The sequence below is a fragment of the Perissodus microlepis genome, chromosome 8, assembly GCF_051167445.1.
Source record: "Perissodus microlepis isolate ML-2025 ecotype Zambia chromosome 8, ASM5116744v1, whole genome shotgun sequence".
NCBI lineage: Eukaryota > Metazoa > Chordata > Actinopteri > Cichliformes > Cichlidae > Perissodus > Perissodus microlepis.
In genome coordinates, this window is record NC_140468.1 from 19,665,121 (window position 1) to 19,788,574 (window position 123,454).

General features: G+C 41.1%; 10 protein-coding genes across 16 annotated transcripts in view; 6 read left to right on the forward strand and 4 right to left on the reverse strand.

Moving 5' to 3' along the window:
• Nucleotides 1-10,758, forward strand: part of bahcc1b (BAH domain and coiled-coil containing 1b) — a 68,103-nt gene extending 57,345 nt beyond the window's left edge. For all 3 annotated transcript variants that reach the window (XM_084938067.1, XM_084938065.1, XM_084938066.1), the window contains 10 exons: nucleotides 169-413; nucleotides 2,065-2,227; nucleotides 2,438-2,555; nucleotides 3,012-3,087; nucleotides 3,177-3,285; nucleotides 3,375-3,491; nucleotides 3,590-3,718; nucleotides 4,250-5,691; nucleotides 7,361-7,597; nucleotides 8,069-10,758. In XM_084938067.1, coding sequence (XP_084794193.1) covers nucleotides 169-413; nucleotides 2,065-2,227; nucleotides 2,438-2,555; nucleotides 3,012-3,087; nucleotides 3,177-3,285; nucleotides 3,375-3,491; nucleotides 3,590-3,718; nucleotides 4,250-5,691; nucleotides 7,361-7,597; nucleotides 8,069-8,278 — 2,846 coding nt within the window. In that variant the 3' untranslated portion in view covers nucleotides 8,279-10,758. The remainder of the gene's footprint in view (nucleotides 1-168; nucleotides 414-2,064; nucleotides 2,228-2,437; nucleotides 2,556-3,011; nucleotides 3,088-3,176; nucleotides 3,286-3,374; nucleotides 3,492-3,589; nucleotides 3,719-4,249; nucleotides 5,692-7,360; nucleotides 7,598-8,068) is intronic.
• Nucleotides 10,759-58,514: 47,756 nt separating this feature from the next.
• fscn2b (fascin actin-bundling protein 2b, retinal) lies at nucleotides 58,515-69,204 on the forward strand. The gene is made up of 7 exons (XM_084938068.1): nucleotides 58,515-58,932; nucleotides 59,239-59,337; nucleotides 59,459-60,185; nucleotides 65,475-65,631; nucleotides 65,943-66,064; nucleotides 66,166-66,333; nucleotides 66,459-69,204. Exons 2-7 carry the CDS (start codon nucleotides 59,245-59,247, stop codon nucleotides 66,662-66,664), a joined length of 1,473 nt encoding a protein of 490 aa, XP_084794194.1. The 5' UTR covers nucleotides 58,515-58,932; nucleotides 59,239-59,244; the 3' UTR covers nucleotides 66,665-69,204.
• A 2,625-nt stretch (nucleotides 69,205-71,829) lies between these two features.
• Nucleotides 71,830-78,164, reverse strand: faap100 (FA core complex associated protein 100). Of its 2 annotated transcripts, none has more exons than XM_084938071.1 (8): nucleotides 77,884-78,164; nucleotides 77,499-77,617; nucleotides 76,493-77,394; nucleotides 76,150-76,306; nucleotides 75,097-76,039; nucleotides 74,901-75,017; nucleotides 73,475-73,561; nucleotides 71,830-73,259 (listed from the first exon to the last, which is right to left on the reverse strand). In XM_084938071.1, the coding sequence occupies exons 1-8, from the start codon at nucleotides 78,037-78,039 to the stop codon at nucleotides 73,143-73,145; spliced, it is 2,598 nt and encodes an 865-aa protein (XP_084794197.1). In that variant the 5' UTR covers nucleotides 78,040-78,164; the 3' UTR covers nucleotides 71,830-73,142. The 2 variants fall into 2 exon arrangements, with proteins under 2 accessions (XP_084794197.1, XP_084794196.1); XM_084938070.1 differs by having other exon boundaries at nucleotides 76,150-76,309.
• A 90-nt stretch (nucleotides 78,165-78,254) lies between these two features.
• birc5a (baculoviral IAP repeat containing 5a) lies at nucleotides 78,255-81,366 on the forward strand. Its single transcript, XM_084938072.1, has 4 exons — nucleotides 78,255-78,695; nucleotides 80,112-80,221; nucleotides 80,754-80,871; nucleotides 81,050-81,366. The coding sequence occupies exons 1-4, from the start codon at nucleotides 78,588-78,590 to the stop codon at nucleotides 81,140-81,142; spliced, it is 429 nt and encodes a 142-aa protein (XP_084794198.1). The 5' UTR covers nucleotides 78,255-78,587; the 3' UTR covers nucleotides 81,143-81,366.
• A 236-nt stretch (nucleotides 81,367-81,602) lies between these two features.
• tmem235b (transmembrane protein 235b) lies at nucleotides 81,603-90,228 on the forward strand. Its single transcript, XM_084938075.1, has 4 exons — nucleotides 81,603-82,095; nucleotides 82,186-82,266; nucleotides 82,367-82,504; nucleotides 89,291-90,228. The coding sequence occupies exons 1-4, from the start codon at nucleotides 81,918-81,920 to the stop codon at nucleotides 89,518-89,520; spliced, it is 627 nt and encodes a 208-aa protein (XP_084794201.1). The 5' UTR covers nucleotides 81,603-81,917; the 3' UTR covers nucleotides 89,521-90,228.
• A 2,457-nt stretch (nucleotides 90,229-92,685) lies between these two features.
• Nucleotides 92,686-101,771, reverse strand: LOC146381896 (uncharacterized protein C16orf52 homolog B-like). The gene is made up of 3 exons (XM_084938076.1): nucleotides 101,041-101,771; nucleotides 95,232-95,444; nucleotides 92,686-93,971 (listed from the first exon to the last, which is right to left on the reverse strand). The coding sequence occupies exons 1-3, from the start codon at nucleotides 101,144-101,146 to the stop codon at nucleotides 93,787-93,789; spliced, it is 504 nt and encodes a 167-aa protein (XP_084794202.1). The 5' UTR covers nucleotides 101,147-101,771; the 3' UTR covers nucleotides 92,686-93,786.
• Nucleotides 101,772-101,974: 203 nt separating this feature from the next.
• On the reverse strand, nucleotides 101,975-107,612 carry uqcrc2b (ubiquinol-cytochrome c reductase core protein 2b). 2 transcript variants are annotated; one of them, XM_084938074.1, is made up of 14 exons: nucleotides 107,504-107,612; nucleotides 106,502-106,570; nucleotides 105,998-106,147; nucleotides 105,629-105,693; nucleotides 105,483-105,539; nucleotides 105,113-105,237; nucleotides 104,754-104,851; nucleotides 104,605-104,662; nucleotides 104,420-104,515; nucleotides 104,083-104,282; nucleotides 103,873-103,953; nucleotides 103,704-103,780; nucleotides 102,400-102,553; nucleotides 101,975-102,314 (listed from the first exon to the last, which is right to left on the reverse strand). In XM_084938074.1, exons 1-14 carry the CDS (start codon nucleotides 107,534-107,536, stop codon nucleotides 102,231-102,233), a joined length of 1,347 nt encoding a protein of 448 aa, XP_084794200.1. In that variant the 5' UTR covers nucleotides 107,537-107,612; the 3' UTR covers nucleotides 101,975-102,230. The 2 variants fall into 2 exon arrangements, with proteins under 2 accessions (XP_084794200.1, XP_084794199.1); XM_084938073.1 differs by lacking the exon at nucleotides 106,502-106,570 and adding an exon at nucleotides 106,365-106,466 and having other exon boundaries at nucleotides 107,504-107,610.
• A 560-nt stretch (nucleotides 107,613-108,172) lies between these two features.
• LOC146381898 (NHP2-like protein 1) lies at nucleotides 108,173-109,639 on the forward strand. Its single transcript, XM_084938081.1, has 3 exons — nucleotides 108,173-108,380; nucleotides 108,562-108,682; nucleotides 109,162-109,639. Exons 1-3 carry the CDS (start codon nucleotides 108,378-108,380, stop codon nucleotides 109,422-109,424), a joined length of 387 nt encoding a protein of 128 aa, XP_084794207.1. The 5' UTR covers nucleotides 108,173-108,377; the 3' UTR covers nucleotides 109,425-109,639.
• A 1,006-nt stretch (nucleotides 109,640-110,645) lies between these two features.
• Nucleotides 110,646-114,931, forward strand: crym (crystallin, mu). Of its 3 annotated transcripts, XM_084938079.1 has the most exons (8): nucleotides 110,651-110,974; nucleotides 111,069-111,219; nucleotides 111,300-111,362; nucleotides 111,460-111,561; nucleotides 113,604-113,787; nucleotides 113,955-114,076; nucleotides 114,175-114,259; nucleotides 114,377-114,931. In XM_084938079.1, exons 1-8 carry the CDS (start codon nucleotides 110,805-110,807, stop codon nucleotides 114,448-114,450), a joined length of 951 nt encoding a protein of 316 aa, XP_084794205.1. In that variant the 5' UTR covers nucleotides 110,651-110,804; the 3' UTR covers nucleotides 114,451-114,931. The 3 variants fall into 3 exon arrangements, with proteins under 3 accessions (XP_084794204.1, XP_084794205.1, XP_084794203.1); XM_084938078.1 differs by having other exon boundaries at nucleotides 110,646-110,974; nucleotides 113,955-114,259; XM_084938077.1 differs by lacking the exon at nucleotides 114,377-114,931 and having other exon boundaries at nucleotides 110,718-110,974; nucleotides 113,955-114,107; nucleotides 114,175-114,257.
• Nucleotides 114,932-115,568: 637 nt separating this feature from the next.
• On the reverse strand, nucleotides 115,569-121,460 carry rac1a (Rac family small GTPase 1a). Its single transcript, XM_084938080.1, has 6 exons — nucleotides 121,089-121,460; nucleotides 119,144-119,215; nucleotides 118,861-118,978; nucleotides 118,275-118,337; nucleotides 117,722-117,881; nucleotides 115,569-116,940 (listed from the first exon to the last, which is right to left on the reverse strand). The coding sequence occupies exons 1-6, from the start codon at nucleotides 121,121-121,123 to the stop codon at nucleotides 116,810-116,812; spliced, it is 579 nt and encodes a 192-aa protein (XP_084794206.1). The 5' UTR covers nucleotides 121,124-121,460; the 3' UTR covers nucleotides 115,569-116,809.
• Nucleotides 121,461-123,454: the final 1,994 nt, after the last annotated feature.

A 123,454-nucleotide genomic window follows, 5' to 3' on the forward strand; every position in this document is an offset into this window, starting at 1 on the left:
ATTCAGAGGAAAACATTATTTTCTCTTCAGATGTCTGGCGAAGCTGAAGAGTTACAATCTATTTTGCATGTTTCTAAAATGTATCTTTTTTCACAAAGAACCACAACCCGATCATATCAACTTGATATCAGTTTTAACACGCTATCTTTAATTTACATGATGCCTCAGGCATGGGGATCTTACCCACCACAGACCAAAGGAGAGCACCTCTCAGGCCAGGCCTCGCCAACACAGAGAGGAGTCGTTCAGATCACCTGTCGACCAACAGAGCATCTCCCCTCAGCTGGGGCGTGTTGCCAGTGGGCTGCAGTTTTGGCGACAGCCATGAAAACCACAGAGCTCTGACTGAGGCGAAGAGGATCAGCAAGGACGATGAGAGGAAGACCTCTGCAGGACAGAGCTTTCGTGGAAAGGTGGGACATTGGATAGCGACGTGTAAACTGACATTCAAACCTCGGATCCCCCCACTCAACTGCCACACCTGTGCATCTCTGTGGCAATGATCAGAGGAAAGAGAGGGCACTGATAAAAAGCAGCACTTCTGAAATTTTTTTTACAACTTACTTTGCATGACCGCTGCTGATAACGTTTGTTATTTGCTCCCTTGCACGGAATAGGAACTGTACTTTGAAAGAAATCATGCAATATTTGTAATTAATATGATGCTCTGAGGACAGTGCAAATAAATGCTCTCCCAAAGTTTATTTATTTAAGGGAGAGAGAGTTTATGTGCTCTACAGCTATTTGTTTCCCCTGATCACTACACAAAGTAGTAGGATTCGAGAACGGAAAGGTGAGATACAATAGCCACATTTAGAAGCTTGGTGGAAAGGTTTTATAGTGAGCATTGAGCTGTTACAGAGTGCTAAACAAGGCAGAAATAAAATGTGATTTTTGAGTAACAAAGCAGAAGGGGAACTGGTTACCGTGAGTAAAAGAGGGCAGGTGACTCAGAGGGTTACTCCCTTTGGCTACTGCAAGCAAAGTAAAGCTGAGAAAGAGAGAAGAAGAATTAGGAAAAGCCCTCGCCGCAAGTTCACTCATTGCTTGTTTAGGTGTGAGCCACACCCTGCCAGGAAGTCTTGAAAATCCCGTAGATTAACACTGACAGCACCTACCAATAACTCCTGCTCCCATACGGGCAGATGCTTAACATCAGCTATAAATCAGTCACTGTGGCAAATGCATCGTTTGCTGTCGTTATAGGTGCATGTTTGCAGGCGCGCCGGCTGTGCTAACAGACCGCTGGCCTCATTTTATCTGTGCGAGCAGCGGTTGGCGAGACACTCGCATTTCGCTTTAATGTGAGATGCCCTCAGGTTGCTTTAGTCTTTGAGTCATTGCAAGGGAATGTCCAAAAACACATAACTCCAAACCAAACAGAGGAATATAAAGATAATCATTGGCCTTAATGCTTCACACACCTATGCGTGCTGGCACACAAACACACACATATCAGCGGCGTTAAAAGGAAATAGTCACCCATGCCCTCTGGTGACAAAACTTCTATTAATAAAATATATGATCTCTTGATGTGGAAAACCTAACACACACGTCAAATATTATGAACGCTTCTTCTTCGGAAAGCCTAAATACAAGCAGAAACCTGTTGGGCGAGCTTACTTACTTCGTCAGTCATCTGTCATCTTTGGATGAACTAGCTGAAACCGGTCTGGAGATGGGTAGTATCTGGTGTGCGTTTATGTTCGTACGCGATGGTGAGAACGTCCACCTCAGGTCAAGAGTCCTCCAGCAATAAGGTGGATGTGCCTGTGCACCTTCAGGCAACAAACAATGGCAAGTGTAAAAACTAAAAATTTAAATAAAAATAAACCAAGAAAAACAAAACAAAACAAACAACATCCTTGAGGCTTTAATGAAGTATCACATTACAAAAGACATTGACGCCTGGGGTTACTTTCCAATGATGCATTAACCACATCAGTTACATCAGACTGAAACGACTCTTTTAGTTGTCTGCAGGTCCTGTGTACTGATAATTAGTTTGTGTACTACCACATCCTGCTTTCTGACCACTGATGTAATGTCCGGTTTCTCTTTTAGGAAAAGGGTTATGCCGTGAGCAGACTTCTGCAAAGCTTCGCAGCTGATGACGGCTTTCGCTTGGATGAAGAGAGCAGCTTCTCTGAGGGAGAGGAGGATGAAGAGGAGGAGGCCAAAAAGCTGCTGGTCCATCTTCCTCCCAACATGCCTTCCAGAATACCTGGTAAGTATAAACGCTGACATATAACTTAGTATTACACAGAATCACAGGCTTGCTTTACCACACAGAAATGCTCCGTGTCTGCTCCTGCGTCCATCTCCTCACGTTACACCGAAACTGACGAGCTCGCTCAGTGCATGCTCAAATTTTGTATATCTCAGCTTTTTTCTTCTGCATCAATCCATCTTTCTACTCTTTCTACTCCCTCCGTAGCTCTGCCAAACTGTGTGTTAAGTAAAGAGATGTTGGTAGATGGACTGAAGATCCTCATCTCCAAGGAGGACGAGCTGCTGTATGCCGCCTGTGTCCAAACTTTGGACCTGCCTGACATGTAAGACCCCATTTTCCTGTTAGTAGTGCATAAGGCATTTCCACTTTTTGTTTTTTTTATTATCACAAATGTGCTTGTCAATGCAACAATGTGACATATCAATCCCTCAAATACAGGTATCTTTATTTGAGGGATTGATAAATTGTTTATTAATCATGAGATCTGGAGTGTTTTTCGAGAGGCGAAAACTGCGTAATTTATCACCAAGAAGGCATTTAGCAGCAAGACTGTTGTGTGATTTTCAAAACACTCGAAAACCGAGCATATTTAAATGCCTGGCAGCTGTGAGAATCCTGACAAACAAGTTGCTGAGATAATTACAAAGCCTTAGGACAAAACCACTTTTCTTGGTTCCCAGAAGACTGCTTTGAAATGTAACAATAAAAACTGCTAAAAATTGGAACTCATAAATTAAAATTACAGTTTTTTTTTTCAATGTTTTCATTTTTTTTTTAGATTTAGTGTTGTAATTGAAGGGGAACGAGGAAATCGCCCCAGGATATACTCGCTGGAGCAACTGCTACAGGAAGCAGTAAGTGAGACCCCTTAGCCTGTATAACGTTTGCAGGTTTGTGATGACCTTCATCTGAAAAGTTTTGCAATTTTTTCTCTCTTTTCCAGGTGCTGGATGTGAGGCCACAGACCGAGGCCATCCTGACTGCAGGGACGCGAGTGTGTGCCTACTGGAGTGAGCGCTCCCGTTGCCTCTACCCTGGCTACGTCCACCGAGGTGAGTTACACATGCCAATCGCCTCACTCTGCACGCAATAACAAATCTTCCCAGCAACCCATGTTCTCCCTACTGTGTTGGGCAATTAGGAGGTCCAGGTGAGGAGGAGAAGGACGGCAGTGTGATGGTGGAGTTTGATGATGGTGACAGAGGAAGGATCTCCCTTGTGAACATCAGGCTTCTGCCGCCCGGATACCAAATTCGCTGTGAGTATGGCTTTGACTGTAGGAGTTATTGAAAATAGAAGCAGTGCAGAAGTATATTACATATATATATAAATCACTTATCAACCCTTTTCTGTCAGGTGCTGAACCCTCTCCAGCGCTTCTGATCTCTCCTGGACGACGAGGTCGACGAAGCTCCACCCAGGAGAAGAAAGACACAGGAAAACCACCCAATGAGTCAGAAGGAAGGCCTCAGGAAAAAAGACCAGGTAGGAGAGAAGGAACGACAGCTTAGATTAATCTGTAGGGACTGAATATCTCTTAGGCTTTAACATATATACTGCCTGAGAAGTGCAGGTCCACATGCATACATGCGAAGCAAAGCTTCTTACTGTTCCAGCTATCAGCTAATAATCAGGAGCTCAGAGTGCAGGTTCAATACCCAAAGACTCATAAATTTACATTCCTAGTTAGCCACCTGTCATTTTGCCTAAGAGTAGACTATCTACATAAATCATGATTTCATCAAATGTCGTCGGTGTCCTTTGTGAAGTTAAGCAACAAACAAGTAACTGATCTCAAAGTAATAGTGACAATAAAACTGGGAGGAGAGACAGGTTTACCAGGTTTGTTGTAGTTTGAGTAATGGATATGTTGAAACTTAGGCAGGTGAAGATGAAGGAGATAAAGATATTAAGTTTCACTAAAGCCCTTACTTCCACAATTAATCATAGTTTGTTCGTTAGACCTGACATTTTCTACTGATATTAACTTCCCTCTGGTGCTGGCTCCTTTTACAGTTGGTAGACCGAAGAAAATACATTCGGTGCCTAAGACTACCAGCACACCGACATCAGTGACTGACACCATAACAAAAGGTAGCTCTTCCATGCTGAACTGGTGCGTTCCCAGGAAGAGACCGCCAGTAGATTTCTTCCTTTTCAATGGGACGTCCCGTAAGACCCAGAAAAAGATCAGAGAGCGAGACTTGGGGTTATTTCATCGGCCTTCCTCCCACTCTTTGGCTCCACCAACCCCTATCAAAGGCATCTTTGGCTCTCCTTTTGAAGTTGACTCATTCAGTAGCATTGCTAATGGGTACTCTACCTTTGGAAGTGGTGGAAACTCTGGATCTGGGAGACCAGTTAACGCAGTAGCCTCCATGGGGCTCCGGGACTCCTCGTCTTCTTCTTGCTCTTCGTCTGTCACCATGGGTATGACAGCTGGGAGCCGGAAGCCAGCGAGTGAACGTGACAGGAAACACTTTCTTGTGAAGTTAGACCACGAAGGAGTGACCTCTCCTAAAACAAAGAATGGCAAAGCCTTGCTTCGACTAGGGGGGGCTGCAGTGAGAATAGGGAAGAGCCACGCCTCCACAGGGGCACCGCTGCGATACATCCAACCCTCCCTGCTGGTGAAAGATGGCAAGAAGGGAGGAGGGGAAAGAAACAGTGGCGGGGCCCGCTCTAAGGCTCCTGTAAAAGGCGTTCCACATCTGAGAAAGGATCTTCTCTCGGCTGGTCTCGGAGTTCAAGGCGGAGATTACAGTTTGGACTACCCGAGTGACTGTCCAAGCTCTTACTCGGAGCTGGATGAGGATGATGAGGATGACGGTCAAGACCCTGACACACGAAGAAGAACTGTCTCGTCCCATCGGGGTGGTCGTTTTCTGTCTCGTCACGCCATCTGTTTCTCATCATCTTCCTCCTCCTCTTCCTCTTCCGGCTCCATCTCCTCTTCATCCCTCTGTTCCTCCGACAATGACTCCTCCTACTCCTCTGATGAAGAGTCCTCCTCCGTGCTGCTGCGCCGTGCACTGCTCCAACAGGACAAACAAAAGCACAGACAGAGCATGAACTCTGATCTCCTGAGCCCTGATCTTGCCACCTCCAACTCCTCTCCATCTTCTTCATCTCCAGCTCATGGCTATGTGACAAAAGCCAACATGGCCATGAGCTCAAAGATGAGAGCCGACAGAGTAGAAGACAGAAAGGACTACGTATCAAAAGGAAGTATGATGGGTAACAGCAGCAGCACAGCTAAGAACCAGTTAAAGAGGAAGGATGGTCCCAATACCCACCATCACAGTCAAAGCAGTGCTGGCCGCCAGCAGCTGAAACCTGCCTCTAAGGACCCGGCAACAGCTAAGAAGCAGAGGATGTCTTCACCCGAGCCCCTGCCCAATATGGCTCCTCTACTGCCTGGACGCCGGCTCTGGAAATGGTCCGGCAACCCCACACAGGTAAGAAGATTTGTGTAGTATTTGACTACTTTTTATCAGTGTTTAACAAGGCTTAAGAGATGGCTATTTGTGAGTAATCAGTGTTTATTGATTAGTCTATTGTGTTCCCAGACTGTTTTTTGGCACTGTTTCAGCTTTTTTGTCATTGTGAGAATTTCCGAGCAGCTTTGATTTCTAATTACGTTCTCATAACTAAGTCATTTGTTTCATAATGCAAATATATTATTTTGCTTTTATTGTTTTTACAAAATTAGCTGATCTAAACCTGCTGGCTCAGTCCATATGTGTCTGTGAGTCCTGCTGGCAAATCGTATACAGTGCTATTTAACCTGCATAAGGCTCATGCATTTGTTCTGCAAGTAGCTTGGCAACCCACCTCTACCCGAGCTCCTCTATTTCACGATGTTCTTGGTGTTTCTGACTTCAGCTTTGTCTGTTGTCACTGATGCTTGCTCAGTTCTGCTGCTTTTCCAGCATTTTGACCTTCCATATAAGCAAATGAAAGGCCAGAGTCACACCACCAAAATAAACCTCATCAGTCAACCATATATTGACTAAAGGGGTCTTGCCAGACTTGTCGAGTATCAGTATCCTACTTAAGTCCTCCGATCTAAGTAGGTTACTGATTGTTGCTCCAGTTTCTGCCGTGTCATACCTTGATTACACACGGTAAATGCAATGATCAAATATGGTCTATCTCAGATTGCGTATTCTGCTTCAGACTTTGTACACATTAGCAATCTAGCTTAGTTGGTGTGCTTAATCTGTGAAATTGTTATCCAGTTTATTAAGTTGCAGTCCCGAGATAACAGAACAAAACCTTTTGAACAACCGCTGCCATTCTCTTCTTTCATCCTATCATGCTGTTTGCTTAGTAAACACCACTACATCTGTCGTCTGAGACGTGCAGCTCGAAAAGAAACTGACCCTTCGGTCAGTAAATCAAAAGGTGCAGCACAAATATAGGTACATTACTCAACTTGTGCATAAGATTCAGTATTATTGCTTTATCTGAGAGGATTACTGGTGTTATTGTAAATGTTAGCTGCTGGAAATCATCCACTAAAAGTATGTTAGATGAATACATTATGGTGGCCCTGAGAAACACACACACTAGTAAATAGAAAATGAAAAAAAAAACAAAAAAAACCACAAAAGCTTACAAAAACCTTAAAAATGTGGAGTTGACCGAGCATAGAATTAATTCAAGTTGAGCTCAATGGTTTGAATGGTGCATTTCATTTGCTTTTGTCTGTTTGCAGCTGGTGTGCATCTGCAAGCCACCTTGCAACCCATCTGTATCCTAGCTTTTCCTTTCGTGTTGTATTTGACTTTATCATTGTTGTCACTGATGTCATTCATTCTTCTTTTTCTTACTGCCACTTTTCCCACATCCAGCTTCGGATGGTCCCAAAACAAAGCCACGTTGCCAAATATAGATTATTGAAGATAGAAATATCCATACCTTAAGATTATACTAAAAAAAGAAAGCTGACTGGGCTGGGTTTTTTTTTTCTCTTTTCTTTTTTTTTCTTTTTTTCTTTTGTGTTGGACAGATTTTGTTGGATTGGTAAATCATACTGAACCTTGCCCTAGTCTGCTCTGGTGATGAAACAAACTATAGAAACTGTCTAAATCAACTGAGTGTTGTTTTCTCTTTCCTTCACAGAGGAGAGGTCTGAAGGGTAAAGCCCGCAAGCTTTTCTACAAGGCCATTGTGCGGGGCAAAGAAACAGTGCGTGTCGGGGACTGCGCTGTGTTCTTGTCACCCGGCCGGCCCCAGCTGCCCTATGTGGGCAGAGTGGAGAGCCTCTGGGAGTCATGGAGCTCCAGTATGGTGGTCAGGGTCAAGTGGTTCTACCACCCAGAGGAGACTCGCCTGGGGAAGCGTCACCGCGACGGCAAGGTAAAAACTGGGAAGTGCATGCAGAATTTCTGGAAGGGAAATGGCCAAATTAACAAGACTGTGAAGTTTTCATGAGCATATACTACTTCTTTTTATTCCGTACCCCCAGATGATTGAACTTCCACTTAGATCATAAAGCTATTAATATTTGCAGACCTCTAAAAACTAAGCGTACGGTGACTCAAGATTAATCTCAGCTTTACATAGTCGTGCATTTTATATTTCTGGAAATGAAATGGTTTATTTGGAATAAAGAAGAAAAAGCAAGATGTTTAGACTGAGCAGGAGCATATATTGTATGAGCAAAGACAAAACTACCATGAACACTTTCAAAACCTCAAATTTTCTCATTGAAAACCCCACAATCAAAAAGGTATTTGTAGGAGTGAAAACACTACGGAGTATACAAAAAGCATGAAAATCTGTTTAAATATGACATTTATTCTATTCTTCCAATTGTCTCTCTTCCAGAATGCCTTGTATCAGTCGAGCCACGAGGATGAGAACGATGTGCAGACAATTTCCCATCGGTGTCAGGTGGTCAGTAAGGCCGAGTATGATCACCTGATGCGCGAACACAAGCCGGGTACCACGGCTAATGACCTCTTCTATCTGGCCGGAACTTATGAACCAACTACAGGCCAGCTGGTCAGTGCAGATGGCATGGCTATTGTGTCCTAGCACCACCAGCCAGGAAGAAATCAGAAAACTGACCTTGTCTCCGGAGTTTCTAGGATTGTTCTTCAGAAGACAACAGGGGGACAAAGGCAAATCAGGACAAAGAAAGGAGGGCTTTGGTTACTGATTTACACGAGAAAAGGCGCTAGCCCGCCAGATAAAGCCTGGCAACACTGGCACTTAAGAGGAGACTGGTTTGTTCCGAGGAAAAATCTGATCGACGTCAAATTTAACCACTTTATCAGAGCATCTTGTAATTGTGGCGAGATCGCTGCAAAACAAGTAGAGAAACCAAGGACATGAGCACTTTGGAGTGTAGTATTTCTGGAGGTATAACGGAGACTTGGCTTCCTGAAACAAAGAGAGCAGCAGAGAGCGTCTGCTAAGGAGAGACATGCTGTAAACCACACTGGTTTGGATGGTTTTAATGGTCTTATACTGGTAGTGTAACTACAACGCGGAGATTGAAAGATATCCAACAGGACCAATAAACACTGTAGTTTGGACTGTGTGTTTAAATGTGCGTATTTGTGTTTGCAGAGTGGCTGCGATGACCCTGTTTGACATATAATTAGCTCTAAGTAAATAGTGCTTTAGCGTGTGTTTATACTGTACGTGTGTGCGCGTGCGTGTGCGTATGTGTGTGTGTGTGGTCATGGACGGGTGTGCTCATACAGCAAAGATGTCGACGTCATGGCACACCGGTGGGCATGCCTCTGAATATTAATCAGCCCAGTACTATTAAACGTGCAGTTTTCAGTCTTTGCAACTGAAACACAACATTAAATTTTTTGCTCTTTTCAAGCCATACACATCAATACCTCTCTCTCTCGCATGCCCCTGCTCGGGTGCGGAGACACATGTACAGGTAGTTGGATTGTTTATTTGAACTGTGCGTGCATGTTGGGTGTGCGTTCATATGTGTGCGTGGGAGCGCGCCTGCGCTTTGTACAGCATTATGGGAAGGATTATGTGATGTAAATAGTATATATTTGTTCTTATTTCTTGTTTTTCTTTTTGCAGAGAAGATTATTTTATTTAGATTTTTTTAGGGTGTGTGGGTGAGTCTGGGGTGGGCGGGGGGTGGGGAGGGATGTCAGCCTCTAGCAGAGGTTTCTTCGCTCTCAATGCACTGAACAGTATCAGATGTTTGGATTGGACATCAGACTGTATGACTGATGTGATGACTTTGTGGTTGTAGCCTCTGCTTTAGGCAAAGGGTAAATATGTAGAAAGGGTATTTGGGAAATGTTTTTTATAATGTAATCAGACAAAAAAGCTCTTTTTACTTGTGTCCAGTTCTTTCTTTTTTCTCTTTATATTTTACTCCGTTAGGTTAAGAATGTCCTTGTTTTGTTTTTTCATTTTTATTTAAATTTTTTTTTTTACAAATACTGGAAAAAGCAAGCTGACTTTCTGCTGTTCTGCGATCCTGAAAGAATCTTCTGTATCTATTCTAGCCTGTATTATAAAATGTAGATATTTATCCGGCAGCAAAAAGAAACATACCAAAGCACCTGTGAGTTTACGCTTCACCACATTAGAAGAAGGAGGAAAAAAGGAAGAAAGAAACAATTTTATGAAAGACGCTCAATCAAATCTGAATCTGGGACCTCTGCAATCACCGAGGTATTCGACAGAGTTCCCTCTTGTTGTCCGCTCGCGTACATCCGGCGTTGCTATGACGGCCCCTGTTGCAGCAACATTGTCTGCACACCGCCCGGCTGATGCACTTGAGGTCTCAATGGCAACCAGAAATGGCGTCACGTGACTGTGAAGGACAATCAGAGCCAATCAATCGGACAATGCCGAGGGACAAAAAAAACAAAAAAAACAAGGATCAAATCATGACTTATGCTTCTTGTCACTTTTATTCCTGCTTTGCCAAAAAATGTCTATGTGTGTGTGCGTGTGTGGGTGGGTGTGTGTTGTCTTTTGTTTTTTGTTTTTTTTATGTTTGTTTGTTTTCGTCATTTACCATTCTGTTCTTGTTTATGCAAGCCTGTGCTGGCTGTCTGTGTGTCGGATGTAAAGGGGGAAGAACATGAATGCAACCCCCCGCCCCCCCTTTTTTTAACTGACTTTTAACAACATTGTTCCTGTTACACTGCAAAGCAAAAGCTTTAAATGGAAACTAATGTGAAACTCAGTTTGGAAATATTACTTTTATGGGTCTTTAATTTAAAAAAAAAAATGAAAAAAGAGAGATTTAAAGCTTTTCTTTAAGAAACACTGGATTCAGTTCTAAACATCACATTTTGACAGAAGCAACTTTTGTTTTTGTTCTTTCTTTTTATAGACCCACTGGAACCTGTTTTGTATGGTTGAGATTGCCTACTAAAATATATTATGTGATTTCAGTCATGCTATGGAAATATAACTTAAATATTTCCTCGTGTACAAAAAGAAAAAAAATATTTATCTTAATTTTATTGCCTTTTTTGTGTTTCATTAAAAAAAAGAAGAATTCTTACAAAATAAAAGCATGTCAGTTGTTTCTTTCCCCACTCCATGCCCTCCCTCCACCTTACTGTTGGCTGTGAGCTCGTTGAATACCTCCCAGTGATCATCAATGCCGATCATTTGTCTGCTGTAAGAAAATGGACCGCAGAAGAAAGCAAGAATGAGGAGGCGAGTAGGTGGGGGAACATGAGAGGAGGAAGCAATTTGAAACTATAGCTGTAGCCAATAGAGGAGGAAGAATGGGGAGAGAAAGGGCAACTGTATCTTAGGGTGTTTCATGAGAGACGACGGGATAAAGTCTCTGCAGGCTCTACAGGTGGGTCAGGTATTCAGAATAATAAAAAAACAGAACAGGATCATTAAGAGAACAAAGGGAGGATATCAGATTTCAGCTGGCAAAGATTTCAAATCTGCACTCTGTGCATTTTTGTGCTAGCACACAGCTCATGTGAGAGTCTATAAACCACTATAAATAAATTATGTCAGTGCATTCCTGCACTGCATGGGTTTTCTGCTAGTGTGTGTGTGTGTATTACCCAAGAACAGTTGAGATTATATCCCCCCTGCAGGCTGTGGACTGCCTGGGCCAAAGTTTGCAAATTTGCTGGTGCTATATTCGAGACTTCCTGCCACATATTCACACCTTTTGTATCGCATTGAGCCTTTTGTTATGCCGCTCACGGCAAACTTCTACTTTACCTTTGACCTCAAATTACAATCCGGTTGCCTTGTGGCCCCTTGCATTGCCTTGAACATCGGTCATAAACTTTTTCTACTCTGAGCTGTGGTTTGTTTTTTTGTTTTTTTTTAAATGGCAGCCCCTCCTTCACCGTTTTTTCCATTTTAAAACTCGGGCCAGCATCTGTTTTGCTTGTCAATACATAACAACTTTACTCATGGTCCTTGGCCATACATACACACATTCAAATAGGGGCCAGTGGTATGTGTGCAAATTTGCGTTTCTTTTGTCTTTTGCATTTAGCTGTTTCGGCAGTTTGACTTGTTATTACAAAGATATGAAACAGTACTCCCACCGCACACACACACATGCTCCCTTTCTGCTTACTGTTGGTCTTTTACGTCCTCCTCATCGGCCACTCAATCAACCGACGCCTTCAAAACACACACACGTTAAGTGCAGTCTTTGACTCCTTATCAGCAGGTTTGCACTGGGCTTATCTGGTTGACATTGTTAAACTACTTTACCCAGAATGCTGCAGGAGATAGGGCCACAATGGGAGGCTCGGGTGCCCTTTGGGTTAATGAGAGAGGGCTTTCACGTTGTTAGAGCAAACATGCTGAAAGCTGATTTGTGTGTGTGTGTGTGTGTGTGTGTGTGTGTGTGTGTGTGTGTGTGTGTGTGTGTGTGTGTGTGTGTGTGTGTGTGTGTGCGCGAGCGTGTGTGCAATGGGTCAAGGTGTCATAGAAAGGTGTGGCAGTTTTCGTTGCATATCTCTGTTTTCAGGTGTGGGTTTGTGCAAAGGCACAACATCTGAAGCATGCTCACCTCAGCAACCACTGAGGTGAGAAACAGCAAAATTTGGCAGACTGATACAGGAAAAAGTGTGTACCTAAGATGCATACGTGTGTATGCATGTGTGTGTGATGCCAGTAGGTGGGGGATGGGTGGGTCCAATCCAGAGAAAGCCCTCCATTTAGATATAGCCCGAGTCTGTCACCGGAGTGAATGAATGGCTGTCAGCTGCAGCGGGATGCTGCATGTGTGTGCAGATAGTTGGTACGTGTATGTGTGCGTGAAGTTTTATATGCGTGTGCGAGCTTGTGTATATTCAGGTCACTCAGTGTGGGAGTAAGGAGATCAGCGGCTTCTCTGCATCACCTCATCCATCGTTCATCTGAGCCACAGAGAGCTCGTCACAATGATCCATCTTACTATCTGTGTGTGTGTGTGTGTGTGTGTGTGTGTGTGTGTGTGTGTGTGTGTGTGTGATACTGTAGATGTCCCTATAGCCAGCCTGACTCATTTGTAGTTGTGCAACGTATTCTGTGGCAACAGATGGAAGGCTTACATAAATCATGGATTCTTGGCAGTGTGGAAGTCATGTCCATGTCTTCCTACATTACAACACCAACAAGCGTCCACTGTTCCATTTCCCCCAGTTTTATGACTTGACTCTGGACCATTACATGGAATATTTAAAGGAAAACATTAGGCTTGTACTCTATTCTGAATTCCCACAGATAATTGGCCAAGTGTAGATGATACGTCCATGTTTTCAGCTTAACATATGAGTAAAAATATTTGACAGGTTTAAGGCAGTAAATATCAGGATTTGGTGTCAGTTCCTCAGAGAACTGGACATTAATTTTATAGCTGCCATTCTGCATTACTGTTCGGGGATCATAATAAACAGTGTATTCTGTACACAAAATACACTGTTTTTATACTTTTAAGATTTTTAAGACATCTACACTTGGCCATTAGATTATTCTATCATCATTAGATCATTAAAGTAGACCTAACGTGGCTCGGTTCTCTAGCTTCCTTCAGTCCAAAAACAGCTGGAAAAAGTTCAAAGTCTTTAATTAACGCTTTTGAATGCAAAAAGGTAGGAATTTGTAGGTCTTTTGAATGCTGCTAAAATTGTTGTTCAAACAAAGGTTTTCTTTCTTTTTGCAGGTTCAAGTCGAGTTAAATGTGGTATGACAGGTAAGTGTTCATTGTTCTCTCAGGTTGCAGGCACCGGACGGTTGCGGTTACTTTCATGGGTAGAACTGCAAATATTTTCTGCAGATACTTGCTGGGAATGATTCCCTTTTCTTCAACAGGCTCGTGTTTCTTTGTTAGGGAGAGGGGGGGTCAGTAAAGTTTAACCAAAAGCAGAATCTCCAAACAGGTCAGGAACGTACGAGTTAGCGAACAACACGGTGTTAAACTAAGAGACCAATATTACTGAATTAGTACACTGAGTAGCTTTACAATCCAGCGTAGGAGAACCAGAAAGAAGCAGTTCAGAACCTGAGGATAGAGAAGAACCATGACAAGATTGGTAACCTGTCCATGCTGTACTCTTCCTTTAACCTTGTGAAATTTTGGCTCCAGCCTCTCTGTAACCGTGAACTGGATAAGAAGATAGATGGATATGTACTGTTATAACAGTTGGCCCTGCTATTAAACATGATCAAAATGTTAAATAAAGATGTCAGTACAACTACAATAAATTCCTGTGAGCCAAAAGTGGAAGGTTCCTACTGCTCTAAATATACTGTTATACTGAGAGTGTATCTCCTCAATATGGTAATCTCGAGCACAGAGCTCTGCCTGTGAGCTCAGAGCCCCACTCACCTGCTGTTCCTTTCTTCTGCCCTTCAAAATCAGGAGGTTTTCCAATTTAGAAACTTAGGAGAAAGTTAGCTTAAAGCAGGGATGTCAAACAAAAGGCCCGGTGGCCAGACTTGGCCCACCAAACACTCGAATCTGGATGATTCAACAGCTTTGGAAAATGTGAAGGAAGATGTACATTTTGGACATTTACCTGTATTTTCACAAGGTTTACAACTTTTCTACTAATTAAGATCTCCTCCATGGGAATTCATATCCTTCATACACCAAAGTAAATGAGAACTAAACAATGAAATGACAGAGAGGTCCGATTTGAATGATTTTTACTATGGGTTCACTTAATAACAAAGAAAATAAAAGAAAGAAAGGATATTATCTTTCAATTATTAAATAAAATACACATTTATCACAGAACAGTCTGAGTTAATGATGATCTAACAGAACTTCTTCTGTTATTTTTACTAATTTGTTTCTTAAAACTAAAGCCAGAACAGACGTATTTCGTTTACTACAGCAGCTTTCCTTTTCTTTGTAGAAAAACTGACATATATTGTTTACATATCAATTCTTTCATATTAAAACACCTCAAGGGTTAAATGTGTGGCTTCTTTACACTTACAGAAAGGGGAGTTTCACTGGTCCAGCCCACTTCTAATCAAAGTGGGCTGTATGTGGCCCAGGATGTAAAATGCCTGGCTTAAAGTGACAAAAGCTAACACATTCGTGTTAACACATATTGTTTAAAAGAGGATGAACTGAAGGGCTGCGCCAAAGATCAGGTTTGTTTTGAACTGCGAATCGTGTAAAAGATAGAAAAGGTAGAGTCCAAGAATAAAATCTGCAGCTGGTAATGAGAGACAGCATGAAGAGCTGACGCATCAAAGCTGCCACTGGTGAGAAAAGCATATTTTACACATGTTTGTCTTGCTGTTTGTGAAAGCTGTGGTTTGTCAAAGCAATCATTGTTACATGTGGCATATTAAAGGCTGACGTCTTTAAATATATTTTGTTTTCTTCTTTGTCTGAATGATGAAGGTAACAAGAAAAAATAAATTACTCCCAAAATAATGTTTATAGGTTGATCCAATGGCGCAATGCAAAACGCATTAAAGCAACTGTTATTTATTTGAGCACAATATGAGTTAATTGAGAAAATTCTGCTCAAAATAACTGCATTAAAATGACCAATTTAATCAATTTGTATTTTCTGATACACCGTTCCATGTCAAGGTAAAAGCCTTTATCATTGCAAACATTGTGTACACAGTGAAGCAGGGAAAAGAGTGACAAGAGTAGAAAGAAGAGAACAGTGACGACAGGAGAAGAAAAAAGAGGAAAGAGGGGCTGAGGAAGAGGAGAGGATCATGGATGATTTTGCAGCCAGGATGCTTTCTCGGGGTGACATAGTGCCAAACTTCTTTCATGATGTCCTTATTTCACTATTAAACCACAGGAAAAGTAATGGTTTGCTTTCTGTAATGAAGCTGAAACAGACTCCACACACATACGCGCACACGCTGTACATTGCTTAGACTAGTTCTGGCGGTTATCACTGATGCTGGTATTTGATATTTGGAATAGTAGAGGAGACTTGGCTGACGTGTGGCCGCCTGCCCCGACAATCAGAATAGGTCAAACATCTTGTAAAGTCTTAGTGGACACAGCAACCCGATCTGCAGACACCTGATAGCAGCAGTGCGGGAATGTGTGTGTGATATTTATGATAGGATCTTGATGCAGGCAGGAATTTACACGTATCTGTGTGTGTTTGTGAAAGAGAGGCACACTCGATTGCCAAACCTGCCAACTCTACCCCAGCGACAGCAGGAGAAAAAATATATACAGTGTATTTATATTAAACAACTAGTGTAAACCCACCCACCCACATACACACACACACACGCACATATACATATCGCAAACAGGCCTGTATGTTCTTTCCTCTTGATCTGTTGTCAGCTACACTGTGGGGGTCATCAAAATACCTGTAACATTACACCTATCTGGATGTAACACGTACAGTAAATTAAAGCGAAACCTGAACTGTGTGGCAGCGTTGGAGGATTTATCACCTCACATGCTTCTATCATCACTTGAAATGTGAATTGATGCAACAGGCAGACAGTCGGGTCCCATTTCCTAACATTTCGTCAGGTTTTTTTTTAAAACAATATTCCATATTAAATGGATACTATATCACAGGATCACTGTAACAGTTTTCATCGACGTGTGGCGTGCTCACAAGTCCATATCGCCTTTGTGTGAAACTGTTTCTTAAAAGGCCACTTTTGAAAATGTTTTTTTGTCATATGTCAGGATATCTGGGGAATTATGGGAGGTTAAATTATATACTGCTGTTGTTCTGTGTGTAAATTTAGACTGATGAGAAAACTGCTGTAGCTTTAAGTTGTGTATGGAAATTAATTTTTTAAAAGTTTAAGAGAAAGTGAGTCTCTGGAGTTTCTTATGGTCATTAGGGTATTCCCAGATCAGTTGGCAAGCGCTTGATGGCTGACGCCTTTTAAAATAATTTGCAAAAAACTTTCCTGTCTCTCCTTTGGTTGCTACTAGATTGCTGCAATCGCCCTTAATTACATAAAAGATGCTGATTTGTCTGTAGACACTATTCACCATAGTCACTTTCCAAGAAGCTAGCATGTTTTTTGGTCACTAGCAGTTTGCATGCTAGTAGCTGTGCCTTAACAGAGCAAAAGGCCCAGCTATACTCTTCACAATTACACTATAGCTTAGAGACTAGTTTGCAAATGTTTGCAGACTAGTCTGCATCTTCCATACAAACTACTCTTGCAGTTTTAAGGTGGTTTTTGGTGCTGCACCGGATAACTCTTTGCAACCAGTTTCACAGTACCAACTGCCAGCAACTACTCATCAACCATTAGCAGGTTACACACTTTTCCGCAGTTACCTGGGGGTCACTGATTGTTGTCTATACCTACATGTCTGAGGCTTTAGCAACTGATTTTAAAATGACTGCCAGCAGCTTTCACGAACCACTCGCGCCCCACTGGGAAATGTCTATTCTTCCCTTATGATGAGTGAGCATACTGGTTGGCCAGGATCAACGGGCCCGACCATTTTCCTAACTCCTTAACCAGCTTAGTGTTTGTGGGAGTGCTAGAGTTTGTCTAACTCCAAACCTAACAAATTATTTTAGTTAATGAGGTTCAGAGGTGATGGGGTAGAATTTAAGACAAGCTACTTATTCAACCCTCTAGTCTTTAAGCTAAAGGCCCCCTGGGTGCTGCTTTGTATTTAGAAGAATGACTGAGGCATCTGTCGTCTTAATAGTCTTTATTATTAATAATATTTTTTATTATCTTCTCCTGTAAAAAACGCAGAAAACATGCTTCCTAATATATGTAACTTACAACAGGCTTCCTCTGTTGACTAGCTTGAAAAGCTGCCTGCAGTTACTTATAGAAGTCAGTTTGTCATTCTCATCCCACGTAGGAAAGAAAAAACACATTTTGAAAACCGAGGCAATTTTTTTCGTGCTCTCTCTTTTTAAGAAGCTCTAATATCACCTGATATCTGGTAAAATGTGAAAGGCAATTTGGGGTAGATTCTTTTTTCTTTCCAATTTACACATATGGGAGGTTTGAAAGCAATTAAGAACACATAGAAACTCTGTAGTTATTAGAAATCCCAAGATGAGCCAGGTACAAATATTAATAATAATAATAAACAGAGATGGTGTCTAGATGTAGTTACCATGGTGATAAGTGACTGAAAATGAATAAACAATTTAGATTTTAATTGGTAAATGTAATAATTTGTGCACTGGAAGTAGCCCTGATGGACCTGCTTCATATTTAAAAAAAAAAACACACACACTCTGAATATATGAAAGCCTGAGAGATGCACGAAGAGTAAGAGTCATAAAAGACAACTGCCTTTGTGTGTTTTAAAACTCACGCTTGTGGTCCCCAAAGATGAGATCTGTTCTTCTCTGTCTGTATAAATGACAATTCATCAACTGACAACAATCCTGAGAGATTAAGACGCCACACTGAGTGAGCAGGGCCGAACCACCAGGAACATACAGTACAAAATCAATGGAACAGTTAAGCCTCCTATATGTCAGACAACAGGAATCAAGACAGGCCCCAGAAACCCTGCTTATATTTTGGTCTTTTTGTTATCCGTGTTGACTCGGCAAAGTGTGTGTGCGTGCGTGAGTGTTTGCATGACAATGGGAGACTGAGGAGGATTATGTGAGAATTATGTGTGTGTGTTTGAGGAAGCTGTATGGAGAATTTGTGGTTGCGTTCTTGCAGTAGTGAAAGTAAAAAGTATGTGTGTGAATAAGACTGAAGGTTTTGGATTACTGTGTGTGTGTGCGTGTGTGTGTGTGTGTGTGTGTGTGTGTGTGTGTGTGTGTGTGTGTGTACCCCTGGCAGCTGTTTGCCCCACCCAGAGCAGTCTTGGCAGTGTCTCCTTGCAGTAACTGCTCCCACATGTCGGCACAGTCAGGGCACTCTCCTCAGGTGCCAGAGTTTCAAGTGTATGTGTCCCTGTGCGTGACTTTGTGAGAGAAAGCAATAGAAAAACAAAGACTGATCTGATTCCTAGCCTGTTCGTTTTATACACTTGTGTGCTATATGAATAAAACATTAAATATTATCCGGAGAACTTCCAGGTTAGGCAAGGTACGGCTATGTTTGTGTCAGGGCCACATGGGCCAAGAGACCACTTAGTGACCATCTGGCAACCACCAGTCATGAGGGAAAAATGGGTATTTCCCCAGACAGTTGCGAGTAGTTGCTGGAGTTTGCTGGCAGTTGCTGTGAAATCAATCAATCAATTGATAAAGGCTTATTCAAATAGGCCTGTGCATTCTGGCACAGTTTTTAGGCTGTTTTTCTGAAAGCTTGCTCACAGTTGTTAGCATGAAATTGATCACTTCGGCTACGTTCACACTGCAGGCGAAAGCGCATCAAATCCGATTTTTTTTGACCCTATGCGACCCATATCCGATCATGGTATGACAGTGTGAACGGCACAAATCCGATATTTTCAAATCCGATCTGGGTCACTTTTGTTTGTGGTGCTGAATCCAATACATATCCGATGTTGTAGAAAGCGACTGCTGTTTGAATGGTCAAGTCGCATTAAATCTGTCTTTTACGTCACTGACGCAAGACACGCCAATTATCAGCGCCGGAGAAGACATCGTGAACGCTTCCTGGCCATCCAGTGTAGATGTTAGTGAAACTGTTGGGAAGACATCGTTGGAGAAACGTGAACATTTTATTTGTATTGTATAATCTGCAGATTCTGACAGAAATCTGCAACTATCCTTTGAAGCACCGCTCCTCTCTAAAACAGCAACAAGGATCATTATTAGGCCATATGTAAATAACAAAATAACCTTATAACTTAAAGCAAAACTGGGAAACGTAAAGTCTGAAACAGTCAAACAATACTGTTTGCTCTGGGTCTAAACAGAGTGCGTTGTGTGTGACCTCTTCTTTTGCGCATGCGGGCCGCTTTGAGGGTTCACACTAGAGCGCGTTTGCTGTCGCATTTTATTTGTAGTGTGAACGAGCACACAAAAAAATCGGATTTGATCAAAAAATCGGAATTGAGCATTAAGACCTGCAGTGTGAACGTAGCCTTAGAGATATATATTGTGTATTCTGTGCTGCAAAGAAAACTTTGCTTGTTTTGGTGCTTTGTAACCCATAGTTTGCATTTAGGACGGCTCAGTTGCAAACCTTTGCCGACTACTCGCTAAGTGGTAATGAAAAGCAAACCAAAAATGGAGACCTCTCACCTACAAAGTAAAAGTTGCATAATTTAAAATACCTCTGTTTGAGCAGTAAGGTAGAACTTTCATTTTGAAGTTGATTTTTTCCATGTCCAATCTATGTTTCACTTTTTCAAGTTTCACTACAGCTCAGAGAGTAAAACGACAAGCATTCGCAGGCAAGCCGTCATCTTTCCTAGAAACTAGAAGCAACTGTTAGCAATCACAAAGAGGCGCAGACACAGGACACAGCATCGGGTGGGTTATCAAAATAAAGAACCCTGCGCAGACTAAACACTTTGATTCAAAGGTGCACCTAGTGTAGGCCTATACCCATGGTTACATTACAGTTGGATATGATTACCTCAAGACCTCAGGGTACGGTAATGTTCGGATTAGATTGGGGTAAATATTAAAATATTAATGTTACAATAAGATAACATGAGAAAGATAAGAAGTTCTTTATTTATCCCAAAAGTCGGGAAATACCGTAAATTACCCTATATTACCTTATAATTAGGATATGGTAATATAGAGTTTAATTAAAAGTAAATTTAGTTTTTATGTTTTAAAGTCTCCTTTCTGGTGGAAATGTTTGCATCAAAACAATAAATGATATGTATGAAGATGGCACAAGTCTGTCTTTGTCACTGTTGTCTGAACTACTCTGAGTCCTGTCAGTCTTTATTTATCTAGCTATACTTGCATGTGTGTAAGCGTAAGTGTGTGTTTGGGAGCATGCATATGGTAGTACAGCATCCTGTGTGTTATTCATGACACGTTTCCATTTCATTTCATCTCTAAACGTCCCTTTATCTTCTCCTGAGGTGTGTGTTCGAGTGCCTGTGTGTGTTTTTGCATAGTGTGTCTTTGGTTCTGTAAGTTTTCTTGTCCCTTCAAGTAAGCATAAACGTGTGATACCTACACGCACATCACAGGCCTCACAGTCGTGGGCTTTGTCTTTCGGTGTGTGTGCTGATGAGCGTGCATGAGTCAGTGTTTGCGTGCCGATGCCTCTTCACCCTTTCATCTCATCAAGTGTGCATCGGTCTGTCCTTCATCAATCACACCATAAGGCAGATCACTCATCAGCCTGGTGTCCTGCTTTAAAACGATAAGATCTCTATCCACATAATCTGTCTGTACACGCACGCACACACACAGCTGCGCACTCACGTGACGCCAACTGTGATCATAGAGAGTTTCGAAGGTATTCTTGCTAACGCGGTAGGAGGCCCGCCGTTCGGCACCTACACATTATTATCCCTCCTAATAAACACACACCCTACAGCTCAATGTTAGTCACCAGTGCACACATACACAAATGTTCACTCACACACACACACACACACACACAGTTTCCATGGTGACGGATAGGCAGCCATGCAGAATGAGTGCATATTCCCTTGGGACATCTCCTTTGTCCATCTTTCCATCGCTCTCCTTTAGTGATGACAAGATGTCTCCTCCGTGTCTCTCGTTTTTCCCCCCCTCTTCAGTCTCTGTTCATTATGCATAATGCATGTGTTTCGATTCATAAGCCACACTTCATATAGCCCATCCAGTGAGTAACAGCAGAGGTGGTCTTTGTTCCCAAACTCTTTCCTCCAGATTTGCCCATTGTATTGCTCAAAACTCTTATTCAACAAATGCAACTGAGACGTTAAGGTACCTTGTCCTGTAACCTCGACGGTGTTGCAATAAGTGCTGCTTGAAGCAGTTTGAGTGGCAGCTCCTCATTATGAGTAACTCTAGTATGGATGGAGGGAGGGGAGGAGAGGGGGAGAGAGCGGATTGGTTGTTCTGTCAGTGGTTGTGAAAAGAGGCATTGGTTGTGTTAAAGGTGAAGACTACCCCTCGATGTCCTGTGTGTCACAGCAATCAGCATATTGAGGACATAGATGGACACAGAAAAAGTTATCTTTCTTGCAAAGTCAGTATTTTGGACAACAACTGCAATTCTCAGTGTCTCTTTTTTGAAGGGTTTGGTATAAAATATTGCGAGTGGGTACTCAGAAGATGAACATGCACAGTTGTTTGAGAGGGCATGGTGCAGCATGGTGTGAATCACCCACCAGATGTCATGTCGGAGCCTCATTTCATGTGACCATGTGACAATAAGAACTGAATTCACCAAGCAAAGGGTGAGAGAGGCAAAGGGTTATGGCTGACACCATGGGGGATGGAAGGCAGGGGAACTGGAAAACTTGGCTGAAAGGCTGAGAGGCATGGGAAGCAGATGAAGCCACTCAAGAGGGGGTCCCAGAAGTATGGAGAGCTGGCTGCAATGGTGAAAGCAATGCTGGGCAGGAGTCTGGCAATGGAGACAAAATCCCTCAGCAGACCGGCCAGGATCCTGAGCACTCCAGCTCACTCTTTGGAGCAAGCAAGACAGCGGTTGGATCTGGCTTAGAAACTAAAGAGGAGCCGGCCTCACGTCAATCAACCTTTGAACAGGCTTGGACCTGGTGACTATGAGAGATGCTGGCAGCAGCCATCCCAGCTAAAGGATAGTTATCAGCTGACCCACAAGCAGAAAACATGTTGTCAATGGTGTTCAGCAGTAAGACCTCCTTGGTGCTGGGAAGCAGTGAAGCTGAAACACCAGCAGAAAGGACCCAAATACACAGCTAATGCTAATGAGGAAGCGATAGGCAATCACAATGCAGGCAAAGACAGGAAGTGAAAGATGTACAAGACAAATTGATTATAAAAATAAAACAGGAAGTCAAAGGAAGAAGTCACACAAAGCACACACTGGAAAACAGACGCAGCATGGGCAGGGAAACACGGGAGACATGGGGAAAAGGTCAACACTAAGAAACACAGGGCAAAAGCCAACGATTACCTTATAAAAGTTAAGTGCTGAGCTCATCTGAGCTCTGTAATTCTGAGAAGCCACAACAAAACAGCAGCCACCACCGCAGTCCCCTGTACACACACGAGACCGACTTGTTCTGCCCCATGAGCACAATACGTTAAAAGCATCATCATAGCCAGGTGGCTTCAGCTCTGTCATCTGGTATATATTTAACATCCTCTAGGTGTTAATTTAAAACAGTTTCTTATGGGTTTTGATATTCAAAGTGTGTGTATGCTGTTTTTCTTGGACCTCTCTTCACTGTCAGCAGAGATGTTTTATTGAAACAGTGTAACAAACTTACTCATCAGAGCAAAACGCAGTTATTTAAATGCTCAGGCAAACCATATGCGCCATGTGTGCAAATGAAAAACCATTGGTGCAGAGATAAATGAGTCTCTGCCTCTGTCATTTTTAGACACTTGAATACTCTGAGGCACTACACGATTCTTAGACACTTAATTCAAACCTTAAACATAAAAGTACGTGTTGCATTTTTTCCCCACATCTAAGCTCAACATGGCATCATTGCACATCCTGTTAACTAGATAACAATGACAATGATAGAAAATAACTTTTCTAACCTAAAAAACATAAATCTTGACAATAAACTGACATGAGTGACATTACTTATTAAATATTTTCATCACTTTTATCTTCTACAACTAAAATAGCCATAGTTTGATTCTCTATGATTGAAGTTGGGGTTGTCAAATATTTGAAAACTATTCATATTGTTCGATATTCATTATTCAAATTCAATAAATAAAGTATGAGTTTGCAAAGAAAATTTACAAAAATTGTGACATGACAAACTGAGCCCAAAAGATTAAAATGTTCTATAAATCAAGACTTACCTTCATAATAAGACATTTTAATGCAGATGATATCATTTGGTGTCAATTTTCAGCATGACAGATTCATGTAAACAGGCACATTTTAAATCAAACTATTAGTTTTCAAACACGCAAGTAAAGTAGTCTGGTTTCTGAACCTAGAGCTTCAATCACAGAGGCCTAGACTGGTCACCACCCCATGGCAACCTCCAGTTGCTAAGGGAAAATGTCTATTTCCTGACCAGTTGACAAGTGTTTGTTGGAAGTTGTTGGCTGGTAAAAATCAGTTGTAAACAGGGTGCTGCACCAAAAACCTCTTTGTAATTGCTGTGGTTGCTAAAAGATTGCTGCGCTGCTTTGAGAAAAGTTGACAAGTGTTTGCAAACAAGTTGGAGTCAACTGGAAGGAGGTTTTCAGTCCTGCACCGTATACCTCATTGCAACCAATTCTGGTCACCACCAGCGACCATTCAACCAGCTGGTCAGACACATTTTTTACTCATGATCAATGGTTGCTAGATGATCGTTATGATAGATGATGATCTAGGGCTGTATGATTGTGGGTTTAACAAAGCAATGACTGAAAAGTAAGTAAATAGAGAAAAGAAGAAATGTATCTTACAAAAGTGTACATTGACTACTTTACATTGTATCAAAGTTTCGTATCAAAGTTTTCATATCTTCAATGTTGTCCCATGAAAAGATATAATAAAATATTTACAAAAATGTGAGGGGTGTACTCACTTTTGTGAGATACTGTATATATAGTGCCAAATCACAGCAGTTTTCTCTATAATAAAAGCAAGCACATGGCAAAAGTGGGAAGAAATAAACTCCCTTTTAACAGGAAGTAACCTGCAGCAGAACCAGGCTCAGGGAGAAGCAGCCCTCTGGGAGGGAGGGGAGGGAGACAGGACAAAAACTGGGTCTAGTCTTTTATTATTATTTTATTCACTATCTATTTAATATTTTATTTACTTCTATTCACTTTTATTCACTCCAAGAAAAGGATATTTACAGTTAAATATATCATACATTTACATCATACATTTTTTTTATATTGGGCAGATAAAAAACTGAATCAAATGAAAAGATGATGATCAAACATGACACAGTTTATTCTAAGTGCAGCATGAATATGTGTACAAATTTTAATATCCATCTCTTAAATTTTTGATGAAAAGTTTCACCTAAAGCCTACATTGCAAGCATCACAACACATGGGTTTAGCAAAATATATTGGAAACTATCCAGCTGTTGCTGTCGAAATCACAGTCTTGATCAAGAAAGTGAAGTAAGTGACTAACCGGGCCATGCAGCTCGATTTAAAAATGCTTCTCCCCAAAACCCCATGATCTGAATCACATGGTACTGCTTCCCCACAACTGTGTATGTTCTCCATCTTTTATCTTAATAGCATATGAGTTAAGAATGGATTTATTGAAGGTCAGCAGTGTTCATTCAATATCTCCTTTGAAAATGTCATGAGTTATTCAATTTTATCCAACCATGTGGGGACCACAACCAAATCCACAAAGATGTCAGCTCCGATATCTGAAATAAAACAGACAAATTATTCATTTAACATTTCTGCTTTTAGATCACTTCCTGACAACATTTGTAAGTTCATCCTTTACGGTATGTTACATAGAAAGTTACTTTTTCTGCTCATTTTGGAATGCAAAAGAGCAATACCTCTGCCTAAGGACCGTTAAGCTTCTGTAATTGTTGCTCGACCACACAATCCCCCAACAAAATGCAACAACACCGAATGTTGTAACGCTGGTTCAAAATTCTCGTGTTGAGACTGAAATAGGAATGAGAAATGAGGAGTTGGGGTGCAGAGAGATGGAAACTTGTGCAACATTGGTTGTAACGCAGCAAAATGAAATCAGCCCTCCATTGTGGTTCACTGGACTGAACTAGAGGTTTGGGGATATGATACCAATGGGACATGGACAATAAAGGGCAAGGGGAACAGAGGTGAACGGTGAGGGAGGCGATGGCTTTAAAGTGATCTTGTCTGAGAAGTCCAAGTGCTATCTGCCATTTCTCTGTGACTCAGTTTCGCTGTCATTAGTTGTTGCACAAACTACTTGAGCTCATTAGCTGCACACAAAATATCAGCGAGGGCTAATTGAGACTATGTGGTCACGAGTGTGAGGGTTTTAACAGGCTCGCCCTCCCCTATGGGGAAATGTTGAAAATGTGATTACGCGAGGGAGATGTTGGAAATTATCAGGGGAAATGTTAAGAAAACATCATCTGGTTTTAACCTGGGCTGATCTACTACCCAGTGACTGTTCACCCACACCACAGGATCCCTAATAAATAAGACTACAACTGTGCACTTCACTTTTATTGTGCACGTGTGTGTGTGTATCTGATGTGTGTGTGTGACCTACCCTGTCCCTTGGCACGTGGAACATTTTGCACTGCTGTTTTTACAAGCTGCGCGTTAAGCTGTCCATCAAATGCCAGGAAAATACCCTGGATCCTTTTCCCCCTATTACACACACACACACACACACACACACAAATGCGCACACAGACATTGATTCCCCAGAAACCACAGTCGCAGTAGCGGTAGCTGCTCCTCTGCCAAGCTCTTAAACACACTGAAACCAACCTCTCCACTCTTTACAGCCTCTTTTATACATGAGCCTTCTCTCCTTACATCTCTCCCTCGCTCATCCATCCTCCCTGCCACCCATCATTTATCTCTCTTTATATCGCTCCCTAAATATCCTTTCTGCTTAGATACAGGCCACGTTATAAAGCAAGCAACTGCTGACTAGATGGGCTGTGATACAGCCAGCCTCATCTGGCCTTACCACCTTAGATTGGCTTGTTGTGAGATACGCTTGTAAATGTAAAATACAGCTTGACATGGCGCACGGCTCTCTATTACAGCTGCTTTTTTTACAGTCAAAAGAAAGGGTGCAAAGGCTGCGTGAGCATTTCAGTGTGCCTGTGTTTCTGCTTTATTACAGGTAGGCCAATATATCATGATGAAATTAAGCATGAAGGTTACACCTGAATCACAGCCACAAAATATCTGTGTCGCTGTAAATTTACCCTCGCATGAGGGTTATATTGTGTCCTCGATTAACTACTAGAAATCCATTTTGGTCATGCTGTTGTAAATAAGCATCATCTTTCTGGGAGCAGAGTGTCTGTGTACTATTAGGATCTACAGTAAGTAATACGTCAGAGGTTTTAGCTGTTTCAGATTGTCCACAGGATTGTCCATTTTGCCTTTAATTGATAATGTAGTTAGCCAAGAGGAAGACAGGAAATGTTGCGATACATGCAACAAAGAGCCCTTGTCTTGTGCCACTTTAAGCTTTTAGCATGGAGCATGCAGGAATGTGAAGTTTCTTCTGTAGAAATGTGGACACTGGCCTTGTGTAACAGAAATATGTAGATAGCATAGCCTGTATTTAAAGGAAGGACGTAGCCATGGTGACATCACCCACTGGTTACTTAACACAACATATTTTAAACAGGAAAAAGAAGAGCCAGGAAGCTGGAGCAAGAAGCCTAATGGCCTGAACTGTTTACCAAAATGAAAAATGTGGCAGATGTTACTGCCCTGTTCTGGTATTAAGTTACTTATCTCTACAGGGTGGGCCATTTATATGGATACACCGTAATAAAATGGGAATGGTTGGTGATATCAAAGTCCTGTTTGTGGCACATTAGTATATGTGAGGGGGCAAACTCCTTAAGATGAGTGGTGACCATGGTGGCCATTTAGAAGTCGGCCATCTTGGACTTCTCCATTCACATAAAAGTTTGCCTCATCACTGAACAAAAACTTCTGCGTGAACTGAGGGTCCTGTTCCAATTTTTGTTTTGCCCATTCTGCAAATTCTGTGCACCAATCTGGGTCATCCTCGTTGAGATGCTGCAGTAGCTGGAGTTTGTAAGGGTGCCATTTGTGAGTAGCTAATATCCGCCGAAGGGATGTTCGACTAATGCCACTCTCCAGTGACATGCGGCGAGTGCTACGCTGTGGGCTCTTGCTGAATGAAGCTAGGACAGCCACTGATGTTTCTTCATTAGTGACAGTTTTCTTGCGTCCACATTTTGGCAAATCCAGCACTGAACCAGTTTCACCAAACTTAGCAAGCAGTTTGCTGACTGTAGCATGGGAGATGGGTGGTCTCGTAGAGTGTCTTGCATTGAAATATGCTGCAATGACCCGGTTACTGCGTTCACCAGATAGCAACACAATTTCGATCCGCTCCTCACGTGTTAACCTCTTTGACATGTCAATGGCTGTGAACAAAGAGAAACTTGTAAATAACTCATGAAAGAATAAAGTTACGTTGAAACCAAGCACACCATTGTTTTTCTTGTGACATTACCAATACGTTTGATGTGTCACATGGCCCTCTTTCTATTGAAAAAACAAAAGTTGTATCCAAGATGGCCGACTTCTAAATGGCCACCATGGTCACCACCCATCTTGAGGAGTTTGCCCCCTCACATATACTAATGTGCCACAAACAGGACTTTAATATCACCAACCATTCCCATTTTATTACGGTGTATCCATATAAATGGCCCACCCTGTACTTCCTGCTTTAGTTACTGAACAATATGTATAACGTTCCAATAGTGTAAGACCTTTCTAACCATGATATTTATTCAAATTCATTCAAACAAATCCATTTAATATGAACTTAATCCTAAACTCCATGCCTATGGCATTTCTTTTGATGACCTGAATTTCCTGAAAGGCAGCTGCATTTTAACATCCCTATCCAGGAATCCAGATTTCTTCCACATTTAGATTAAGATTTCCATATTTGGTTTCATTTTGTATTACAGACATTCACACAGTCCACATTTTCAGAGATTCAAATTGAATTGGACAATTGACTGTCAAGCAGTTTTATGACCAGCTTTCTTTGTTATTTCATGACAAATAAAGCAGAAATAAATGTTGAAATTGTATTTTTTTAGCTGTTAAATGTAATTTTAAGTCATATAAGTTATAGCAAAAGTTTTAGGAGCATTTAAATCAACTCTCTGATAGATTTTTTGAAAAGAAGGAGTGCTGTGACCAGCTTAGCAACACCAAGTATCCTGAATGACAACAAAAGATACCTAAAGTGGAGGATAGCAGAATTATTTCCATGGTTAAGAAAAACATCACAGGTGTATCACTGTCTATAATCAAGATACACATTCATAAATGGAAATAAAGAAGATTTACAACACTAGCTACACTCCAGAACAAGAAGCCCAGATTAGAGTTTGCCAGAAAACATCTAAAGGAACCTGCACAGTTCTGACAAACAGATGAAACCAAAATTAACGTGAGCCAGAATGATATGAAGAGAAAAATAAGGAGAAAGAGAGAAACAGTTCATAATCTGAAGCATACCACATCATCTGTCAAACATCGTGGAGGTAATGTTACAGCATGGGGACGTATGGCTGCCAGTGGAACTGGGTCACCAGTGTTTATGGATGATGTGACTGCTAATGGAAGTAGCAGGATGAATTGTGAAGTGTACAGTGCTATGCTCTCTAAAGTACTCTGCAAAACTGATTGAACGGCTTCAAAGTGCAAATGGATAATGACTTAAGGCATACTGCTGCAAAAAACAAATCAAGTTTCTCACAGTAAAGAAATTAGATATTCCTCAATGACCAAGTTAGTCACTTTCAATTACTGAAAACAAAAATGTGAGCAAAGAGCCCACAAGCAAAAGCTGAAAGTGGCCGCAGTAAAGGACTGGTGGAGAATCTGAGGGAGGAGAAAAAGCATTTAGTGATGCACATGGCTGCAAGACTTCAGGCAAAGGAGACAGCATTCAAGACAATCTTTATATTTAACCCTTTATTAGTTTATCCAATTAATTTTAAGGCTCTGAAATTGAGGTACATTGTATACAAATGTCTAATTTCTAAACATTAATCCACAATTTCTGTTAAACCCCTTGAAATAAAGTCTACACTTCAATCATGTGCTGATTGTTGATTGAAAATCCACTGTGGTGGTGTACAGAGGCAAAACTACAAAAATCGCATCTCTATCCAACAAATTATGAACCTAACTATATTTAATAGTTTCTCTTCTCAGAGCAGAATTTTAATAAAGAGAAACACTACACAGTTCAGGCATTTTAAAAATACTATATTTGTGTTTGTTTCAATCAAAAAAACATGTCATGCTTTCCTCTTAGGCTATAATGATATTCTTCATATGAGTTCAGCAAGAAAATGTTTGTTTTATAGATATTCTATGTTGATATATGCAGTTCACTGGCCATCAGCACTTTCAAAAAATCAGTATTGGCCTTACCCTTCAAAAACTCAGTTAAACCCCTGGTTTATCTATACATCTGTGTGCATGAGAGAGCCTGTACCTGGGGAGAAAACACTGCAGAGAACCTTTGACAAATAAAAGGTGGGAGACAAAGGGGAAAGCTAAAAGGAGAGAAAGCATCACAGGGGCCATGATGGAGGGAAAAACATCAATACCGTGTGCATTTAGAGGAAGTGAGTGAGAAAGAGCAAGAAAGACAGAGCCATGGGAGAGAGGCAGGGAGCTCCGCTGAGAGAGAGAAGGAGGCTTGAAAATCAAGAGAGGAAGTCTAAATGAGATTATCTGAAAGAAGTCGAAGACAATGAGAGAAGCATTCAGAGAAATAGACAAAGGGAAGAGTGGAAGGCTTTCTATGACTTGAGCTGCAGGAAAAATCAAGCCTTGTCCATGAAGTGCATTCTGCTCAAGCCGATCTTCAGCTTTGCTTTTAGCACAGACATAAAGACTTCTAGTCTCCATTAATGTGCAAACAGTAATTGACATCTTACCTGCATACGTGCATGAAGTAGCCACGGTGATAGGATGAAAGACCATACAATGAAACAGACTTGTGGCAAAGAAAAAAACAAAGAAAAAAAAACCACATATCCCTGGAACTCTGCTAATGTGCAAAAGCATAAACAAAATAGTTCATATAAAAAATATCACAAGATAAGACTTATTTCTTTGGTATTATGTCATTATCAACAAACTGCCAATTTGTGAGTCCATCTTTCAGCATTTTCTCTTCCCTGCCTTTATGCTTTTTCTAGTTCTTGACCACAAATTGAGCTTTTTGCATGTTTGCACAAAGTAAACTATAGCAAGAATATGTCAGACCAAGCAGCAGCTGTTAGTGTCAAATGTTTGTTTATTTATGGTTTTTTTGTTAGATTTGTTGACCATAAGAACAACATAATATTCAAATGAACCTATTATCTAAAACAAAAACAGCTCTTGAGCATATATGTTGGTTAGTTCTACATCGACTGTCTGAAGCAAACTAATCACACTCCAGATAGAATTTTTAAACACATCAAATATCTAAACACATATCAAGTTTCTGGTCTAAAAGTATGTACCGTATTCCGTCTTCATGTCTAGTTATTACATCCCATTATACCCTTAAAATAAACGTGATAATGTGTCTAAACCATATGAGCTACCAGTCTGTCTTATGTCTTTTAGGTCAGTTAAAATCTGTTAAAAATACCATTTTTTTAGTTTCTGTTACTCCTGTCCTGAGGTCACATAAATATAAAAAGGTGATTACACAGAAATAAACTTAAGGACCTGCACGGCTATGTACATTAAATCAGCTGATTTGTCCACCGTGCTGAACAGATTTACATTAAAATTACCCAAACAGAAGGAAACAAACCTATAAACTTTCTCTAACAGCACTGTGATATAGAGAGACAGTCAAATGGTGACCTTTAACCAGGTCAACATGGACAACGATACATCCTAATCCTGTAAAAAGATGAATGTAATGAGTTACTCACCGATATTCTTTTTCGTCCCATGGCTCCCATCCAGTAAGTTACAAACTACATTTGTGTTTTTCAAGGGTTGTTTTAAGCACGTGCGTTTGTGTGTGTGTGTGTGTGTGTGTGTGTGTGTGTGTGTGTGTGTGTGTGTGTGTGTGTGCCTATATGCAAAGGTTTTTGGTGGGGTCACGTCAACAGACAGTCAGCGATATAATTGCACCTCATTAGTCGTACAGATTGGCGCCTTTCACTCCCCTTCCATTTTCCTCAGTTTGGACGACCCCATAGGATGGCTGCCACTCAGAAGAAAGCCATTAACCAATCACAGCGTGGCATTTGTCACTAAGGGAAAAATAATGATAATTGTAATCCTTAGGATCTCCCAGATAACTAATTTATTTCATTTAAAAGCCAAATTACAGTGCTCAAATGCAGCAGAGGCCACAGTGGCACTCAAAGCAGAGCGTCGGAGAGGGATGAGCGACGTGTCGTGTCTTCATTAACTGTGCGAGAGGGAACCAAAGACTCTGCACGCAATTAATGCAACATCACAGTGCTAACGCTTATCACTCGCCCCCACAGAAATACACACACACACACACACACATTGTGAGTGACATAGACACAACAACGCACTGCTCATTACTCCTGTGCAGGTCTGGTCTCCATGGTCTAGGTGATGTGATGGGGGCTCTGGGAGCAGCTACCCAGTTGTCTGACACACACACACACATACCTATACCCACAGACATGCACACACACATTCGCGCACACGCTCACAGGCACATAGTCTGCTATAAGGGATCAGGATGAGGGAAACCTCTGATTTGCCGCCTTTTATCTCAGGCGCAGAAACATGCACACGCACACACACACTCCGTCTCTCCCGCTCTCTTTCACACACAAACACACACACACACACACTCATGCACAGTGGAGTCATATCTTGATTAGGCGGCTTAGGTGGTCCCAGGGAAATACACTCATCTCTGTCTCTCTGCCTCCCCCTCTCTGGCATGTTGTTATCTCCAGGGTCCAAATGTTTGGAGATATCTTCACACACACCTGATGGCAAACAACCTCAGTTGTCTCCCCAGCCTGTCCTTCTTCTAACAGGCTTCTGCAGCCTTGACCGGACCCACAGCCTGTTTTACAAAGGGTCGTCCCCAACACCTATTTAGCCCAGTTTGTCAAAAAGGAACAGACGGAAAGGTAAATGCAAAGGTGGTGAGATTTACACTTGCAAAATCCTCCTCTGTAAAATTGGATTCCTCAGAAACTGAGGAATTGAATTTACATTTTGTTAAAATGAAACTGTGTTTGCACCCAACACTCTTTGCAATAGTTTGGTTTCGCGGGGGGTGGGGGGGGGGGGGGGGGGATGCCCGTCAAAGATGTCAGTTGTTAATTTTTTGGGTTTGTTGAGAAAAGAGATAGTTCAACTCATACATGTTCCATGATTGTGTAATCAGTTAACTTGTTTGTGCAAAAGACTGCAAAAGAAAAGATTTGTTTTATATGAAATGCCTCTACCTGCAGTTAGTTTTACTGCATGGCCACCATATAAATATCTGCAAAGGCTATCTGGTAAGTTGTCCCACCCCCAAAACCAACACCGAAGTATAGAGAATCTTTAAACTGTCACAGCTATGCAATGATTTCTTTTCTTTCCCTATCACTACAACTGCTTTACACCCCTTTGCACTTATCAAAAACAACAATAGAAATTGTGTGTTCACAGTGTGAATACATCCATTACAGCCTTAGAGAGATAAACGCCCTCAGAAACTAGAAGAGGAGTTCCTTGTCTGTTACACAGATAGTAAACCGAGTTATAAATCAACTCATCTACACGCTATGCAAAACACAGAAAACACGTTCATTGGACAACTAAGGTGTGTTTCAGATAACATGATGATGGAGGGAGAAATGGAGAAGTCTCTGCATGACTGATGTGTGTCAACTCTTGTTGCACCTCATTTTTAAATGGCATAATCACTCATTAGAAACTAAGACTTGCCAAATAGTCATCCTCTGGTATCAGAGTCATACACTTTGCCTCTCATACACCTCTCGCTTTCAACTTAACTAGTCACAGTCAGTAACCCATTTCTGGTGTATTTTAATGCAACAGGTAGCCCGTCAGCACCTGGATGACCATTTAGCATCAATCATATGGCCTAAAACCAGAGATAAACTTTTTCCTGACTTTCATTTTGACTTTGGGTTTTCTGATGCTGTTTGGTTAAAGCAGTGTGGTCAGATTTAGGGAACAAAAATAAGCACCAACCTTAGAGAAATGATCACACGTAGGCATTTTTACAAGTTAAACACAAGTTAGGATTAGAGTAATTACACTGTTAACATTAGTAGAAAATTGTCATTGGTTGAGCAAGTCACAAATCAATTCATAATAAAAGTATTAATAATAATTAGTACTTCAGCTGGAACAAATCAGCTGAAGACCAGTGATTTTTCCAGCATTTCTGATGATCCTGTCCAGTTTGTTCCTGTCTCAGTTAGGTTGCCATACCAGACTGAGGTTTTGAAGATAATTTAATTAATCATCATAATCTAACCATCTGTAGTGGTCAGTATCTATCAAAAGTGGTCAAAGGAAGGAACAGTGGTGAACCACCGACAGGTCATGGGCAGTCAAGGCTCACTGATTCATGTGGGGAGTGAAGGTCAGCTCCCAGTGGGAACAGACAAAGTGAGTCTTGTTCAGAAAAAAGTAAATGCTGGTTCTGATAGAAAAGTGTCAGAATACACAGTGCATACCAGTTTGTTGCATTTGGGGCTGCATAGCCTCAGACCAGTCGGGGTGCTATGCTAACCCTTGTCTACCTTCAAAAGCACCAACAATGGACACGTGACAATCAGAACCGGACCACAGAGTTATGGAGGGAAGTGGCCTAGTGTGATCAATCACATTTTCTTTTACATCACACGGATGGACAGGTGCATGTGCGATGCTTAATTGGGGAACACCTGGTAAGCATCGGCTTTGATTGACGTTCTGTACGGCAACCTTGAGTCCATGTGGATATTATTTTGACACGTGCCACCTACCTAAGCATTGTTGTAGACCATGTACACCCTTTCATGGAAACAGTATTCCCTGATGGCTGTGTCAAAAATGCTTTAGGAATGGTTTGGTGCACAACAACAAGTTAGAGGTGTTGACTTGGCTTCCAAATTCCCCAGATCTCAACCCAGTCGAGCATCAATGGGATACGGGAAAAACATGAAGGCCCCATCTCGCAAAAAGCAGGACTTAAACAATCTGTTGCTAACATCTTGGTGCCAGATACCAGAGGGCACCTTCAGGAGTTCTGACGGTGTCCGTGCTTTGATGAGTCAGTCTTGTTTTGGCAGCAAAAGGGGGATCAACATAATGTTAAGCAGGTGGTTACAATGTTATCCATGACCTGTGTAAGTAATATATTATATATATTATGCAATTTACAGTTTAAAGAAACTTCTGCATGTATGCAACAAATTTATGTTGGTGTGTTTAAACTTAGTTTACATTGGACCTCATTGCTAAAAATAGGTTTTCGGGAATTTCGTTATTATGATTACAGTGAATTTATTTATTTATCTAGCGATACCTTTGTGGCATCCTTGAACAACGTCAGTCAGTGCTGTTTTGTTGAGGTTCAGCTGTCAACGCTCCACTGCATGCATCCTTGTCTACAGTTTTCTGTTAACAAAGTCCAAGATCCTGTGTCATTCCCGTTTGTGTCTGTCTAGTCATGGTGGCTGACATTACTCAACACAAGTATGTGTTAGCCAAATAACTTTAACCCGCTAGCTGACTCATTCAAATTTCTGCAAACAGCTTTGAAAGCAGCTGGGCTGTTCCAAAGGAGCTTCTAAATGGGACAGGACACATCCAGTGTCTAATTCGTTTTTTCGTTCTTTCTGGGGGGGTTTTGTTTATTTGTCAAAGGACATTTATATTGAAACGCAGTCCAGGTAGTTGTTTTTAGCGTAATTTAGCATGATGCCTTCAGTTACAGACATAATAGTTGGGCCCCTCCCCAATAGCTTTGATAGTTTGATCACACACCGTGGGTAGGGTGTTTTCTTCCTGGTTGCAACACTTTTTGAATCAGTACCACTTTTGTCAGTGTTGTTAAAAACCAGCTCGGTTTGTGCATTGCTGTTCTGGTTTCGTATTTCTCTGTAATGTAGCACAGCATGAAACTAGAACTATATGCTAATTTCCAGCTTCAAATTTTTATTCTTGGACTTTAGATAATCGCCAATTCAAAATACTGTAGCAATTATGTTATACTTGACCCTTATAGTCCTTCAGTTCATCCACACTCTGAAACAGGTGTTTTGGCCCCCGCTCCCCCTTTTTATGTCAACTTTTGTTTTGATTGGCTGCTGCTCACAAACAGAAGGTTTAAACAGTATGTGGGCAGGGCATATTAAAGATAACACCTCTCCCTGTCTCATATAGAGCCAAGAGCAAAAGGAAGAAGGTCTAAAGAAGAGCACTCTGCAGCTGAGTTATTGAAGTTTTGTATTTTCTAATTAGCTTTCATTTTTATTTTCTTCTTTTTCTTTTTTACTTTTTTCAGTTAAGTTTCAGAGAAGGTGTATTCATTCCACTTTAACTGTTTATTGTTAAGTCTTTTGTTTTTATTAGTTTCAGTGTTGTTTTTAGTCTTGTGACTAATATTGCAAGAATAGCAATGCAGGATTTAAACAAATTACATAGTTATTACAATAAAAACCCAACACTCTTTGAAAAAAGTAGACTCACAGTCTTGTAAATCTCAGTAAACATGTCCATCAAAGCCACATCAGGCAGGTTATAAGAGATGTCTAAAGCCTCTAAATTTTTTGCTCGTTTTAGTTCGTTTTCCAAGTGCATAGATTTTTTTCAGGTGTTTTTAACTTGAACCTAAAAATTGGAACCTAAAACACCTTCTAATGTCCCAGCAAACTCTATATTTAATGATCAAATCAATTTCATAAATGTGCTACTCAGCTAGGAAAATCCTTTGTCTGGAGCTGTTCTAATAATGATAGAGAAATAAAAGCTAAATAGATATATTTACCCATAAGCCAGTACATTATTAGCCTGCTGGTTTTTTGCATCATGCACTGAAATGACACCATCTGCTAGAAGTGGAAATTCCCCAGTTTATCACTGGCTTACTATCTTACTACTATTTTTTTTTTTATCGCACTCCTGCAACACATCATTAACCAACTACAGAACAGAATGACACAGGAAAGATATATTTGGGGAGCATTCAGGCTGTATGGGAGTTGGCATACAAGGCTTTTAACTTCACAGGACAACAGTGATTAACCTTGAATTTCCAGCCATAATCCTCGCTGTACACAGTAACACATTTGACTTTGTGTGACAGTAAGTAAACCATGCTAGGAACATTCTTTCAATAGACCGCCAGCACTGGTACTGATGAATGATTGACATAAGAAAACACAAACACACGTACACAGTTTCTATCGTTTTCACACACACACACTGATCTGGTTGAGTGGGCCCTGCTCACAACGTAATGACTGTGCTATGTGCTTTTTATTTTTCTTACTCCCGTAAAGTTGACTCACGCTCCGCTTCCTAGCGTGTGTGTCGAAACGCTAACACAGTTCACTCTTCTCATATTCACAATAGCTGATGATGTGGTGTGATCGGTGACTGGAGCCAAAACTGCTGCAGACACATTTCAAAATGAGTTTGAGGAGGAGCTGTTCAATTTTTCATCTGACTGGCCGTCGACAGCCCGAGCATGCTTGTGTAAACACACGGCTGCGCTGAAACCACGCTTGCGTGTGCATGCGCGCGCAAACATTCGCATGTGCGCAGCTTCGGATCCAAATGAGTTAACTGCTAAACAAAAAACAAAACCACAAAAAAAAACTCAGCATGAAGATAATTCACGCTATACCTCATCCTCAATCTTTGTTTAGCTGAAGTCATTTTGCTCACGTGCCCAAACAGCGGCGGGAAAACACACAGAGACAACGCGCGCGCGGATAGGTATATCATGCATTCTGGGCCTACAGTGCCGAGGCGTTCGGTAATTGAAAACAGGGCTGAATAATCGGGGAGAATGACAGCCCTGAAAGATTATGTGAACTCAAACATTAACACAATTAAGTGTGTGAGCACTGGAGTATGTCGCAGCATTAGACACTGTCTTTAATAGTCCCCCAGCACAAAGACAGGGGAATCTATGCATGTGTATGTGTGTGTGTGACAGAGAGAGAGAGTGTATGCATAACAATCCATATCACCGTGGTGCAGTGAAGAAAAACCAGAACCAGAGCAGCGGGCTGTTTTTTTAATGTTGGAAATCAAATAAATATGCTGTTGTTTTATTGTATTATCGGTTTGATGACAAAAACAGAACTCCAGCGCGGCCTCTCCTAAATCCTGTGAAAGGAGAAGCACAGAGATAACAAACAGTCTTATTTTTTCTCCTCTTTTTTTTATAGCAGTGATCCGGTTGTTAAAGACAGACGCTTTATCAGACAGTGAGCAAATGATTCAATTGTCTCCTGGTGATTCCACGCCTTAGCAACAGCCGCCGGGGCCGGCATGGCGGCGGCCCAGTTCTGATTTATCTAGCGGGCTGCACTCAGGTGCTGTTTTGTTAACAGGATTGCAGCCATTTATAACTGTGTTTCATTACTGTACTAAGAGCCGATAAGATGATCACTCACGCACGCACACACACTCGCACACACAGAGGCGCTAATTCAATCCGCTGACAGGGAAACACGGCAAACAACATCCATTATGGCCTCAGAGCTAATTGGTTATGTTGGGGGAGGGTGTGGTGGGTAGGCGAGAGAAAAGAGCTCACTTACCCAGGAGGAGGCTGGTTAAAGGAAGCCTGGATTTGGTGCGGGGATTTCTACAATGAGGTGGTGCCTTCGGAGAACGTTTCCTGTATTTTTCACCACCTATTGTTTGCAATTATTCAACACACTGATCTCTCACTTTACACCTACAAACAGGACAAGGTCTTTATTTTATTTATTTATTTTTTTTAAAGAGTGCGAGATATAACATCCCTTCCTTCCTGCCCGTCTTTCCCTTTTGTACTTCTTCCCTTTTTGCCAATGCAGTGAACAGTAAGCCCAAAACAAAGATGGCATCTTAGCCCCAGGTGGCATCAATCAACTGGTGACATTTAATAATTTCTTTTCTCCCGCTAAACCTTCCCTCCCGCCCTCCTAGATCACCTGACTGTTACTATTAAAGATAAATCTTCTTCTCTACGACGAAGAAGAACCGGACGCAGATCCTGCGTGATGAATTACTGTCCTTTATGCAAAGACCAGATCTTTTAGGATTCCTGGCTTTGGTTCTATTTATTTACTTCCTCCATCACAGCACATCAGCAGCAGAATGATGGTGGATGAACGGCTGGAAAGGAAGGCAGATCGTCAGACAGATGGAGTTGCAGGGAGAAATAAATAATGTCAGCGAAGGTGTTTCGGGGTGCGAGAAGAGAAAAAGAGGGCATATTATAATAAAGAGGGAGAACAGGGAAGAAAAGGGCTTGGAGTGCCCGAGGAAGGGAGACAGATAAACAGATAGAGATGAGTAGAGACAGAGAGAAATGGATGAGCAGATTTAGAGGGCAGGAGATAAGAGAGATAAAAGCATGGAGGAAAGAGGAGGAAGCGGGGGGTGGCTGCTACAGTGTACAGTGTTTACATGCGCCAATATGTTGTTGAACATGTCTGCTTACTTATGTCATTAGCTGGAGCTACCGAGTGCGCACAGACACACACGCACAATAAGAGATGCAGGTACGAAGACGGAGGCACAGGGAAACAGAATGATTGATGATATGATGACAGTACAAAAGTACGGGTTTTAGCAGTTGACTAACCCTATTCATATTTTGAAAACTTAATGCTGTTTAATGATGAATGAGTGTATGTGTGTGTGATTAACTGCTGAACATGGCTGCACGCTCAGTAAAAAGCACAAATTCGTGGTAGATTGTTTTAAACGTGGCTCTCATCTCACTCTCTTCTCAGGCTGTTCTCGTCAGCAGCCAGACACAGTATAAAGCTGTGCTTCCGTGTACACTGCAGGCCTCAGTTGTTCTAGATAGTATATGACGAAGGTGCATACGAGAACACTGACCAGAAAATAAATAGTCTTAAATCTCCTAGAGCCCATCTGAAGCAAATGTGGGCTAAACTGTGGAGAATGGGGTGGGGGGGAGCAAATGCCACTAGTGTCGTGGGAGTGAGTCTGTCGTTTTTTCCTGCTTTTTCTGTGTCTGTTCTGGACTCTGAGACAGTCAGAAATACAGCACTGTAGCTGTCCTACAATAAGACAATAAGGCTGAGCTTGCTTTGCCTCTATTCAAATGCAGTATGTTCCTGAACCAGATGTACTGGATTGAAGTTCAGATTTATCAGACCCTGTTTATACCCTAAAAGTCTCCTCCCCAAGGTTGATTTAAAGAGGGTAGATTCATACCTGAAACACTATTGCATTTCATGTCATCAGCTGTAATGTTACTTAAATTTTATGTGAAGAAGTTTTTTTTTATTAAAGACATTTGTAAGAGATATATACAAACATTTATGGGACACTTCATTAGACACCTTCAGCTGCTTGGTAATGCAAATATCAAATCAGCCAATCACATGGCAGCAGCCAACCAAAGTTCAAACCGATCATCAGAATGGGGAACAAAGGTGGTTTATGTGGCTCTGAATGTGGTACCAGATGTTGGTACCAGATGAGCTGGTTTGAATATTTCAGAACGCTTTGTAGAATTTAAAAAGAATGAAAATGGCAACAGGAAAGGAAGGTAAAAAGGAAGGTCTGATGAGTCTCTATTTCTGCTGTGCCGTTTGGACGGTCGGGTCAGAATTTGATGTACACATGGATCCATCCTGATTTTCACAGTTAACCAATCGCCATGCTCCAGTGGAGTACATGTGGGAAGTGGTGAAACAGAAGATTTGCATCGTGTGCAGCTTCTAAATGTGCATCAAGTGTGTGATGCAATCTTAGTATTGTGGACCAAAATCTCTGTTTCCAGCACCTTGTTGAAAGTGCACATACTTGCCATACCGAAAGAAAAAGATATGAAAACTATCACACAAATTTCATTCATTTAAAGTAACTGTAACATTTCAGATTACACATTATTATTATACTATGTTATTACACTGTATTCATTTGCTTTTTATTGTTTTTCCGCTATTATTTAAAATCTTTGTTGTTGGCTTTTGTAACTTTAAAATTGTAATGAGCTAGTAAGACAGATGAGACAGACCCAGTCCATCTTCAGTTCTCCATACTTCACTCCACACTAAGTTTGGTAGTTTTGCATGATCTTGCTGAGAGACCATCATACAAACAGATAATGTACCAATTCCAACCATGACATAGACTGTACCAGTCTCTTATTGGTAGCTTTTGGTTTTGTTTAGTATTCCTTCGGTGCATTGGCAAATTTTCATAAAGGTGACCCAGCTTTCCAGACCTCCAGATCTTGCCTACATCTCTGATCTGTTCAATTCCAGTGCATTTGAAGATGATCCCATGGCAGCCAGCTCCCACAGAGAAAAAGGACGCCATCTTCCTATATATTTTTCTAGTTAACCAGCTGCAAATATCAATATAGCTCAAGTCATTTCACTATATTAGAAATGCATTAGAAAACTGTTTATATGGATGTAATTTTATGAGTAAATGCCCCAAACTGAAAATGTGGGCTTTTAAAAACATTACATTGTTGTGTATAATCATTTTTGTAATTATCTTTTCAACACACAAAGCAGCTGTTCACTTAGCTGTGAAAATTATTTCATTAGTTAAACTCATGGTGCTAATATGCCTGCATGCTTGGGCAAAGGTCTCTCATGAGCCAGGGAATATCTTAGCTCTTGCCAGACCAGGGGCGTGTGAGTAAGAGGTGAAATAGCTGTGAGGACTGTCATTGCAGTATATCACTGCAACCGATGTGTCACTCTTTTTTTAAATAATACAAATAAGTGTGAGAAATTAAATAGAACAAATGTGCTGGAACAAAACTCTCATCAATCTTAATACCTTTTAGTAAAAGTGTAGTGTGTTTCACTCTGAGGATATACTGTTCATTGAAATAAACTAACACTGTTTGGATTTCATTTGTAAGATATTATCTGGAAATTTTAAAGGTAAAAATAAAACTTTAACGTCTGGTAAACAGGGGGAAGGACCTGGAGCTCAATTTAGATAGATAATAAAATAAAATAAAAAATATATATACTAATTACACTTTTAATACTTAAGTAGAGTTTTGTGCATTTGATTGAGAGGTGTAATCGGAGAGTTGAAAATTTTATTTTTAACTTTAAAAGACGACTGAGGTTAAAATGTTGGGGTTTTTGTATAATTTTTGTTCTATCGCATTATCCCTTTTCCACAATTTGTGTACAGTTTTGACTTTTGGGTAAAAGCCCATACAAACAAAAGCTATTTTTTACACAGATTCCTGTGTATAGGGTCAGTGTTGTTTGCAACTGAAGAACTTATTCTGAATCTCGTGACACCGCTCTTCAATTCCTTTATAGTGTCCAGACATCATCATCTTTCAGTGCGGGGGAAATCATGCACAAAAACACAATTTAGCTGATATAAAGCTACATAAAGGAACTGATTGGGCCCAGTGGACTCTGATGACACTTATAAGAGAAATATGAAGACAGCCATTAGATCACATTGCACCTGGCCATTGCTCAGGGGTCTGGGTTTTGTGGTTTTTGCACCAACTGCATCTTTGTGCTTCGGCCTTGGTAAAAGACTTTGTGAATGGCAGCCCTGAATACCAGCTTTGTGAAACTCCGTCATTGCTGTTGTGTGTTGGTTGACACTGTAACACCAGGGGTTGAGAGGTTGATTAAAATCTGCAATGAATTTGGGCTTTGTATCTCCACAATATTCAGCAGCTTTCAGGTTACAGTAAATATTTGTCTATCTCTGAGGCTGAGCTTTGACTTGAAACCATTTTATCTCTTTGCTCTATCATCTCTTAAATTATTGCATGAAAGAATTTAGTTGGTTTTGTTGTGTGTAGTTTAGACTCACACTGATAAGCACCCTATCATTAAAATGTCAACATTTTAGAAAATCTCTGATCAAAAAAGTAAATATCTTTTGTAAATAATTATAATGCTTTTATGCAAAATTTTTAGACCTTTGATTAAGAAAAAGCTTCGCCCACTGCCTTGCCGCTGACAGCTGATCATATATCTGGCAATGCTTGCTGAGCTAATCCTCACCATCACTGTGTCACCTTGTGAACAGAAATCTCCGATCAGCTAATCAACTCATTTCATTTAGCCATGTAGACATGGTCAAGATGACCTTTTGAAGTTATAACTTAGCATCAGAATAGGGATGAAAAGTGCATGGCTTTGAATGTAGCATGGTTGTGCTGTGATTTTTCTGCACAACAATCTCTTGGGTTTACAAATAATAGCCTGAAAAGGAGAAAATATCCAGTGAACAACAGATCTCTGGGAGAAAATGTTGAAGTAAGAAGTCAGAGATAATGCTCAGACTGGTTCAAGAAGACAGACAGTCAACAGTAACTACTCGTTAGAACCATGATATGCAGAAGAGCATCTCTGAACATTGAAGCAGATGGGGTATAGCAGTGGAAGACCAGGTTGAGTGCCACTCCTGTCGACTAAAAACATAAAACTGAGACTAAAATTCACACGCGCTTACCAAAATTGGACAGCAAAAGACTGGAAAACTCTATTTCTGTTGCATCATTTAGATGGTAGGGTCAAAATTTGGTTTAAACAATGTCACAGCATGGCTGCATGCTGCCTTCATCCGCTCACTCCCAGTCGCTACAGATGTCCGCCCCTCCCTGAGCCTACTCAGGTTTCTTCCTGTTAAAAGGGAGTTTTTCTTTCCCACTGTGTCCAAAGCGCTTGCTCATAGGGGGTCATATGATTGTTGGGGTTTTCGCTGTTTGCTCTGTATTATTGTAGGGTCTTTACCTTGCAATATAAGGCACCTTGAGGCAACTGTTATTGTGATTAAATAAAATTGAACTTGAATTGTATCAACTGAGCGTTGCTTAAACATCAACCTACCTGAGTATTGCTGCTGACTATGCCCATCCCTTTATGACCACAGTGTACCTATCTTCTGCTTCCACCAGAATAACACAGCATGTCACAAAGCTCAAAAGATATCAAACTGTTTCCTGAACATGGCAATGAGTTCACTGTTCTCAAATGGCCTTCGCCATCACCAGATCTCAGTTCAATAAAGCAACCCTTGAGATGTGGTGAATGCGTCATGGATGTGCAGCCAATAAATCTACAGCAACAGTGTGATGCCATCATATCAATAAGGGCTAAAATCTCTGAGGAATGTTTCCAGCACGTTGTTGAATTTGTAACATGAAGGATTAAGGCAGTTCTAAAAGGCAAAAGGGATCAAACCCAGCACTAGCGAGGTTTTTGTTCAGCTATTATTCTAACTCTCTTGGTTCGGTAGTAAATTCAACCTTTTGCGAATTCCAGCCATTACATCAGGTTCAGTGCAAAATGAATCCAAAAAGCTCAGTCCATCCCAATCCTGTAACCTCATCCATGGACCTCAACTGCCAATTATTTATGACAGACTATTAGACTAAGTTTTAGTGGCTTTCTTTTAATAAGTTCTGAACTAGAGCCAGTAACAAGCTTTTTCATTTATCAGCTACCATTCCCTGTAGCTGATTCAGTTTGAAGGTTTGCAGTTAAAGATTTTCTTCTTCTTTCACCTTAAGATTGTGGAAACATCTGTCCTTGACCTCTTGCTCTGAATTTGTTTTGAATAGTCGTCAATGCACTTATGGTTCATTCGCGGTTGCACGGTTAAAGTGCATCAGATAGGATCGCACATTTTGCTGAGGAGCAGGAGAGCGGGCTGCTTATGATGCTCTCGCTGCTTCCTGTCTTTGACTTCCCGACAGGTTTTGATTAATTATTGCGTCAGTGTCCCGCGTTAGCTAACTGTCCAAAAAAGCAAATGTTCCTCAGCAAACAAACAAAACCAAAAGTAAACCAATGAATTAATTTATTCTCGAGGCAACGGAAGCCCAAGAAAACACAACCAAACGCCAACCATGATTCAGAGCAGAAGCAAACCCATGTGGTTTGAGTTTATGTCTCTATCTGCATGTAATTTGGGCCGCAGCTGATCCAAATACTGCGTAAACACAGGGGGAAGGAGAGAGAAGGAGATCAGGACGGAGACGAGTGACATGGTATCCTCCACTTGTTTCAGTGTGTGTGTGTGTGTGTGTGTTTTCCCTCTCTCTCCCTCACCCCTCTCTCTGATACTTTTGGTATGTTGATGGATAGCGCACACTCAGCAATATTTCATGGTATGATAGAGGTACAAAAAAAAAACCCTTTCATGGCAAAACAAACAGGCTTCGAGCTGCTTAGGCATGTGTTGACAAATGAGGAGGGAGCATTAAGTACAGTCAGAAAATGGCAATGTGAATCCCCTGAAGAATAGAGAGAAAATATCTGACTACTTGTTTGGACCATAACCACGAGGCTGGGTAAGGCTCACATTGATGAGCGCACACAAAAATACACACTCACACACACACAAGCAAGTCCTTTGAGGAGCCCCGGGCCTAGAGGGAATAATGGTTAGCAACCTGAAAAATGCCCTCATCACAAAAGGCCTCCGACAGTAATAAATGAAATGGTTGAGCCAAACACATTAATCCATGCCAGTGTGTGTGTGTGTGTGTATGCATCCCTGTTTGTGTTTTTGTTTGCATATTGGTACTGGTATCGCTGAGTGTTTGTGTGCGTCAACACACTCCTGCTCACAAGCCCGTGTGTGAGTGAGAAGGAGGAGGGAGGCAGCTGAAAAATTTGAGACTGTAGTTTGAGACACTGAGAGGTGAGAGTGTAAATAGACTCGCTTACACTCTGTGGAAAGATCTGTTTAAAGATTTTAAAAAAACAGTTCGTGTTAAACCACAATTTCAGCTATCACACACTTTAAGTTTTAAAATCTGACTTACATCAGTATGTGTCCCATCCTCCAATGTAAATGAAGCTTTGCCTGAACATCTTCACACATTCAGTAATTATTAACACTTATATGTTTCTTTAAAGATCTATTACAAAAGCCAGTTCTTTTGCTTTTCAGATGATAATCAGATGATAATTCATTCTTGTAATGCTGAAGAAGCTTTTAACGATCATCAGGAGCCCTACAGCAAATTTTATTTTTAATTATAATTTTTTTGTGTACATGTTGTTAACCTGTATTATATACAGAAGATTATATACACAGAGACACTGACATTTATTTAAAATATAAATGAATGACCATGAAGGCAAAAGTTTAACGTTAAATGATCAGCCTGCAGGTTTGGATTTGGATCGACAGCTAAGATGTGAATCCAATAAGGTACAACATGTATTACAACTGGGATCTTAAATTACTGAATCAAAGAAATCAGTACACGTACCAGGTTCCTTACATATCTTGTTTAAAATTTCAGGTTTCAGATTTTTTTAGTGATTATCACCAGCATACCAGCATTACGGTAATTTCACATAAACATCACACCCACGGTGTCATTTTGTAGATAACTGTTTATTAACAACCAAGTTTCTGTTATGAAGTTGTGTAATGAAAATATTCAGAATGACAAGATAAATTAACCACATTTCTGTGATGAAAATGTGCTGCAGGCTTGGCTAGTTTAAATAAACTCCTCTAACCTAATCTACATATAGTCAGATTAAAGAGTGCAAGTATCAAGATCGTGCACTAGGGATGTCACCAGAGCTAATACTTATAATATACTTTAATGTCAAAACATTAAAAATGCAGTGATACTTGTTTTTTTCTTTACTCTAAGTACTCTAAGTACTGTAGGCTGCATCTGAAATTTTGAGGTTGCGATTATTGATGGATCGACAGTGGCAGCGGACACCTACGAAAGAAAAATGTACATAGGAGCCAGTTGCAAAGCACCACCAATACTCACTGATAACAAAGGCAGTAAGAATCGAGCATGGAGCTACTCTATGTTAGGAATGCTGTGTGAAATTAGCTGTGCTTCATAGGCAAAAATACTCGCACATGTGGCTAACATGATCAAAACTTTTACGTTAATGCAGTGTCACTAACCTCATACCAGTAACATTAGTAGGCTACTCAACAACTATCCTAACCTTTCAGCCTGTCCCATCAACAAAATATGATGTTAACGTTTAAAATAAATGATCTGCCACCTCCTTGTAATTTAAAATGACTTTTTAAATAGAGGAGTATATGTTTAAGTATGTGGGATTATCATTTTGTAATTATTTATTACTCATAGAGCTTAATAGCTGGCCTGGTGTTGTTTGAGTTACCTTGTGGGACTTCTGGGTCCCTGCTCTTCGTTGTGGTCCTTTTTGTTGTTGTTGTTGTATCAAAAGCAAACATATTTGTCCATTTTCCACTTCTTTGCAACTTCTCTCATGTCCATTTCAACAGTTTCAACAATCTTCCTCCAGGAATTTGCTGATGTCAACATTATGATTGTTACTCTCTCGGGTTTCGCAAGCCTCTGCTGGTGGTAGCACCAGCAGAGGCTTGCGAACAAGTCTGCTGGTGCTATTTGATTAGTTTTCTCAGTCGCCATCTTGGTGTTTTTTTAACTGGATGTGATGAGAGAAGGGCAGACCTCACTTCAAGTCTGTACACTCTTTGCCTGACAACTCGTCAATCGCAAGTTGTTGAGCCAATGAAACATAGTGTTGCTAAAATAACAAACTGAGCTTAATATTTTTTTTGTTTGTTTGGTACTTTGTATGTTTTTTTCCAATATGACCTAAAATTGGTCCATAAAGTCATCAGGAAAGTGTTTACACAGCTCAAGTCAGAGAGTTGTTTTCCCATACATCTGGAATTCTTTTTGCAATCACAGGTATTACCCCTTGATGGCCATCAAAAAATGCAGGTTTAAAGCTGCATCCACACAGACAGCAAGTTGTTTGTTGCACATCACTTTGAAACAGACATTTGGTCACTAGCAGATGGTCAAGGCTCTGGTTGCCTAGGTAACCCTGTCATATGTCAGTCACTGATAATATACACTCTCATTGGGAGTCAGTTTAATTGAGAAAAGTTTAGCTCAGGACCGGCCTGTTTTCTGTCGCAATTGTTTTTTCCTCCACAGTTACTTAACCCTTTAAAACCAGTCGGAGCGGCACGCTCTGTTTTGCGTAACTATTTTTAAATCCCTGTAGAACCGGAACCACGTAAGCTAGCACAATAATTTTTTCTGCACATGAAACCGGAGGAGTTGTACTTACATCTTATGCCATCAGCTTGTCCTAAGTCACGGTTTCCTTCCACATATAGCTTTGCAAAAACAGCATAAAAAGCACTTGCAGCAACAAAAACACAATATTCCAGAAACACGATCCAATCAGCTGTTCATAACATTTCCTACGTTGGAATAGAAGTCAGCACGAACTATCGCGTGTCCACCATTACCTGGCCGAAACCGGAAGTGACGTCATTTTCGGGGTAAATGTAGATTTTTACCTTCGGGGCCTTATAAGCCCATACTGGTATTTTTAAAAGTCATGTTTGACTTCATATTTTTTTGTATAGAACTCAAATTGCACTGCTGAAAATAGTTTATTTTGATGCACATGCTGGGGTTGTTTTTGCAAATTTGCATTATAATATTTATTTTCATTTTTCCAGCAGTATATAAAAATTGGTGTATCTCAAAAATAAAACTATGAAGACATTTAAAATAAATTTCCTGTTGTTAGAAACTATTTTGTGCAACTTTTTTGTATTTACAGTTTTGAGGGACAAAACTCTTAAATTTCTCTAACTAGAAAGATATGTAAAAAACAAAAGAACAAAAACTATTTTAAATTTTTTGTAGTTTATTGCACTTTTTTGCAATTTATGTAGTTATTGTAGACTTTATGCATGCATATTATCAAAATTTGGGCTATAACGGTTATATTGATGTATAGCAACTTGAAATGCTCCCAAAAATGGCACTACAGCATGTAAAAATATTAAGATAACTCTGGCGGACTTGGTTCTATGGTAGGTCTTAAAGGGTTAATCATTGAATGCGACTGACTTTGGTTGGTCAATGCAAATCAGGTTCTTTGCTGCCTTCACTTTTGACTATTTGTTTTGTGTTTTTGTGGTTTAGATTACTGATTTTGTCCTCTTTGTCAACAGTATCTGAAAACATGAATAAATAACTGTCTAGGTTCCAACTACGTATGATATCTTCTTTATTCCTGGAGAAATTTCTTGAGGGGTAATGTAGGCTTCAGCTTGCACAGTAAACGAGTGAAAGTCTAATGAAAAACACCATTGGTCATTATGGGAATTGTAAGAGTTTTGGAAATTTTTGGAACTTGGTTTCAAGTAGTGACTAAAAGTCTAGAATTTTCATCTGGTTCTATTTTTAGGAGGTTAATATTTTTGCGCATGCGTGGCGTTAAATCATTGGAGTACACTTTCACTTCAGCTTAACTGCACACACCCTAACCTGTTTTGGATCATTGTTTTTCAAAAGATAATTTGTCCTTGTCCACACATGAATGTGAGCCCAGTATTTCAGATTTATCCCCTCTAGTGACCATTTTTGAAAAGCATAAAGAAAAACGAGTTCTTAAATTCAGCCCGCTTAGAGCCGACATGAGCTCCCGCGTCCCTTGCCACTGCGCTTTGGCGTTTGGCCTCCCATTTTTTCCCCCCGCCCTTGCTTCTCTCATCTGTACCGCTTTCTAAACTGTATACATTTTCCCCCTCTCTTTGTTTCCAAACTGTATATTTTTAGTCAGCATTTGGCCTCACCTTGTTCTCCTCTTTATTCCCTTCACCATCGCTCTTTCGCTCTCCCTCTCCAAACTGTGTATATTTGGGTCTGTCTATGGGGAGTCAGGGGTCATTATTAATCTTGCTAGCTCTCCTACCTTCAGGCATAACAGCAGGGCCGCATTTCTGTGTGTGCATGTGTGTGTAAGTGAGAGAGAAAGGAGTGGTAGCGAATGAGTCGGTTACAGTGTGTGAGTAAAGGTGTGGGAGAACATGTTTTTGTGAGTGCAATGTCTATGCGGCTTCATGTGTGTGTGTGTGTGTGTGTTTGCATGGAGCATGTGCGTGAAGGAGAGGGAAAGTGTATTTTGCCATGATGGATCATGAGAGACCCACATTCTTAATGCACATTCGCACAAGACAGACACCCATGAGAAATGAAGGGGAGAGAGAGGGAGAGAGAGGGGGGGAAGGAGAGAGAGACGATGGGGGAACACAGTTAGAGAGAGAAAGAGGATAACAGAGAAAGGAGAGAGAGAGCAAGCATGGAGAGTCCCTGTTCCTCCTGAACTCATTAACCGTTGTCCTCTCCTCCCTCCCGCACTCCCACAATGCCGAGCAGCGGCGTGCATCAATAACGCCGGTGACAGCACGAGGGGGACGGGTCAGACAAGCAACTGCCATCTCCCTGGCAACCACCACTATGGCCACCATCGCCACGACAACAAGGGGGTAGCGGGTATCCCTACCCCCACCCCCTCCCTCCCCTGCTGGCCCAGCTCACCTCCTGCAGGCGTCACACAGCGAGGGCCGCTGTGCCCGCTGCTGCTGGATCAGAAGAAAGCTAAATCCACAGCACGACTCCAGCATGGGATGAGGCGAGAAAAAGCTGACTGATCTCGATTCCGAGGTTGAACTGAATATTGACAGGAGACTCAATCTGAGCTGAGGTTAGCGGCATTATTCAACATTTCAAGAGGAGGACAAAGGGTAAGGGATGCTCCAGAGGAAGAAATCCCAAAAGGAGTCACTGCGGCTGGGTCTGTGAGGCCCACTGAGCAGTGCTGCCTCCGAGGGAGACACAAGTCCGAAATAACTGCTCTCGTCCAAACAGTAAAAGCTTTAGATGAAAAATAAGATTACATAGCATACTGGTGATTTATCTGTCTGTATCATAAACCATTACCACAGTATGAAATCAACATATATGAATGCAAAAAATCAAGGAAGGGTGGAGATTTCCACCTCTGGTTTTTAGCCTTATCTTATTTTGGTTTTGCTGACCACATTTCACTAACAGCCGCTTACATAGCTCAGGCAGCTTTCATGCAAAAAATAACTCTGATAAGCCTACAGCATGCAACTTGCCTGGCACCAGACGAGTTCAGGAGTCAGTTAAGACCATGGCAAAGAGTGGGGACGGGAATCAAACACTGATATGTCCAATGTATCGGAACAATATGTCTCCAAAGCTTATCAGCCCCTTTTACCAGTGCTGGCATGATTCGCTGAAAGTTGTTTATTTCAAAAACAGTTGTGTCAAACTCATGGCAGAGGAGCTATGTGCACAACACTTACTTCTTTTGACACAGATAACAAAGAACCTTATTGGGGATTGGGGTCCTTATTGGGGATGAATGATCAATAACTGGACCTGTAATGGTCCTGAAATCTGTATAATCTCAAAGCCACATTCACCAGCTATGCCAGAAGCATGACTCAAATGTGAACACAAACAAACACATGCAGTCCTGTCAGTTTGCTTCGTTATTTCAGCTACCTCGAGGTTAAAAAAAAAAGTTACCCAGTTTTGCCATTTGATACTGTCTAAAGATGAATGAGTCTCAAACAGGCTGCGGCTCGCTTAATTTCAATAGCCTTTGATTGACTTTACAGTGGAGGTTGTCACAGATTTTTCTGAAACATGAAATACTAAGACTACTGTGCTCTTTTTCTTTTAAAAAAAAAATTAAATCAACTTCCTGGTAAAATCTGAATCCGTCATCATTCATCAATCAAACTGAAACAATTATTTTGTTAGCATTCAACAATTCCCAGTGCAGCTCCTATGAGATTTTGACATCATGCCAATGTCAGAGCTTTTAAACTCTTAGGAGCTTATGCGCTGCACTTTTTTTTGGGGGGGGGGCATGGAGAATTACCATTTTGTAATTCGATTTGAGTTTAAAGTGTTCTGTGAGCTTCTTGTGGGCCCTGAGTGCTTTGCTTTTTATACACTGCTTCACGTAGGGGTTTTTTTTAAAAACTGAAATGTGCTTTGATTTAAGCTAATTGAACATAGTCAACTTTAATAGTACTAAACTAGCACTAGAAATATTTTTCGATTTTACTAATAGATGTCCTAAGTTGCTTATGTTCCAAATGAAATAGATGTTTAGTTTTTTTCTTCCTTTGCTATCCGACCTTAAATAGTATTGAATGCTAGCTTCAGAAGCTAGTGTTCCTCCATTTAACTAAAATATATACTTTGCCGTTGACAATTAATAAAAACCTTTTGCTTCCCGATGCACGGAGGCGGTCGCCGACCCGGTATGGAAGTTTTGATGGTCCACATGTTTGATTTGGTGAAGATGCCCTTCCTGAGGCAACCATCCCCTTGGGATCAAAACTAGGAGTGCACTGGCTTGTAAATGGTAAGCGGACCGTTTCTTATACAGAGCGTTGCTACTCTTCTTGAGCACTCAAAGCAATTTATACAACTTGTTTCATTCACCCATTCATGCAAGCACTTTTTTTAATATGTGAAAATACTTTCTAGATAGCATTTGCAAGCAATCATGCACCACTGAATGCATCAGTGCGCACTTGGGGTTCAGTATCTTGCCCAAGAATAGTTTGGCATACTGGAAGAACCAGGGATCAAACAACCAACCTCTTGATTAGTAGATGAGATGCTGAGTTGCGGACATGGAAAGTATAATCCAAGTTTTAATTCTCTCTTTTTTAGGCCCAGACAGGTTAATTTGTCCAAGTAAGGGCTAGCCTTCTTTTCCAGCAATCCTGGTGTTAGTAGTTAAGCTTTGATTATACTTTACACAAGTCCACTAGGACCCAAGTGATGCACAAGGGTCCATGCTATCATCTGTATGCCTGCCAATTTTTTGTGACCATGAGGAGTATTCCTGCGAAGACTTAATGCAACAATGCACCATCTGCGCATGTGGTCCAGGCAGTGGACTTCGAAGGAATATAACAGGAACGACTATTTACCCATGTCCAGCTATCTGTGTTCACAACAGAATGCAGTCAAGGCTCACCTGCATGGCTGGTGCAATACATAATAACAGGAATACGCTGCCATCATCATCGACGTTCAGTGCAAAAACAGTGTATGCTGTAATAGAGGTTTAATTGAAAAATAAGGTTCACCTAGAAGATTAACAGTTTGGTGGTTGTGTGATCAGGATGGCCTTGGATGGAGTCAGATTCCTGAATTATTGTTACAGTTTGTCCTTATTAAAAAGTGAAAAGGTAGCAAGTGCTGAGCTTGCAAATGCAGACTGTATTCATTATACATGGATGTAGCTTCCAGTTCTGAAAAGTGAAGCAAATGTGCCTTAAATGTCTACTGTGTCCAAAGCTTAGCACATGGCAACTTACTGGGGCTGCAAAAAAAAGACACCTAGGAAGCCTCTGTAAACGTCTTATTTAATACAGCACTTTGAACGTTATTAGTTTATACAAAAACTGTACAGCAGGCTGGTAAATCAGTTTATTCTTCACTGAGTGATTAACAAGTTGCAAGCCAATGAATGTGTAGTATAACTCGGTTTCACAGTCATATCCGCCTCTGCACTTGTGACATCTGGTTTAAAAGCTAATCAGCTTTCACAAAGGGGCTGCAATCTATGCTTGCATACTCTGTGCTGCGAACAAGGTGAACGATCTCTGAGAATAAAATCTTTTCCCAAGTCCGCAGATTTTGTTGGTTTGAACAGTTTGTATAGTCAGATGCAGTGGTCTGGTCTCTTTGGAGACACTGGATGTCCCATAAGTGACTTTTAAAATTGCCATTCACTGTAAATAGATAAAATATTAAAATGTTCTCAGTTAGCTTCCAATAGCCTTCCCAGATAGAAAGATACTCAAGCAACAATTCTATTTGAATCTCCTTGCCTGTTAATCTTTTGTAATATAATTAATTTATTAAAGGTTAACGGTCGTGTCACTGCACATATAAACACGGGCAACGGTGCGCGCGGATATGTATGTGTTGCGGTGGATGTTCAGTTTCGTGGGAGAGCGAGTCGGCTGGCTGCTTTGAAGATAAGGAAACATCGCAACAGACAACGTCTCGTGGAAACTGACTGTAACGCGGACTGACTCTTCACCCACATGTCGACATACAGTTAAATAACATATCAGAGAACCATGGTTTATGTCGCAATTTCGAGCCGTTAAGAAAGAAGAGGACCGGAGCGAAATGTCTGTTCTGAGTTCGCGCGCCTCCTGATAGATGTGAAGCGATGGCGCAAGCGGCCGCGCGGTTGCCCGCGCGAGCCCACGGAGCTCGCGAGAGGGATATTTCCTTACCTCTCGGATAGAAAAACAAGACAGAGAGGGGGAGGGGAGGAAGGGGGAGTGGTTGAATGCTGAAGATTGGCCAATAACACGGAGAGATCGTCGATAGGCGGGTCTTAAATGCGGGGTCTCAGCCAGTGAAAGCTCGACTGAGGGTCCGTGCCCCCACGTGGGTGTTGAGTTCCATACGACAACGAGCGAGCTTTAGTCCAATCACGGCACCACAAGGTGTTAATCTTGACGCGGATTGGCCCGCTGCTTTTCACAGAGTCCCCTCACTCATCACGTTTAGCCCATCGTTATTAACTCTTTCCTACCACACAGGAAGGAGCTACTCTGCCCATAAAACACAAACCCGCACTGTAATAGCCAAATGTGAATTAATGAATGATTCAGAGGCGGTTTGTTTTTAGAAACGCAATACATCAGTTAATCCGGACTGTTTCAAAGCCTCGTTTCAGACACATTTAAAAGAAAAGCGAGGGTAATATACTATACTACAGTAGAGCACATGGGGCTGCCCGGAGCAGCGCTGAACCCTTTCAAGCGTGTGTGTTGCCCTGATCATAATCAAATCAGCATGCAAGAAAACCAATGAGATTAAAAGCACATGAGAAGTGCATGCTTAGCAGTGAGGTATAACCCACATTCACACATCCAGGCACTAAAACTGCGGGTCAAACCTGCTCTTATAATGCCACGTACAAGCGTGGTTATACGGGCGCAGCAAAGGGGCTCAGGTAAGGTGACGACTCGAAATCACCGAAACTGGGGAAATACCCCCCAACTCCCCGCCCCCTTTCATTTTAATTGCGCTGATGTTTTGCAGTTGATAAGGTTTGACGTGTTGACGCCTTTCAGTTTCTATAAAGTCTCGTCCGACCACTACCACCGCCCCCCATAAAGCAAGACACATTAAAAGCATTTTTGAAAGAACTTCATTGCCTCCTACCCCATGCAGTCATACAGGCACCAACACTGACAAACCAAGCATCAATCTTCTCTTTCGGGTTTTTTTTGTCTTTGTAGCCTCCAAAAAATACATAGGCAAGGATCCTGTGGAGGAGCCGAAGTAGAAGGCTGACACCGCCCCTCCGCGGTGGCTTTGGGAATTAAAATTTCGAGCATGCAGTGTGTGTCAAGGGTCAGTGTGTGTGCATGATGATACAACTGTCTAATTATGCAAGCCATCAAAAAGGCCTTATCACAGCTGCTAATTGAATTAATTATTGAATGAATTATTGGATGATCATTCATTTATTTTTAACACAAGGGAAAAGTAACAAAAATTGCAAACTCATTTGCAACATGTGACATATATTGACATTGTTTTCAAAGGTTTCCACCTTTCTACTCAGCCACCGCGTGACCTTCTGAACTGCTCATCCCAGAAGTGCGTGTAAAGAAAAGCGAAGCAGGGAAGAAAAGGTGGACACAGGTAGTCTGATACGACGCAAGATGGGATGGAGAGCGCAAATTTTTACTATAAAGACGCTTGAGCTTTCATATTAACTACAATGAGCACATTTGGTTCATTTGCACTGAAAGAACTGCCCTTTTTCACTTTACAGTCTCTGAAGTTGAAGTGAACTCTCAAGAGTTATTTACACCTATTGTTCCCGCGGTCCTGTCATGAAAAACAGGCACCTGCAAAAAACAGATTCTGATTTAATAGTTCATTTTTTTCAGCTGCCAGAGGAGGAGTTAAATCTAAATCTAAGCAATGCAGGTACGTTTAGTTATTCTTAATTGGGTAACTCTGTAAAAGACCCCCCTACCCCACCAATATTTGATAGAAAACTGGGTCCTCCTGCCAGGTGATTTACAGTAGTAAAGAACTGTATGTTGTTGCTGATGCTGTTGTTGCAAAGCAGCAACAGCAGCTTTACTGCTTGTTTTGGCGTGCCTTTGCACAAACAACAAGGACAACCAGTGGACTTAAAGACTGATCCAGTTGATCTCTCTTTCATTCACTTCACAACCTCTGGAAATGAACTGAGCACGAGAGTGGGGAGAATGGGGAAGACTTGGAGATAAACAAAAATAAACAGATAAATAGATATAAAAAAAAAAGTGGAGATGACTGCAGGAGGAAACCGACCAAAGGGTGACTGTGTATTTGTGGCTGTGTGCCTGTTAGGATGGGGTAAGAGCAGGGGGGACACTGTGGGGTATGCAGCAGCACCCTGCAGTCCCAAGTAATGGCAGAATAGAACTTAATAGGGTAGAAAAAGGCTGGAGGCTGTTAACTCAGAAACGGTCATTTTGAATTCCCCATTCTCTCTCTCCAGCACTTCTTTCCTGCTCCTCCACTTTTCCATTCACCTTGTATGTCTTTAACTCTTCCCATCCATGCCTGCCTGTGTAATTTCCCGATATCCTTAACCCACCTCCCGCTGCCTTCCTTCCTTTCCTTTCCTTTCCTTTCCTTTCCTCCCTTCCTCCCCCCATTCTTCATCTGATTCTCCCACTCCCTCTTTCTGCCCCTCCTTGCTCCTCTCCTCCATCCTTCCCTGCTTCATCTCTCTCTTTTCCCGCCCTCCCTCCCTTACTGTGTCTCCTTGGAGGAGGTGTAATGATAGCTATTTGAGTGTCATCAGAGGATCGCTGTAATGGCTTCTAAAGCACCATCCCACGGTTGCCACGGTGAACCTGGCACAGCCGCTGTCCCAGAGTAAGAGGTAAAAAAAAAACATCTGGTTGGGCTATGGACAGGCATCACAGTGCCGACAGCAGCAGCAGGAGCGGCGGCACATCAGCAGACGATGACACAGCCCCCAGGGGCCACAGAGAGTGAGCTAATGATGCGTGGGATAGGATACATCTGAGGAGGAAGTACAGTACTAGTGATAATAGTGATAGTAATGAAAATAATAGCACTGATAACAATAACAGTTTATGGCTTTTTTGATTGGTGAGCAGCACGTCTGTCTCCCCCTCCCATCTCTTCCCCCCTCAGCCTCTGTGTTTGTACAGTTTGCCCATTTTAGGCAGAACTGAAGACAGATGAAGAAGGGCAAAAGGTCGACTGATGATGATTTTTAATGATAGAAGTGTGTTATATCTGTTATTTTTCTGTTCTTATTAAAATATAACATGTACGCACGTGCATGCACGCTGCAGCAGGCTTTTTAGCAGCAAGAGATCCAATGAAGAGCAGGGTGAACATTTCTAAGAAGTGATTTTTATCCACATCATTGAGTGTGTTTAAAAAGACGCCATCAAATTTTCAATTGCTTGCGCACAGATAGAATTTGTAGAATGAACTGCAAACTTATTTTCTCTGCTATTGCTTTTTCACTTTAATGTCTCAGTTGTTGAATCAAAAAAACTCTCAAATACTGAAAATGATTTTGGCAGGTTTATATCCGACTGTGTGCAAAAAAAAAGGGATGTCCTCCATAGGTTAAGCAACAGAGCTCTGTGTGTGGTACAATGTGGATGTGAAAGTAAATAGTAAATTAGTTTTTTGCTTAGTTGTTTATTATTCTAAAAATGTGTCTTATTTTAATTTCTTTCTAAGATGTTGGCTTCTGCTTTGCATTGTGTCACCACCAGAAAGGCTTAAGGGAAAAATTGCACCACCCGCATCCTTCAGAGCATGTGTGTTTGCAAGCGTGTGATTTTGTGTGCAGTGCGCATTGTTCATTACATTTAGTGTAGTTCAAGTCTGGGTCAGGAAGAGTAAATCTTTAGGTGGGTGGTGTTTACTATGAACCCTGAGACCCTCCTCTGACCTTTGTGTGTATGTGTTTGTGTGTGCAGTGATGACATGTATGTTGCTGTGGGTCATTGCACCTATGTGTGTGTTTAAAGGCACTGACAAGCAGAATGGGTAGTGTGCGTGCGTGTGTGTGTGGGGGGGGGGGTTAGGGGACTGGGGAGGGGTTGTGTCAGTAGATTAGCCAGGTTGGGATGATTGGGTTGAGGATTAGATGGATTCGGGAACAGACACGTCTGTTTACTCCGCAAAGAAGACTTACAATAGGCTGATTGGCAAGCTTGATTGCACACACACACACAATTGCAGGTGCTTATGCCACACACACACAAACACATTCATTCAAAACCCCATATGTTGATTAGCTTGTTATTGTTGCCTTTCTAATGCCCGCCATCTCCTTTCCTAAATTCAGTTGTAAAGTCCGACTCCCCCTGCCTCTCAGACATAGTTCCCACAAGGACTGACCCAGAGAGCTTGCAATCAGAGAAGGAGTGTAACTAAAGCCGAGCACGGCCAGGTAAGGAGAGCTGCACTCAGGCAACTACTCCAAAGGCACAGGGAGTGCTCTGGTTACACGGGGCTGTGTGTGTGTATATTTTGTTTGCATTGTTTCTACTTGCTCCTCTTTATGCGTCACAGAAAAAGGTGAAGTGCCGAGCTCGGAATAAGGTGCAGAGGCAGAGAAAGGCAGGATTACACACATGGCAGGTTAGAGAAAGGCGGTGAGAGAGAAGGAGAGGATGGGAGGAAAAAGCGACAGAGAGAGGCTTAAGATTACAGAGTCGAGCACCTTTTGTTGCTGAGTTCAGTTGCGATGGACCGCTTAAGTTTAGGGAAAGAGTGAAGGACTTCTTCAATCCTCTACCATAAAATTAGTATGACTGTGGAGGATGTTATCCTTCGCTGATCAAACCTGTGCCTGATTTTTTTTTTTTTTTTTTTTTAAAGAAAAGAAAGAAAAGGAACCCCAGACTTCGAGGAAGGTGAAGAAGAAGAAGAAGGTCAGAGTACTTGATGTGACTGATCTAAAGATAGTTGGCAAAGGAGCCAAAGGAGGAGCAAATGCAAAACCCCAGAGAAGTTTAGTAAGAGGGGGGAACAAGTGATTGAGCCTTCAGGGTGAATAACAAGTCATGCAAGAACAAGAGTTAAGCCGGACAAGAGAGCACTGTTCAGCATGAGAGAGAGAGGGCTAGGGTAGGCTGCAGAAGCAGAGATAAGCAGTCCACAGCAAAATTAGTCTACAGAGAAAGAGGGGTTGACACCGGACTGAAGAGAGATCAAGGTTGACTCAAGTCTTTGCTGCCTCTAACCTGATTAGGGAGAATAGTAGCGGCAGTGGAGGCGAGCCAGGAGACCCGATCAACCGAATGTGAGAGCCGGCAAGAGCAAAAAGAAAAAGAATTACAAGAGGACGCTCGGTGAAAGAAGCCTCTTAAATCTGGGAGCTGGAATTAGAGCCGTAGGAACTGCAGAGGGAAAGCCACAAAACCACAGTAAGTAAATTAGGAGGCTGTGGCTGGAAAAATGTGTAATGACGCCATGGGCGGGGGAAGGAATTTGTGGTCTTGGAAGTGCTTTATATACCGTACCTTAATGAATTGATTTCCTGCCTTTGCAACTTTTATATTTCATCATCCTCGTGACATCACCACCTACCTTTCCACTTTTAAAACCCACTAGTCCTCCATTATTTCTGTGTTCAGTTTTACCTCCATTTACCCCCAAGTTTCTTCCTCCTTCATCGCTAACTTGTTTCTCCCTTTCCACTCTTCTCTCTTCTTGCTCTTCCAATTCCACAGGTGAAAATGCCCACAAATGGGAACCGTCCTTTGAAGCTGCAGTTTGGTCTGATCAATCACGAGGGTCGCTACCTTACTGCTGAGTCCTTTGGCTTTAAGGTATAAAAATACAATAAGAGTGACAAACTATAAGGTGTCGATTTGCATTTCTGCTGGTGATGCTTTGCTGTTGGATCAGTATATGCAAGATTTTCAAGTGATACCTTTTCGTGCTCCTTAGGTGAATGCGTCAGCTCCCAGTCTGAAGAAAAAGCAGATATGGACTTTAGAGCAGGACTCCCAGGACAGCCAGGTGGTCTATTTACGCAGTCACCTGGGACGCTACCTGGCCTCCAACAAGGACGGCAAAGTCACCTGTGAGGCAGATGGTCACAATTCAGACTGTCGCTTCCTCATCGTGGCTCAGTCAGATGGCCGCTGGGCGCTGCAGTCTGAGCAGTACCTCCGCTTCTTCGGCGGCTCTCGGGACTACCTGTCCTGCTTTGCCCAGGTGATCACAGATGCAGAGCTGTGGGCAGTGCACCTGGCTCTGCATCCCCAGGCTAACCTGCTGTCTGTGGCCCGTAAGCGTTATGCCCACCTCTCTATGGAGGATGGGGAAATTGCTGTGCATCTGAACATTCCCTGGGGTGTGGCAGCGCTCCTGACCCTTGTCTACCAGGAAGGAAAGTATTGCCTAAAGACCTGTGACAGCCGGTTCCTCGGCAATGATGGAAAGCTCCTAATGGAGAGCGGGAGGGCCACAGCATACACGTTGGAGCTGAAGTGTGGGAAGCTGGCCTTCAAAGACTGTGAGGGGAAGTATTTGTCTCCCATGGGTCCTACAGGGACCCTGAGGTCCGGACGATGTTCGAAGCCAGGCAAAGATGAACTATTTGACCTGGAGGAGAGTCACCCTCAAGTAGTTCTGACAGCAGCCAATGGGCGATATGTCTCCATAAGACAAGGTAGGAAAACACAGAAATATCAGAGGGACAGGATATTCTAGCGAATTAGATTTTATCCTAAATCCTTGCAATACACACACACACAAATTGCTCCCCTGGCAGCTTGCTAGTACCCTAAAGAATCCCACATGTCTGATTAAATGGACAAAGGCTGACCTTAGGTGCCATCAAGAGTGGTCACACAAGCTTTTGCTGACAGACACAGACCTATGTGCATACATAATGAAGGAGAAATTGACAGCCGATAAGGGATGCATGGTAATTATGGGTAATGTAGTCTGCACATCAAGTTGCATCAACAATACGGTACGTGGCTGCATGTCTCAAAGAAAACAAGATTGCTGGGGCTGATATGGGAGACTATCAGCCCCATCGTTGAGACCTGAGACAAATACGTCATTTGTGTTCATGGCTGCTGGCCTACATCGGTATCGAGCCTAAACTAATAAGTTATTTTATTTAAATAACAGACTTAATGTGCATACATTTCAAGGAGAATAACAGAAGCAGACTTCTCAAGAACAACTTGCAATCACTTTTTATGTATTAAGAATAAAAAAGATGGTTCCATACTCCTAAAATATCAGATACCTCATTGTGAAATGTTCAGAAGAAGGGCCCTTTGTTTTCATTTTCTTTCACTAAATAATCTATTACAAATAGAGCTCTTTTCGAAAATCCCTTCTCAATCCTTCTCAAATGTACCTTCTGGCTTTGTTGGGCAATGTTGTTAACACGCCTTTACCCCATTGAGCTTACTGAAACAGCTGCCTGTAACCAATATACTGCAGAGTAATGCTCTGTTGATACTGTATTATGTATTTACTCTTCAGTCTTGTGATCGGGCTGTTGGAGGGGAGTTATTTGATCAGCGCGCAGGCACGACACCACACTACTGTACTGATGGATTACACCTGCTCCTCATCGACGTCGACATTAGGCTTTGTTTAGCGCAGCAGAAAAACTACAAAAACTATAATTGTGAGGGTTACATTACATGTGACTACAAATGCACTTGCATTAGGAGGGACTTGCATAGAGTTTCAATTGCTGATGGTCCAAAGGGCTTGCTGGTCTGATTTGAAACTGGATTTGGGGCAGATTAGCATACACCCCCAGTCCTTGTCAGCATACTTGGTCATGACAGCCATCCACAGGCTGCAGATTCTTGTCTGCAGGGTTGAGTTACTTCAGGCCTGGGTGCTGTAATTGAATCTCCCCACCACTCATTGTTCCTGGTTAGCAGTGGGGGCTGCAAGCAGGAACCAAAGCATTGAAAACTGATTGGTTAAAGGGAAAGGAAGAAAATGGTTAAACCCTAAACACATATATGTAGCACATCACATGCATGCATGCATGCAAGGATACTTTTTGCAGCATACTTTGTATCTGTTCTCTCCTTCCCCTTCCTACGCTTGTCCCGCACAAACAATAGCTTTATCTTTCTTTGAGACACTCGCCCACTCACTACCATACCATCCTACTGCGGCGAGTGGTGAGATGAGGTGTGTTGAATTATTGATGAAGTTGGCCCCTGTTCCTGGAAGGCAAGGGTGGGAGGGGAGTCTGCTTTCAGAAACCCAAGCTTCCTCATACCTGCGGCCAAAACTTGTCCCCCACCGAATCCCGCTCTAACCAGTTAATCTAACCTGTTAACCTCAGCCTGAGTCAACCTCTATATGCTACTGGAAAGAAAAATCAAAGACAGAGTAAATATGCTCTATTTAGCAAGCTATGCCATTGTGACAGGTCATATTGCTTTTTTTGTAGGGTTTCAGTGGAAGGTGAGTGAATCAAATAAATTCTTAACCAGCATCAAACACTGAAGCAAGTGTGTGTTTGTGCTTTTCCTTGTATATAGTTTACAAGTGTGCATGTCTTAATGTGTCATACAGATCTGTTATCAAACCTCTCATCACGTTTCCTCGGGCACAAGGGGCCCGCTCTGCCCTGAATGTGAAACGGAGATGACAGTCCAAACTTTCACAAACTTTCCAGGTCCACAGACACATAAAAGCACACATACCACATACATGATCAGGCGTGCAGAGCTCAGTAACAGATAAGCCGAAAAAATAATTGGAGTGAAATGCAGTTGTAAAGGATGAAGAATTTAGAGAGAGAGAGAAATAAGGGACATGGGGATAGTAGCATCAGCTTACCATTAATAATTGACGCCAGAGCCATCTATCGTTGATGGATTAGTTAGGCCTGCTCCACTTGCAGGCTCTGTAAGACAACATCAGGAAGTGGAGCTGGTTCTGGGGTCTGATCCAAAATAATGCACTACTGAATCTACCTGTTTGTCCTCCAGATACACCTGAGAGTGTACTGATATGTGTGTGCTGTGCTTATTGTTTGATGACAACATCTCACTTCTTATCCTCAGATTGCTGGCTTGGATTTCAGTATATCTAATCTCCCTCCCTATCTGTTCTTCTTTTCTTTCTCTTCCTTCATCCTTCTCTCCTTCCTCTGCCTCCCTTTCTCTCATCTATCAAATAGCAGCTGTGAGGTCCCAGCTGAGCCCTGTGTGAAGATCATTTCTGGGTTGAATTAGTGTGAAATGGGCACATGGAATAGGTAGACAAAGCATGACATTGAGTTGGGATGAGAGAGAATGGGAGTGATAGGCCCCCAGGCATAGCTGAAGAGTGGAAGGGCTAAAAATTATGCTTCAAATGCACTTAAGATCAATGATAATTTCACCAGTTGTAAGACTTCATGATACCACGTTTATCGGGTGTGAATAAGATGTGATTAAAGCATCCCAGTGGCTCAGTAACCATGACATCTTTGTCACGTGTCAGCCCCCTTTTCTCCTTCCAACAGTGAGATTTGAAATTAGCTGTAGAGCGAAGCAACAAAAAATTTGTCATCGGGCCTCTCACACATGCTGAATGTCTATCTGTCTTGGAGTATGCCAAAGTTATTTACAGATGTACATGCATCCATTATTAACCTTTAACCACTTGATGTCTTGATCATAATGAGCAGTTACAAGGTCACAAAGACGTATTCATTGCTGCACAAAAACCTCCTTGTTATTGCTTTAGTTGCTAGCAGTTTACCACAGTCACCCATAGTTTACATAGATGACAGCATCTTGGCAGCAAACACTTACAAACTACTCACTGCTACTGCTACATTTTTCTTTTTATAACTTACTGACCTCACCCACGGCTGGAGTCTCAGCTGAAACCTCAGCCCTAAGATTTTGGTCACTGCCCTTTTGTTTTTTTGGACACAGACGCTTGTTAGCTTATCAGCTTATTTGAGGAGAGGGTGAAGCACCAAGTTATCAGCCAATGCTAGCAAGCTTGGTTAGCTAGCTACATAAGTAAAGAGCACAGTTTGAATGTGCAAACAAGGCCAGCTGCTTGTTGGTGCTTACATACAAATAAAATAACTGAATTTTGCTCACCTAATGGGGCAAAAAAATTGCACAGCCTATTTGTACAAGTAATCTTAGAGCAGGCCCCAAAAACACCAATACAATAAACAGAGTTACAGTTCAGTGACTCAAATTAGTTGAGCAGGCAGCTAGCAGTTAAAGGGATCATTTTTGAGGTGGCTGATACTACCACGAGTTAACGGAGTAAAGTAGAACTCTTGTACTATCTTATGTGTCTTCTTAAGAGTTAGAAGAAAATCAGTCATTGCTATGCTCCTTGTCTCAGATTCAAGCCATTGCTTCACAAGGTTAACAGCTCAGCAAATTAGTAACTCATTCAGTGACAATGTACAACATGGTCCTTTTAGGTGGAAAATTCAGTGTCAAACATTAATTTGTGCATGCATGTTACATACTAACCCACAGTGGTTAGTATCAAAGACACTTCTAGTGTAGTCTGACTTATTTCCTCTTGTTTTCCTCTTTTGCATGTAGATACAGTTCTATTTGACCTCAGGTCAGGGGGAAGCTTGTTCCAAAGAAAAGGACCACAGGAACTGAAAGCACACATTAGATCAAATTCTGGGAACAGTTAAAAAAGCTGGACCTTATACCCTCAGAGGTCTAAGCATAGATACTCATTATGGACCCTAGCAAGTTATTGTAACCCTCTAGTGTTGTTTATTTATAACTAAACTGTGCCATTGGTTCTTTTGCATTTTTACCATGTTATCCCTCTGCTTTATCATCCGTGCTTCCTTCAGTTTGAGTTTTGAGAGGTTTTGGTAATTATCTGCACATCCTGCTAAGTGTGGACCATAAAATCCTCTGGTCTCTTCCTGTTTTTCCTTTATTCTTTTATTGAGGGGATTGAGGGATTGGATGGGTAGCACTCGAAAGCTGATTATATCAGAGCCCTGCTGTGAGGAGGGCAGACTGACAGGGCCAAAGGTGGGGTGAGGGTGGGAGGTGGGGCTTGATGAGGGGGGTCAGGGGGTACGCAGGAAAAGATCGGGGAAGGGATGAAGGTGGAGAATGATGACCAGGGAATAGAACAGGAAGAGATAAGAGGCATGCAGATTAGTGTTGTTAAAGGATTAGGAAAATGTATTGGGAATACTCGGGAATGCATCTAATTTAGGCTTAGCCCTCTGCAAGCTGTCTTGCAGTTTGTGGCAAACTATTGTCTTCCTCTCTGCGTTCATGACAGTGTTAAAATGTGGCAATCAACAAAATAACTAAAATATGTATAGACAAGAAGCAAATTATCTACTTAAAACTAATGGGTTACATTCAGTAAATAACAGAGGATTAATTGTAAAGCCTGTTTGCCTTTGAACCTAGAAGACAAAGTACCCAAGTAAGAGTTTGTCACAGCTGTTTCTGTTTCACGTGTAAATAATAGAAATACTAAAATAATTGATATCTTAGAGATTTTAATAAAGTGTTTTTAAATCACAAGTGAGATTTTTGTTCAGGTGTTAAGTGGTCTTGGTGTAATCAACACAAAGCCTCACGGTGAGAGTGTTGTGTCTCTAAAACAGCTGATAACACTTTCACTTTAAGAAGCATCTTCCTGCCTTGGCATAATTATTTTGTTTCTCCATTTCCTGTATGCTCTTTTCATAACTGCATCCAGAGCTGCAATCACTGAAAATGTATTTACCCTCAGGAAGATATTCGAGGACGACACGTGGGATAAAGAGTGCAGTTTAAAAGATTTTTTAAAAATAACAGGATCAGATATAATTACAAGATCTTTTGTAGGCCAAGCTAAACAAATCAGTGCGACTTCATTTTTAATCACAGTGTTTCTACAACACTAAAAACACCTCACATTTTCCAGCTTAAAGCAAAGTAACAGTGACAGCATGTGCTTATTTCGTCTCTCCCAGGAGTGAGCCTTGCAGCCAATCAGGAAGATGAGACAGACATGGAGACGTTTCAGATGGAGATTGACAAGGAAACCAAGAAGTGTACGTTCCGCACCAGCCAAGGGAACTGCTGGGCTCTGGTGGCTCATGGAGGCGTCCAGTGTACTGCAACTGAATTGTAAGAGAAGACTTTTATATGTTGTATAGAGAAAAATTAATGAATTTATCATTGAAAATGAGTCAGTTGGACATTTTACGTTACATAAATTTGACTCATTGCAACAGAAGTAACTGATAATTAAGATGCAAGGGTTAACATAAGAGGGATGGTCGCATGAGTGCATGAGATAGCAAACAGGTGTATCACATAGAATGATAAATAACTGTTATGAGGGAATGGTCCCAGCAAATTTTGGCAATTTTCGTTTTATTTTACACATTATCCAAAGCACCGAACTTCAAAAAAGTGTGAAATCTTTTCCACCACAGGTCAGCAAACACCATGTTCTCAGTGGAGTGGCTTGGCCACAAGGTGGCACTAAAAGCCAGCAATGGCAAATACATCTGTACCAAGAAAAACGGCCAGTTAGTCGCTGTCAGTGACTCCATCGGTAGGGGACAGTCCTTTATACTATAGCCCCATTCTTTGGTAATTAAGAGGTGGCTCTTACCTCTCTTTTTTTCTGATCATTACTATGTTGACTTTTGCCAGGGGATGATGAACAGTTCACTCTGAAACTCATCAACCGACCCATGCTTATCCTTAGAGGAGAGAATGGATTCATCTGCCACCACAGAAACTCGAACACACTGGATGCCAGCAGATCTGTCTATGACATTTTCACTGTGCAATTCAGCAATGGAGCCTACCATATTAAAGGTCAGCACATACATCAAACATACTTCTGGAAAAAGCCAGGTTGCTTAGTTTTCCTCTAATTTGCTTGTTTACTGCAATTTGTCTACTCTATCTGACTTTGGTGTATTTACTTTAAACCCCCGCAGGTGCTGATGGCCGGTTCTGGTACGTGAACAGTGCCGGGCTGGTGTGTTCAGATGGTGAGGCCCCTGAGGATTTCACTCTGGAGCTCCTTGAGCACGGTCGTCTCGCCATCCGTGGCAAGAATGGCAAATACCTGCGTGGAGACCAGGGAGGCACTCTTAAGGGAGATGGACTCTGCCTGAGCAGCTCAGCCCTCTGGGAGTATTAATACAAACCAATATTAGTCCAAACCTGAATCCTAGCTCATCTCATTGTTGGCATTAAGTGCTTAATGTGAATCTAAATCACTGTTATTCTTTTTCCTTTTGCAAAGAGCATTATTGAGAGAGGCTCACATAGCTAGGTGAACAAAGAGAGGACTGCATATGTATATATTAGGCCAAGAGAATCTCAATGAAGTGAACAGTGTTTTGAGTGAGGATTTTAACAATTAGTGTTAATGAACACTTCATGTTTTCACAGATTTAGTTATTAGTATGACATAACGTAACATGACATCCTTTTATGTATATTCATCATTCCATCTATATCTTTTTTGCCTTTTAACCACTAAAAACAAGTATTACATGAGCAAGCCAGTAAAGTTGTAGTGTGGGCATGTAATGGTACCGTTCACTCATTAGGTCAAGTGACACAGGGTGCCATTTGAGGCAGACGCAGTCACCATTAGAAGTGATGTCACCCTCTAGGTGGGTGAAGTCATGCATGGTACTACTGACTGAGGTTATTAGGAGACGAGAGTGACAAGGTTTCAAATAGCTGCCTGTAGAAACAGAGAAAGACTGTACCCGAGACTCGTACTTGGAGTGTGTTTTCTTTTTCTTTTGTGAACACAGAGATTTTTAAAAATGCATATCTTGCATTATTTTGTTTAGGTAAAAGCTGTTTTATCAAAATAAAGGAACCAAGGATATCATAAAAAGCTGAAAATATGCTTCCTTCCCATTAATGTCACAAAATTAGCAGTACTACATCATGTGAGCGTGCCATAGGAGTTAATAACACTATGACCAATTTCAAAGTGTTTCCTCGTGGATTTATGATGGACATTATTTCATTCTGACTACATGGAAACAATGCAGCTGGAAGCTTATTATCTACATGCAACTTCTTCTGTGTTAGCAGGGAATTATGAACTCACTCAATATACACTCGCCAGCCACATCATTAGGTACATCTGATCAAGTGCTAAATAGCTGAAATCAAGAAGTCAAAAACTGCACTTAACATGTGTGTGTTTTGAAGAAGTCGGTTGATTGGGGCCTGATGAGGTGAAAGACCAACAGTTGGCAGAAAATGACCTAATCAGCCAATCACATGGCAGAAACTCAGTGCTTTTGGGCACACTAGACAACCTGCTAAAGTTCAAACTCAGCATCAGAATAATAAAGAAAGGTAATTGAAGCTACTTTGAACGTTATATGGTTGTCAGTGCCAGACAAGGTGGTACTTCAGAAGCTGCTGATATGCTGGGATATTCCTACACTACTACACTAGTAGAGCTTACAGGGAGTGGTCCAAAAAAAAGAGAAAATATCCAGTGTGCACCAGTTCTCTGGATGAAAATGCCTCATTGATGTCATAGATCAGAGGAGAAACTCATAGGAAACAGAAATAACCAACTCTTTACAAACAAGGTATGCAGAAGGGCATCTCTGAACACCTCACATGGTGAAGCAGATGTACTACAGCAGCAGAAGACCACACTGGGTGCCAGAAACTGAAGCTATAACGCAGACGGGCTCACCGAAATTGAACAACTGAAGACCGGAAAAATGTGGCCTGGTTTGATGAGTCTTGAATTCTCCTGTATCAGTGGTTCAGACTGCTGCTGCTGGTGGCTGTCTCTGCACCACGTCACTAGTTTCTTGAATATGACAATGACTTCACTGTATGGCCCCCAGATCTCAATTCAATATAACACCTTTAGGATGTGGTGGAATGGCAGATTCACATCATGGATGTGCAACCTGCATATCTGCAGCAAGTGTGTGATGCTATGGACCAGCACCTTGCTGAATCTTTGCCACAAAGCTTTAAAAGCAATCCAAGGGTACCATAACCCAGTACTAGCAAGGTATACCTAATAAAGTGGCTGGTCAGTCTATAATCAAGTTTACCACTGACGTTTGATATCGTGGCCTGAGAGACAGAATGTATAAAAGTCAGAAAGTCGACTTTTGTTTTTCTTTATTAAGCTGAAAAACTGCAATGTTTTCTTGAGAGATTCATCTTTGTGGCGATTTCAAGATTTCAAGGGGTTAAACTGTTGAATGTCTTATAATCAGCTCTTGTGTTTGCTGTTAAAATCATTTACATTTTGTTGGATCAAATTTAGCAATTTTGTTCTTCATCATCACCTGCTATTCTCAAAGCCGGTGCTGTTTTTGGATGCACCTTGGCTGCCATAGTGAAAGAGTTTAGCAACAAGGAATAGAACTCACCTGCTGCTGCTTTAGGCGTGTTGACGCTATCAGCTTTCGCACGTCACACCATGATGGCAGCAGAAAATACCATCAGTTTCAGCAGCAGCAATGGTTGCTGAAATTATGGCACATTTGTCAGGTGCTTACTGGCTTTCTCCTCCTAAATGTCCTTCTCGCTCTTTTTCAGTCCCTTCTTAATAACAGTGATTGTTATTTTGACAAGAATGAAAATGCCCTGGCAAGACTGCCCAAGCTACTGACCGCTGTCACTGTTTCTATGTTCTGCTCTAAATTAAGCAAATAAATTCTCATGTTCTGTTTATGTGTCAGTGTGCTCATTCATAAAAGAGAGTCGACCCAAACTAGCACTGGAATCCGATGTTGAGACTGAACCCTGTAGTAAAATCTGTTTTTAAAGTCTTGGTATATTAGATCTAAAGTCATGGTGAAAAGAAAGCAAAGGCTGTTTCAATTCCTAGCTTTTTATATGTGGGGCCATAATGACAAAATATCCAGTCCACGCCAGGGCTTAGACCTGAGCTGAACAACAACACATGACATATTTAACTGTGTCATTATTTATTTAACAGAACTGAGCCAACATGCGGATGCAGAGTGTGAAAGAGCAGCCCACGTAGAATTTCCTTTAACAGCAATAACTTGAATGCATCGTTTTCTGTGTGACTTTATCACTCTCTCACACTGTTAAGAAGGAATTTTTGTTCTCTCTTCTTTACAGCATTGCTTCATTGATTAAGGTTTGCAGATATTTATTCATGCACAGCTCTGTGATGGCCCTCAGCACTTTGCACAGGTTCAGCTCTGGACTTTTAACTGGGCCACTGTAACACCTTGTTTTCTTTCAGCTTTTCTCTTGTAGATTTGCTGCCATGCTTGGGATAAGTGTCCTGTTGCATGAGCAGCCAAGCTTTAGCTGTCAGACAGGACCTCACATTTGACTCTAGAATATTTTGGCATTCAGGGGAGGTCATGGTCGACTCAGTGACTGCAGGGTGCGCAGTTGCTGTGGCTGCAAAACAAGCCCAAATCATTACCCCTCCACCGCCGTGCTTAACAGTTGTTAAGAGGTGTTTGTGCTGATGTGCTGTGTTTGGTATTCTCCACGTGGTATCATGCATTGTGGCCAGACATCTTTAGTTTGGTTTTATCTGCCCAAAGGATATTGTTTCTATTGTCTTGTGGTTTGTTCAAATGCAACTTGGTCTTGGTTTCTTCCATTTCTCTGAACACTGAATGGTCTGACCTTGGGGTGAATTTGCTGGGACATCCTCCCCTTGGAAGATTGTCCTGAATGATATTGAATAATCTTCCTCACTGTAGGATGATGAACTTCAATCTTGTTAGGCCTTGTAATCCTTCCCAGCTTTTGAGTTTTTGTTGAATAAATATGGACGCAGAGTAATATGTCATGTGTTGTTGATCATTTATGTTTGTATTTATCTAATTGTGAGACCTCCTTAGGACTAAATTATTTGTATTATATCCTCATACATGAAATGTTGTAATTGAAATAGGGTAGATTTTCTTTCTATCATGACTCTAAGTGATCAAGCCCATTATTTCCAGGATATTTAAGTCACTAATCCAGTTCTGAACCTAGAACCTCAGCAGGCTCACACTTTAATCAGTCGGCTTGCTCTACTTATTAGACAATAACCCGCAGAGTGTTGCTTAAGTTGTGAGTCTGAGCCAGACCTTTAAGGGACAATGGCTGTTAAGTAAAAAGGATTCAGTGAGTTACATATGTTTAGAATGCGATGCAACAACATGACAAATACAATCCTGTAATCTACTTTATACTTCAAACAATCTGGAGGCATTTATTCAACTTCATGCAGAAGCTATTTCTGCATGTTAGTTTCAAGACTTCAAACTGTAACAGAATAATCATTATACTAATAATGATTAGGACTAGTTAGGAGTCACCTTTTCATTATGATTGAACCTAAAAAGAAGCCAGTGACACTAAGGCTTCACCTGTAGAAGTACTGTGTTACCTGCAGCAGGTGAGGGGAAAACAACAGGACATGGTGCCTGATCCACTCACACAGAAAAACCTCTGTAATTTAAATATCTGCTAAGTGCTAAGTATTTTAGTTTCCAAATGTACATTTGTGTGTCTTTTTCTTGTGCTAGTCCTAGAGAAAAGTAAAATATAGAAATGACTGACCCATCCATTCTCTTCCACTCATCCAGTTCAGAGTCACAGGAGGCTGAAGCCTGAAGTGTGGGTAACACCCTGGACAGGTCAGAAATGATACAGACTAAGAAAAAATAGACAAAACAAGTTTTCAACATAATAAAAAAAAACGCAACCCTGTGCAGTCCTTTTAATTTTCTCTCTGTCTGGTCTACATTAAGAAAAATTAACCACTAAGATTCACTTCTTAGACTGAGTTCTTCATATCATAGTGCTCACAGCAAGGTCTACAAATGAGTCACAACTATGAAGTTATTAAAAATAATTGCATTTAAACTCAATTACTATTCTGCGGTTTGTATCCAATAGAAGTCTGTTTTATTGCAGTGATGTAAACTGTTTGAAATCACTGTACTGACTGTGTGAGTCTGTATATTAAAAGCTCATCGGAGCTTTAAAACAGAAATTGCTCCATGTCTCGGGCAATTAAAGGGATAGTTAATGTAGATCGTTAATAACATTCAATGACTTGCATCTCCCTGACCAGGTTTAGGGAGCTTATCCATCACAAGAACATTCAGTCCCTGCAATTATTATAGTGTCAGTTAAAATGGCTGTGATTACCCATTTTTTGTCCTAAATGTACAATCCATCGCAAAATGCTAAGAAAGGCATAGGCAACTTTTTCCTCAGACAACTTTCCACACATAAACATATCAGGAATGTGTTTTTTCTGCAGCGGATTAAATGATTGGCTGAAAACATAACGATACTGAAATCTATCAGTTGTCTGTAAATTCCATGTTTATTCCATGTTCAAGCACAACGCATCAGATCCTACACTAAACAGTCACTTCTTATGTATAAATATCTAACAGCCAATCACGTGACAGAAACCCAGTGAATTTAGGTATGTAGACATGGTTAAGATGACCTGACAAAGTTCAAACCGAGTATCAGAAGGGGGGAGGAAAGGTGATTTAAGTGACTTTGAATGTGCCATGGTTGTTGGTGTCAGACAGACTCCTCTGAGTATCTCAAAAATTGTTGATCTACTGGTGCACAACCATCATTAGTGTTTACAGGGAAAGGTCTGAAAAATAGAAAATATCCAGTGTGCGGCAGTTCTCAAGGTGAAAATGCCTTCTTGATGTCAGACCAAACTGCTTTACCAACGACAAAATTAACTCAAATATCCACTCGTTACAACCAAGCTATGCAGAAGAGCATCTCTGAATGCAGACCTTGAAGAAGACGAACAGCAAAAGACAGCACCGGTGCCACTCCTGTCAGCTAGTTACAGGAAACTGACGCTGCGAATCACATGGACTCAACAAAATTGGGCAATATCAGGCTGGAAAGATGTTACCTGGTCTGATGAATGTGAATTTCTGCTGTGACATCTGGTAGAGTCAGAGTTTGGCTTAAGCAACATGAAAGCATGGAAGTTAAAAGAGGGGTTAATTAACCCAATCAACTAGCAAGGTGTGCCTAATAAAGTGTCCAATGTAGTGACTGTGTCACACACACACACCTGAAATATCAGGAGACTGTAAAATTGCACCTGTAAGACAGTTCTGGAGCTTGTCAAATTATGTGGTCTTTATACAATTTTAAACCCATTATGAACAAGCACTTGGCAACAGTGGGAAGCAAAAACTCCCTTTTAACAGGAAGAAATCTCTGACACAGCCAGGCTCAGGGAGGAGCAGCCATCTGGGAAACTATACTTAAGGTTAAAGTAACATGCACAGTATTGTGTTGTTTTAAATGTACATTTTGCACCGAGTCCTGTTTGGAGGTTGTGTAGTAAAATATTAATACTTGGAAACTAAAACAGTTACATGAGTATAAACACAAACAGGAGCAAAATTACAGAAATACTTCACTGAATTTATTGTCATGTGAAAAAACAAGAGAAACTTTATTATTAGACATCACCAAATTATAACCTCTTCAAAATCAAAATATACTGTAAAATGTCATATAGAAACCATCTCACAGTCTAAAGTATTACATGTGCTTTGCACTGTGAAAGGGCTGGCAGCAAAGTCAGATTACGCAACAACACCAAACAAGCGAGGGCAACTGTGTAGGTGTTACACTATGAGCAGAGGATTTTGTCTGAGTTCTTGGTAAACACTGAGAAGCAGTCGATCTCTCTGCACTGTGGACACGACCTCACCAAAGGCTCCTGAGATCTGACTTTGCTGGATCTGTTAACGCACAGAGGACACATGAAAAAAAAAAAAAAAAAACAGACGAGCTTTAATCTTAACACACTTACAGACATCCCAAGCCCTCAAAAGCTCTAAAGTCTTGCTAATCAATTAATTGAACTAAGAGAAAATAGCTGGATAATTACGTGTATTTAATGATACGGAGGGCTTTGACATTAATGAGATTAATCGTCAAGCGCGGGCCCACTTACCTCGGCCCGCTGCAGCGCCCGTCTTAATCCTAAAATCTGGACATTCTTTGTAGAGGCGGCTTTCTCTGTGGCGCTCTGCAGCAGAGTCTGTGTCGAGGAGCAGAGGAAAAATTCAAACCCAAAGAATTTCAAGTAAAACAGGGACATGAAGCGTTGTTCTCAAGCCCAAAGACACGATAAAGCTTCTTTTAAACCGACCACACTGTTTGCAGCACACGTTAAAACAGCGGTCCCCAACCTTTTTTGCGCCACGGACCGGTTTATGCCCGACAATATTTTCACGGACCGGCCTTTAAGGTGTCGCGGATAAATACAACAAAATAAAACTAGTACCGGTACCGAAAAAAAGAAAATTTATTCATAACACACGTGAAAAGACCAAGGAAAACCGAGTAAACGATAAAAACGATAACAAAATAACGCTGAAAACTGATAAAAACCCTGAAAACTATACATTTCACACCTGAGCCTCAACTCTCGCAGCCCGGTACCAAACGACTCACGGACCGGTACCGGTCCGAGGCCCGGGGGTTGGGGACCGCTGCGTTAAAAGGATCGTCCCAGTTTCCATGTCATAGCACTGACTCGCAGCTCTCCTGCATTTGCGAGTAGCTTAGTGTGTTTGTTATGCTGGACATCAGGGAGGCTGGACGTCCTCCCTGATGCAGCCCTCCCCTCCCCTTCCCAAAGGATTTGTGTATCCTCCTGGAATCGAAGCGGGGGTCTTTCGCTTGTTAGGCTAACATGTGAACCACTACACTAGGGAGCCACTATTTTTACGCTCCTTCTATTTATGCCAATTCAAGTGGCTGGAAGGTGGAATGGCAAATTTGCACGTATCACAAAAGTCTAGCAGTATGTTCTACATCAGTGGTGTCAAACATAAGACTCCAATCCGGCCCATCTAGACATGTTTGGCAAAGCTGAAAGAGGAGATAAATATTGAATTCTTGTGTCCATGGTAAAAGAAATAAATAAAATAGGACATTTTCTGTGAATTAACAAAAACTATCTGCTTTATAATTGGAGAAGAGTTGGGCCAATCAGCAACCAGAAGCTTTTCTGTTAATGTCTTACATTTTATCCCCTTATAGTCACACTGACAGATTTCTTTCCTTTGCTACAGCAGCGTTTCTCTATCATGCAGAAAAACTGGGATAATATTGAAGTTGTACTTCTTTTTCTTATATTAGCATATCTCTGGGATTAAATGTGCAGTTAAACTACTTTACAATGACAGAAATGGGAGTTTGACTGGGCTGGCCCACTTAAGATCAAATAGTGTGGCCCTTGATGTGAAGTAAGTTTGACATCCCTGTTATACACCTGTACAGTTTTACAAAAAGAAGAATGCAAAATATTCAAAATCTGCAACTACCTAAGTTTAGCCAGAAATTAGCTTATGTTATATAAGTGTGTTCTGTACCTGGATCCGGCGCAGCACAGCATGGTGCAGGCCACACACCGCTGCTAAAGATGAGCTCTCGATCTGAACCTCGATTGTAGCCTCCTTGTCTGTGCTCTCCTCCTCCCCCACATTTATCTGGAGAATAAAGGAGCATTGACGATGAGGATATAAAACATACCAATATATGATTATATCATATTAGATAACGATTCACCTCTTTCACTGTCAGTTTCATTGCCGCTCCGTTTGGACCACGAGCGTGGACCAATGAGGTGCTCAAAGCAATCTTGTCTCCTTGGCAACCCATCTTCACTCCTTCAGTATCTTCAGACAACAATCGCTCAAGCAAAGACAGGCAGAGATCTTCGGGGTCTCGTATCGACTCTTTGGTATCCAAATTTGAACTCTTTTTTGGCTTCAGCGTATCCCTCACTATCTCTGATGACACCCATACGCTTGCTGAATACTTCTCAGGCTCAGGCTTTGCAGCACTTTCTCCTCCTCTGTTCGTTCTACCGCTGCACCTGAGCTGACGCGAGCTTAAAAAGGTCTGGATGCTATCTGCTGCGGCGCTGCTGGGCTGAACTGTGGCCATCTTATGAGTAGCTGTGGGACTGTTTAGCTGCAGAGCATGCAGCCAGTCCACTGTCAGTGTGGACAGGGGCAAACTGATACAGCTGCTCTGCAAGCCTGCAAAGCTCGCCGCCACCTCCTCCTCTCCCAGAAGACTCGAGAGTGAGAAGATGAGCGAGCAGCTCACAGTCATGGGGAAAGATGCATCACCTGCAGCTGCGATAGGCAGAGACGCTTCGAATGTTTGCCCCGGACAGAGGTCGTGAAACGGGAATGAAAAATTAGTGGAGGAGCTTTCTCCTGCTGGGGAGGAAGAATAAGACAGAGGGTACACCGTAATGCTCAGCGTCCAGCCTCGTTCCAGGACAAATGGACTTGAATTATGCAGGAAACACACGAGGCTCAAGGAGTCTTTCTGAAGCAGTCTGCTCCAGCTAGTCTCGAAATGACATCTGATTGGTTTCTCCTTAATTGGAAGATCAGTAGTTGTGTCTGCCATCAGCAAGAAACTGATGCTGACGGCGTGATTCAGAAGCCTCAGAAACTGGTTTTTGGATTTGATGACTGTTTTCAGCACTGATGCTCTATATGAAGAAAGCAAAAAAAAAATAAATCACATATATATTTACAGATCTTTGCTGTGTTTTATTTAAATGTCATCTTTCACACCCAATCAAATACTTGACGGGCATACCTCTCACAAACATCCCCGATGGCAGACAGGAGGTCCCTGACACTGCGGCCCACCTGTGTGGAAGGAAGCTTAGACGATCCTTCATCCACCCTCCCCGCGGGTAAGCAGATCCTCTGGAGCTGCCCTCTGGCAGACACTCCAAGCAGCTGTACATCACCTGCTGTGCAGAAAGCATTTTTAGAGTTAGGAAAAATAGTTTGAGTTTAAATTAGAATACAAGACAGAATTACATGAGTGCACAACATGTAGAACCTGTGCATTTTTCTGTTTCCTAATTTGAAGAGCACATTGAAGCTGAACTTATAATAAATCCATTCAAAGTCAGCACGTCTATTCTGCTCACCCGCAGTGCTGCATGCAGGCTCAGCCAGGGCGATGACTCTGCACACATTTAAACTGCTGGGGCTCTGGAGGGCAGCCGCTGTCATGCCAGATGTCTCTTGCCCTCTTTCTTTGCTTTCTCTCGCAAACGATCCCTCCGACAGATCCAGTCGGAGCAGATCTGCACCAGTGCTGTAGTAAAAACAGCTTTTATCCATGCAGCCGCACCATACAGGCCCTGGTACACACCCCTCAGTAAAAGCAGCCACAGCGCTTCCCCCCTCTGAGCCTGCCTTGTCAGTCTTGATCAGTACCACTCTGCCTTGTTCGCCCGCCGCCACCAAGCACTGTGCGTGACCCATTTCTGTGACAACAGATGCACCGACAAAACAGACCGGCTGCTCCAGGCTGTGCAGGACTCGAAGGCGCGATCCCGGGAGACGCAGAGGAAGGAAACACAGGCGCCCGTCTGGAAGGCCGCAAAGGATGACTGGAGATTTGGCAAGGGCGGCTTCAACTCCAAATAACAGTTTGAAGAGGAGAGGCTCCAGGTGGAAGTGGTCTTGAGCTACAGTTGACTCTGCAGAAGCATTGGAGGGAGATGATGCCTCTACATCACCCGAATGGATGCAAATTAGCACAGAGCCCTTTCTTGGTCCTCTATTTGACTCAGCAGCGCCACAGTCCACGGCTGAGACCACCGGCAGATGGAACGAGCCAAACTCCTCGTGGCTAGTAGACGCCGTTTGCTTTGGCGTTTTGTACAAAGTCAGCAGCCAGGAGGCATCTCTCTGGCAAAGGGTCAGGAGCACAGAGCCAACGAGGAGCAGAGATGACACTTCATCTGCTCCAACAACGAGACAATCTTGGGAGATTTTCAGCTCAGCTGGACTGGAGGATGTATCAGCTTGAGAGCTTTGATCCCTGCAGAGGAGAAAGGTCATATTACATAAGAGCAATTTAGCAGAGTTGAAATAACAGCATTAATTAAAAAAGGTTTACTGAAATCTAACTATGAGGGTTCATACCTGTGTAGCAGAAACTGTAAGTTTACACGGTAAACTCCACTCCTGCATGCAACATAGATTAGCTGCTTGTCCTGGTTTCCAACCAGGTCACTAACAGCAGCAGGTAACAGGAGGACAGTCTGCAACAGCACAATACGAAGCAACACATAGTATGGTTAATCCAGAGATATGCCCTGCAGTGTAGCTTATGTCTTAGTATAGCTTAATATTTGATTGACATCTAGATTTATTAGTATCTTTTTTTCCTAATATATCTCTAGTTAACTTTTTTGCTTTCTGACCCTTGTGGTGTTGTCACAAGTGACTTTCTCCGGTGTGGGATCAGTAAAGTACATAGATCTATATCTATTTATCTGTGTCTGATACATGTAAATCGGATACTTGCCGTGATTTTCCTCTCACGTTTACTGAACACGTAGATCTCTTCAGTGCCAGTGCAGATTAAAACATCTGTTCCGAAACCACAGAGGATCTTCACTTTATAAGATCCTCCCGAAAACCCAAACTGTGCCCAAGTCTCGACAGCACACCGTCCCTCCATAACCTGGTCCCGGGAGGAGAAGAAGAAGAAGCCGCTGAATGAGCATATGTCACGTTAAGCTGACTTTAATGGTACTATCAGCTCAGTGAGGGATGCTAATGTGAGGTTATGTGAACCGGTTGTTGACAGAGGATGTGACACTACTCTCACAAAGTTCCGCGCGTTGTGCTTTCGACCAATAAACGTAATGAACTACATTGCCCATGACCACAAAGCGGAAGTGGGACGCAAGTATAACGGATGCTTGAACTTAAGGTTGACTCATGCTCACGTAGAAGGTAGAGAGTAATGAATGAGAGCAAGGTTTTGTTTTGTTTTTTAAATAAAGTTGAGTCAAATTTTAAACGTAGTTTGAGCGCATTTGTCTAATAAATTTCCTTATTTTTTCTCTCGGTCAAGAACACATGATGGCGCTCTTGTGCTCATACGATTAACTAATATACACACGAAGAAGATGGGCGACCAATCAAAACAGCCGAATTGAAGTGTCGTCGAAATTTGAAAAGGCTCTGTAGTTTAGCTCACGGGTTCATGCGACAGTGGCTACAATGGATCCATACAACGAGGAAAACATCAAAATGTATTTTTTTGAGAATAGGTTAAAAACTTATGAGGGGTGGCCATTCGACGAAGACTGCAAGTGCACGCCAGAAAACGTGAGTTAACGTTTAAACTGAGGTTGGAAACGGTGAGCGACGCCTTACTGTTGACATGCTAACAGTACAACAGCAGCTGGCGTGAAAGCAAAAAGAAAAGCAGCTCAGATGAAATACATTCTAGCTAAACTCTGGTTTAGCTATAGATTTAAATGTAATACAAATCTTCTGACTCCCCATCTGTATGCCTAAATACACACTTATTTTGGCTCCTAGTCCCTAAACCTAAATGTACTCAATTTACGACAAATTCTCACATTTAACGCGCTGAAACCGACACATTAACTGCAAGGATCTATTGTTTTCCTTGTTGATTCATCCGAGTTATTTGTTTTCAATTAAAACTGCTTAAATATGAATAGTAATGGACGTATACTGTCAATTTATTAGGTACAAGTTGCTACTATCGCGTTGGGCCCCCTTTTGCCTTCAAAGCTGTTTTAACTCTTCGTGGTACAGATTCAACCAAGTGCTGGAAACATTCAGAGATTTTGGTTCCTATTGACATGATAGCATATTTGTAGACTTCACATCCATGATGCATCCACCACATCCCAAAATCTCTCCACTGGATTGAGATCTGGTGACTGTGGAGGCCATTTGAGTACAGTGAACTCGCTGTCAAGATCAAAAAAACAGTTTTACGCAATTCAAGCCTTGTGACATGGTGGGTTAGCCTTTTGGATGTAGCCATCAGTGGTTCTAAAGCGCTGGACATTGACAGGAACAATAATCAGTTGCCTGTGGTGTTGCCTAAATGACGCTCAGTGGGTAGTAAAGGGCCCGAAGTCAGCCAGGAAGATATCCCACATACCTGAACTGTTGACAGGAGGCAGAAGGCTTCTATGTTGTTTATGCCAAATTCTGACACTGAGATCTGAATGCCACAACAGATACTGAGACTTTATAGCAGAGATTTTAATGAGCCTCTGCGAACTGCAACTCAGTTTCATGTTCTTAGCTGACAGGAGAGGCACCCAGTGTGGTCTTCTGCTGCTGGAGCCCATCTGCTTCAAGGTTCAATGTGTTGTGTGTTCAGAGATGCGCCTCTGCATCCTGCATTTGTAATGAGTGGTTATTTGAGTTAATGCTGTTGTCAGTAGTTGTTGTTGTCATTATTATTTGTAGTAGTAGTGTTATGACAAAACAAATAGCTTCAAAAAAACAAAATAATTCAAAAGGGCTAAAAAAAATACAAAACCTAAATACAGTACGGTCTCAAAAGATTAATATAATGGAGTATGGAGCTCAATAACTTAAAGTCTAGATCACATACAATAAAGAAAAAATAAAGTGAGTAATAAATATATTAAATGACTCATTGTAATTAAATAAACCCGAGTGGTACGTGTGAAAAGCTGTATATGAAGATTTTTTTATTTTCGTGCAACATGACATTTTCATTTATTCCTGCAGATGGCCAAAGCCGGCTTCATTCACACACCTTCAGAGAACAGCCCAGACATCGCCATGTGTTTCTTTTGCCTGAAAGAGCTGGAGGGCTGGGAGCCAGAGGATGACCCAGAGTAAGAGCACACATCACATTACTGGGCTCAGAAATAAAAAATAAACTGCCCAATAGTTGTTAATTTCTTCCATAAATTTAAGCCGTTCTTGTTTTTACAAGTCGTTAATAATGTCTCCAGCATGTCTTCAGTATTATTAAGCAAACTTCAAACATGTTGCCAAATTGGTGTCAAAGTTATTGCCAAGTTATTTTTGCTAACATTTTATGACAGCTCAGAACCATCTGTGCTCACCCTGGGTTATTTCCCCCTTTTTGGCTCACCCGTAATAAAAACACACTTGTGTCAGCGATCCGGTGAGGCTTAGTGATTTATTATTTTTTTGTTTTGTTTTGTTTTTCTTCTCCAGTAACAGCTGTTGACTCCTATAAGCCTTTCCTTTAATGTGCGAGAGTTTGCCTGTGACCCCTGGTCCCCCATTTTGACTCTTATTGTCATAATTAACAAGACTTGTGTTTCAGTGTCATTATTTAGGAGTCTTTGTGACTACATGCCCACAGCTCTTTACTTTCCCATCTCTTGTTTTTGCCAGAAAGGAGCACAAGTCTCATTCGCCATCCTGCCACTTCATTGCCCTGAAGAAAAAAGTGGAAGAGCTGACTGTGGAGGAATTCTACAGATTGCAGAAAGAGAGGCACAAGTTCATCAATGTACGTTCTTTATAGGAAGTCATGAATCTGTTGTCTTGTATAATAACAATTTATTAAATAGTTTTTTGGGATATGTCTGACGAGCGAACACTTTGCCGACTAGAATAATGTCTGCTAATTATTTCCATGACAACAAGGCCTTAATTACTGATCTGCAGTTGATCTCCTTTGCTCACAGAACAAATCTTGTAATGAGGCCATCACCAAGTTTGAAGAGGCAGCCAAACTGAGGCGAGCAGACATCATCAAGACAGCCATGGGAGAAGAGTGACACAGCGACAGATTCAGATGAATGACATGAGCTCTGTTTGTGTGTCTGAGAAAGATGGAGAGAATAATTGTAGCTGTCAGAATGATTGACTTGTTCCTCACCAAACTCATTTTCATGTTTCCTTTGTGTGCCTTCATGTCATCTTTTTTTCACATATGTGTGTTTATCTTTTAACACTTTCTGTTTTTATGTAATCTGATATCCAATAAATATTTGATTCTGTGACATAATTATTTATGGTGTCTTTAATATAAATGTAGTCAGTTAGAGCAACATGAATCCTCCTCAAAAGGTCTGGCTTTATTTATAATGTATTTAGATTTGATTATATTTATATAAGCCTTTGCATCTCTAGCTTTCTCCATACCACAGCTTGAAATTGAGGTTAAAGTATTTTACTCAAACACAAATGAGTGCAGCCTCTTAACTCTCCGCTATTTGCCCCCTCCGTGTTTTGCGTAAACGTGTGCGTTTCAGTGTGAATCCGAGTCCCTCCCAGACAGGAGCTGCTGCTGCTGCTGCTCAGGCAGGTTCTTATCTCTTTGTTAGTGTGTGATCATTCATTAATTGAAAACGGAAATTAACATCGATTCCCCTTAACAATTTGATTAGCCGATTGGAAAGATTTTGGGGAGGGATATTTTTTTCTGATTACTTAGCCGGCGGTGATGAGTGCGTAAAAGCACTCCAAAGCACACTCGACAGCAGAAGACCTCCGTTACGCATGAGCTGAAGCCACCGAGTTTCACGCGTCTCAAACCTTAACCTGTCCAAGATGAAGGTATCTTTTGGCGCTTTCGTTATCGCAGCTGGCATCTGCGGGATGCTAAGCTTTGCCTTTTTGGCCACTTCCCTCGGCACCGATTATTGGTACATTATAGAAATGAATCCCATGAATGTCAGCGACTTTGAGAACATGAGCTCCCACTCGGGACTGTGGAGCATCAACGAAGGTAGGCTGCCACTTTTCTTAACTTTTGCTTCTAAATGCTGAGATCTAAACCCTCAACCAACATCACCGTGTTGTTAAATGTGATATTCAGGTGGGAAGATGCACACGGGCTCTATCGACTCGTTCACAGTTGACTACTCCGGGGTCTCCGATACCGAGCTGCGCATGCTGAGTGAGTCCAGAAACACCACCAGCTTTTCTGCTAATGAACTTTCACTGTCAAGGCAGCTATAACTCCGCTGATGCTCCATAATCCATCTGTTTCTACCCAGACATGCACAGTGCAATTGTGGTGATGCTTCCCCTCAGCCTGGTTCTGTTGCTCTTTGGAGGCATCTGTGGATTGGTCAGCTCCCTGGCTCGTAGCCCGATCCTCCTCACCGGCACGGCGTCGTACTTCTTCATCTGCAGTAAGTTCGGGTTCACTTTATTTACTCGGATCTATTTAACCTTAGACCCACTGCAGGGGCGAAGGTCGGTCCAGATGTCCAGCTCTGAGTATTGAATACGCGTGAGGTCAGCCGCTTTGTGAGGGCACTGCGGTGTGTGAAAACGGAAAACACTTAGTTGCTAAGGGTTTTAGTGCATCCATTTACCCCCCATTCAATTCTGATCCATTAAAACACAATTGCCACAGGCCAGTGTGGCCAGAGAGCTTGAAAATGGAGCCCTCTATCCGAAAGAGACTGCGCAATCAATCACCCAAAACGTGTCCGTCTAACACTTTGTACTTTTTATACAGTCTGTAATTTCACATCGTGTTTATTGGGCATCATGAGACCTGCACATGAGTCAGTTAGACCACAGAAGTATTACAAATACAGGTCATGATTCATATGTGGCACACGTAAATGGACTACAAGCAGATATGGGTTTTAAGAAATCTATACTTTCAATGAGAATTTTATATTGCAGTTGTCATTATTTTCATAAACACTGTGTTATGTAAATTCGGACTATAGAAATTCTTTCATTCATACATGAAATGCATCGCATTTGGAATTAAGTAAAAACTACATGTAATATGTTGACGATGATACTGCTCTCCCAAAAAAATTATCTTTAAGCAAAACTTCACTCCAGAAATGTAAGCTGTCTTAATAACGACACAGCATTACTTAGGGAATTGTTTTGATTGACTTGTGATTATTAACTCTGCAACATTTATTAATAATTAACTTCTGACAGGAGGGGAAAATATGAATTAGTGTGCTGTTATTAAGGAATCGCAGTGGTTTTGTAACAGCGTGTCTGTGTATCTGTATACAACCATGGCCATTTCATTAGGCACAAATTGCTAGTACTGCGTTGCACCTCATTATGTCTTCAGAGCACAGATTCAACAATGTGCTGGAAACATTTCTCTGAGATATTTGGTCCATATTAACATGACAGCATCACAAAGTTGCTGCAGATTTGTTGGCTGCACTTCCATGATGAGACTCTCCTGTTCCACCACATCCCAAAGGTGCTCTATTGGATTGAGATCTGCTGACTGTGGAGGCCATCTGAGTACAGTGAAGTCACTGTCATGTTTGAGAAAACAGTTTGAGATAATTTGAGCTTTGTGACATGATGCTTTATCCTGCTGGAAGCAGCCATCAGAAGATAGGTACACTGTGATCATGCCAAAAACAAAAAATGATCCAGACAACATTGCACCAACAGCAGCAGCCTGAACCACTGATACAGTCTCTGTAAACCTTGGAGATGGTTGTGAATGAAAATCCCAGCAGATCAGCAGTTTTCTGAACCAGCTGCTCTGGCAACAACAACTATGCCACATTCAAAGTGACTTAAATCACCTTTTTTCTTCTTTCTGATGCTCAGCTTGAACTTCAGCAGGTCGTCTTGACCATGTCTCCATGCAGTGTGCATCAGGTTGCTGTTACATGACCAGATAATTAGGTCTTCTCTGCTTACTGTGGGTCTTTTGCATCCTCTTCATCGGCCCCTCAATCAACCGACTCCTCCGCTAACAAGCATTTGAAGAGGCTTACCTAACAAAATGGCCAATGACTGTATGAATTACACAGATTAAAGGTCAGGCTGCCTCTTTTAGCACACATCTTTCGATTTTGCTCCCCTAAACTACTGTTCCTGCTTCAAATTCAGCACATCTTAAATTTTAAAGCTTTATAATTCAACTTCAGTGGGTTTGCTGAAATTGATATGTTCTCATTAATCAGTGAGAACCGTTTGCCTCAAAAAGATGGCTGGAGTAAACCGGCATGTGTTAAGACACCCCAGTTGTGAAAGAGACAAACAAGACGAAGATAATATTCCAAATGTTTCAGGCGCCATGTAAAATGTTGAACCTGGTTATCTGATCCAAATTCAGAACATGATCTGAGTAAGAATAACTTAGTTAGAGCTGAATTACTCATTTGACTTTTGAATTAAACAGTTACAGACCAGAGAGCTGTTTCTTTTTGGTGTGTATTGAATCTGTGCCGGGCGATAACAGAAAAAACTGAAAAACTAAAAAACAGGAAACTGTAATAAAAGTGGCATTCAGGTCACAACTAAAACAGAAAGTGTTAAGATGTCATGTATCATGCACCTACAGTGATTATTAGTTTAGTAGCTCAAAAAAGCTGTAAATGTGAAATAGTTAGATTACTGTTAATGCCATTCTCTTAATCTAGCTATTTCCAGTAATTAAGTTATTCTTGTCTGCATAAACCTAGCGCCTGAGCTTCTGGATCTCTTGGGTGCTCTTCTGCCAACGCCTTATGACTTCCATAAATGGGACCTTGTGATAGACAAACACATATTTAAACAGACTCTTCATAGTCTCACTTTAACAAGCAGCACATGGTTAAGTGTGGAATAAAATAAAGTCTTGAATTAGATTGGAGTCATCTTGTGAACTTGTTGACTGTCGGACTTTTTAAAAGACCTCAGCCTCCAGCCTCGATTTTGCCGCTCTGCTCTGTCGTTGGGCGCTCTGCTGCTCTTAGTTGTAAGCATTTAATTAACTTTTAATGTCGGAGTATTTTTAGAGTTAGCCCATTAGTAAGCGTGCAGTGCATTTATGAACACGATTGTAACGTAGTGTGATGAGGAAGACAACAAGAGTTTTGCTATATTACAGGATGAAGTCTTTAATTGTTCATTTGCACAACACAACCAAAACATTAAAATTACCAACGGCTAATATTGGTTATCTCAGTGCAGTGTTCTCCTGAGAAGCCTCGGGCCTTGACATTCGTGCAGATGTTTACATTAACCGCCCACTTTAACATTGTTCCAGACTGAGCACACACACCCCCATGGCAACGGCGCTTCAGTGCTGGATACAAACTGTGTTTATGAGTAAATAACTATGAATGGCATTCTGTTGCTGTCTGATTTGCAGTGCCTGAATGTGACATTAAAACAAATGCTTCAGCAGCAGAAGAAGGGTTAAAAACAGAAACATTTCTGTAGTAAGTCTTGACCCACTCTTAATATTTTGCATCCAAGCATTCACACTTTCTTGTCATTTTTTTTTAAAAGTGGTCGTTCTTGAGGCTTTCTGAAGGCCTTTCAAAGTTTTTCTTTGGACATTGACAGCTTTTTTACTCATTTTCAGTCCAATCCTCGTAACTTAAAAATTTCAGAGGAATGTTTTTTATTTGTTAAGCCACATAACACTGATCTATGAATCATTCAAGCATAAAAACATACTTAACTGAGACAGTGTTGTGTCTACAAATAAACAACAATTTAACAAGGAACTTTTGTTCCAGTTTCTGTTAAATCTAGCTGAACCAATGAAAAATGGAGAAGGAAATGCAGTGATTCACAGAGAGATATTAGCTAAAAACTTGGCCTATCTCAGCGTGGTTTGCAGTGTGTCCTTAAAAAAATTCAAAAACTGGACAAGTGGAGGACAAAACAAGAAATGGCAGGTCTAAAAACTAAATAAACTGAAAATCATGTAATTAAAAAATGGGGGAAAATCCAGCAAAGACCTGACACAGGACCTGAGGTTTGTATCTGACCCTTGATGAAGCCTCATCAGAAATGAGCTCGATGTAAGGGTGGCTGTCAAGAAATCATTCTTAAGTTAGAAAAACAAGAAAAACGGTTGGGATGAATTTCAGCCATTGGTTAAAATCATCAATCTGTTTGGTGGAGGTCAGGATAGAGGTAAAACAGTGAGTGTCCATAGCCATCTGTAAAACATGATGGAGGGTCTGTCATGGTTTGGAGCTGCATTTCAGCTAGTCGTGTTCAGGATCTTTTTAAAACTGATGGAATTCTAAATGCAAAACTGTATCATCAGATCTTGATCCACCATCTGGAAAACATCTTAATCAGAAATGGGTTCATTTTTCAGCATGACAATAATCCCAAACACCCCAGCAAATGTCAATAGATAGTTTCCATGTGTTCATTCAATAAGTAGGCCTGAAACATTAATGAAACTTCTTAGTTCGGAAAGAGCTTTAAGGATCACTCCTAGAAGCCTTTCAAGGGGTAAAAAGCTGCTTAAGGGTTATGTTGAAGTGATCGTATCAAATATTGACTTTCATTTCAACTCATTAGAATTGTACCAACTCTGTTTTTGCTTTATTTACTGCATTTCTATATGTCTTTGCAGATGTTTCGATACATCTCTGCAACTATTTTACCATTTTTGTAGCAATCTCTAAAGAAATGAAAAGTCCCTCAAGACTTTAGTAGCTGTTTATTTTCAATAAATCCCCCGATTTGTAAGATGGCAAATAAAAGTGGTTATTTGAGCAGATACTAGTGTTATTACGTAGGCACTCTCATTTTTGCACGATCAGTTGGTGAATATTTGGTCTAATGTCTGTAAAAAAAAAAAATTCAAGACAGTCTATTAATCTGTTAAGATATCGAACAAAAGAAGCGAACCAACTTGACATTAAGATGTCTATACTAACTAAATCTAATCTAAACTTCAGTGACACTCACGTCCTGTTACAGGATATAATGAAAAGCGATAGTTTTTACACTGAATAAAATATATCTTTGATTTGATTTCTTTATCTCTATTTTTTTATTTATTCTTTTAGCTGTCTGCTCAATCATTAAAACTGATTACACACCTGATGAAAAATTATTCCATTACTTGACTTCCTTATCTCTATTATGGCAAAAGTTGTCTTTCCTGTATGCGCTGCAGTTCAATCATTTCCTGTCTCTCTATTTGTTTCTTGGCAAAGTGCATAAAAATGAGGCGTCAGATGCAGTTTCCTCATCATATTCCTAGTTTGTTGCACCTTGGGGTGTAATTGTAATAAAATCTTTATTAGTCCCGCCCTGGGTAGCTTCATTTGCATCCCCTTAAAACCAGTAGCAAGCTGTCAGAATTAAAAGGGTTTCCAATAGCAACACTGTGGAACAGTGTATGTGTGTGTGGGTGTGTGTGTGTCTCAGTCTAGTCTCTGATGAGTAGAATAACAGACAATCCATGCGTCAGTGCTGTTCCTGTGTCTCATAATATGAGATTCTGGGCAGCTTCATGAGTTACCGTTCTCAGCTCTCAGCACAGAGCTCTGACTAGAACACATTTCCGCTTCAGAATTGCTGGAGTACGATGCCAGCTTGTGCAGGTGTTTGCTTCTAAAATGCTATCCTCCTCAACAGGGTATATAATTTATTGCCACCTCTAAACCTGGAACTAAACTAATAGCAGATCCAAATAAGGATTTCCTTTATCTATCTCGCCCAGAACCCTGATACGGGATGCAGGTTTGGTGAAAACTCTGAGTTTGTTAAACTTGAGATCGAGGAAAATGCAAAGCTTTCAGTTCCATAAAGGAAGCCAACTTAAATCCCAGGTTATCTATTGAGCTAAAAGTCTGGGTTTAATCTGTCTCCTCTCCTCCTGCTACGTCTGAACTTTCTGTTTTCCTAATTCATACAGTCGATATCAAAGCACCTATTTTCTTTGCAGAGACTGAGCTCTTTACAAGCACTGAAATGTCAGTTAGATGTTAACATAACTTTTATAATAAGGGAAGAGAAATTGGGAATTTATTATCAGCTCAGAATAAAACTCGTAAAACTAATCAGTATGACGATTTAGACAAAAAGGCCTCTCAGTAATATCCATCCATCCATCCATTCGCTTCTGCTTATCCTTTCAGGGTCGTGGGGGGCGCTGGAGCCTATCCCAGCTGTCATAGGGCGAGAGGCGGGATACACCCTGGACAGGTCGCCAGTCTGTCGCAGGGCCAACACACAGGGACAGACAACCATTCGCACTCACATTCATTCACACATTCACACCTAGTGACAATTTGGATTATCCAATTAACCTATCCCCACAAGCTGCATGTCTTTGGACGGTGGGAGGAAGCCGGAGTACCCGGAGGGAACCCACGCAAACACGGAGAGAACATGCAAACTCCACACAGAAAGACCCCGGCCTGATGGTGGAATTGCTTCTAAGAAGCAAAAAATGGTTTTGAGCAATCTTTTTCAAAACCACTTGAATGTAATTTGTTCCCATTACTTTAGTCAATCTACAAAAAAATGCCAACGATAACACTCTCTGACAGACAGGTGATTCTGAAAGAGCTATTAGCCAAAACTTCAGCATGTCTGAGAACGGTGTGTAGTGTTTCCAAAAATCTTGGGAAAATTGGACAAGTGGGGGACAAAAGAAGTAGTGTTAGGACTAAAAAACTATTTTCAGCTGATTCAATTTTCAATTCAATGCAGTTTTATTTATATATATACAAATCACAACAACAGTTACCTCAAAGTATTTTATACTGTAATGTAAAGACCCTAAAATAATACAGAGAAAATACCAACAATCAGACCCTCTGTGAGCAAGCACATGGCAATAGTGGGAAGAAAAAACTCCCTTTAAACAGGAAGAAACTTTCAACAGAACCAGGCTCAGGGAGGAGCAGCCAACTGCCACGACCAGTTGGGGGTGAGGGAAGGAAGACGGGACAAAATACACTCTGTGAAAGAGAGTCAGAAATTAATAATAACTATAATGAATAAATGCAGAGTGGTGTAAAGCCACATATTGTGAAAAGAGGTGAGTGAAGAAACACTTACTGCAGCATGGGAAGCCCCCAGCAGCCAAAACAAAGGGAGGATTCAGAGTTCCCTGATCCAGCTCTAACTATATACTTTAAATATACCAGTTTTGACTTCTTTGAATCTGAAGACCCTGAACTTACTTGCCTCTTCCTGTGTGTATATGTGTGAATCTCCAGGTCTGCTGACTATGTGCGGCGCCAGTCTCTACATCATTTACTCGAACCAGGCACTGGCTGAGACTGAGAGGCTGGTGGGTCAGGAGGGTCTGGCCTACATTCACACGTCTTTCGGCTGGTCCTTCGGTCTAGCCTGGCTCTCCTACGGCCTGGAGCTCCTCACTGGAGTACTGTTGCTTACAGCTGCACAAATGGCCAAGCTCCAGCACACCAGTCCCATCATGGCCTAACATAATCAGTGCAGTGGGCCTATGGTGTTCTAGATGAGAACTGAACTGTGTGTGAATACTAGAGAAAGGAAAGGATGACGATGCGGTGTGATTCTACCTTCACACAGACTCCAAAGGCTCTCATAAAAATTGATGTGGAGCGAACTGTTTCATGGATCTGTTTTCCTTGAGTTTGGGCAGTTCTGACTTTCTGACGATGAGGTCCAAGTAAGGAGGCGGATTTATACTGTCAATTACATTTGACCAATGACGCCCTCTTGTGGTGGGGGTTGAATTTGCACCTCATACACGGAGTGTATCTGTTGATCATACTGTTGTGCCAAACTAAACTGACAAGCTTTCAATTCACTATAATATAATGTTTCTTGAACTTATCTCATATGAGTCGCTTTGTTTTATATATATATATATATAGAGAGAGAGAGACTTTTGTCATGCAGATTAATTTGATGATTAATTTGATGAAAAGTGAAACAGTTTTTTTCAGTAAGTCTCATGTGTTGTTTAACACTGTTCTACATAAGTTACACGTTTTTGTATTAGTGTTCAGCGCGACTACAACACTGAGCCAACTTGCTGTCCCGTTTCTCATGTTCTTTTGGTATCTCTGTAACAAATTTTAAATCCAATGCAAAGTTTATTGCATAGTTAATCTCGTGTCAGTATGAAATTAACTACATGGAAAATAAATAGATACACTTAAACCAAGTTTTGCTGTTATAATAACAATTATTTTTTAGTAGTTTTTAACCCAAAAAATCAAAAAGGGGCCAGAGAAAGGTAACACAAGTATGTCAGTCCTTCTAATAAGTGTAAATGACTTACCGTATTCGACTACTCTGCAGTGGACTATTAATTATCATAATTTTGTACTTTAATTTTCCATTGTCATTAGAACACATCACATTTATGAAATTATGAACAAAAAATAATTAAATCTCTTTCCTTTTATTGTTAATTTTATTGCCAGCCAATAGAACAATTGTGAAGTGGTTCTGTGAAACAGAGAGGCTCAAAAACTACAGTCATGTGGAAAAGAAAGTACAGAAAGAAAGAAACAGTCATATGGACAATGAACAGGTACAACATTACCTCTTAAATTCAAATTAATACGGTAAGTAGCAGCCAGGCGCTGGTGCTCAAATCCACTTGATTAATTTATCATCAGTGTCAGCATCTCTATAAAAGCAGATGTTTTGGCAGTTTGCTGGTCTGGAGCATTTGAGTATTTGTTAAAACGATTCCACAATCTTCACAAGAATGAATGTCCCAGCAAAAGGGCATCAGACCATTCAATGCTTATAGAAAAAAAAAAAAAAAAGATATCTCAGACTCTACAGGCCTCGGTTAGCATGTCAAATGTTCACGTTTATAACAGCACAATTATAAAAAATATTGAACAAGTACTGATGTTTGTTTGTTTTTTAAAGGATTGGCAGAAGAACATAGCATCGCAATTTAGGTTTGCAGAGTTGCATGTGAACAAACTACAAGACTTCTGGAAGCATGTCCTTTGGACAAAGAAGACAAGGATGGATATTTGGTCACCACATATGGTGGAAACCAAACACACTATATCAGCCAAACACCTCATACTAACGATTAAGCCTGGTGAGCATTAGAGATGTGATCGTTTGGGCTTGTTTTTTTACCCACAAAAGCTGCACACCTCGCAGTATCAACACAATCACGAACTCCTCTGTATACTGAAGGATTCTAGACTTAAGTGTCTATTCAGGTCAAGATGAATCCATGCTTTTTATGCTGTTTACACCAAATTCTTATCTTGCAATCTGAGTGTCGCAGCAGAAACTGAGACTAAACAAACCAGGTTACTTTTTCCAGTCCTCCACTGTGCAATTTTTGTGAGCCTGTGTGAACTGTAGCCTCAATTTTCTGCTCATTTGCTTTGAGGTTCGACATGGTTATTGTCTCAAAGTGATGCTGAAAAACTAGATGATGCATTTGTTACTTTAAGGCTTGACTATTGTAAGTCATTATTATCTAGTTACTCTAAAAGCTCCCTGAAAAGTCTTCATTTCATCCAGAACACTCCTGCAAGAAGACTAACTGGAACTCGAAAGGTGCGTGTTTCCATGTTACCATGGTAAGCCTCTCTGTTTCTGGTTCCCTGTCAAATTCAGATTTTTAAAAATCTTTCTCCAAACATACAAAATCTTTATTGATTAGATGTTAAATACCTCATAGTACCTTATTATCTGAACAGAGCACTTTGCTCTCACACTGCAGGCTTAGTTGTAGTCCCAAGGATATTTAGAAGTAGAAAGGGACCCTCTTCCATGAAACCAGCTCCCAGTTTGGATTTGGGATACAAACACTTTCTATTTTTAAGATTAGACCTACAACTTTTTTTTTTTTGATGATGTTGATTGTTAGGCCTGGATCAGGTGAACCTGAATCCTCTGTTAGTTATGCAGCAATAGGACTTGGCTGCTGAGGGGTGCTCAGCGTAATGCACTTAGCATTATTTCTTCACTCACCTTTTTTTACTTTGTGTCTTTTTACACCACTTTGTATTTAATCATGAGCAATTACTGAACTCTGGCTGTCTTCTATATCTTGCCTTCAGTCATCACCCCCAACCGGTCACGGCAGATCGCTGCCCCTCCCTGAGCTTGGTTCCCCCGGAGGTTTCTTCCTGCCAAGGAGTTTTACCTTCCCACTGTCACTGAGTTGCTCAAAGGGAGTCCTGTGATTGTTGGGGGCTCTCTATAATATTTTAGGGTCTTTATCTTACAATAAATATACATTGAGGGGACTATTACTGTGAATTAGCAGCATATGAATAGAACAGAACTGAATTGAGCTGTTTTTCATATCTTGACTGTAATGAGTGGTTATTTGTGAGTTAGTGTTCACCATCTTGAAGCAGTCTGCCCGAACGACACCTATATGTCCAAGTGCACAGAATTGCTCCCACATGATTGGCTAGATTAATCAGCTGTTTAATGAGAGTGTACCTAACAAAGTGTTGAGTGTAGATATTTAGTATGGTAATGGTTGACATTGAGGACAATTGTATAAACACACACTACAACTTCAAGTGTGACCTTGATTGCTCTTACTGCAGACACTGTGTGTGTGGTTCAAACATCATAGATGCACACAGCATTATTTTGAGAAAAAGCATGAAAAAAAAAGGGAATGGGTATTCCCTTGTCATAATTTTAATGAGATGACACCTTCCATGCACAATTACAAACATCAGTGATTTGGAAAAAAAAAAATGGCACAGACACACACACAGGCATCAGCATTACAGATGAATAAAACAAGTCAATGACTATCATTCTTTGCACTGTTTAATCCATAAAATATTCTTTAAAAAAAGGTGAAAAATCAGTTTACTACATCAATAAGATTAGTAAAACTAACAGAGAACCACAGCATGCTTGACCTTTTCCTCACTGATTATTCACAATGTTAACAGCTTAAAACTCTGACATCTTTAACAGCTCCTCTTCCTTCAGTGCGGACACATTTCACAGACTCAAGCATTACAAACTTTGGGCAGCTGTTGCTAATAGCCCATTTTACATTCCACTCAGAAATAGCATTTTTATGACTTCTTGTATCATGAACTTTATATTTATTCCATTGCAGTAAACCATCCTCAAGGCAATATGATCCACTTGACATAGCACTGGCAGAGAAGCTGGCCTTTTAAAACATACACTTCCAAATCTATCATATAAATAAAAGTAATGCAGCTTATATTATTTTGTAGCAGTGCTTGGGGAAAGAACAGACATCATACAGAGGTTGACTGGCCAATATCAGGGCCTCAGACTGCTATCAGGCCTAACATGTCGAAATAACATCAGTGTGCAAATCGTCCCTGATGGTTCAGATGAGAAGAACAACAGCTCTCCGTCGCCTGTCGTGAATTTTTAGGATGACAGCTCAGACGTTCACAATGCCCCCTTAAATTCCTCGAAAGCTCACATGTGACTTTTGCCATTTTATAATCTGTTTTCTGTTCACTCTCCTGCTTCTTGTTCAGGAAGGAAAACAAGGAGGGCCGTTTCAGAGCTCCCTGCACCTGCTCGGCCTCTGAACAAACACATGCACAGATGGACTGCAGCGGTTTTGGCTCCGGTTGCGACAATTCGTCGGCAAGGGAAAGACAAGTACTTCTCAGCTTTCAGCGACGCTTTCAGCTCTGCCGCAGGAGAGTTCGCTCTAACGACGTTGGCTTCCAGTGGTAGCGTTTTTTTATGCGTTTAAAAAGAGAACGTGAGTTTGTCAGCCGGGCAGGCACACCTTCCCGGCAAACAGCAGTCCCACTATGGTGAAGAATATGGACAGAATGAAGAGTACGTAGGAGGAGCCTACCACTGTGTTGTTGGGCAGCTTATATGGCTGTCCCCCAACCTCGTTGATGTAGAATCCAATTGGGAAAATGAACGCAGCCATACAGAACAGGATCACTGCAATGAGAAAATACAAGGATAGAGAAGCATCAGCACCAATGATTCTGCTGCAGAACTAATCGCTCAGTCATACCAGAGTAAAAACAGGACAGCAGCCCCGAAAATATTTTTGCAAGTGACCAAGTTGCATTGACCGCTGATTGCACAACGTTTGAGTGTCCAACAACCCCAATGTTTGCAAAAAATTGCCGAAAAGCAACATTGCTGAAAGCCTGTGTTGCAGGATGGTTAAATCCCCATCGTGCAACAGTTACGTCACTAATTGTGGAGAAATTCCTGGAGTTTCAAATCTGTGGGTGCTGGCTGGAATGTAAGTAGTTAAGGTGAATTTATAAGTATGCAACAATTTCCACAGTTGATTATGATCATAAACTGACTGCATGTAAAATCCAACTTGACCCAAATTGACAGCATACAAACTCCATTTTACTGCAGTTTTGATTCACCAAAGCCGCTTTGAAGACAGTTGCAGCCTACACAGTGGGCCGTTCTGGCTGTTGAGATGGTGGAGTCAGTGATGGAGTTAATCTTGGGGTCTCAAGTGTCACTTAGGAGGTAGAGTGCATCGCCTACTAACCAGAAGGTCAGTGGTTCGATTCCTGGCTCCTCCAGAATGCATTTTAAAGCATCCTTGGCCAAACTGCTGATCAGATTGCCCCTGATATCGGAGTGTGAGTGTGTGAATGTTAGATTAAAAGCATTAGACGTAAAAAATGCACTTGTATGAACGTGTGAATGCTCTGAGTGCTGTAATAGTGTAGAAAAGCACTATATAGCAGTTACCAAAACACTGACCAGCTGTTATTAACCTGAATGTTTTTCTTTTAAACATTTAAAGTAATATGACACTCTCTGCACACTAATTATGTCTCTTTTCTACGAAAATAAAAACTAGCAGCTATTAAACAGAGCTCCTTATATATATTTTTATGTTTTCATGATTAGCAGAGCTTTCCCACAGTGAAAATAATTCTGATGCTAAGGTAGCTGAAGTTTATTTCACAGTTTTTTTCTGAATTTATTATATAATTTTGGTTTGGTACTCCACATCCATTAGCACACAGCTGCACTGCAAATCTCAGCAAGTTCAAGTTTAGCTGGAGCACCTAAGCCAGTCATTTGCAGAAAGAGAAAAAGTCCTTTTACAATCCCCGCTGTGAGTAACCACATCCCAGAGCCACGCTTGCAGGTGAAACTGAAAAAGATTATTTGAGCGCATTTTTTGATTGAGTGCAAATTGTGGCAGTGGATACGTACTCCCCGTGAAGGCGATCCATCGGGCATATCTGCTGGCCTCTCGGTGCCAGTGTGACATCACAACAAGACCGCAGGTGACTGTAAGGGAGATGATGCCCAGGATGATGAAGAGCAGCACGGTGATCCATTCTCCCGGCAGCCGTGGGGGGGTGCAGGTCCGATCTCGGCCATGGATGGTCTGGCACTGCCGGACGAGACCCAAAGTCAAAGAGCCTGGGGAGAGGAAGGAAGGTAGGTGAGGAAGAGAAAAATGAGGTTTGTGATGTTGCATCCATCAACAAAGCAGAAAAATCAGCAAAACTACAGAGAAAACCACGCTGAGACAAACAATAAGCAAACATCTCTATAGAACATGGTATTGATTATTTCAAGTGAATCAAGGTGAATATCGATTCAGGTTTTCATCAAAGCAATGCTGGTTCTGTACATTTTCACCAAAGAATGACGAGTAAAGGTACTCCAAAAAAAACCCTTTTGAAATACAGGATAAATCTTGTCATTGGCACAGTATGAATCATAAGATCTCTTCTCTACTAATAGGAGATGTGAGACAGGTAAGAAAGCCTGCTGCAAAGGAAATGTGACAGAATGCATGAGAATGGATCGTTGGAGAGTTTCAGTCAGTATATCACTACACTGCTATTAGACTTCAGTGCTGCATACTGATCACAGTATTTTACTAACGACACTATTTACAGTTGTGCTGTCATAGACTTATTTACACTGATCCATCCACATAAAAGTCACGGAGTTCCACAGGGATCTGTTCTAGGACCACTACCAAAAATATTATCAGAGGGCAACATGGGATACCATCAGGGCCATTTCCACCACAGAAAAGATGGTGGTAGAAGTACAACTTCTAGGGCCAAAACTGAGTTATTTAAAACTTTGTGCTGGGGCAAATTCAGCATCTTTTTAATAAACCTTGACTCGTTTTATGTCTTGGTTCCCACTGAAATTAAAGGTCATTTAGACCCCAATACTTATCACTTTATATATGTTTCCATTGTGCAGATATATTCATCTATGAAAGATGAAAGAAATTAGTTAAACTAAAACTTTTACCTAGAAGCCTGGATGACCCACAGTTTTATACTTCTAGATGCAGACAATACTCACTTTATTGTACTTGGCCCTAAAAACCTCAAAAACACAAAAAGACTTCTCTGCTGTTGTTTGTGCTTATCCTCTGAAACTTCCAGGTCTGGTTTCTGCTAGCAAGACACGCCCAGTTTTCCCACAGCAGCTTTTGTTATTTCACTTAACAGACTTATGTATTTGTGTTTCTTTCCCCTTTGTAGCTGGAAAAATATAACATTGCTTTGTTTTTATGGACCAATCAGTAACATCGGAAAGAAATGACATCACAGCTGTGGGGTGGGTTATTTCTGTAACACAAACCATAGACTTTAAATAGACGATGAACTTTCAGGTTGAGAAAGTTAAGCCGATGGTGAAGGACCTTATTCCTGCACTATTTCTAATGACCAGAAGGGGGCAGCTTTCAAAGACTGTATGCTTACTTGATCTAAGACCTCAGTAAACACCGTCTTGAGGAGTTTATGATTTTTATCACTAGTTTCACAGTTTACTGAGTGCAACATTATGTTCATTTTTTACATTCTGTCCCACATTAGAGACAAAAAGTACGACAAAGCAGAGTATACCTTGCAGCGGGCAGCATGCAGTGGCCACACTTTCTCATTTAGATCAGATGGGTGAAGAAATGGAGGAGACATCTTTTATTTACAGTCTATGCCACAAACACACACAATCCGCATGTAGTTAGTGTGGCTAAATAGTCAGTATGTGACTGATAGACTCTTCCCTTTAAGCTTCACGTCTACTGTGAGTAGTGTTTAATGTTGTAGAAAGACACTGTGTTGACATGATGACTCTGCAGGAGTCTTTCTCCCCTCCCCACCACAGTCCACAGCGGCCCGAGGAACCTGCTGTTATGAAAAACTGGTTGATCGGTGGAACACCAGCAGCAGTATGATATCAAACAGGTCAGGAGTTCTGGCACAAAACGGCAAAGCATCATGCACAGAGAGAGCAACGGAAATGAAGAGATTAGTGGCGCGAGTCCTCTGATGGCCTCCTGTCTCCCAGAGGCCTGGTGGGTGCTGTGATATCAGGTAGGAGGGCTACTGTCTGCACTTGGAGCCCAACAGAGACTGCATCTGCTCAACTTTGCATCCACGCCAACAAGATAAGACTCCAAGCAAACCAGTGCGCGCACTGAGAGTGGAAAAAAAAAAGCTAAATAAAATCCTCCCACACTATCATTTGTTCACTCGCCTCGCTCTGTTTTCTTTCTTTCCCTGAGTTATCTTTAGAAGAGAAGCTGTATACATTTTTAGCATTTAGCAATGCAATCAAGGTTATTTCGACCCAATGAGTGTAGTATTAACACACTCAACGTGATTATAAGCAAACCGCGTAAAAAAGAGAGAAGGAAAAAACAGTGAAGCGCTGAAACATCTTTTAATTTGGCAGGGAATTAAATACAATAAACCGCATTTGAATAAACATCTGGTACTTACAGCAATCAAGCCGCTGTCAATTTAGATTTAACTGTTAAGTATTTGTAAATGCACATGTGGTTTTTATCCTCACTCCACCCACGAGACAAGTACAGCACAAAAAGCTGCTTCACATAAAAAGAATTGAATACTTTAGACCATGCATATTAACAAAGATCCTAATGTTGGGGTGATGATAGAACGGCCGGCTGAAGGAAACATCAGGCCTGAGTCAGATCCCCCCGCAGGCTGACCTAGACCCCATTTCCACAGGACATCCTGTTCTTACCACAGGGTGGAGGAAAGTGCAAATGGTGGATCCATTTCCCTGGAAACTGCCCTAATGATCCAAAAATCAAGTCTGCTGTGGCTACACATTCACACAATCATCCAAACTCTGAAAGCTTTTGCCCTGAGGGACAAACATCTGCTCATCCGAACAGACCGGGAACAGAAATGCAACATTCTGATTACAGCTTGTTTGGGTAACTAAACGCAATCAGCTGTCTACAGGAAACTGGAGAAAGAACTTCACAAGTAACCTTTCATTACCTAAAGGAAACGAAGCTAGATTTCCAGCAAGTATGCAGTCGATAACCTAACTAAGAAAATCAACACCTAAAAAGCGAATGGCTAACTGTGGAGGTCATATAAAAAGCACCTAAACTCAGGCACTTAACACCTGATGTGCCATTTGACCCTGTGGTGGCTGAGGATTTCTGTCTCGAGCACTTTTTGAATGTTTTGGCATCAATTGTGCTTGAAGTGTTCGGCGTATTCGCAAATGTTCAGTCATACATGTAGGCTACAGATGGGAATCACCAGACATCCCATGATACGAGATTATTCCGACTTTTACCATTCTGTGACATGCTTTGTCAATATCAGTTTTATCCAATAAGATACTTTTTTGCTGCAAAATAAGACTATCAAGCACATCAACACTGTCACTAAAACCTGCCACAGATGTTCTCATAAAACAGTCAATCTGCAATTAAATGGGGCCAAGTTGGCAATTACATGCAGTCCGTTTCTGATAATACAGCAATTAACTGCGATAAATCATCGAAAATCACATATCTGTTACTGTCTACATAGACAGAAATTCACATGTAACTATTACATTTGAGCTCAGCCTTCCTTTTCTGTTGGAATTAACCAAAATACAACCAGCTGACACCAGTTGAATCCTCTCGAGTTGCACTCATTGACATATTTGAAAACCTTTGACAATCCCTCTGAGAGTGATTGCACTAGTAATTTAATATACGGTGTCCCTGTATGGAAAATACTGATTACTTCAAACTGAATCACCTAAATGAGGATTAGAGTTTGTTTTTACACAATACGATATATATTTATCAGTTTGAGGAAGACGTGACTACACTGAGCACACACGGCTAAAATGAATTATGTCAGAACTGAGCATGTAGAACTTAATTGTCCGGGTGGAAAAAATTACTTTCCCAAGAGGTCCAATTAAAAGTCAAACATCCTCAGTCCCACACAGCACTTCCTGCCTTCAGGTAATTACCATCCAGCTAATTAGACAGGCACACAAGGCTTTTACTACAGTCATTTCACACTATTATTTACTTTGAGGAACGGGAGATAAGAGCTTCACAATGTGAGCTCTTTCTGAGCTTTAGTTCGCATTTTATAAAAGAAACATTTACCTGTTTCTCATTTAATCGTGCAAAAATAACCGCTTCTTATATCCTTAACGAGCAGCTGAAACCATTTATTTTTTAAAGAACAAATTCAATCCTGTAATGACCACTCAGTACGGCTGTTATATCCTTGTCTCTGCTCCTCTGTAGCATTTTGATGGAGCTGACAAGAGCCTCGTGCAGCTGTGCACACACAGTCGTTTGTGCCAGTTTTAGCCAATGTTTAGCTTTGGATGCTGCATCTGTGTATTGCTTTACTGCAATAAGCAGATAACCAGGAAGTCTGAAACTACATCTTCAGCTGTAGAGCGCGCTTACCAATAACCACTAATCGTCTAATTTTATACAAAGAAACAGCTGAGCAAACCAAACTCTTAAATTGTATAATCATTTAAAATATAAATGTTTGTCCTCCAGTGTACATTTAGTTACCTGTAACAACAAGTGTATGCATTTTTAATAGACTTTTTGCAAAAGTAGTAATCTATCATTTGGAAGGGTTTGGTGCCTTTGCTGCAAGCCTATCACAAACGCAGGCCAACTACACACTATCTGCTTTAAATTATCCTTATGTGTCAAAACCGTGGCAGGACTCTACTGTCAGCAAACTGAATGGACTGGACATAGTTTGTAAAACACATCTATCAGGACTACACCATAGTCCAAGTAACTCTGTAGACATCCACAGTGTGACGTTGGTGAAACACAGATCAAAGAAACTGTGTTTCCATAAACACCATGACCTCAGTAATTGTGAAACAGCAGATGACCAAAGTGACCAAAAGAGTGAGTAGGTCCTTATCAAATAGCGGTCACCATAGTGGAGCTTTAAGTTCCCCGGTAGAGCCAGAAGAACCTGGAGGAAGAACAGCCATCTCAGCAGTAGTCCATGAAACAAGTCTTAATGGCGGGGCAGCAAAAGGAAGACACTTGAGTTCCCCGTTGTTCTTTCTCACGTGCTGAATAGCGCAGGAGAAAGGCTACTTTTTGCATGTTCTGGAAATATTCTGATTTAGGTGAGGGTGCTGCCAGGGTAGAAGGTGAAGAAGTCAGGTCTGGTGATCTCATGCTATGAACTTATTGGACTATTTTCATCTTAATAATAGAAAACAGTCCAGAACCTGACCTTCCAAAGTTCAGGGATGCACTGCATGTGTGACAACAGCTGACAGCATGCCAAATGGTATTTAAAGGACTCTGAGAGCTGGAGGGAAAAAAAGATTCTCCAGCGTAAGAGACGAAAACTGCACCCATCATGCAAGGTTAAATCAGGTGATGCCCTCTACAGTAAAGCATGGTGGTTGTGGCATCAGGCCATGTGCTTCTCAAAGACTTTTATCCCTTGAAACAAACAGGAAAGCCTTGCATACCTAAATAGTGCAACAGTGTGTGCAGCTGGTTGTTATTGAGCAGCTTTTTTTTTTTTTAATAAGAAGACAGAATTAAGAGTGCAATCTTCCACAATTGTTCTGCTGTCTGCTTATTTTTCTACAGTGGGTAAACTTTTTCATCTCATGTGGTTGTTGGTAGATTTCCTTTTCCTGTGTCACCCCGACTTCCCCACATGCAAAGCACAAAAAACAAAACAGTGCTGGAGTGTCCGCAACCTACTGCCTGATTCTCCGATGTTGATCCAGTCCGGGTTGGCAACGCTGGCGATGGCGAAGATGTCCGCAGCTAGAAAGAGACATCCTGATATCACCGTGAGTTTATCCATGTCGGTGAACACAAAAGGAGGGACCGAGGGAGACGGGGCATCAAGAAGTGACCTAAACCCGCATGTCGTGTCCCATCACTGTGGAATTTGGCCTGTGCCTCTTCCACGCCCTCTCTTCACATTGTATTTAATTTCCGGTGGTTTGATGTCCATGCATGGGGTGATTTCTCTTTGTTGTTCCTCCTAAAGTGGACTGACTGACCCGACCTGCTGGCCCAGGAGGGGAGTATCGCTGCAGGGGGTCACGGGTCGCTCCACCGCATCTCGGTGATATTCGTGGGGAAAACACGAGTGGAGATTATATTTAAAGAACAAAATACTGTTTTATGCATGCACTGGACTTGGTGCCTGAGTTTGCATGAACAGTCCGATCTCTCTCCCCACATATGGAAGCTGTTTCCTACCTCGGGAAGACCACAGGCGGAAAACGCCGCCCATGCTCACATTAAAGCGGCTTTCCGGACCTTCACCCCCCACACTCGCACATCCAGCTTTCTTACTTCTCACTGAACGCCTTCTTTCCTCGCAAAATGACCCTGCTTTCTCAGAGGAAGACAAACTCAAATCTAGACAGCCTACCTCTACCCTCCCGTCTCCACGCCCGTCACTCTCGCGAGAAAATCCGTAAACTCTCGCAGCTTTTTTTTTTTTCCATCGTGCAGATTTATGGTGGTAATAATTTCCTGGACACACACGGTGGGGACTAAAGCCCCATTCCCGAAAGCATGCAGCCACACTGTGGTTATTATCAGATCAAGTAAACTCAAGTCTGATTTGATCAGTTTCCACCAACTCAAACTTTTATTCAAGACACCAATGACCTTAAACTCTGTGTGGTAGATAGAATTTATTCCTTATTTTACATCAGCTATACAGTTAACGTGGACACATGAGTGTGATGCACCAGAGCAGCATCACCTGAAAGTATACTGTTTCAACACCTATAAATACCCAGTGTTGTTACAACAAATGTCTGAGGAGAACACCATTGTAAAATAATCCTTTTTTTGTTGTTCAAATGTAGAAGAAACGAATTCTGCTTTGCTGTCAACCACGCTTGAGTGTGTGGTGATGAGGGTGGGATTTAGATCTCATCCACGAAGGGTGTTTTTACAAGATTGCCACTGGATGCCATGGTCTTCTTTCCAGATACGAATGTTTTGGCAGCCTGAAAAAAAGAAGAGCTAAGTTTACACGCCACTTTTACACTACGACAAAGCACAGACAAAAAACAAAACAAAACAAAGTCTTACATTAGCAACATCAGTCAAGGAAATGTTGTCAATTTTTTTGGAGATTTCTTCGGGGGATTGGTAGGATGCATCAGTCAGAGCCTGACTGCCCATGGCTTCCAGCAAACCCTCTGAGGTTTCCAGAGACATCAGGTAGTGGCACTTAAGCTGAGCCCTGCAGAAAGAAACGAGGAGGGGAATGTATTAAACATTATGCAGTTAGCATAGTTTAAAATTGTTTAAAAGTTTTTAATAAGGAATCTCATTTATCTGCAAATGTTATTCAAAAAAAAAAAAAATACAGGAATGAGTAAAAAGAAAAAAGAAATATGGAGGTGGTGGAGGGCAGAGCTTCATCCAGTAGTGAGTCAGGTCCTAGTTAGGGGGTGTTTTGAACATGAAACCAGTCTGGCAAGAGCAGCTGCTGGGTCCAGCTGGCCAGCCTCCACCAGGAAACGACTGCAGCTGCAGACAGGTGTGAAGAAAGGCCCAAGTGGCAGTGGACCTGCATTCTTCAGTGGGGCCAGTGACAGAGAGGTGAAGCCATCAGTCAGCTATTACTGCTACCAAAAGCAGACTGTGACACACCCCGAATCAAATTAAAAGTAATTGCAGGCCAGCAGAACTGTTCCACAGACTCATCAAATAGACCCAAGACAGACTGTTCTTTAAAGACTCTAAACATCAGGTGGGTTTGAGCTTTTAGGGAGGGTTGAAAATGCACCACTGCAAATGAAAGGATGCATTTGGTAGTGAACACTTGGAAGCCAAATTCAAAACTGAGATTAATGTCCAAAACATCTGCTAGCTCTGTATCAACAATGACGCCACGAAAAAGGCAACAAGTGGCAGCTGTACAAAAAAAAAACAGAAATTACAAGCTGTGGGAGAAGTCTGAACTCACTTCCTGAAGGCAGATAAATCATACAATGCCAGTAAAAATGAGATGCTTCTCTCTACTGCAGCGTGTTTAAAGGATTTTTAAATTACATAACACAATCCAGTGCGCATGTAACATCTTTCTTTTATACAAGAAAGATGTTACATGCATCTTTCATATTTTTCCTGCCTTGAAAAACAAAAAAAGAAGCTAATTTTAATTACTCTATATACCGACGAATCTATCAGCATTATTTGTCACTAGATTTTTCTTTCATTAACCTAAACCTGAAAATTTTAAAATCTTTAAAATAAACGCTAAGTACACGCCCCTCCCCCCTCCTTCCCCCAGCGTTTCTATAGCCAAATAGCAGAAAATGTATATTTTCTGTCAGAGGTACATTCTGTCGGGTCTCTCTCATCCTGTTTCTGTCTGTCTGACTCACTTTGCTCGAGTGAGGTCAGCAGCTGTGACTCCACCGTCAGCAACAGCCTTCACCTGGGCAAGAGCAGCCTTGATCACCTGCAGAGAAGAGTGAAACAGTGCTCTCAATAGCAGTTTTATTTGGGGGAAAAGAAAAAATATATATTTTCAAGACTACGGGGCATACTCACATCACCGGCAGCTGCAGCCTGAGAGATGGTGTAGACCCCAAACAGACCAGAGTCAGAGTAGCTTGTATTGAAAGCAGTGACCTGGTGTGGGAGACGAAGACTGAATTAGAATAAAGCTGGATTGTGTTTTTGTGGTTAATGTGCAGACACACTGCTCTGTAGGCGTATGGCTTATTTACAATTTATCTTACAAAACTGAAATGCACTCACATCAAAGGGGTCTGCTGTTGCCTTGGAAACACCCTGGACCAGTTTACTGGCGACGCCTGCTCCTCTCTTGACGTGCGGCCCAGCTCCCAGTAAATGCTGCAGCACACTGAAGGCCAGAGCCTCGCTGGTGCCTGCTGCTGCTGACTGGCTCACCACGGCTGAATGGACCAGACTGCTGGTGCTGGGCAGGCGAATCTCACCTGGAAATGGGCACGAGGTCATGAGACAGGGAAGTCTGCAAGGTCTATCAATTTCTCAGGTTGGAATCATTCATTCAAAATTTGCTTAAATCCTATATTTTTTCTTTTCCTTTCCCCTCTCAGCCAGCTCGCCTCACCTCCACGATACTGTGCCTTAGCCCCTGTGGTGCCGGCTCCACTGCGGATGTTGAGGAACTGCTCTCCCACTTGCTTCAGCACAGTGTGGTCAACACCTAGTAGAAAGGTAAGCATTGTTATCATTTATCAGAAATCTGGCTACTTCTTTCTTTATATGGAAAATACTTTAAATCCTAACACTTACCAAGTCCAACAAGGGCCATTCTTGCACTGGTGAAATTGTTCTGGACAAACTGGTGCAGCTGGGGAAAAATGGAAACATTGCAATAATTCATAATTGTTTTAGTTTGTATGTTTCGTACTGATAAAAGACAAATAAAAATATATACTCACATGCTCAGAGTGGATGTCGTTGATCATGTGGTCTGGGCAGTACAAGGAGTTACACAGGGCGTTCTTGTAGGCAGCTTCATGCAGACCTTCAACCACACCTGAAAAAGATGGATGGGTGACTGTTAGCTGCAGCGCATTCATGGTGAAGAAAAAACAGAGAACATTACTGTCCCTATATGACAGTTTGGTATCTAGACTCTACAGGCTAATTATTGATCAATCAAACAACCAAGAAGCTTTTTAAAATATTAATAAGGCTCACAGGTGGGAATATAAATTAAGTAGTTCTATATTAAAACAACAGATCCCTTAAAAATCTTTCAAAAAACTGAGTGTTGTAAGAGAAACAAAGGGCCCACCTATCTGGGTGCTCTGTGCAGCTTGTGCCTTGTCCACCTTTACTTTTGGGGTGAGGTCTGACACCTCCCACGAACGGAATTCGGGGGCTGTTGTCACATTGATCAAATACTCCATCACTGTGTCACTAGAGACCAATAATAGAGCAAGCGGGAAAAGACAGTTATCACTCCTGCAACATCACATCTCAGAGCATTCATATGTTCCAGTGAATGTAGTCATTTCACCAAAATATGGAAAAGTGTGTAAACAGAAAGAGACAAAGTTCTTTAAGTATCTCCTAGTACTTCAAACATTTTCATTACATTATTATTACTATTACTCAATCATGTCAACACACATCATACACACAGGTGATATGCAGAGACTCACACGTCATCTCTTAAGCAGTCAATGGTGTAGGTCATATTCTCTCTGGATGAAGTCACGCTGCACAGAAATAAACAGATATGCAATTAGACACCTAAAAAAATCAGCATTAAATGACTGTTTACAGGATAAACCTTTTAGTTACTGACCTAAGACTGCCTCCCACTGCCTCAATACCACGGCATATCTTGAAAGCTGAAGCTCCCTTGGTTGTCTGAAAAGGTAGAAAAGTTAAGTAACATGTCAACTGAAATGCAGCAATGTTACACACGATTACAAAAGCAGTGGTCTTAAGCTCCATTTATTAACAACAGTTGTGCAGGCTTTTTAATATGTAAACACTGTTGTATTTCTAATCAAAATAAGACTTTTACCTAAAACTGAATAAAGATTTGGTTTGTATTCTGGTGCTTCTGCAGCTTTACTCATTTCTGTCTTTCAACAACACCAAAGGACCAAGGTTGATGAGGACAATGCTTACTTCAAGCTAAATGTGATGATTTTTTTAAGTTACATACCAGACCGGACGCCAGCCGGAGGAGGTGGGTGACACCCTGGTTTTCAGGGGTTTCATAGCGACACCCAGCCTTGATGAAGACTCCAATTTTGGAGGCTGGAGAATAATTCTCCAGTGAAGCGATAACCAGCCCACTGGGCAGCCTGGTCACCTAGAGACATATAGAGATGTCCTTTAGCATTCTTAGTACCCTGAGTTATAGGCAGTGATTCAGTTAACTGGTTTCCTTGGCTTTCATTTATACAGCTCAGATAATATGGGCATTTAGTTAGATTACTTAACATTTTATATTCAGCAAGGTGAAACAAACAGATAAAGCTTAAAACACAACCAATATATACTACAATTCTCATCACTGCCCGACATACGTGGACATCCTGGTAGGAATGGCCAACCCTGGGAGAGAGGCTGAGGCCAGCCAGGGGCTGAGCAAGGGACTGGTCTTTTCTGGCAGCCGCATAGAAGCGTTTCTGCAGAGAAGAAAAAGAAGTCAACAACCACTGACCTGAACATCCTGTGGATGAAAACCAGTGACCTCCACCTTACGGGCAGCCTGGGCTGCATAAAACCTTGTCTGGGGAAAAAACACAAAGAACACAGGAAGGCAGGACATTACAACTAATGTTTTGGTGGCCTTTTGGCTGATATGAGCACGAACTTTAAAATAATGGGATCAATGGCATTAGTAGGGCAGCCTGTACTAAAAGAACTGAATGTTGTGACTAAATATGAAGCTAGAATTATGCAGGTGAAAAAATAATCTTATGACAAGGCCCACTTAAGTTTCTGTTCTGCATTTTGTTTAAGCATATCATCTGGTTTAAATCTGCAGGTCAATTTTTCCAAATTATCTTTGAAAGTATCAAGGATTTGTAAGATTGTAATGTACTCTGAAGTGTAATAACAACCTCTATATGGGTTTTGGTGTGTTCCATCAGAATGATGGCAAACAACATTACAAGCCTTTAACGACAAATGTGAAAAAGTAAGAACTTATCTTTTTAAAACTAGCTACAATCTACCATTTCAGGCTGCAAAGGTTCTCACTCAGTAAACACACATAAGTGTAGATGTTTACTGCAAAATCCAAACTGCAATAATTGCACAATATTGCAGATAAGAAAGAGGAAGATATAATTAGATAGTAAAATGGAAATGTAAGTTAAGCAACTCGACGGCTAGGTCCTTCATAAACACGAACCTAGCTAGCTCTCATCTCTCAGACGTCAACTAGTTTGATTTCTCTAAGCCTTACTTGAATTAACTGAATAGACAGTATTAAGCTGGGTGTACAACGACTTAAAATCCGCGGTGTTCGTGATGTAACTAGCAGGTTATTGCTGGTTTTCATGACAAGACTTAGCTGACTGCTTCCTCGTCTGCTCCTCATCAAAGCCTGCCCGGACACGACCCGGAATTTAGACACCGTCTAACAAACACAGCCCACAGCTCGGTGTGCAAATGTTCCGACACACAGACACGTAGGACACATTGCCCGAGTCCTCACCGATAGCTGACTAATTCCCCGAATCCCCTTCATCTCCCCTCTTGCCTTGGGTCAGGACTGTCTGAAGCAATATGGCTGGCTTCAAAGTGCCCTACCCAGAATGCTCAGCGCTTTCTTCGCTTGTAAACGGTGCGTCTGCCTAGCCAGTGACCGCGCGCCCTCTGCTGCCCTGGAGATAAAATAAAATAAAATAAAATAAAATAAAATAAAATAAAATAAAATAAAATAAAATAAAATAAAATAAAATAAAATAAAATAAAATAAAATAAAATCTTTTTTTCATTGGACCAGAAATTATGTAAACGGATGTTGAATGTGGAGCTGCCAGGCAGGAGGATAAAATGAAAACCACAGAGGATGTTCATGGATGTAGTGAAGAAGCACATACGGAGGGTTGCTGTGAAAGAAAAGAATGTTGCCAGGTTAAACTACTTTGGCACAGGGCAGATGTGCTGAACACTGAAGGGAGCAGCTGAAGGGAAAAGAAAAAAAATTCCGTGTATTTATTTTAAAAGGTATTTGTTGTTCAATAAAAAAAATGTAATCCCTTTCCAGGTCGTCTTTTATTTGGTTAAAAAAAATGAAAGTGACTTGTTTCGTTGTATTTTCACATTTATTAACAAAGTTTTTTTTCTCCCAAAGCACTTCCTGTGATTTCGCCAGCTTTGCCAGTGCGCATGCGCCTCACACCACACGTGTGGCAAACGTTTGGACTCGTTGCATGCGACGGAGCTTAGAGAGTTGGTACCGCTGTAAAATACATCACAGGAGATCGCATTTTGCATCGTATCGTTAATCTTTCAGAAGCCAGTCGAATTAAAATAGTCCTCCGTGAAGCATTTCGCCGAGAGGGCCGGAATAGCACAAAAACACCATGGTGAGTGTCTTCTCGAACGAACAAGCTAACAGAGTAGCCAGTTAGCTACCAGCGAGCATAGTAAATTAAGTGCAGAATTCAGTAGAAGTGGCCAGAAACAGTGCTGGTGACTATTTTTTTTTCCCGTTAACTGGTTTCTCTTGGTTAACATGGAGTTACTTTGTTTCTGTGTGGTGAGCAGACTGAAGCACAAGTCAACCCAAAGGCCTACCCGCTGGCCGATGCCACGCTGACCAAAACTATCCTGGATCTGGTGCAGCAAGCCTCAAACTACAAGCAACTGAGGAAGGGAGCCAACGAAGGTGGGTAAACACAACGTGCCGTGCGACACGGTCGGTGCAAATGAATATTAAAGTTGTTAATGAACGCATTTGAGTGGGCAGGCGACACCAGCATGCTCGAAACGTGGTTTCTCTTCACTTAAAACAACAAGCTTTAGTCACAAGCTGATTTCTGCATGAATGGAATGCCTGCGAGAAGAAAAATAACTTTTAGTATTGTTTATACAGATAATTGTTAAATTACACCATAGCTGTGTCTTCCTGTGGAGGCTAATGATTAGCCAATGTTGAGTGCTTTTATTATATGAATTACTAAGTGCTTGTGAAAAATGTGTTAAACAGACACTTGTATTTTTGTTTTGGGCCACAAAAAGAATAACGGTGCAGCAGTAATGAAGGGCACTTTTTCTTGTGTAACCTGTAATATGCTGAGCATTGTTTTTTTGTTTTTTGTTTCCAAGAACAAACTTGCTGTATTCAAGTTGCTCTTTCTTCCCCAGCCACTAAAACCCTGAACAGAGGCATCGCTGAGTTTATCGTGATGGCTGCTGATGCGGAACCACTGGAGATCATCCTCCACCTGCCGCTGCTCTGCGAGGACAAGAACGTCCCCTACGTGTTCGTCCGCTCCAAGCAGGCCTTGGGCCGGGCCTGTGGGGTGTCGCGCCCCGTTATCGCTACCTCAGTCACTATAAAAGAGGGGTCTCAGCTCAAGCCACAGATCCAGTCTGTTCAGATGGCCATTGAGAGACTGCTTGTGTGATTTTTCTTTCACTGACAAAAACTCCTTGAGGGGGAAAAAAAAACCCCATTTTAAATAGTCCTGTCCTTTGTTTGATTAAACATGAGGGGGAAAAATCATGTTTAATTGTGTTTTTGTTTTGTTTCTTGCTTTTTGGGACCGATGTTTCTCATCAGGAGTTTGTAGTAGCCCTGCTCACTTCTTAATAAAATAATTCTTTTTGTTATTTTTTAAAACCTGGTCTTGTGTTCATTAAAACAAAAATTTCAAGATGAGTAAAAACAAAGTGATTCCCAAATGGTTAGTAACAGAAAACGGGGCGTATCTCTGTATGGTCTGATGTGTGTCAGGCTTAAAAAGAAAATAGCAGATGAGGACTATCTGAAAATCATGTCCTTGAGAGACCTGACACAGGACCTGAGAGATGCATCTATTCTTCACTGAAGCCTTATCAGAAATGGTCTCAGTGGAAGGAAACATGGAGAAAAGGCTGAGGTACACCAGGTTACAGAAACACTGGGATGGAAATCAGTGGCAAACAGGTCATATTTAGTGATGCTTTGAAATGTTTGGTTCAAACTGTCTTCAGCATGGCAGAAGTCAAGCAGCCTTGACAACTATTCTCAAAGACTACTTAAAGAAATGACAGGCAAACTATCCTAAGAGAATTGAAAAAATAAATGTGGTCATACCAAACACTGACCTAACAAACTGTTTTTGCTGTATATGCTGTAATTCCGTATGTTTTTGCATGTGTTTTGATAAATCGATCACCTCTTTCCAATTTTTTTCTGGCTCAAAACCTTTGTACAGTACTGTATAAAACACGTTCTTACACTGATCACTACATCAAAATGTTAATTACAATTTTTTTTCTTTTTTTTTTGCATCAGGATAAATAATCAGTCGGGAAACATTCTCAAAAGCACGGATGTAAATTGTCAATTAAAAGTAATGAATTCATAATTCCGAATTTCTACAGTCATACAAATACAACTGTGGAAGTCAAAGGACTTACAAACATTCTAGGGGGCGTGAAAGCAGCATCTAGCTGGCCCCGTTACTGGTTATAATCTGAAGACAGGACATTGTTTCACAATCGTTTGCGTAGAAACTGCAACACTTAAACACGGATTAAGTGGGTATCAACCTGAGATTGGCTTGTTTGAATACTTTCTCCCCTTAAACTGGTGCCAAATCACAGACTACGGGAGCCTGGCGCTTGGAAAGCGCAGTGGATTATACAGCCTCCTCTGTGCGTCCCGCCTCTCTCCGCGCATCGTGTTTAAAAAAGCTTTACTGCGGCTCTTGAACGCAGCTCAAATCCCGCTCGATGTTGACTCAAACTTTGTACCAAACCAGTTAAGTCAGTTACGCATCAGCGTCTCAGAAGCAGCAGCCATGGCTGGGGCTCCTCCTGTTATCATATGGGAGCGTGAAGTTGAGAGCCTGTTGCATTACAAAGAGCTGATCCCCCGTCTGGAGGAGGCTTTAGGTAAGTTCTCCAGCCGGGACAGCGCAGAGGTTATCCAGCCTGTGCGCTCCACGGTGCCCCTGCAGAAACACAACGGGTAAGGCCCTCCGTCTGCTTCAAGAGTGCTTCAGCACAAATCAACCATTAACAGGGAGCAGCTACTGCTGGTTGAAACTCGCTCTCGTTTCTAGGTTTCTGGGGCTGATGCCTACATACATGGAGAATGACGGAGTCCTGTCCACAAAGTTAGTGTGCTTCTACAACAGGGGGGCTGGCTCCACTTTGCCATCAGTGTCAGCCACAGTGTTGCTGCTGGATCCCGAGTCCGGGCATATGAAAGCTGTGAGTTCAATCCCCGCATACACCTGTCTTTCTGATGGCTTTGGTTTTATGAGCTGCAGTCTCATGCTTCCAACCCGCAGGTCATGGATGGAGAGGCAATCACTAACATGCGTACTGCTGGAGCTTCAGCAATCTCGGCTAAGGTACTTCCGCTCTCGATTTATTCACAGCATTCCTTTTCTATTCTGGAAATCCTGCTGTAGCTCTGAACTTCTGGGTCTGCCCTGGTGTGTCATGCAGCTGCTGATGCGCCATGGAGCCGAGGTTCTGGCCATCTTGGGGACCGGCCAACAAGCCCTGAGTCACTATAAAGCCTTCACTGAAATGCTTTCATTTAAAGAGGTATGCTTCCCAAAATATATTTATTTTAGAGAACATGATACGTTAAGTACAGCATACTATTACATATTTATTAAAGAATAAGAAGCAAGTGCAACGTCTGCCCCACTAAGAGGCTTGTTTGCTGCAGGGGTTTTCATTTATTTATTTTTTCATTTAAAGAAATCTGTGCAACATAAGGGTGCCCAGACTTTTGCACAAAACTGAACATACTGTGAGTTACCTGAAGGATGTCGTCTCTTATTAAATGTGCAAAATGTGTGACAGCACAGCTTGCTGAGCTTCGTGGGGCTGACAGAGAGGGACAGTAGTAAGCATGTGCACAAAACATTCCTTTAAGCAGTCCCTGCTGCTGGCCTGCTAGCAGTGTCGGTGAGAAAGGGATAAAAATGTGTTCTATATTTTGCCAGATGTCGGTATTTAAAATGATCTCTGACCAGTAACAGTAGCAGCAGTACCTGAACATTGTATGAATGACCCATACATTCATGTTAAAGGAAAAACCAATAGTCTTTTTGACGTGTGCCACCAGAACACCCTTAATGCTCTTTAGCATTAATTCTCCAGGTATTTGGAGCTGTTCTTTAGAGATAAGTACCATTCCTCCAGAAGATATTTCCTTATGTGGTGTTTTCTATTATAGAGTGCTGTGTAAAATGTTGGTCCAAAATATCCCATACAGAGCCATGAAGAAGTATTTTTCCCCTTCCTGATTTCTTCATCAAACAAATGTTAATATTAGACAAAGATAACTTTAGTAAACAAGAAATGCAATTTGTTTTAAATGATGCTTTCATTTAATAAAGAAGGAAAGCTATACAAACCTACCTGCCAGTGTGGAAAAGTAATGATCCCTCTTGTTAAATCTTGAATTAATTGTGATTAACCACATTTGTAGGAAAGCTGAGTGCAGTTTCACTGTTCACACTGCCAGACCTGCTGAATAAAGAAATCACTTACACAGAACTTCTGTGACAAACTGAAGCAGGCTTAAAAGATTTTAAAAAGTAACACAACAGCTGAGAAACAAGATCAGTGACATCTATGAGTCTGGAAAGGGTTGCAAAACTATTTCTACGAAGCACCAAAATTGGGACTCTAGTGAGCCACAGTGAGAGCCATTATGCAGAAATGGAGAAAATTTCCTTCCCTGGAGTGGCCGGCCTACCAAATTACTCCAAAAGCACTTTGAAGACTCATCCAGGAGGTCACAGAAGAGCCCAGAACAACATTTAAAGAACTGCTGGGTTCACTTGTCTCAGTTAAGGTCAGAGTTCATGATTCCACAATAAGAAAGAGACTGGGCAAAAATAGCATCTATGGGAGAGATCCAACATGAAAACCACTGCTGACCAAAAAGAAAATAAAGGCTCGTCTCACATTTGCCAAAAACATCTTCATGATCCCCAAGACATCTGGGAAAATATTCTGTGCACTGACGAGAGAAAAGCTGAACTCCCATTAGTCACATGTAATGGGACTCAAACCTTCCCATAAAACTCAAAGCATTTCATAAAAAGAACATCAAACCAACAGTCAAACATGGTGATGTTAATGTGATGATCTGAGGAGGCTTTGCTGCATCAGCACCTGGTTTCCTTGATGTAATTCATGTAACCATCAATTCTGCTTTAGCAGAAAATCCTGAAGGAGGATGTCCAGTTATCAGTTCATGCCCTGAGCTCTGCAGCAGGACAATGATCTGAAACACACCAGCTAGTCCACCTCTGATTGGCTCAATAAACAGAAAATTAAGCTTTTGGAGTGGCCTAGTCCAGACTTAAATCAGATTGAGATGTTTTGACAGGACCTTAAACAAGCCGTTCATGCTCCAGCATGGTTTAAATCTGCAAACAAGGGGACAATTACATTTTCACATAGGGCCAGGTAGGTTTGGATATTTTTTATCCCTTAATAAATTAAATTACTTAAAAACTGCATTTAGTATTTACTCAGTTACTGATCACAGCTATATTAATGCATTAACTGCACCAACTAATCAAAGATTTGTTGGTCGTTTCGCTTCCCCTGAAACTTCATTTCAGGTGCGGGTGTGGAACCACAGAAGGGAGGGAGCGGAGAAGTTTCGCCGCTCAGTTGGCGGTCCCGTGACGGTGTGCGGTTCAGTGGAGGAAGCAGTGAGGGGAGCGGATGTAATAGTAACAGTAACCAGGTCTATAGAGCCAGTGCTGTGTGGCCGGTGGGTCAAACCAGGGGCCCATGTGGCAGGTGAGAAGTAATTCACCCACAAAAATATTTTAAGGGAAGTGGGGGAGATTTTTTTTTACATTGATGGTTATGCAAAACTGAGGAGACAGATGGAGCGTTTTTTTACCGGTTACTACAGAAAATAATTTTAAAAAGAAAAACAGTTTCTCTACTTTTCCTCTAACCAGCGGTGGGAGCTTGCAGGCCAGATTGGCGGGAGCTGGATGACTCATTGATGAAGGAGGCTGTGGTGTATGCTGACAGCAGGGAGGGAGCAATGGCCGAGTCCGGTGATGTCATCCTCTCTGGGGTCAGTGTGTCATCTCCTGTTATGCTTACAGGTCAGTGTGTGTGTGTCACTGGCATCTTATGTGAGGAAGAATATTACAGCGTTTGTGCCGTTTGCAGGTTGAGGTGTTTGCAGAGCTCGGAGATGTTATTAATGGGATCAAACCTGCTTACAGAGAGAAGACCACCGTGTTTAAGTCCCTTGGTAAGTCTCACTCTTTAAAGCCACACAATCTGGCCTCTACTTCATGTTTTCATCTCATTACATTAAGAAATTTAATGCTTTGAGAATGTCTTTGTTTTTTGTTTTTTTTAATAACAGGAATGGGAGTTGAAGATGCAGTGGCTGCTAACCTGGTATACGAGCAGTGGAAAGCCAAAGCCTACAAACTGTGAAGCGGCTATGTACTTTTAACCTTTACACATCACACAAATGACCAAGAATGAAGCCATACAAGAACAATTATCAGGGAGCAAAAGAAATATGTCTGGCCTTTCCTCAGAGCTTATTTTAATGTTAAGTTTAGCTGTTAGCCGATGAATCACAAAGTCAGGGTAGGGAAGAAAGCAGATAACTGACTTAAGTAATATCGAGGAACCTGAACAAATCTACAACTGCACGAGTTGTTAAGTGAGGCTGTGAGATTAACACGCTGATGTTCCTCTATTGTGGTTATAGTGCTCACCACATTGTTTAAAATGGTACACTAATATTCGGAAATAATAAACCACAATTGAGGCAGACTCAAATGTCTGTTTTTTAACTTTTGTAACGCTTTCCCACCTTGGTTGAAAGAAAAAATCTGGAGTGAATCCAAGTTGAAAGGAAATGATTTATGCATGAAAAAATAAGTTTGCTGAAGCTAATAAATTTGGATCCTTGTTTTTTTTTTTTTTTTAATTCACTGTTGTTGATTATTAAAGTGTAGGGAGGTATGAACCATGTTCTGTTCCAAGCGGGGACAGAAAAAGATGACAACCGCTGCTGCACTACAAGAGATGGACAGACCAGCGGCTCCATGTCGTCTGTTAATTTACAGGAAGCTCTGAGACTCTTTTTGTAGTTTTGCTTCTGTACACCGCTGTAGGAAACTTTTCAATCAACATGTTATTGAAGTGCAGACTTTCAGCTTTAATTCAAGGAGTTTAACAGAGGTATTGCAGTAACTATATAGGAATTGCAGCTAATTCTATACATAGTCACAGACAATTATAGGCTCAAAGTAACTGGACAACCTAAGATAATAGTAACATTTCACCTCTAATCCTTCTTTAATTCCATTGTGGTGGAGTACAGAAGCAAAACTGAGTGTTAATGGGGCATTTTCCCCCTTTTTAAAATTTGGACTACTCCAATCAAAGCATTTAATTGGAAATGGTAACATTTTTAAACCTTTACCTTGACAAAAGAATGTCTGTGGCATCATATAAAATGTAAAAACACAGAGTTTAACAAATTTGCTTAAAAAAAGAAAAAAAAGAAAAGAAAAAACAAATCACAGCAAATTACAATGTGAAAATGAAACCACATTTATTAAGAAATTAAATCCAACTTCCTCTGTGCCAATGAAACCACTGAAAATGTTGAGTTCCCTGGAGCAATCGCACAACTTGATCATTTCAAAATAATAAATTTTCTGTTACTGAAGTTTATATTGTAAAACAAAATGCATTCAAATCAGCTCTGACCTTCAAAAATTACTTCACTGGCTTCATAATAGACAGTAATAGATGGGTTCAAAATGAAATGTTACACACTTCCATGATGGCTATGACACAGTGGGTATCACATACTAGCAAGAAGCATTGTCTGGGTAAAATTTGGTGAAAGCTAGGGCACAACTTTAAAGGAAAAATAAAGGAGAGCAAAACAAGACCTACTGCACAGACACCTTCACATGTCTGACCGTCATTCATAAAATACTGTGCTCACATATGATGAGACAAGACTGATGGATACATTTAGAAAAAAAACATTGAGGAACAAGACAACTAAATGTTAAAAATATTAACCAGACACCGTCTCTTTAATGTTTGATCACTGCACTCTTGCAATTATTCTGAGCAGGAGCTTCAAAAATTTATTGCAGTCATTTTAGGGTTTAAAGGTTTTCTTCACAACTGCATGACGACACGTTGTGCAGGTAAAAACAGTATTAAAGTGTTCACAGAGGGACTAGCAAGAGATGGCAGAGTTTTCGCAGCACCTCTAGTTGGATGACACGTGTAAACAAAAATGGTCCAATGGAGGAAAAAAAAATATATTCTAAAAAAATCTTTTTACCTCTTAAAACTAAAATTTTAATCAAGGCAACAGGAATCTCTTAGTGTGTAGGGGATAGAGTGCCGTGCAGAACTTCCTTCTTTTAGTGTTAAATCTACGGTAGTGTCACGAGAAATTCACCTTCAGGTAGTGTTTCTTCACAATGTCTGAGAAAACTGACGACTTTTGTTTTTCTTTTGTTTCCCTCTCTCCCCAGCTCAACAATTACATCCCCTGCCCTCCCATTCCCCGAGGCCTTAGCAAAAATATCACTTCTTTCCCATCCATCTGAAAGGACTAAACAGATGCAAACCCAGAGAAAAGATCTGACAGAAACTCTTCTGCACCCCTTAAATCTGTAAAGTTCTTTCAGATGGAAGTCTGATCTACCAAAGCTTCTATGTAAGCAAGGACACAGGGTGAAAATAACCCAGCCGTCTTCTTCCCTCCAAGTAGGCGAGTTCTGATTTCGACTGTATTTGCTGCTCCCCGTTACAACACGCTGCACTTCCTCCTCCTTCTCTTGACAGGTGGTGGGCACAGAACTGCCCTGATGGCTTCATCAAACACCGTTTTAAGGCCACGCTGGGTCAAAGCTGAGCACTCCAAGTATTTCACTGCACCTGGTCAACAAAAGGGGGAAAGAAGAACAGTCTCGTTTTTTTAGTCAAAACATATTTTAAGATCCTTCTACACTTTAGACAACAAAAGGCGGCAGAGGTTTCTAAATAGAAAAGAAAGAAATGGATAAAAACACAATTACAAATAATCAATGATGAAAAAAACAACTCAGCAATAGAAATGTTAAATATTTTAATTGCCATAATGAATTATAAGTTTAAAAAAAATTGTGCGCAGTTTTATCAGATTTCTAAAGGCTTAGTTTCTGAGGCTCCATCTGGAAGGTAGGAGATGGTCTCTTCCAAATAACTACTATGTGACTATAAATAGACACAATATACTTGCCAGCCACTTAATTAGGCACACCTGTCCAGATGCTAATTAATAAGTGTTTTTATTTTTCTTCTTATTATTATTATTATTATTATTATTAAAATGAGAAAAATATCATCAAAAAGAAAATGCAACAAAATGCTGTTTCTAAAGCAGCAAAAACAATTATAGGAGAAAAGTCACTACTTAAATACTGTAACAAGTGTAAAATGTCAATAAATATTCCTGAAATGGCAACAATGAATCAACAAATGAGCAACAAACAGATGCCAGTCGCTGCTGCTGTCAGTCTGCAGCCAAGTTAACAGGAATCTGCCAAATTTAAAATAGTCCCTTGCAGAGTTTTCCTTCTAGCATCCTCATCCTCTAAAATAATAGTCAATAATTTTTTTTTTTTTTTTTTTTTTTTTAAAAAAGAAGCATTTGTCAAAGTGTGGAGCTACAACTGACTTATTTCTTTAGCCATGGCCAAGCCTTGCGGGTAGATAATAGGAGAGAGTTTCTTCTCCTTCAGCTTCTCAATGGTGTCCTTGTCGTCTCTTAGATCCAGCTTGGTTCCCACCAGGATTATAGGTGTGTTGGGGCAATGGTGCCTCACCTCAGGGTACCACTGCAGGGTGAGGACAGAAGTGTTGGCATGCATTATTATTAAATAAAAAGACGATACTGAATGCAAGTGCATTGTTTAAAACAATAGATTTCTTTCACAGTTTCCAGTTTCAAACAGTGTTACCTTTAAGAAGTGTGATCATTGCATCAAAGAGCTGCATTTGAACTAAAATCTACATTTTGCTTTTAAAACATTTTTTTGGAAACCATTGTGACAAAAAAAAAAAATCCTAAAATTAAGCATATTTCTTTAGCTAGATTTAGAGTTGTGTCAAAAATGCACACCATCATCTGGCTATGTATCACACTAACACAATTACCCAGCCAAGCTGATCTGAGAATAGCATTTCATGGAAAACAGTTAAGTTAATATTAAAGAGCATGCTGTACTGACCTTGGCACGGACGTTTTCAAAGGAGGCTGGACTGACGAGTGAAAAGCAAATCAGGAACACGTCCTGAGGAGGACAAAACAGACACAAATCACTACGACATTAAGAACTTCACTATCGCTGTGCAGGCGTCTGTGTTCCAACTTTGACAATAATAACCCAAACTTACTGTAAGAACTAATTAACCATCACAGTTAAGGATGAACATTTTGAACATAAGACTGACTAATGCAGATGTGAGGATTCACAAATAAACACAAACACAGGCTGGTCCTGTTGGGTAAACAAAGTGACTCCCATTACTCGAGTCATTGGCACAGAGGCCAACTTGACTGCGAAGACAAAGAGGGCAAACAAGAGCTGCTTTTAAAAAGCAAGAGCTGCTTTTCACTTCCTCCAGCCATCTTCCAGACAGTGTATAGGTACTGTGGATACAAGGCTCTACTCTGCAGAATGCACAGACCCTGTCTTGAGTATTAGAGGCCAGGGAATAACTCCAAATCGGTGCTGGGTAAGTGAACATTGTCTGGCTACACCAAACTATGCAAGACAGTGGATAAACACATGTAATATATGCCTGTATACATACTGTCTGCGGGTAGGACAGTGGCCTGAGCCTGTCATAGTCCTCCTGTCCTGCTGTATCCCACAGTCCCAGGTTCACTGGTTTCCCATCAACCATCACATTGGCAGAGTAATTGTCAAAGCTGCAGAGAATGAGAGGTGGATAACGTTTTTGAAACTATGCAAAAACGTACAAAACTTTTTTCTTCTGTAATATGCAACTTAATGTTCAAGATTAACTGCCACATGTCAATTTGACACCCCTACCTCAGCTGGCCAGTGGGGGATTTTGTGTGTGTGATACTTACACCGTGGGGATGTATTCTCCAGGGAAGGCATTGGTAGTGTAGCTGATTAGCAGACATGTTTTACCCACAGCCCTGAGAGGAGGAGGAGGGAATGATGAGAAGTGGAGCACTTTACTTGAAATGTGTGAATGGGGAAACTGTGCTACTTGACAGGTTAACATGTCGAGTTACAGGTTTCATGTAAAAGATCTGGCTTTAGATGACCACTGCTGACCTACTGCTTTGGCTTTGTTGTGATCTTTCAAAGAGATGTCAGGTCTTAATCGCAAAAGTTTAATTATGCTCAGGAGTGTCCTGAAACAGCTTTTATATTATATGATCTAAAACACACACAGTATAGTATAGTATAGGGGATAAGAGCACATACAAATACATTACAAAATGCACTGTAGGCTTAGAAATCCATCATAATCCTAAGTATATCTGATCCATGATTTTCAACAAAGTGAGAATTTGTACACACACACACACACACACACACCACCCAGAGATCATTAAATGCCACCCAGTCATACGGTGAACTATGATAGGTCTCAACTACTAAATAAAACTTTGTGCTGAGCACAGGTAAAGACATTATGTTTTTATTTGCATAAGTACTATTTCACTTAACATTTTCACTTTCATTTTCATAAAGCTTATTCCAATATATAGATTTGGTAGTAAATTGAAATTTTAGCTTCAAATATCAACTATTATTCTAGACATTTTTTTTCTCTACATCCAACCCCAACCCAATAACAACTTTGTAAGCAAGCACACTGCCCTAGAGGAGTCTGATAATGCATGTTTTACATTTAAAATTGGAAAAAAAGGCATTCAAAACGCCTTTTAATATCTCTAACAACACTGTAAACTTAACCTGAATTCAAAGATTCCTTCAGGGCTGTAGGTTTAGCAAATATTTAATCAAATTATTTGATCAGTATTAATAATTAAGAGTACCATCTGAATACTCCAGAATTTTGATCAATTTGAAATAAGCTAATTGGTGATATTTTTCTTTTGTGTAAAAAATTCAAATTTTTTCAATCCAGCATAAAAAAAAAAGAGAAAAGAATACAAATATACACTATTGACAAATTATCACAATTTTTTCTTCCTTTTTGTTTGCAATGTGAAGATTTTAATTATTTATTTAACTAGTGTGTGCGCAAATATTAAGATTTTAACTTGCCAATATTCAGTCTTCTATGTGCATCTGTCCCATATTACGGATGCTGAATCACTTTTATGGTAGGGAAAGGGAAATTCCAGGCCCTTTTCTTTTCTAGTTTTTGAGATATTCATGTTCAAACATTGACTCAGATTTCAATGTGCAACAAAAAGGCCTGAAAGTGGATGAACGGGCATTTAAAACTTAATAAATATCTAGAAAAATATTTGAGATATAAAGCTAAATTTTCACAGCAACCACTACGGGAGTCCAAACTCTGACTTGTAGGCAAATCGGAGATGTTTGAGCAAAAAATGTTTAAAAATATGAGGAATTGAGAAGGAATGACCCAGCTAATTTAAAATTAAATGGCTTCTGCTGAATTTTAATGGTGGTTTGTTGTTTTAAAGCCTCAAACAACGAGTGAATTAAGTTTCTCAAAGGCCTTGGGCAGCTTCACAGCTGTTGTAAAACCATAATTTAAACAGACAAATGTAAGCACTTAATCATAACACTTTATAAAAAACAAAATGCCTGCTAAATAACGTGCTGTGGAGCCTTTCAGTCACACCGAACCGGGGCATGCAGATAAATCTGTCTGACCCAGCTGGGCTGGAGAACAGGCACAACAACAGCTGTCGCTCATGTTGGCTGTTATCTTAGGCATGTTAGCCGCTAGCCAACTGTTGGTAACTGGGTCAACTAAAACAGCCATAAAACATCGTACTGTGCTTCAAACTGTGAACATTTAAGAGCTCAAATTGATAATAAAATTGCCCTTTAACTTACCCGTCCCCCACCACCACACACTTTATGGCCTGCATCGAACGACTCTCTCTCTGGCGACTCAGCCGACGTTACAGCAGCTCGGCGTCCGTTAGCTTAGCTGGCTAACAGGGGCTATAATAAAGCGGTCCCGTACCGTCTGAAAAAGTGCGGAATAAACAAAGCGGGGGGGGCCTCGACGGTGGTCCGAAAAGTTTTAAATGTTGCTACAGGAAGTATCCGACTTCACTGTCCTTGTTAGCAGCACTCCGGTGAAACTCCAAAGTTGTAAAGGCAACACCCCAAAAAAAAAAGAAAAAAAGTCAAGACTGAGAAGGAAAAAACGCCCACAACTTGGAAGCAGAGGCTAGGAGATTCCTGCAAGGCATGAGATGGGTATGGTAGTCAAAATGTGCCATCTGCTGGTTAAAACAACAACGTGATAGCCTCCAAAAAAGTGACAAAATAACAAAAACTCCATAAACATATAATTCTTTGCAGCAATGCACTGTCATGTAAAAAGTAAGGGGGAAAAAAGGAAAAAAAAGTTAAAATACTTGGAATATTTTGGAATAACATCTAGCTATATAATAATGTTTCCTATTACCAAATAATTCTTTTTATAACGGCAATGTCTAGTAAGAGGTTGATAAGTGCAATCTATCTCTTAATATCTGAAGAAACGTCAGTTGTTAAATAACTGTAGGAACAGTTAAGCACATTCATGTAAATATTCAAGTGAGCATTCCTGCTGTCTTTATTGGTTAAATGTAACTGGCTGGGGTAAGCAGTGTAATTTTATAAAACTAGCAACATGCACGTGAAAAATACGTTTAAGAAACAAAGAAACCGCAAAAAAAAAATTTTTTTAAAAATGAAATCATCATTTAAAACCTGCAATTTGTTTTCATTCTGGCTATTATTAACTAATAATAAAATTTGTTTTGTGACATGAAAATTCTATGCAAACAAAACAAAAAGAAAGAAAGAAAGAAAGAAAGAAAGAAAGAAAGAAAAAGGCAAGAAATAAGGATGCAGGCAAAAACATTTCCGTGGCACGGCATATTTGATTTCCAGCCACTACATTATACAGTTAAAGGGCATTAAATTAATAGGTAAAAGGCTTCCTGAACTAGTGTATTTGACAGAGAAGATGAGATATAATTCCCAGACTTGGGGAATTCTTTTGTCACAGTAATTAAATTTGAAAAACAGAGAGTGAAACACATCAAATACATACATATATATAGAAAAAAAATACATACATACATACATATATATATATATATGTGTATATATATATGTGTATATGTATATTAAAGGCATTTATGTAAATGAAATTATTTTAAAATAAATTAAATTACATTACATTTTGACTGAACAAATATTTTAATAAAACGAAAGCCAATATGAAATCAAAATACATACACTTCAGTGGAATAAGTACATATGAAGCAATAATATCATGTACAACAAGTAAAATATTTCAGAATCGGCAAAGGAAGAACAGGTAGGTTACAAAATGTAGCAAAAAAATTATGCACTTCTTTCCATGTTTTGATTTATACATGTAATGATCTATTTTATCTTGTGGCATTGCTGTCTTTACTTAAGGGCCTGAACACTTTTATTACTCATCAACGTGGTACAATCAAACTGCAGTTGTACATGCACACAGCAGGGGGCAGTATTGTACATCTTTGTAGCTCTGTGAAAGGGAGTAGTGCTGATTTTTTCGTTGCCACTGGGGAAAAGTATAATAGAATCACAGATCGCTCTCTTTCTCTCAGCGTCTCTGAGCATCATCTCTTGACATTTATTTTGTGTCCATTAACTAATCACAGACTCCAAGGCAACCATGTCCCCGCTCACACACATTACTAACCATGTCTCTGGATTATGTTTTGGGGGAGATTTTTCCGGCAAACAACACATTAATAGGATAAACGTCACCATTAAGTGCGAGGGAGAAGGAGGGGAGAGAGATTAATGAAGGATAAGCAGGCCTGTCGCCATCACAACGGGGAGGCTGTAAAACACAGCAGAGGGGCGTCACACTGCGTGATTACTGTATGTCAAACTGACAAAATGAATGAAGAAAATCTTCCCCGAGGTTGTACTCATGCATCCTAATGAAGAAAAAAAAAAAAAACACAAAGAAAATTTGTTCTTAATGTTTTACTGTGAATTTTACACAGCACAAAGTTTTTTCATAATAGTTTCTTTTTTAATGTTTGCATCTAGTTTAGCAGCATGTTGTTAATATTTTGAGTCTGTTCAAGTGATATTACCAGTAAAGGCAGTTTTAGCAACACTGGATCTTACAGTATTTGAGCTATTTGAATATAAATTCAGATTTTTTTTTTAATTTACTCTCACCACATTTCTCA

Bases quoted from the DNA above. Each gene is read 5' to 3' on its own strand.
- fscn2b (XM_084938068.1), top strand. From the start codon at position 59,245: ATGCCCACAAATGGGAACCGTCCTTTGAAGCTGCAGTTTGGTCTGATC. The intron at 65,632-65,942 runs GTAAGAGAAGAC...TTTCCACCACAG, and splicing joins CAGTGTACTGCAACTGAATT to GTCAGCAAACACCATGTTCT. The intron at 66,334-66,458 runs GTCAGCACATAC...AAACCCCCGCAG, and splicing joins TGGAGCCTACCATATTAAAG to GTGCTGATGGCCGGTTCTGG.
- faap100 (XM_084938070.1), bottom strand. From the start codon at position 78,039: ATGGAGGGACGGTGTGCTGTCGAGACTTGGGCACAGTTTGGGTTTTCG. The intron at 77,395-77,498 runs GTATGAACCCTC...TCTCCTCTGCAG, and splicing joins TTACAGTTTCTGCTACACAG to GGATCAAAGCTCTCAAGCTG. The intron at 76,310-76,492 runs GTGAGCAGAATA...CTTTCTGCACAG, and splicing joins GCCTGCATGCAGCACTGCGG to CAGGTGATGTACAGCTGCTT.
- birc5a (XM_084938072.1), top strand. From the start codon at position 78,588: ATGGATCCATACAACGAGGAAAACATCAAAATGTATTTTTTTGAGAAT. The intron at 78,696-80,111 runs GTGAGTTAACGT...TTATTCCTGCAG, and splicing joins GCAAGTGCACGCCAGAAAAC to ATGGCCAAAGCCGGCTTCAT. The intron at 80,872-81,049 runs GTACGTTCTTTA...CTTTGCTCACAG, and splicing joins AGAGGCACAAGTTCATCAAT to AACAAATCTTGTAATGAGGC.
- tmem235b (XM_084938075.1), top strand. From the start codon at position 81,918: ATGAAGGTATCTTTTGGCGCTTTCGTTATCGCAGCTGGCATCTGCGGG. The intron at 82,267-82,366 runs GTGAGTCCAGAA...GTTTCTACCCAG, and splicing joins TACCGAGCTGCGCATGCTGA to ACATGCACAGTGCAATTGTG. The intron at 82,505-89,290 runs GTAAGTTCGGGT...GTGAATCTCCAG, and splicing joins GTCGTACTTCTTCATCTGCA to GTCTGCTGACTATGTGCGGC.
- LOC146381896 (XM_084938076.1), bottom strand. From the start codon at position 101,146: ATGGATAAACTCACGGTGATATCAGGATGTCTCTTTCTAGCTGCGGAC. The intron at 95,445-101,040 runs GTAGGTTGCGGA...TCCTCTCCCCAG, and splicing joins CAACATCGGAGAATCAGGCA to GCTCTTTGACTTTGGGTCTC. The intron at 93,972-95,231 runs GTACGTATCCAC...TTCTCATTGCAG, and splicing joins ATGGATCGCCTTCACGGGGA to TGATCCTGTTCTGTATGGCT.
- uqcrc2b (XM_084938073.1), bottom strand. From the start codon at position 107,536: ATGAAGGGGATTCGGGGAATTAGTCAGCTATCG. The intron at 105,540-105,628 runs GTCAGTAACTAA...ATTTCTGTGCAG, and splicing joins GCAGTGGGAGGCAGTCTTAG to CGTGACTTCATCCAGAGAGA. The intron at 105,238-105,482 runs GTGAGTCTCTGC...ATTGGTCTCTAG, and splicing joins GACTGCTTAAGAGATGACGT to TGACACAGTGATGGAGTATT.
- LOC146381898 (XM_084938081.1), top strand. The intron at 108,683-109,161 runs GTGGGTAAACAC...TTTCTTCCCCAG, and splicing joins GAGGAAGGGAGCCAACGAAG to CCACTAAAACCCTGAACAGA.
- crym (XM_084938078.1), top strand. From the start codon at position 110,805: ATGGCTGGGGCTCCTCCTGTTATCATATGGGAGCGTGAAGTTGAGAGC. The intron at 110,975-111,068 runs GTAAGGCCCTCC...TCTCGTTTCTAG, and splicing joins CCCCTGCAGAAACACAACGG to GTTTCTGGGGCTGATGCCTA. The intron at 111,363-111,459 runs GTACTTCCGCTC...TGTGTCATGCAG, and splicing joins CTTCAGCAATCTCGGCTAAG to CTGCTGATGCGCCATGGAGC.
- rac1a (XM_084938080.1), bottom strand. From the start codon at position 121,123: ATGCAGGCCATAAAGTGTGTGGTGGTGGGGGACGG. The intron at 117,882-118,274 runs GTCAGTACAGCA...CTCACCCTGCAG, and splicing joins TTGAAAACGTCCGTGCCAAG to TGGTACCCTGAGGTGAGGCA. The intron at 116,941-117,721 runs GTCAGTTGTAGC...TTTGTTGACCAG, and splicing joins GGCCATGGCTAAAGAAATAA to GTGCAGTGAAATACTTGGAG.